Source organism: Rhodamnia argentea, chromosome 10, assembly GCF_020921035.1.
Source record: "Rhodamnia argentea isolate NSW1041297 chromosome 10, ASM2092103v1, whole genome shotgun sequence".
In the NCBI taxonomy this organism is placed as follows: domain Eukaryota; kingdom Viridiplantae; phylum Streptophyta; class Magnoliopsida; order Myrtales; family Myrtaceae; genus Rhodamnia; species Rhodamnia argentea.
The window spans coordinates 14,800,171-14,938,568 of record NC_063159.1 but is presented as its reverse complement, the minus strand read 5'-3'; the positions used below and the strand labels follow the sequence as shown (position 1 = coordinate 14,938,568).

At 40.4% G+C, this 138,398-nt stretch overlaps 14 protein-coding genes, 1 long non-coding RNA gene and 1 pseudogene across 24 annotated transcripts in view; 7 read left to right on the top strand and 9 right to left on the bottom strand.

Moving 5' to 3' along the window:
- LOC115732914 (kinesin-like protein KIN-7O) overlaps positions 1-11,120 on the bottom strand; it is a 16,997-nt gene extending 5,877 nt beyond the window's left edge. The window contains exons 1-23 of one of the 3 annotated variants that reach the window (XM_030663602.2): positions 10,776-11,120; positions 10,508-10,597; positions 10,161-10,279; positions 8,776-8,889; positions 8,608-8,689; positions 8,325-8,392; positions 8,134-8,208; positions 7,910-8,055; positions 7,712-7,814; positions 6,181-6,261; positions 5,973-6,041; positions 5,810-5,869; positions 5,566-5,727; positions 4,626-4,682; positions 2,663-2,890; positions 2,523-2,588; positions 2,295-2,438; positions 2,081-2,185; positions 1,083-1,232; positions 723-836; positions 550-636; positions 268-471; positions 11-181 (exon numbers count right to left, since the gene is read on the bottom strand). In XM_030663602.2, the coding sequence (XP_030519462.2) occupies positions 11-181; positions 268-471; positions 550-636; positions 723-836; positions 1,083-1,232; positions 2,081-2,185; positions 2,295-2,438; positions 2,523-2,588; positions 2,663-2,890; positions 4,626-4,682; positions 5,566-5,727; positions 5,810-5,869; positions 5,973-6,041; positions 6,181-6,261; positions 7,712-7,814; positions 7,910-8,055; positions 8,134-8,208; positions 8,325-8,392; positions 8,608-8,689; positions 8,776-8,889; positions 10,161-10,279; positions 10,508-10,597; positions 10,776-10,899 (2,619 nt within the window). In that variant the 5' untranslated portion in view covers positions 10,900-11,120. Of the gene's footprint in view, positions 1-10; positions 182-267; positions 472-549; positions 637-722; positions 837-1,082; positions 1,233-2,080; positions 2,186-2,294; positions 2,439-2,522; positions 2,589-2,662; positions 2,891-4,625; positions 4,683-5,565; positions 5,728-5,809; positions 5,870-5,972; positions 6,042-6,180; positions 6,262-7,711; positions 7,815-7,909; positions 8,056-8,133; positions 8,209-8,324; positions 8,393-8,607; positions 8,695-8,775; positions 8,890-10,160; positions 10,280-10,507; positions 10,598-10,775 lie in introns of those variants that run through there. The other 2 variants (XM_030663608.2, XM_048271681.1) reach the window with 2 other exon arrangements.
- A 1,028-nt stretch (positions 11,121-12,148) lies between these two features.
- Positions 12,149-15,317, bottom strand: LOC115729905 (haloacid dehalogenase-like hydrolase domain-containing protein 3). Of its 3 annotated transcripts, none has more exons than XM_048271751.1 (8): positions 14,860-15,317; positions 14,642-14,748; positions 13,491-13,599; positions 13,238-13,399; positions 12,961-13,134; positions 12,846-12,904; positions 12,688-12,722; positions 12,149-12,558 (listed from the first exon to the last, which is right to left on the bottom strand). In XM_048271751.1, exons 1-8 carry the CDS (start codon positions 15,190-15,192, stop codon positions 12,548-12,550), a joined length of 990 nt encoding a protein of 329 aa, XP_048127708.1. In that variant the 5' UTR covers positions 15,193-15,317; the 3' UTR covers positions 12,149-12,547. The 3 variants fall into 3 exon arrangements, with proteins under 3 accessions (XP_048127708.1, XP_048127709.1, XP_048127710.1); XM_048271752.1 differs by having other exon boundaries at positions 12,846-12,899; XM_048271753.1 differs by lacking the exons at positions 12,688-12,722; positions 12,846-12,904.
- Positions 15,318-20,975: 5,658 nt separating this feature from the next.
- On the bottom strand, positions 20,976-22,714 carry LOC115732279 (protein STRICTOSIDINE SYNTHASE-LIKE 2-like). Its single transcript, XM_030662923.2, has 3 exons — positions 22,281-22,714; positions 21,652-21,918; positions 20,976-21,568 (listed from the first exon to the last, which is right to left on the bottom strand). The coding sequence occupies exons 1-3, from the start codon at positions 22,550-22,552 to the stop codon at positions 20,989-20,991; spliced, it is 1,119 nt and encodes a 372-aa protein (XP_030518783.2). The 5' UTR covers positions 22,553-22,714; the 3' UTR covers positions 20,976-20,988.
- A 5,109-nt stretch (positions 22,715-27,823) lies between these two features.
- Positions 27,824-30,346, bottom strand: LOC115729913 (annotated as a pseudogene).
- An 8,715-nt stretch (positions 30,347-39,061) lies between these two features.
- Positions 39,062-41,883, bottom strand: LOC115730763 (protein STRICTOSIDINE SYNTHASE-LIKE 10). The gene is made up of 3 exons (XM_030661372.2): positions 41,468-41,883; positions 40,100-40,363; positions 39,062-39,772 (listed from the first exon to the last, which is right to left on the bottom strand). The coding sequence occupies exons 1-3, from the start codon at positions 41,752-41,754 to the stop codon at positions 39,202-39,204; spliced, it is 1,122 nt and encodes a 373-aa protein (XP_030517232.2). The 5' UTR covers positions 41,755-41,883; the 3' UTR covers positions 39,062-39,201.
- A 9,811-nt stretch (positions 41,884-51,694) lies between these two features.
- Positions 51,695-54,001, top strand: LOC115734118 (two-component response regulator ARR9). Of its 2 annotated transcripts, XM_030664706.2 has the most exons (6): positions 51,695-52,190; positions 52,371-52,480; positions 52,615-52,692; positions 53,349-53,419; positions 53,545-53,679; positions 53,713-54,001. In XM_030664706.2, exons 1-6 carry the CDS (start codon positions 52,088-52,090, stop codon positions 53,876-53,878), a joined length of 663 nt encoding a protein of 220 aa, XP_030520566.1. In that variant the 5' UTR covers positions 51,695-52,087; the 3' UTR covers positions 53,879-54,001. The 2 variants fall into 2 exon arrangements, with proteins under 2 accessions (XP_030520566.1, XP_030520565.1); XM_030664705.2 differs by having other exon boundaries at positions 51,711-52,190; positions 53,545-54,001.
- A 5,638-nt stretch (positions 54,002-59,639) lies between these two features.
- On the top strand, positions 59,640-65,836 carry LOC115729405. 5 transcript variants are annotated; one of them, XM_030659987.2, is made up of 8 exons: positions 59,640-59,789; positions 61,229-61,353; positions 61,471-61,576; positions 63,636-63,818; positions 64,333-64,824; positions 65,015-65,098; positions 65,171-65,249; positions 65,369-65,836. In XM_030659987.2, exons 2-7 carry the CDS (start codon positions 61,306-61,308, stop codon positions 65,233-65,235), a joined length of 978 nt encoding a protein of 325 aa, XP_030515847.1. In that variant the 5' UTR covers positions 59,640-59,789; positions 61,229-61,305; the 3' UTR covers positions 65,236-65,249; positions 65,369-65,836. The 5 variants fall into 5 exon arrangements, with proteins under 5 accessions (XP_030515847.1, XP_030515872.1, XP_030515840.1 ...); XM_030660012.2 differs by having other exon boundaries at positions 59,647-59,789; positions 61,174-61,353; positions 64,333-64,815; XM_030659980.2 differs by having other exon boundaries at positions 59,647-59,789; positions 61,174-61,353.
- On the top strand, positions 63,926-95,551 carry LOC115729434. Its single transcript, XM_030660020.2, has 6 exons — positions 63,926-63,937; positions 66,244-66,256; positions 68,383-68,391; positions 74,758-74,761; positions 93,106-93,340; positions 95,152-95,551. The coding sequence occupies exon 5, from the start codon at positions 93,169-93,171 to the stop codon at positions 93,313-93,315; it is 147 nt and encodes a 48-aa protein (XP_030515880.1). The 5' UTR covers positions 63,926-63,937; positions 66,244-66,256; positions 68,383-68,391; positions 74,758-74,761; positions 93,106-93,168; the 3' UTR covers positions 93,316-93,340; positions 95,152-95,551.
- On the bottom strand, positions 68,078-73,004 carry LOC115729389 (cystathionine beta-lyase, chloroplastic). Its single transcript, XM_030659961.2, has 13 exons — positions 72,762-73,004; positions 72,445-72,616; positions 72,242-72,354; positions 71,997-72,067; positions 71,800-71,891; positions 71,516-71,603; positions 71,328-71,439; positions 70,610-70,706; positions 70,442-70,523; positions 69,472-69,589; positions 69,219-69,326; positions 69,045-69,147; positions 68,078-68,445 (listed from the first exon to the last, which is right to left on the bottom strand). Exons 1-13 carry the CDS (start codon positions 72,828-72,830, stop codon positions 68,270-68,272), a joined length of 1,401 nt encoding a protein of 466 aa, XP_030515821.1. The 5' UTR covers positions 72,831-73,004; the 3' UTR covers positions 68,078-68,269.
- On the bottom strand, positions 74,808-83,654 carry LOC115729382 (condensin-1 complex subunit CAP-D2). Its single transcript, XM_030659948.2, has 17 exons — positions 83,387-83,654; positions 82,939-83,249; positions 82,488-82,648; positions 81,215-82,400; positions 80,901-81,092; positions 78,971-79,612; positions 78,683-78,859; positions 78,271-78,338; positions 77,928-78,150; positions 77,744-77,843; positions 77,533-77,648; positions 77,401-77,458; positions 76,853-77,004; positions 76,568-76,769; positions 75,647-75,808; positions 75,434-75,524; positions 74,808-75,130 (listed from the first exon to the last, which is right to left on the bottom strand). The coding sequence occupies exons 1-17, from the start codon at positions 83,517-83,519 to the stop codon at positions 75,112-75,114; spliced, it is 3,993 nt and encodes a 1,330-aa protein (XP_030515808.1). The 5' UTR covers positions 83,520-83,654; the 3' UTR covers positions 74,808-75,111.
- Positions 94,324-94,715, bottom strand: LOC125312644. The gene is made up of 2 exons (XR_007196712.1): positions 94,454-94,715; positions 94,324-94,419 (listed from the first exon to the last, which is right to left on the bottom strand). It is a non-coding gene; the product is annotated as an uncharacterized LOC125312644 (long non-coding RNA).
- Positions 95,552-96,231: 680 nt separating the features above from the next.
- Positions 96,232-98,177, top strand: LOC115733507 (uncharacterized protein At5g39865). The gene has a single exon (XM_030664161.2). It carries the CDS (start codon positions 96,933-96,935, stop codon positions 97,998-98,000), a length of 1,068 nt encoding a protein of 355 aa, XP_030520021.1. The 5' UTR covers positions 96,232-96,932; the 3' UTR covers positions 98,001-98,177.
- Positions 98,178-99,914: 1,737 nt separating this feature from the next.
- Positions 99,915-102,160, top strand: LOC115731963 (lycopene beta cyclase, chloroplastic/chromoplastic). The gene has a single exon (XM_030662630.2). It carries the CDS (start codon positions 100,358-100,360, stop codon positions 101,879-101,881), a length of 1,524 nt encoding a protein of 507 aa, XP_030518490.1. The 5' UTR covers positions 99,915-100,357; the 3' UTR covers positions 101,882-102,160.
- Positions 102,161-103,213: 1,053 nt separating this feature from the next.
- On the top strand, positions 103,214-106,109 carry LOC115730691 (rho GTPase-activating protein 68F). The gene is made up of 4 exons (XM_048271395.1): positions 103,214-103,335; positions 103,374-103,668; positions 104,530-104,794; positions 105,598-106,109. The coding sequence occupies exons 2-4, from the start codon at positions 103,401-103,403 to the stop codon at positions 105,830-105,832; spliced, it is 768 nt and encodes a 255-aa protein (XP_048127352.1). The 5' UTR covers positions 103,214-103,335; positions 103,374-103,400; the 3' UTR covers positions 105,833-106,109.
- A 1,094-nt stretch (positions 106,110-107,203) lies between these two features.
- Positions 107,204-112,538, top strand: LOC115730681 (L-galactono-1,4-lactone dehydrogenase, mitochondrial). The gene is made up of 6 exons (XM_030661291.2): positions 107,204-107,962; positions 108,406-108,656; positions 108,881-109,066; positions 109,897-110,308; positions 111,453-111,593; positions 112,000-112,538. Exons 1-6 carry the CDS (start codon positions 107,303-107,305, stop codon positions 112,156-112,158), a joined length of 1,809 nt encoding a protein of 602 aa, XP_030517151.1. The 5' UTR covers positions 107,204-107,302; the 3' UTR covers positions 112,159-112,538.
- A 9,392-nt stretch (positions 112,539-121,930) lies between these two features.
- On the bottom strand, positions 121,931-125,064 carry LOC115730172 (BTB/POZ domain and ankyrin repeat-containing protein NOOT2). The gene is made up of 2 exons (XM_030660770.2): positions 124,252-125,064; positions 121,931-123,439 (listed from the first exon to the last, which is right to left on the bottom strand). Exons 1-2 carry the CDS (start codon positions 124,723-124,725, stop codon positions 122,429-122,431), a joined length of 1,485 nt encoding a protein of 494 aa, XP_030516630.1. The 5' UTR covers positions 124,726-125,064; the 3' UTR covers positions 121,931-122,428.
- Positions 125,065-138,398: the final 13,334 nt, after the last annotated feature.

Sequence of the window (138,398 nt, the reverse complement as noted above, 5' to 3'; positions counted from 1 at the left end):
TGATTAGCACCTGCATTGTCTGGTCAATATGGACAACGTGGCCCTTAGACCTTTTGGCATCAATTGCAACTGAATCACGCCGTCTCCCAGCAAGTGACTCCCGTTTATTGATATCCCTTTCTAAAAGAGCCTTCTGACCATGCAATAATTTTATCTCCCGCTCAGCAGATGCTTTTTCACCCTGATGGCGCGGGAGTCCATGAGTGATCCTGTTATTTGCAGAAAACTAAAAAAAAAAAAGAAAAAAAAAATTAATTCGCGTGACACCTCAAGCTTAGTCCTTTCTTGGACAGCATTCCTCAGCTTGAATTCAATCTCTTTCAACTTCAACTTTGTTTTATCCAGATCTTTCCTCATAGTCTCCCTTTCTTTCGCCAAGGTGGATGAGGATAAGCATGAGATTTCCTTTTGAAGACTCTGTATTTGGGATAAAAGTTCTATCTTTTCTGACTCTGTTTGCTCCCTGAGTTCCTATGTAAAGACCAACAACTTGGATAATGTGCAGCAATATACCGAAGCCCACGCATTATATCAAGAGTCCAAACTTACCGCCAAGGCACTTTCAGAACTTTCAGCATCAGTTTTCAATTCTTGTATTTGCCTCTGGAGACCATCGGAGAAATCTTGCGAAAGAATCTGCATTTCATATTCAGTTTCAGAGAAAATAATTTAGACCAACCAAATAGCGACTATCATATTTTCCTAGAGAAGAAGTACAGCACCTTCTCACTCTCGAGTTTATAAACTTTCTCCTTGACGTAATCATGCAACCTCCCATGGTGAATGGTAACTAATTTCTGTTGCTGAGATGTCTGACTTGAAAGGGTCTTGATATCCTGCATTCAACCCAACACTTATACATACAGGCCACAATAGCACAAAAGGGCATTTATTTTCAGTTAAATTCGGATAGGATAAATCAATAGAATGTCTACTCCAGGTGCCAGGAGATCTTAAAATTCAGGAGAGTAAACTGCCACTATTCAGGTTATGGGGCTGAATGTGCACCAAAATTTGTAGGTGAGTAACTTGGAATTCAATAAATGTTTCTTTTGGGATGGTAAAATGCAACAAGTACTCACGAGAAGGGTGCTTGACACACTGAAAAAACTCTGGAAAACTTCATCCATAAGTGAAAAGGCGCCATCTACATAATTTTGCAAATTTTGGACTTCAATCATTATATCTTGAACTTCCATGGAAAGCTCAACCAAAGAGTCAAAGTTGCCCTCCTGAAGAAGAGAAACAGTTTCAGTTTCTGTTTTGAGGACATTGTGCAGCAAGAACAATGCCAATATCCCTAGATCGCAGAAATAGGAAAGCAGCAACATGCATTATTTGACACCAAAGATGCATTGTAAGCATGTCTTTCTTGAGCCGTCCTTGCCTCCTTATGTGCACTAAGAAGTTCTTCACGAAGCTTTAAAAATGACATCCCATCCAACAGAAAATAAGACAGTGAAGCATCTAGTAAAAATCATAGAAGTTGAAACATGCTATGAAATTATAAAAGCTACGGAACTTCCTTTGCAGAATGAGGTGCGGCATCACTATGCAAGACATACAAGCACAAGCGTGCGCCTGAGAATTTCAGTTGTGCAGCAAATCAAAGAAAGGTACATGAACACATAAAGTATGCTCGACGCATGCAGCATATACATAACTCATCCACACAAATTGGTCTTTGACGTAAGGGATGACCCTACTAAAAGCTGAGAGCATACTTGATGGACATACCAAGGAAGGGGCCCTCTGTCCTTCCCTTGTTTATGCTTACGTATTATCTAAGGACCCACGTATCGTGATACCCTTTTGGTGATGTCTTCCCCTTCTTAGTTTATCCACAATGCTTAGCTCATACGATAATTGTACATTTATGAAAGTGCCTAACATTCTTTCCTTTTCCATTTTCCATTCTAATTTTCACAAAGCTTACGACTTTCCTCACCTTTCACTTAACGATTGTTTCAAGCTAAATACACTACTGGAGAATTGCTTAGCCCATACATAGACTTTTCATTTTGGTATAAAAAAGGATGAAAATACAGGTAGTGTATGCTGCAAACAAATAAGTAAATACCTCCTCAAACTTCTTCTCAGCAAATAATTTGTTTTCTGCTGCCATCTCAACATAATTATCCAAATTCTTCTGGCCCAAAGTTTTCTCTATCTCCAAAACCTTGATCTAGAATGTAAAGACGACAGAATAGATGAATGTGGCAGAAAATTGACCGTGATTGGACTGTATAAAGAATCACAGAATGAGAAATATATAGGAGAAAGAAATTGGATACCTGATCTTGGAGTTGCTCAATCACAAGATGAGCCTCTGGCTCTCTAGGACATGTAACATTATTTTCTTGTTTTACATATGACACCAATTTGGCTTCAGTAAGTATTCTCGTTAAGCAATCGATTTGTATAGCACTGGAAATTCGCTGTATGATGCCAGAGAGGAAAGGAAAATGTGACAAAAAAGCAAGCGACAAAATAGAGGGAAAGAAGCAGATGCAAAGATTTACCTGAGCTTCAGATTCCATCAACAAATCCTCATACTTTGCATGGATATCTGTAGACTCATTTATGACCTGCCACAATACAAGCTTTAGACGTTGCTATTGAAAAGGACATACATTAATGAACTGAAAGGCTTTTCACAAACCACAGGTGCACTTTTATTTTTGACTGTTGCTTTCCTCCTGTTAGTCACGTGCTGCAGAGCTCGTGGATGAGGAAGACTAGAGTCTTCCACTCTCTTCCGATTGCTAAAAATGTTTGTGTTAGTTTCAGTGTCTTGAAGTAACTTCTCAAAAGGCAGAAGTGGACCGATATCCTGCTTAGCTCGTCCAGGCTTAAGAGGAGAATCCTTCAAATCAGGCAGGGAGTAAGCCTAATATTGAAGGTAAGTAACTTAAAGTAAAGCAAGGGGATATGAGGGCAATGGTACTTGATTCTAGAAAGAATCATGAAGCAACAAGAAAATTCGGGTGAGAAAATGTAAAGAAGAGCGGTAAAAGAAACAAATCTGAGAATTACATGTGATGGAAATTGGCTACTTATCATGTTCATACCTTAAGAGTCACTTCCACTTCATTTCCACCCTTTAATTTCCAGACAACCCCAACCCCAAACCCCAAAGAACAAAAGTAAAACAAAGGGGAAACAAAGAAAGAAGGAAGGATATTGCAAAAGCACTTGAGTTGGCAAAGTCCTTAGTCCTTACACCAAATCTACTAGGCGTTAACTAGAAAAACTGCAGTTGCTGTATACATACTTTAAGGCCAAAGTTTTTGTGTTCTGACCATTTGTCTTATTAAATGACCATACTTCACAACTAAGGATTTTCTTGGCAGAAAAACACCTAGAGTGTCAATATTTGTGCACGGAGCTCACTTTAGTGCCAATTTTTTTCGCCGGCTCACTTAAGTGCCAAATCGGAGAAAAAACGATCACTTAAGTGCCAACGGCAAGAAATTCCGGCGACCTCACCGGACTTAGCATTTAAATGATCGCTTTTTAAAAAAAATTGACACTTAAGTGATCCAAAAAATGATCACTTTAGTGCCAAATTAGAGAGAAAACGATCACTTAAGTGCCAATTCCGGGGACCTCACCGGAGTCGGCACTTAAATAATCGTTTTTCAAAAAAATTGGCACTTAAGTGACCCAAAAAAAAATATTGGCACTAAAATGAGCGCAGTACACAAATATTGGCACTTCTAGTATTCTTCTGCCGGATTTTCTGTGTTGATATCATTGTCATTTACCAGTTAGATAGTGAGATCTTAGATAATTTGGTTTAGCAACTTACACAAATCTTTTACTTGCATCAAATTAGCCTATCTAATATGACGTAGTTGCCGATTCGCATTTTGGTCCTGCTGTTCCAAAAGCTACTGTAGTGAGTCTCTCTATGCTTCATATACATGATACAACCTGCGTATCTGTCTTTACCGTCAAAATACAACTACAACCGTGAATGGGATGTCCGGTAAACATTATGGTAGTAAAGCTAATAAACTGCTCCCTTTCGACACAATCTATATTAAAGCCACCAGGTTTGAGCATTTGGCTGTATCCCCAGAATTTTTTCAAGATGGCTCCATGTGCAAGAAAAGAAGTCTCTCTCTCATCACGGGTGTATTGTGCTCAGATTTCCAGTCAGTTCACATTCAAGAAGCCTTTCAAAGTTTTTTTAAAGAAGCTATTTCATATTCGATATTTGCTACAGCTAGGCCCCAGGCTCTTAACTGCATGTCAAGTTTCAAAGACCAGTCAAGAAGTCCTCCAAATTTTAGACATAAAATGCAGATTATCTAAGCTGCTTGTGGAAAACTGAATTTCCTTTTATATTATCTATAAATACTGTTAAGGATATGCCGCATATGGTTGATATTAGGAAAATTACGTATGAATTTTCTTCAGGTTGCCATTCACAATTTTTTTGCTGAATCATTCCACTCCAAGTCTCTGTTTACCTCCTATGCAGTCATGCCTCTATCTTTTAGCTAGGTGCAGTGCGGAATATGCACGAAATTGTAGAAAACAATGTCAATTAATGTATTTAGAGAGAAAAAGCCAACTGATCGAAAATTGGATTGACTTGTCAATCCAGAAGGCAATACCTTCGTAAGCGTCTCACGCAAAAGATTGCTGGGGCACCATGTATCCCGCCTCTTACCCTGCTTACACAATGAGGAAAATCTCTTCAAAGCAAGAAAACCAGTGTTAATAATCTGCAACAAGAATAATTAGGTTGCCTTGAGCTATTATTGTTCTCCTAGATCTACTCCACTTTGTTTCCTGGTAAAGACGAGAGTTTTGAGCATGTTTCAGATAAAATTTCAGAGGTCTACAACTAAGTGATTCATGGGTGGTGGACAACTATCTTACAAGTAGCCGGCTCAACTGTCTAAAATAAGCCAGATGGGAGTGGGGATCTATATTAAAAGGCCAGGTATATATACATTCACAACAATATCATAAATCATACTCAGTGACCATTTCATTCTGCTAATCTGTCTTTCAATGACATGTGTTCTTCGCTCTAGTGCTGCACTATTCGTTGATGGAAGGATTAAAGCATAGATTATTCATCAGCAAAGCTAACAAGAAAAGATAGGTCTACAAAACGCCCATAAAATGAAGTTGTAGGTCATTTTTAGGACTTTATATCGCATATAACCAGCCAAGTACAGCACTGCCCAGCTATAATGGGGACAAGCCATTAAAGTATGCATTTGTATCTGTCTTTTGACCAAAAGGACCACGCCGTGCATTATTAGCTTGTTGCTTCACCGTAGAGCAGCAGAAACAGCACAGACATGGCATACCTTGTGTTTTCTATACGTAACTATGAACCATCTTCATGTGCATAAACGAATATTTTGCCAAACATGCCAATTCAACTATGGTACTGATTCATACAAAGAACTCAAAACTTTCATTGTGTAGCTATAATACAACTACAAAATATTAAAAGTACTAGTGAGCTAGCCAAATAAAACATGAAACTCGGGGAATTCAAAGTATATGCAGTATACCAGCATGCCACCTGTATAGTACCTTTTTGAAATTATCTCGAATCTCTTCCCTGTTTGAGTACAACACAATTGAGCTCAAGTTTTCAATTTTTTTAGCTTGCTCCTGTAACCTTCTCTCACGTTCAGCTTGGGCTTTCTTTTCCTCCTCCAACTCCAGAGCGATTCGCTCCCTCTCCAGTTCAGTCTGTTAAAGAAGTTTGAGTGACTTAAAGATCACATTCCCAATTTTCTATGACATTTATACAACATAAGCAGCAACACTAAACCTGCAGTAATGTATTCCGCAAGTTTAAGATTTCCTCTTCAAAATGCTCAGAATGTGAACCCTGAAGAAAATCAGTAGCATCAGAAGATCAATTTTCAAAGTCATCATTGCAAATAAGTGCATGTTATATTCATCTCCATCTCAGTTATGACAAATAAGTAAACCTGCAATTTGGCTCGAAGCTCCTCAATTTCCTTCTTCTGCCGTTTTAGCAGAGCGGCATCTGTCAAAATCTGCCTCATAGGAAAGGTTAAAAGAATAAGCAACAAAGGCCTATACCATTTAACACATCAAAAGGAAAAAAAATGCAAATGGAAGGAAAAAAATGAAAGGCTACAAGTGGAAAGGAAGCCAATGGCTTAGGATTGAGACCTCATTCACATGGGCACAATTGGTAATACGAAGTGCTCTGCTTGCAAACTGGAGACTGCTTTTTGTTTCATCTGCATGAATCTGCAATAAAGAAATTGATATGAAGCAGGACAGATATGTGCAAGCTGCATATGATCAGAAGCAATGTCCGCCAAAGTTTACGAAATTATCCTTGTGTTCATGTAAGAGTTCATTTAGTTGCTACAAAGAAAAATATCATATCAACAAATATCATCACAAGAGATGCAAATAGAATTTGACAAAGAATGTTATTAAATGGTAGTGGTCTAAGTGATATGCATACCCTTGACAAGCTTACACGGCAACTATGCCTGCGATGAAAACTTCTAAATAATAGGTACTTCAGCATGAAAGGCTACACAAATTTCCCAATGCAGGAAACTTGAAGGAGTTAATAATAAAAAACTCATGCATTTCACTGCATGAGTTGCATGGTTTCAACAATTTAATTGCACATAGGATGCTCAAAGTAACGGTATCACAAGGAACAGTCAAAACATCCTTTCAAAACATTTAGTGTATTTTCCTTAGTTGTTATTTATCCTCTTATAATGGCAGAAAGAATGATTTCTTAGTCAGGTCGAACAAATGCTAAGACCAAATTAAGAGAAGTGGATGAGTTTGACGGATCATGAGTTGTACTGAGTCTGCAGACACATGTCTCCATGATAGAGAGCACAAGTCCAGAAAATTTAATATTTCACGGATGCTACAGATTAACTAGATCTACTCAATGATGTCAATCAAAAAATTCACAACATGGCCAACTTTACCCTTAGAACACCTGGAATTACATGATACCTAATGTTACCACTTCCTCTAATCCATTCAAATTTTATAGGATACAGATTAGCTCAGTCAAGCCATTATCGATGCATGACACATCTTTCAAGTTATAAAATTTACATCATATGGCAACTAAAGGCCTTTCATTCCATGTGATGATGACCTAGAGTTTCATGCGGTAGAACCATGAAGCAACCACAGAACCAGCTTGCACTTGGTCAGGTCAAAATGAAACATGTAAACTCTTGGCCTGTATTCAAATGAAAAGCTCACTGGCAGCCAACATGCATTGTGAAGACCAAGTCTAGTGGTACACAATCTCAGCTGCAGAATGAGATTTTTATATAGAAAAAAATATAGCATTAAACTAATCAAGGGTCGTCAGATGTTACCAGACCCCACATAACACAAAGCGTAACAATAAATCTGCCCTCTTCTCAACCTTGTTTAAATCCAGATTATGACTAAACCAGACCAATGCACAAACCGGCCAGACAAGGCCCAATTGTCTTCAGGCCAGCTAACTTGACCCAGTCGTACCAAGAATTGGCTTCAAGGACATATAAAATCCAACAAGAGAGATAAAACCACCGATGTCACAATCATCTAAAACTTTGGTACGGCATCCTACTCTGACAGAACGTATACTTACTGAGCTAGTAGAGAAAGATACTTTTACTCAAAAACCACAAGGATGCAATCTAAATGACTTTTTAACCATAACCTGCGCCAGCGTGATATTGCAAATTATAGCTGTGTTTGAATTTCCACCAAGAGCAGGTTGCAAAATGCGTGTAAGTTTGCTGTCGCGATATGGGACATGCCCCCTACATCAAAAGTGAGCAATATAAACCCACCAGCTATATATATTATAAAAGGTATTTGCCAACTAATCTTTTATCTGAAATAATTGGATACTAACCCCTGACTTTCGGCGCCTTCGCTCAGCTTCTTAATCACAGTTCCCAGAGTCATCAAACTTTTGTTGATGTGAGATCCCTCTTTGAGACGGACACCCTCTGCCCCAGTTTTTGCAGCACGTTCCGAACCAGCAAGGTCTACTAAATTCTAGATAAAAGATCGTGGGCGTCAAAAGGGAAAGATCGATAAGAGTACATATTTAACAAGATAAACAAAATTTCATACCAGAACAGATACACGGACAGCATCACAAGAACTGCCACCATCACCATCTTCAGTTTTATCCCGACTTTCAATAATCTGTTCGTTGTAATGGTGAGAAATTTGAAGGTTACACCATAAAACAACTGAATATGGAAGGATTTTGCAAAGCATGTGATTGTGAAAAAAGGACAAAAAAAAGTTCATGAATCTACCATGCGAAATATGGTGTGAGACCTGCTGCTGTACACGTTCATATTTGTCTCTCCAATATGACGATGAGCTGAATAGTAAAAGAAGCAACAGTACCCAGGATGTCAAATAGGTTAGGACCCCTTCCTTAAAAGCTTTGATAAAATCTACACTCTAGAATTAATAATTTCCCTTTTAAGAGAAAATAGTTTCAAAGGCAATAAACCAAATCTCTACATCATAATATATCTGCAAACGTATTGATGGAGTCGCAGAAGCAAAAGGTAATGATGCCACGAGAGTTACCTTCTCCAAATTCCATAAAATCGAGGACTTGGTCAGGAGATGCAACAATTTCTTCACGCAGACCAGCAACATATATTCCCCGCTAAGCTTGCAAAGTTGATTCCCAAATGAACTTTACGAACTAATAAAAGAAGTTACACAGCGCTCTAGTACACAGTAAATCCATACCTCCAAGTTTTCATGAATTTGCAATTTCCGATGCTCAGGAGCCAACAGGTCATTTATTTCTTCGTTATATATCTCCATATAAGACATTCGCAGCAAAAATTCACGACCCGCCTCCTGAGTATTATAAGGACGATAAGTGACATGTAGAAAGATCAGACTAAAAACTCACAGAGAATGCATGTTATCTTTCTTTTTTTTCTCAGTACTTACTCTATTGGACGAGAAAGAGGAATTCATGAAAGAAGGTAATTCAAAGACTGGAAAAGGTAAACACCGTAAGGCTTTTAACATACTCAAAAAAAGAGAATCTACAGTTTAATGAAAGGAAATGTTCAGTTTCACGAGCCAAACTTATGATAGGATTGAAGATAAAGGAAGAGATATACACCAAAATCACCTTTGAATCAAAGATAAATTAAACAGCGTACTAAAAGAAACTGCTGAACCTAACTTTTTTATGTAATAAAAAGAAGAGGATAACGGAAATACTATTGAGCGTGTCAACATTTTGCCTATTACTCGATGAATATTTGCTTAACATAACTCAGAACAACAACTATATTTCGAGTAATTAAGCTTTCATGGAACGGGCAACTTCAGGAATAAGAACATGCAGCATAAGCAATTCATAAGCGAATTTCACTGTTGCAATTTACATAACCTGCAAATCCAGAATCGGATCATTAGACACCGTGGCAGCATTTCTTGGTTGAGAATTTATGAGATGTTTTAAGCATTCCAAATTTTACATTAGTTTTTCAGAAATTTATCCGAGGAGGTTGAGGATAAAATTTCGGAAATACAGGCTTTGAGCTGCATACTTAGAGCTAACAATTTAGTGAAATGGTATTCTAAGGGCTAAAGTACACTAAAAGTGCCAAAACTTGTGTACGGCGCTCGCTTTAGTACCAAAACTTGCAAAACGATCACTTTAAGTGCCAACTCTTTTAAAAAATGATCACTTAAGTTCCAACTTCCTCTAAACACCATCACTTCAGTGCCAACTTCAATTTGAGTTGACGTTGCTTGTCAGAAATCCAACACGTGCCATTTTTTATTAATATTTGAGATGACGTGTCTTAGTGGAGTTGACACCGAAGTGATCGTTTTTAAAAAAAATTAACACTTAAATGATTGTTTTTAAAAAAAATTGGCACTTAAGTGATCGTTTTGAAAGTTTTGGCACTAAAAAGATTGTTTTTCAAAAAAATTGACACTTAAGAAATCGTTTTGAAAATTTTGACACTAAAGTGAGCGCCATACACAAGTTTTGGCACTTGTAGTGTACTTAAGCCGTATTCTGAGATTATTGGTAATGTATCAAACTTTTCTAGCAGTGAAGATTTGAGACATAAATCATATGAGACTCACAGGAAAATGTATACCTTGTTTATGGAATCGAACAAATCATAAACTGAAAGAGGTATAACTCCTGGCTCTCTCTCTGATCCCCGCATGGTATGTGTCTTTCCGCTGTTAGTTTGCCCATAAGCAAAAACAGTTCCTAAAAGACAGCAATATAATACGAAATGTGAGCTAAATCCGGACTTCAAAGCTCTAAGCTACGTGCAGCTGCAAAGCAAATTTTTTATGCTTTCATTGCCCAAGCGATATAAAATGACAGAAAGAATCCCTACGAAAAGTGCTACTTCGAACAATTCAAGTGAAAAGGGTTGAAAGCCAATATAGAATCAGTTGCACAACCAAATGAAGGAAAGCTGAGAGAGCTTGCCATTAAATCCACGAATAGCAGCGGCGACGATGTCTTTGGTGCGGGATTCATAGACCTCCAATGTCTTACAATCTTCCCCAAATATCTTATCTAAAATGACGAAAGAGCAATATCAAATAAGCTGACTTACAATCCTCTCCAAATATTCTATCTAAAAATAACAAAAGAACAGCGTCAAACGAGCTTTTACAGGCTTCGCGCTAAATTACAGGAGACGAACACAAATTCGATTCTCGCCGAGCGAAGACAGAATGAACGGAGACAATACCAAACTCGAATTTGGAAGGAAGATTGGCCATGAAGATGGAGTTGCCCGAGATCCTCCAGGGGCTGGTCCCGGCATCGTCCGGCGAGAGCGGCCTCGCCCTGACGCTCACGTGTATTCTCTCCATCCCCAAGCTCGGCCGAGGTGAGGAAGAGTGAGCGACGGTGAACAGTGTGAACGAGGGGAAGAGAGAGAGACGCTGCTGTTTTGATTTGGGGATTTTCTTCAATTTTCCCGCCTTTCAGCGCTTTCCTGCGTTTTTTGAAAGAAATGATGGAAGGCCTGTACCATTTTCTTTCCAAGGCCGCCGGTTCGTTTTGGGCCCAATAGAACAGATACGAGCCTTTTTCTTACTTTACTAGGATTAACAGGTAATCCAAGAAAGTATACTCAAATTAATAGTGAAATCACAGAAAATAAAGAAGTTGGTGAAGTATTAAGGAGTTGGTCCGATTTGTTTTTTAGGTGGCCCTAATCTTGCTCCGAGAGGAGGTGAACCATACAAACTTGCACAAGTACAATGATTCAAATCGAAACAACTTTTTTTATAGTAAGTATAGTAAAAACATGTCTCTTTCTAAAATGAGCTTTGACTACTAGCACGGCACGGGTGATGCGCCCTCACGATGACAGGACATTATGTATAATTAGAATGGAAGTGTTTGAACAGAAATAAGCGATACCTGATGAAATAGATATAGTGACGGTATATGTCCGTTAGACAATGTACAACAGATGCTTACATTTAAAATCGAATTTAGGCTTTGCTCTTTCTTTTTTTTTGGTCAAGGAATTTAGGCTCCATTCGTTTCGTAAAAAATGTGATGCTTTTGGAAATTATTTTTCGATGAGTCATTTTTCCCAAAAATGAAAATATTTTCTGGTGTTCGGCTAAAACCTAAAAACGAAATTAAAAATATTTTCCATTCGTCATTTGATTTTTCGCACCGTCATTCGATCAGCAATTGCCGACCTAGACTGGTTATTCTACATTGCGCGACCATCAATTGCTGACCTAGACTGGTTATTCTACATTGCGCGGCCATCAATAACGTGACAATTTATTGTAATTAAAAAATTGAATTTGTTTAGCATTTTCATTTTTTGAAATTTTTTTAATAATTTTTATTTGTTTTTCCTTTTATTTCTTCCTCCGTTGATCGTCAGCCTTGAGTGAGGCCGAGCCTTGCCTCACCAGATCCGACCAAGCTCGAGCTCACCGGTCGTAGCCATGGCCAGTAGAGGAAGAAACGAGAAGAAAGAAAGACCAAGAAAAGAAAAGAAAAAAAAAAACAAAAACTAATTGAGGAAAAATATCTTTCTTGATTAATTTATTTTTCGAATATCCAAAAGTGAGACAAACACAACTGTCCCAATAAAAAAATGTACTCGGAACAAACGAGCGCTAAGAACTTAAGATGAACATCCAAACTGGTGACGCTTTTTCTCCGTGCCCAAAGAAAGGTGGAAGAGAGTATTTTCCCGTCCCTTCACCAAGCAGCGTACCAGGAATGAACCAAAACCCCACAAACATGCTAGGACGATGCATAGACGACAACTATCTGGTCAAGCTGGTATTTTCAGCTTTTCTTTTCCTCCGCATTCATCGTCTCGACTCGCTTACATGACTCTGTCCGTAGAATAAAGCCGAGTGGAAGTTACAGGCCTTTACAAAATAGATGAACTGTACACAAGAAAGTAAAAAAAGAAAAAAAGAGAAAACAGCTCGGCTCCCATGTTGCTTGATGAGAGAACCTCAAACCTGGACGCCTATCCTATGAGCAACCTGCGTCGGCAAAGATAAGATGAAACCATTATACTATCTTATACACAACCATGAGTGCAAAGGAAGGCACTGTTTCAGCACCCATGAAGCAGTTTGGTAACAATGGATGTTAATTGTTGAGGAACTGATATTGTTTTCTGCAAATGCCTAAAAAGTTATTTGAATGACACGGAAAAGATGATAACGATACAAACGTCCCTTAGAATGGTAACCTAAGTACCGAGACTAATGTTTCAAGATAAATTTTTCTCAAGGCATAATTGCTTCTGCTTGCTTGTCGGTAGAGCGAGAGGGGTTCATGGCAAGCATATCTCATAGATGAGGTAGAAGAATTGAAGATCTTAAACTGTGAAAAAGAAATCATCAAAAGGCTACTTAAGAGGAAAAAATGAAAGAATCTACCTCCTTAAAGGAATGAACATCGCTTCCCCAGAGCCAAGCATCACAGCCAGCATCTCTGGCACCCCATATATCATTTCTACGATCATCCCCCACATGTACTGCATCTTCAGGAGTTACCCCCAACAACTCACATGCTTTCAGGAATATTGTTGGATTTGGTTTTTCGGCTTCAACCTGTCAAAACAGAAAGAAACAGTAGTTAAACAGGGTTAACAAGGAAGGGAGTTATAAAGCAAAAGAAGCAGTGACTTGTCATCGAGAGTGTTAGCAAACTTACTTCAGCTGAAACAGCCATAGCATCAAACCAATGATCACAATTCAAAGCCCGCAAAACAGGTCTTAGACGAGTGTCAAAATTTGATACAACAGCCAATTTTACCCCGGCTTTTTGCAGAGCATCAAAGACTTTCTCAGCATTAGGATCGCAAAGGTGCCAAGCCTGTGGGAAAAAACCATTATGAGAAGTCATTAGCACAACAAGTACCAGTACAGACATTACACAAATCAGATATTTAAAATAACAATCCGACCTTATCAGTCGTATAGTAATTGTAAAGCTCCTCAAAGTACTGAGAATCCGAGCAGCCAGTGGAAGAACTAACAATATATTGCCAGAAGGGTCTGCCATCATTGACATATCTGCAGATAATGAACACACCGCAATGTTACCTTATTCTTTATTTTTCTGAGAGGCATATGTTTCAAATCAACTGCCAAATACAAATAAAATTTTCATTAAGCAAGATGTCTGCAATGCACCAAACATGAACCAATAGATATGATTGTGAACATTTCATGGAGAAAGGGTTGAATCTTTACGTCTGGATTAATTACATATCAAGGGCACATATAAAAGATAAAGAAATTGAAAGTCAGTGACCTATAGAAGGAAACAGAGAGCAGAAAATCTTCAAATGCCAAAAGAACTGATGCAAGCTGGACGAGCAATACATCAAATCAATCTACCAATGAGAACTCCAAAATTACCAGGGAAAAGGAACTGTCCTCCCTCCGTAGTTCTCATCCCTAAAGACAATTCGCTCTACGAATAAGGCACTCCAAAAGTGAAAATTTCACTTGCAAACAACTCTAAGGAAGGAACTCTATCTCAGGGACAGTGGAATGTCTGACAGAGCTAGACACAATGATCTAAGGAACGATTGTGAAGACTCCTTAGCCCTCGATAGAAGCAGTTAACCGTAAACAGGTATGAGTTCGGCACAGAAGTAATGCGTGGACTAGCATTTCTCTAAGTCCACATGTGATTTAAAGGTCAATACAACCTCTGAGAGGTGGAAATGTCCTGGGGATCAAGATGATGTCATAAAGGGCCCCTGCGCTCGGTAAACTTAAAAGTCGATGCCTTGAGGAGCCATAATGAAAACAAAGTTCGTCCAAAAGATCAAGTCAGAAATTTCCAAATTAAGTGCCTTTACAGTGTAAAACTACTTCTTCAAGAAGCCCCAGAAAGAATAAGATTGCAATTGCAACCCCGAAATAGAATTACAAAAGAGCAAGAATTAGAATCTAGTTCCCAATTGATATGATATTTGGAGCTTAAAAACAGGGGAAGCGAAAAAGAAGATAAGACATCCGGTCTTTATGCAAAGGAATCTACCTTTTTCAAGTAAAAACCACCGAATTGCAATAAATGACTCTGGCATGCCAAATAAGGACATACCTGCGACGAGATCTACCCCAAGGCTGCTCGTAAGCCCTTCTATATCTGTTCAATATCTCATCCTCCGAGTACTCCACCCCATACTTCTCCCTCATCTGCCTATATATCTGCACCACAACATCGCCGGCTCCATTAGCAATGGCTAATACAGGCAAAGCCTGTAAGTCTAGCTAAGAAACTCTCAATCTAATGCAGCGACGAGAGAGAGAGAAGATAACCTGAGCCATAGGCTGAGAAGGAACGACGAGTGTGCCGACGGCATCCACCAAAAGAGCTTTGTGAGTGATTCCGCCGTACAAGGACCTCCGGTAGTCCTCGTACTCCTTCACTCCGAAAATCTCCATCCCCAAACTCCTCGAGCCGACCATCTCCGACTCATTCGGCGCGACCGCAGCGGCGGCCGAACTGGAGGACCTCCGCACCGAACCCGACCGAGACGCGAGCCCATTCGTCGTCGGAGGCCCGCGCCTCGGGAATGGCGACCGAGATTCGACGTCGACGAGAGCGCGGAGAAATCCAGAGAGCTTCGTCCTCGTGGCGATCACCGCCATTGCGCCAGCTTCATTAGTTGTTTTGAGTGCGATCGAGACGCTAGTTGGTGATTTGGTCCTTCGGTGGGACTGGGACTGAGGTGTTTCCGCGCTCCAGCGAGAGACTCTCCGAGAGTGTGACCAACGAAGCAGGAAGGGAACCTGGAACCAAAAGGGGGGTGTTCTGAGGAAATGGGCCCCGAGGATGGACGAAATTACTTCTGTGTCCGCGCGGACGTGGAGGTGATAGGGACATATTATTTTCATGATTTCTTAAGAAGATTATCGGGTGTCAGTAGGTGGAAAATTAAGGGGGTTAATTTACGCAAGAGCCCTTCGGTTTTTAAAACACATTCAACTAGAAAACTATCAAATTTTCAAACCCAAATTTTCATGGCTCGCATCGTTTAAAATAATTAATTCATAAAAAAAAATGCTATCGTTATTAATATCTTCATAAATGATAAAAAAAATTATTCATTAATGCTTACAAACGAAACAAGTTATTATTTACAAGGAAATATTTTTCAAATAATTTATTTTCGGGAAAAAAAAACGGAACATACGAAATCTCGGAATTTTTTTATTCAAGTACTTAGAAAATATGTCGACACTATCTCTTGATGAAATAATTTTTATATGAAAAGGGAGAATATCGTCAACTCGATTTTTTTTTTTTTTTTTTTTGTGGATTCTATGAGAAGTTTTATTAAGCCTATCATCAGACTAATAATGCAAATGGGCCATATGGGTCCACCGCAATCAATTTTGTACACTTCACCGTTCAACCAGAGAAAGGCCTCTCTGTGGCTGCAAGAGGTCAAGGGCAAAACGGGGAATGTAGGAGTCATGACGGACCATCCGTGTCAGCAGTTTCTGTAGATAATTTATTAAAGTATAAATATAAGGGGTTTTTTGTTTGCGCATCTCATGGCCAGCTCTAGTAATTTTCGTAATTTTGTTTATAGCAAGCAATTAACTGCTCGTCTTAAGCTGACTCAGACATCATCGGACCATTAATCTTAAAAAAAAAGATTTATTGCTTAAAACTCTTCTGAACTTTGGCACTATTTCACAACATCTACTGCACCTTTTTTTTTTTTTTGGTTCAAACTCAAACTTTAAAATGTTAAAGATTACTTATGTAAAGTTTTGATTTTTCTTATAGTTCCTCTAGATAATGTTAAGTGTCTACTACCCCATTTCTCTTACGAAAATAATCTACCGGGAATGCACAGGAGAAGCCCAATACCTTCATGGGGGAGATCGCCAAGAGGAAGTGCAAGTCCGAGCCCGTCAACATATCCAGTTTGACCCATTTTTACTCAAAACTTAAGCCAATAAGTTATAGCCGAACTTGAATATATTAACTGCTTCCACATCACATCGATTCTTTAATGTAAGACTCTCAACGTTATTGCAATGCACTAGCAACTATGCTTGCTCTCCCTTAATCTAAGCATCCTTATCAACCATCGACTACGATACAATCCAAGCATCTAATCAATCATCGGCTCCGATACCATTTGAAGCACGCAGCAGAAGCGTAGAAACCCAATACTTTTTGTGCAACTATGCTTACTCCCCCTTAATCCAAGCATCTTAATCAACCATCGGTTATGATATCATTTGAAACGCGCTGCAGAAACCCAATACTTTCATCCAGGGAGATCTCCAATAGGGAACCCAAGTCCTAACTAGTCAACATATTAAGTTAGACTCACATTCACTTAAAAGTTTAAGCTAATCGGTTTTGAGCCAAGTTGGATATATTAATTGCTTCACACCATATTAATTCTCCAATAACACAACTCACATGTGCATCCTAACATAATATTTTTTGAATTTTCTCAAGTTCATCAACCGTACAATTTTTTTCGATTTTTTTTTTACTTTGTTAATCATGCAATGAAGATTCTCTTTGTTTTTTTTTTTTTTTTTTTTTTTTTGGGGGGGTAAATAAATGACTTTTCAAGTAACTTTTTATTATTCGACCAAAAAAAAAAGTAACTTTTTATCAATATGCTGACAAAACAACTGGCGACCGGAATAAAAATCAAAGTCCCGCGGGGATAATTTGTAACTTTACAAAATTCGGAGATAATCTTTTTATCTTTTCGAAGCTGATAAGTATTTTCCAATCGTATCAGATATTCTCAACAATATATTTGGCGAAGTAGGGCCCACGACACGGTTGGCCATCCCAGCCCTTCTTTCTTCCCCGGTAATTTAATCATCAAATTGCCTCCAACCCCGTCGGTCAACTTTAGACCCTCCGTGGAAAACGACGTTGCAAAAGACGACAACTCTTTTTTTTAAATCATTTCCCAAGTCTCCCATTTCATAATTATTTTTTTTAATACGGGGAAAAAGCGAAGCTATTTTGTAGTTTTCTGCTCGATTATTCTGGAATACAGTGGCGGAGATGACCATGGCCATGGCCGGTTTCGTCGTGAATGGAGTTGGCCAAGATGGCGATTTACTCGGAATTCTTTTGGCTTCTATCGAAGCAATACACAGACGCGTCCATAAGTTTGTTGAGTTCGAGACTCAAATCGGCAATCCGCGTCGGTTCGACGTGAACACGAATGGAGTGACATGTTTGGTTAGAATCAATCGGGTCGGACGAGACGGCGACTTTTGCTCCTTACTTTCTTCACGACTCTTTCGAGTTCACGGAATTGGAAAAGGATTGTTTTTTTTACTCTTTCGTGTATGATGTGAAGGCATTTTTAATGACTCTTTTGGTTTGACGTGAACATGAATGGAGTGACGTGTTTGAAAAGGTTTTTTTTTTTTTTTTTGGTGGGTTTGGGATTTGAAAGGGTATTTTAATATGTAAGTTTTCGAACGAGCGAAGGTAATGAACAGAAATGCAGCAGATTTTGAGATCTCTTAAACAAAATTGATTTATAAAGCGACACACTAAATTTGAGTATTTGAATGCGAATGACTCTCGTAAGTATCAAATGGGGAATTTATCTAAAAAGTCATAATTTTATTACACTTTGGTCAATTCAGGCCTAAACCTTTCGATTTTAGCAATTAAGTCCTAAATCTTTTGACACTTTATCAATTGAGTTGATCCAATCAATTTTAATCCAAAATCGTTCACTTGAACATTGGTAGTGCCACGTAGGACAACCGGTGCCGATGTTTATAATTCTTTTTAAAAAGGAAATCAAAGAAAGAAAACAAATAAAAGAAAAAATTACAAAATTGTTAACAATTCAAAATGTTTAATAAAAAATTAAAAAAAAAAAAATTTGCGCCCTTCAATGTCGGGGAGTACCAAGTAAGACGTATGACGTCCACATATGCTCAATAAATATTCACTCCTCTCGATAACAAAGAGAATAAGCGTGTTTTGGGCTATTGGCTATTGCAAAATACCAAACATTTCGGGCAAAAACAATAAAATTAGGAATAATTCTCCACATTTTAGACGTTGGTTAGAAGGGCCATTCACGATATAAATGCGTCGATCTTTGGAAATGAGGGTGAAATGATTACACGTGTCAGCACATGAAATCTTGAGGCCAAGAAAATCGCACAGGAGGGTGGATGGCCCAGCGTTGGGGATTTGTGGTTGGGATCTCCGCAAAGGAGACGTTAAAAATCTTGTGGAAGAGAAAAGGTTGCATCTCATTGGCTGGATACGGAAACCGAATCTATCCAATAATTGAATCGGATCGGATTGAACCAGCCGATTTGGATCAATTTTTCAGTTTTAAATTATTGAAATAAAAAATAATCGATCTAACTCCCGATTTTGAACGAAGAACCGATTGAATCATATGGATGGGAATGAATCGATACGTTTTTTTCCCTCTCATTTAAAGAGTAAAGAACAGGACATTGTCAAAATCTAAATTGGATCGGTCTGACAAGTTTGGTTCTCGATACTAGATTAGAGCTGACGCAACTTGAAATGGATTGCCCTTAATTTCTTATAAGCTAGGGAGTATATCGCCATCTGCGTCTCGAGAAGTGCGCTTCAATCAACAAAACCGTGGTCCCGTCTACTCAAAGCGGGCTTCCACGTCATGATAAAAACTTGCTGTCATTCAAATTGTGACGGGAAACGCTCAAGAACCGATGGCGATGTGGATCGTTTTGCGGTCACTTTTGCCTCCCAAAATCAAAAGGAAGTGGACCAATTTTGGACGAGGGCCTAGTGTTCTGGAGCTTCTGGTCCATGTCCTTCTCTTTCCATATTGAATCTGATCCTAACGTTTGAATCTGCGCTTCCCGAAGTCGGACACCTGTCCTCCCTTTTGCGTCACCCCTAGAGTGCTGCTTGATTGGTGTTTCTAGTTTTACAAGTTACGGACGACTGCTTCTCCGATGAGGGCCCGGGTGGCTCGGTCCGGTCCGATCCAATTGCCGAGCCCATATCTTCTGAAAGAGGGTCAAGAAATTTCAAGTTAACGATAACAAGGCAAATAGATCACAATGGCCTTAATTGAAAATTTGGATTGTAAGAGCGCGCATGGTAACACTTCTACTTTAGAAACCAACTTTTGATCAAAAGTTGATATTTTTTACTTATTCTCAAAAGCATAATTTGATTTTTCTACTTCTATTTCAGAAGTTATTTCTGATCAGAGAAATTCGTTTGGTAACGGTTGAAAATTTCTAATTCTAAAACATTATTGACACAAAATCTTCTATGAAAAATTATTATCGACTATCGAAAAATTTCTACTTCATTTTTTAATATTTTAAATTTCTTTAAAAAAATAACTTTTATTATTACAAATATCATTTACATTTTAAAAATAAAAATTTATTATTTATTATTTTACTCCGTCGGCCGAAGATGGCGACTTAATGGCGGCGGTTGGTGTGATGGTCGATGATTGGCAACAGTGGCTGGCGATTGGAGGCGATCGTGGCCTACAAAGGTCGGTGGTGGTCGACGGTTAGCAACAACTAGCGGAGGTCAGCAATGGCGGTTGGCTACGGTCGAGAGTGGCGATAGGCGGTAGTGGGCAATTGCATGGGGCGGTCGGTGATTGGCGGCGACAATAGGTGATGGGCAATGGCCGTGATGTTCAAAGTTAGCGGAGGTAAGTATGATTGAAAAGAAGATGAGAACGTAATGTGAGGCGATAAGTACTTATTGAGTTAGAGAAGCTATTTTTTTAACTTCCGAAATTAGGAAAAAAAAAACAAATTCAGAAGTGGAAATTTCTTTTAGAAGTAAAAATTTTCATCAAACGGATTTCTGTTTTAGAAGTGATATTATCAAACGGATTTATGCTCTAAAGGTATTTCTAAAGCGAAAATACACTTTTAGAAGTGTTATCATGCGCACCCTACCCTAAATACCAAGGTCTTGGAAAGCACAACGTCTGGTTATTTTTCTTCAATGACGAGCCCATATCTTCCAAAATTAAATGGGCTATTAGTTGTTAAGGCTTCCTTGCTGAAGATTAAAAAAAAAAAAAAAAAGCCAACGGTGGAAAGAAATCAACTTATGAATAGAAATTAAATTTTTCTATTTTTGCTTATGAGCAGAAGTTGATTATTCTACTTTCGGAAAGAAGCAAATCTTTTTTTTACTTCTTCAAGTGGCTCCAAAACTACTTGTGAAGTAAAAAAATTGCTCTGAACGTAGAAAAATGAACGGATTCTGCTCTAAAAACACTTCTGGAGCAGAAAATTCTGCTCCCGAAGTGCTATCATTCGTGCCCTACAAATGCTGAAATTAATCGCGCCATCTATTAAATCCATTGCTCATACGGACAAAAATAAAACTGAGAAAAATTCCTCATTACGTTCCACAAACCTTTTTTCGTTTTTCTCTTTCAATCAAATTTCTTGGGCCTTATAATAGCCTGCAAATGGCATGTTCACAGACCCGATCAAAAACCCTCCATCTCGTTCCTCGACTTCACTGATCGACCTCCATTGATTCCCCACTCTCTCCTCCAAGATCTCCACCACCTCGCCCTCCTCGCTCAACCTCACTCCCATCCCTTTCCCTCTCCAGCTCGCGTACAGCCCGTGAATCTTCATCGCGTCGATCGGTAGCCCGAGCAGGAACTTCCCCATCCAGGAAGACGATAAAACCAGCTCGAAAACCTTGTTTCTTCTCGAGAAGATCCCCACCCAGTAGCCCCCTCTCGGGCTCCTCCTTATGTTATCCGGGAATCCGGGGAGCCGAGCGAAAACCTCGACCTTCCCTTCTTTGTGGGGTGGTCTGAGCCAGTACTTGAGGACTCTGCAGGTGCTCGTCTCGGCGACTAGAACGAAGTCGCCGTCATCGTTGAGGGCCACTCCATTGGGGAACGAGAGATTGTTCAGGATCGTCGTCACGCGATTGCTTTCCGGGTCGTACTTCATTAGCCTTCCCGTTCGATCCCCGCTCAGAATTAGAGGAATATAGTTCCTGCATCGTACACTAGATTATGTACACGCAGCATGTTCGTGCATGGTGAAAGGCAAACGATGGGTATATTCTACACGTACTACCTTCGTTGGTACTGCGAGCTGCTATCGGTGAAGTACACAGCTCCACTAAGTGGATCAATGTCCAAGCCGTTGGTGAACCGAAAGGAAACGCCATCCGCTTGGGCAGCGACCGCCGTGGCCAACCCGCCGGCGGGGCCTACAGCGAGCAAGCCCATGTAAGCATCGGCGATGTAAAGATGGCTCGTCCTCGGGTCGAACCCTAGCCCCAGCGGGCGTCCGCAAACGTGCTCCATCTCTCGATGCTCGTGGGGCTTCTCGCACACGTCTCTGCAAATATGAGAAGAAAACCGAGACATTTGAATCGTAAAGAAATCGAAGGCGAGACTTCGTTCTTGCAGATCGCTCGATCCTTTGACTATTTTTACTAGACACTAGGCCTAGTACTAGCATCCCAATCCATCGCTTCATAGGGCCTTACCGGAATGGGCTAGTAATGCCAAATGCTAAGGCGGCTGGATTACAAGCTGCTGGCCCAGAGGACAAAACAATAATCTAGGACAACGTGCCTGCAACCTCGGTGGAATCGTCGTCATCGTCAACGACGACAGCATACCACACTCTCTCTGTCATTATTTCACTGGTCGCCCGCACACAAGAGCTATGGTTTATTTACACGTATGGGCGCGTACCTGCTCGGAGAAGTGAAAGCGAAATCGACCCAACGGCGCTCGGTCGCCGCCCACTTCACGACCCGCCCGTCCGACACGCCGGTGTACGGGCCCTCCCCTTGCGGATCGAACGCAAAGCTCTCCGGCCCGACCGCACCGCGGTCCATCGGAACCAGCTCGAGGCCGTCAACGGTCCCGGGTTCGCTGGAGGGGGCTCTCAGGTAGACGGTGAAGAGGACGGAGACGACGGCGGTCGCCGCTACGAAGAAGGAGAGCTTGTGATTCGAATTCATGGCCCGTGTGTACGAGACGAGGGCCTCGGATTTCTTCTCGCGACCGAAAGCTGGCGAGCGAAGAAAAATGCGATGGTTCGCGGTGCTTGGACGGTAGGTCCTATGAAACGAGTGGCCGAGCTGTGTCTGGTATGGTGTCGGAGTCGAACCTCTGGAGAACGTAGATCCGAATGATATATAATGGAGCCACAATAAACAGGCTGCATCTACAGTGAAATGATTTTGGCAAAACGGATGTGATTTGTCGGACTAAAATGACCGCATAAATTTAATTTTGTGTCGGCTTACAAAAAACGAATAAATTAAAAATATTTTTGCTGTCAACAATTTAGATATAAATTATTTTCGATAATATTTTTTATTAATTAATTATTCTAAGCAATACAAGCAAATGTTTTTATGGAAATAATCTTTTAAATTATCCATTTTTCTCTAAATAAACGGATCGTTAGTATTCGGTGGTACCGACTTTGACTATAATGAATTCGATGTTGAAGTTGCTCCCCTTCCAATTGTGACTGATCACATTGGTCGGTTTCAAAGATTGGTTGGGCGGTTGATCTACTTAACAATTACTCGGCCATATATTGCTTACCTCATCGGTTATGTAAGCCAATTCATGCATGCTCCTACTGAAGGACATATGGTGCTTGTGGATCGCATACTTCGATACATAAAGTTTAGTTTAGGTCGGAGAATTTTGATGAAGAAATATGGTCATATTGCTATTGTAGGGTACACTAATAGGAAATGTGCTGAGAGCCCTATGGATAGAAAATCAACTATAAGTTTCTACACTTTTGTAGGCGGCAACTTAGTCACTTGGAAAAGTAAAAAACAGACAGTTGTGGCAAGCTCCAAGTCAGAGGTTGAATACGGAGCCATGGCATCAACTACAAGTGAAATGGTTTGGCTTCGTTTATTGGTGCAAGAATTGGGGTTTGGAACTCCTAAATCTCCTATGAAGTTATTTTGTGATAATCATGCCACAATCCATATTGCTTCAAATTCAATTTTCCACGAACAAGCGAAACATATAGAAGTCGATTGTCACTTTGTTCATGAGAAGGTTCAAGACAAGACAATTGAAACTCCTTATGTCTTGCAGATGTATTCACCGAGGCTCTCACTAAAGGTGTTTTCTAGACTATTGTATCCAAGCTAACCTTGGAGGATGTATTCGCTCCAGCTTGGAGGGGGAGTGTTGGAATGATAAAGATGCAAGATTTTCCTAATCCCAATATAGTAGGACATATGATTAGGTTGTGCGATATCCGTAGTTATCAAATTAATGATTGTAATTGCTTGTATTACTCTTTATTAAAGGATGATAAATCCTTTCCAAAGCAAATAAGATAAATTGAGGATCTACTACTGGGGGCGTAAGCTTCCAAGAGATTCTTTTTCTCTTGGTTGATCCGAACCACATTAACTCTTGGATGCTCCTCTTCTCTTCTTTTTATCTCTTTTTTATGTATGATTATCATTAAAACAGGCCAGTTGCCATTCGTACTGTGCAAGGCATGAAACTTGATTGAAATCGGACAAGAGAGATTAGATCGAAGGATAGCGTGGGCTTACTATATAACAAAGAGAGATAATGTGATGAGCGAAACTAATAATGGTACGAGATATATGTTAATTTGCTTCCTTTATGTTCTATTTACTATGGTCTCATTGTTTTTCAAAATCCCATGCTAATTTCCTGAGCGTTGATAGTAAATGCTCAAAGGTCATAAGAGGCCAACTACAGAAATTATGTTGCAAAGTCGATTGGGGTGTCAGCGGAATTTTCAGCTTGGAAATTAGAGATCGGCTTTTCAAATCTCACCAGTCGCATGCAAATTGCTCCGATTTCTCAAAACATATGCTTGCAATCAAAATTAACCAAGTCATAGGCGTGAGTGACTTAAAGACGGGGCAGCTATTAACACCCACGTGTACTCTTGTGGATGGACCATATGAATAGTTGCCGATATTCATAAACATCGATGACCATAAACAAGCTGTCGATGCACGATAGTACCCGGTTGACGATCATCATGACAAAGTCAGACAACAATGATACTGATTAAAAAGGATCGACATATTACTGATTGCGAGACCAAGTGCAAATTACAAAAGGTAATTGTCACTAACAATACAAACAAGGTAATGAAAAAGGTATTTGTCACTAATTTGTTACATGAAAAGGTTGAAGAAAAGACGTAATAGCATGAAACTCACGCTTATGTCAAATTTAGCGATGAAAAAAATTTGTAATTCACGAGCTCTCACTAAATGTGTTTTCTAGCTAATTTGTAATCGAAGCTAATCCCTTTTGTCGATGCTAATTTAGCAAAAATGTCCAACTTAGAGGGGATTGTTGGCAATTGCTAAATTGATGCAAACCGATTTGTCGCTAATCCCAATTTAGTATGACATATGATTAGGTTAGTGACGATATCTATAGTTATCAAATTAAATGGATTTCGTAATTAGCTTCGTAAATTTCGTCACCAAATTTCCCCACTAAATTTGGATGATAAATCACATTTTCTCAAATTGCCTAAATTAGTGACAAATGTGTTTTTCGTCGTTAAAATTGCCTAAATTAGCGACGTCCTGTTTTCGTTGCTAATTAGCTAAAAAATTTCGTCAGTTTCAATAAGGGCGGGTCCTCCTGCTAGGTTTCTTCGTTCACCCTCTCCCTCTCCCCTCTCCTCTCTCTCATACTCTATCCATAGCGTTGAAATGGCATCTCACGCTCTACCCAAGCTCTCGCCGTCGACGCCCTTCTTGACATTGGCTCGCACTCAATCCCTCACCGATGGAGACTCGCGAACTCGTTCAGATTGCTGAACGCGTGGTTTGGTTCGAGCGACTCGCTCCGTCTACGCGGCTCGGTTGAGCCCGTCCGCGGCCGCGAAGCCGCGCCCAATCATCGCCACGGTCGCCTTCAGCCTCCCCGACCGCGTGGGTCTTATTTCCCCAATCGCCTCAAAATCATTGCTTTACTCGTTTCTTCATAGGATTTCAGCTTCAAAGTTCTTTTTTTTTTCTTGCTTGATTTTGGTTTTTTGTTTTAAAAATGCAATTTTAGGTGAGGTGTGGGTGTTTGGGAGAAATATTTTTTTTTGGGGGGGGGGTGTTTTTTTTAGGGGTGTGGTGCTTGTTTTTGCAGAAAGCCAGAGAGAGTCTCTTGCCCGTGAAAATATTATGTGAGTTGTTAACGATTTTCTCATAATTTCCCTCAGAAACTGCTAAGCAACACTGAAGATTGATGTTGCTTTCCTTGTTCATTTATATGTCCTATTGTTCCTTGGTAGTTCTTATTCTTTGCAGCGAGAACAATTGTGCTTCTGGAAAGTTTAACTTTGAGAAGTGACAAATGAAGGAAAAATTACCTACGTTAGAACTCATAGAAAGTTTTTTCCTCGTTCTGCTTATTTAATGTCAATTGACAGTTAAGTAGCAAATATGGATGCACAAGCATGTTCAGACAATCCACAAATGAAATCAGCTATTGTTCTTAGAGGGACTGCCAAAGATGGGAAATCTGGACCACCCGTTGGTGTTGTTGATATCGGGGTGGTTAAGAAAGCCTATCTATATTCGGGTTGCTGTGCCTGGTGTTGACAAGGAACCAGGTATTCGCCATTTTTTTTTTTTTTTTTTTTTTTTTTTTTTTTTTTATCAGGAGAAAATAGTATAATGTTCCTTAGGAAAGAATGCACGATTGGTCACCACTGTGAGGCTTGGAACTTGATTATTTTCAAGTGATCGGACAAGATTTTTGAGATGTTTCCTTATATCGAAGGATATTATCCACATCAAATTCACTATATTGTTTTTTTTTTTTTAAATTTTATTTTTTTCTTAAGTTTTTTTTTTGGGAAAAAAAAGTTTTTTTGAGTAAAAGAAGGGGTATTAAAGGGGTTTCGGAAAGGGAATCCAGAAAGGCAAAGTAATGAGATAATGTGATGCTGCCTTTATTTCTGGCTTCATTTTTTTTTTTTTTTTTTTTTTTTTTTTTATTTATTTTTTTTTTTTATTTTTTTTTTTTTTTTTTTTAATTTTTTTTTTTTTTTTTTTTTTTTTTTTTTATTTAATTTAATAAATAATTTTTTTTAAAATTTTAAAAAGATAGGAGAAAAAATTATTAAAATTTATTTTTTTGTAATTTTTTTTTTGCTGACTTATGTTTTGAACTAATAATGGTACGATTGATATCATGTTCCAAGTTTGCTTCCTTTATGTTCTACTTTACTATGGTCTCATTTTTTTTCATAAATGCCCAAAATGCTACTATTACTCCTGTTAGCAACGTTGATAGTAAATGCTCAAAGGTCATAAGAGGCCAACTACAGAAATTATGTTGTCAAAGTCGATTGGGGTGTCAGCGGAATTTTCAGCTTGGAAATTAGAGATCGGCTTCTTCAAAAACTCTCATCAGTCGCATGCAAATTGCTCCGATTTCTCAAAACATATGCTTGCAATCAAAATTAACCAAGTCATAGGCGTGAGTAAGCATGTGACTTAAAGACGGAGCAGCTATTAACACTCACGTGTACTCTTGTGGATGGACCATATGAATAGTTGTCGATATTCATAAACATCAATGACCATAAACAAGCTGTCAATCGATGCACGATTTGTTCCTGGTTGACGATCATCATGACACAGTCAGACAACAATGATACTGATTAAAAAGGATCGACATATTAATGATTGTGAGACCATTTGCAGATTGAATGTCAGGAGTGTGCTGAATTCACTTATGACATTGAAATTCGAAATCAATGGTTATGTTGTGAACCATATAGATACCGGTGTTCATCTATTGAAGACCCCTGAGCACAACATACAAAACTTGTTATCTTTTAATTTCTATGCTGTGTACTCCTTCATGATTAAATTCCAACAATATATATGTACTTTCAGTTCCATTTGAAGTGAAATTATCGGTTTTCTTGTGTACGTGTGATATTTTCTGTCTGGAATCGAGGCAAAACCTATCTCCTTTAATAAGTGAAAGGTATTTCATCATGCATACCAATTCCAGTGAAACAAAATCGATTTCATTGCACGATGATACTATGCACGGGCTACTCTGTTGATAATTTACGTTAGCCAATAACTGGCGATCATAAGATCTAAGTTTCAGATGAATATATACTGGTGGAAGCCTCCCTAAGAATTGATTCCATGTTCTTCACTACAAGCACCGCAAATCTAACTAGGTTGAACTCAGACAGATAATGTGAAAAACGAACAGAACAATGGTAAATCGATAGAGAAGGAGTACAATTGGATTGTGCACAAGATAGGCGCTTTGGTTGGATGAGATCGCGGCACAGATCGACATTACAACACGAGAATACATAGCTCAATTCAAGTCGTAAATAGCGATAAAAGGCCTCATCACCGACCCGATCCACAGCTTATTATCCCTCTCTTCGACTTCACTGATGAACTGCACGGTCTTCCCCTCCATGTCTTCTACTACTTCCAGAATTTCTTCCTCCTTGCCCAGCTTGACGGCAGTGGCATCAGCTTTCCCTCCCACAAACAGCGAGTGCAGTTGTTGGAAGCTGATCGGCAGTCTCAGAGCGAAATTCCCGATGAGAGAATTGGAAAGGAGGAACCTCGCAACCGGTCCTTTCTTGGTATGCAAGGCAACCCAGAACTCTCCTCTGGAGTTCCTCCTGACGTTGTCTGGGTAACCGGGCAATTCAGCAAAGATGTCCAACTTTCCTGCATTAGGCCCTTTAAGCCAAAGCCTCAAGATTCGGCAAGTAATGCTTTCCGCAAGCAGCAAGAACAAACCGTCTTCGCTCAATGCCACTCCGTTGGGAAAAGCGAGTCCTCGCAGTAGGACTTTTAGTTCCTTGCTCGAATTATCGTACTTCATTAGCCGGCCAGTTCTGTCTCCACTTAGACATGCATTCAGGAATGGTCTGGAAACACGAATTAGCAGCAATAAGTAGATTCTCCTAGGCATCATCAATAGACATCACGGAGAACAGACTAGAGTATTGATCGTTCAGTCATTATAAGAAAGTAATCGTGTTGATTTCTCTTAGCATTGATGCTGTCTGTGTCTTACTTACCTTCTGTGGAAAGTTGTGCTCGAGTCTGTGAAGTAAATCACTTCTTTGCTCTCATCGATATCCAGATCATTGGTGAGGCGGAAGGGTTCACCTTCAGCTTCATTGGCCACCAGAGCGGCCAAACCACCACTCGGACCCACCACCATATGCCCGAAGTACGCATCCGCAATATAGAGATCTCCAGTTTTCTTATCGAAATGCAGTCCTAGAGGCCTTCCGCAAACATGCTCCAACTCTGGTGCAAATGCACGAACGCATTCCTTCCTGGTAGCACAACAAGTTGGTGACATTCCGAATAAAATATGCAAAAGGAAGCACAATATTAGAGGAAATATAATCGTTGAGCGCTGACACTAAAATGGGTTTTTGTTCAGCAGCCCCGACGGGAACTCAAATTAGGAATGTTAGAGCTCCTGTGCTCTGTCCCAACGTTATGGATTTTCCCAAAGTGGATGAATATGAAACTTTCTAGAGAAAGTAAGTAGCAGCAGTGGAACTTCCCATGTTGGGGCCTCTAAGGCAATTACCATGAAACCCAAAAGGAAAGAGTACAAAACCAAGTCAAAATCTGATGTTGGCTAGTCTGCTTGGAATCATTTAGACGTCATCCTTATGCCCGGCCATGCTAATCTTCTCTGTCATTCCAATACTACCGATCTCCCCGGAGAGACAAATCCGGTAGCAACTTGATCAAAGACTCTATTCAACTAGGAAAAGGTCATCAATCCAATCTAAGGAACGCCTTATTAACTGCATCTGTTACTTGGTATGGAGAGGAACGCACACCAAAGCTGAAAAGCACACAGAAGTCTGTATACTTTCTTGTAGAGTCCAGCATAAGTGACACATGATTAATCCAGTATTCACATTTGCCGTAAACAAATCACAAAATCGTCAACCTGGCTTTGGACATCTATGGTCAATCTTCTTTTCATCGTAGTATATGCATTCGCGGATGGCATTGAATCTCACCCCAAAAATTGATCTCACAGTTCTTGCCAAGGATGGCTAGTAGTGCTGAGAACGCTCAGAGCGCTCTAAATTTTAGTATACTAAACGGCGTGGCTGACTGCATTCGAACAAATTGGTCATGCTCTTAGACATGACCAATTTGTGAATCGATGAAGTAAACCAGCATGATCAAACACGTTAACAACGAAGAGCAAAGCATTATCTTATTGAAATATGTGGGGGGAAAGAGAAACCAAGTCGAGCATGAGCAGAACAGAGGTTCAACGTCCTACCTCTGAGAGGAAGTGAAAACGAAGTCGACCCATCCGCGCTCGTCGCCCTCCCACTTCAGGATCTGGCCGTCGACGACGCCAGTGTAAGCTCGGGTCGAAGGCGAGGCTCTTGGGCCTGAATGCACAGGGGACGGGCACCACCTTGGAAGCGTGGAGGCGGTCGCGGGCTCCCGGGATGGGAGGTGGGTCGGCGGGTTCAGAGCTAGGACGACGGCTGCAATTGCCAGTGCTATCGTGACTGCTCCAAGCTTCGAAGCCATGGCCTCTTTGCTCAGGTGATCAAGAACAGTGCTTGCTGTCGCAAGAGAGAGGCTCGAGCTCGAGGCTAGTTAAGTGAAGCGAAGCCAGTCAAACGAATTATAATCAAGCTGATAAGTCTTCACAGAATAACAGAAGGAAGGAAGGACCGATGCTGCTAGACTGCTAGAGGGTAGATTACGATCGCCCACTTGCCATTATGGAATAATTCATTCATTGTCAATCCTGGGACGAAGATTGCTGAATATTCAACTCGGGAATCGTTCGAATTTGTTTGCCCTGAGGATTGCAAGCCGAACTTGGATGGTTTGGTTCAGCTCCGAGATCATGGCAGCGACTGATTTGCTGTGAGCTGGGAGACCAACTTTATGAAATTATCCAACCCTCCAAATTACGAACGGCGTCGTAATTTGCGGCAAAAATGGATTACATAGTTCTAAATGTCGAGGTTGGAAGTCGGGACAAGATTCGACCAGCGCATTATTCGGTGCGGCGATCATCAGAATATTCAAATTTGTACGTCCTTTCTGACCCCCCGACCAAAAAAAAAAAAATTTTAAAAAAAGAATATTCAAATTTGTCTGATTCCATTTTGAGCATAGGAAAAATTTTCTTGTCAAAGAGGACAAGAAGAAAATAGGTTCCGAGCTCCGATGATTACATGTAAAGTATGAAAGGAAAGATTGAAGGGTACTGTCAAGCCGGTAAGTCCCATTGGCCAAAGTAAAACAAGCACTAACACGACGTGCATGTGATTTGCAAGGCTTCATTAGTTGGGTTTCCTAAAGACATTCGTTAACCAATCATCCATTGAAATTTTGTAGCTTTCAATGTCCTTCGCTTATGCATAATCACTTTTATCAAACGAATCGTTTCTTATATAGTATGCTTAAAATTAATGATTCGTCGAACTAATATTAAAATTAAGGGTGACAAACAGTTCAATTCGATTCGAGTCCATTTTTCATTTATTAAGAATATTAAATTTGTGCGTTTGCTGTGAGCCGTCCCAAAACTCAAAACCCAATCAAAATCAAAACGACTCGGTTTGATTTTGATCGGGTTTTGGGCTATCTTTTCTCCTCCTGCGCCTTCTCTTCTTTTTTATTTTATTTGTTTAAATCTTAGGGGTCTCACAGGGCAATGTAGAGCTAAGCACTCAAAGAAAGAGATGAGACATCAGAATTTCCTAGAACCCTACTAATGACACGAAGCATAAGCACTCTCTTCCATATCGTTGAGCTGAGAAATCACACTCAAAGAAGAGAGGAGCTCGACCTATCTTGCAGAAAACCTGCAACTTCAATTTTTTTTTTCTTCTGACCCAAAAAACAAAAATCTTCGAAAAATTTTTACGAAATTCCTAAACATGTTATATTGGTGTCAATTTTATTAAAAATATTTTTTTGTCAATCAAAAAAATCTAATAGTGTAAATTTGGTCATAAACTTTTTGACTAAAAGCAAATTCAGTCCTTCCGACTAATTTTGGCCAAATATTACTGATGTGGGACGCCCTACGCGGCACGGTCCACACTAACGTGAGTATTTTTAATAATATTTTATTTTCATTTTTAATTTCGAGTTTAAAAAGGAAAAAATAAAATAAAAATCGTAAATTATTATGTATTATTAAAGAATTTTGACATCGTTGTCAATCGTGCCACGTAAGCCGTACAACGTCCACATCAGCAATGCCCGGTTAAAATTAGCTAGAAGGACTGAATTAACTCTAGATCAAAAGATTTATGACTAAATTAACATTATTAAAAGGTTTAAAACTAAATTGGCACTAATACAATAAATTTAGGATTTTTCCGGGACTTTTCTCAAAAATCTTAAACTACCTTTTAACTCACTCCTCCGTCTCCCACCAACCCAGATCAAACTCACAGCTGCCGCACTAATACTTCTCGCTGGAAACCCAACAAAGTTCTTACAAGTTTGGTTGATTGGTTCCCTTAATTTCACCTGATCCAAGAACCCCATAATCTAACTTCACAGACTTCTCAATCCGACGTCCAACCTCGACACTCCCCAAAACAGAGCATTCCCACCACCTTGCTCTGCCTCTGCTCTTCCCCTGCCAATCCCGACCTCGACTCCGCTCAGGGCCGCTCTCGTCGCCCTCCACTCTCGGCGACCTCACCGGACTCTAGACCCTCTCTCTCCGATTCAACCCGCTGTGGCAAGCTCGCCGGACTAGAGCTTCCCCAGGGGGTGATGACGGGGAACGGAGGTGGAGTCGACTGTTGGTGACAAAGAGGGAGAGGAGACAGTGATCGTGAAGATAGGAGATGACGATCTTATTGGTGGGTTTATATAATATAGATTCCATGCATGCAAATTCTACCTAAGACATAGCCACCTATCAGGATATTGTATGTCAAAACTAAGCCAATTAGCATGTAAAATGTGGGGTGATGTTGGAGGACGATCACGATGCTTCAATAATTCATGGGATGGGAGTTCTCCAAATCCATCATACAAACTCCATAAGCAGAAATCGACTAAAATTCATCGCAACAAAAGGCATGAAAATTATATGGCGTGTCCAAAGGCAAACTCTCTTACCCCCTTTTTTGTCGAAAAATAGATGTCATTCATATATCAAAATAATCAAGAGGTACATAGAAGGCATTCGATTCCAGCAAATTCCAAATAACTGTGGAATAAAGCAATAATTTAAAAGCGCATAACAAAGCACAGTATGCAGCTGGAAGCATGTTCTCATCCCTCAATAATACGTTTGACGGCCGATCATCAAATTCAGTAATGAGCACATAGCGAACTCACCCACTACATTTGCAAAGGCTTGCGGTGCACGTTTAGGATCGATGCCCTCATCACCATCACCTTGCAGAAACATTAAAATCAACATGTTGAAAGAACACAGATCAAATATCAATAAGGAACTCCCAAATCTATATCCGGATCGGTTGGGAGAGCAAAACTTTCAAAACTTGATCCAAATATAAATCGGGAGAAGAGAGTGGCCTAATCTTGGAGAAGTTGTGAAGCCCCATCATGAATATCCTCCTTGTTAGTTTCTCACTAACGAATAGCCAAACTCGTCTTCACATCCACCCAAGGTCATCACAAATACAAATTCCCACAGCAAATCGGGAGTAAAAAGAGACACAAACACAAAGGAAATTAAAAATAAACCAGGCCAATAAAGAGGCAGAGGGGAAGGGGAGGTGGGGAGAGAAAGGGATAGAGGGGGACGAGGACGAGGACGGGAAGGCTTCCTCCCCCCCCTCCTCTCTCTTTTAAGGGGTAGTTCAAAAAATTTCTGAGTTGGGCGACGGTTACTTTCTAGAGAGAAAAACCCTAGCCAGGGGAGGAAAAAGCTCTTTTCTGACCCCTTTGAACGATTGGAATCCCGCGCCTTGTGAAGCATAGGGTCGTGTGCTTGATTCCTAGCCGGCGCAATCAATTGGCGGCCAAGGTCAACAGTAGGAGTGAGCATGACGAACCGAGAATCGCTTGGACCGGCTAGTTCGATCTTGTTTTCAAGGGCGCCGGTCCAATTCCCAACCTCATGAAATTGGCAACGGTGATTTTCGGACGGAATTCTTTTCATACGGAATTCTTCCAACTCATGGGATCGGATCTTAACTTATCCACGAGTTTCCATCCCCAATGTGAACCTAATAATCCAACGGTTATTAAAAAAGAATAAAAGAAAAAAATTGGTGGAGGCAGTGGATCAAGCGGCGAGGGCAGTTACAAGCCTTTGCCTCGTCATCACCGACAACAACCGATGGTGGTAGGGCAGAGCCAGCTGGGGTTCTTGAGCCCCGGCCGGGGGCTAACTACCCTCGCCGACCGCAGGTGAGGGTCTCCGGGCCCTTGTCCATATCTGGGCCGGGGTGGCGGCCCTCACCCAAATTGGGTGATGCCGACCCTCATCCAAGCATGGCCGAGGGCCGCCACTAGTGACCGACCCCCACTAGTGGCGACCCTCGTCCGATTTGGGTGAGGGCCACCACCCTCGCCTAAATTTGGTGAAGGCTTTGTATGCCCATGCCTACTACAGGGGATTGGTGACTTCTGTTGGCCCCGCGCCACCCTCGCCCGCCTTTGTTGACAACCGTGGACGGCGGCGGCGGCGGCGGCGAAGGCTTACATAGCCCTCGCCGCCTGGTTCCGCATATCTTTTTTTTTTTTTTTTTTTTTTTTTTTGTAAATTTTAAGCTAATTTTTCAATTTATTTTAAATAAATTCGTATTTTTATTTTTTCAAATTTTTTGCTTTTTTATTTTTGTAAACTAATTAAGTTTGTATTTTTATTTTTAATTTTTTTTTCAATTTTTAATTTTTTTTTATTGCTGACTGAACCTCGCCGGAGCCACGTAAGCTTCACTTATTAATAAAATAAGGCCACGTCAGAATTCCGATAGATTAAATCGGACTTGGCATTAAAATGATTGTTTTTTTTTTAAACTTGGCATTAAAGTGATTCATTTGAAACTTTTAGTACTAAAGTGATCTCCATACATAAATTTTGGCACTAAAAGGAAAAGTGTCCTTTTGCCAGAAAACTAACTCCAGGATATGACATTAATCGCTGTCTAGTGAGATGCAAACGGCATGTTTTATCTTTAGTTCCTTGGTCCTACTCCGTGCGAGCACGGCGCTTAGGGTCCCATAAGAAGTCACATTGGGCCCAAAATCCGAACCACAAGGCCCCTCTTCCTGTATCAGAAGCCCGTAACTTTCCCATGTCTTTTGCTTTCCTGTTGACATCCACTTCATCTCATCCTCGTTGTTCGGGATTAAAGCTCCGTTTAATTTGTGAAAAATGAATAATTTAAAAAATACTTAAAAAATAACCATCTGTCGCTTACAAAATTGAATAAATGGGAAATATTTTCATTGTTCAGGAAACTATTTAGACATCAACTATTGGTGGTAATGAAAATATTTTTCATTAACTAATTATTGTTATTATTAATTAATTGTTTCTAGCAACACAATAGGTCATTGTTAGTAAAGTATTTTTCAAATAATTCATTTTTCGCAGAACAAACGGAACCCAAGACATTCATTTTTCCCCATGTGAGTTTAATGAAGCAATAGGGGTTTGAATCACTCCATTCGTGCATCCTCTTGAGGCTGGGGGCTCCAACCTGTATGCTCCGATATTCATTGGAGATGCATGAGATTGAAATCTTGAGTCTTATCTGTAAACATTTGTTTCGCCGTTTAATTCTACCAAACCATCTCGAGCTAGAGATAAGGATCCTCAATCTTGACGAGGCAGTATAACAATATAATTGCTGTAAATGCCCCTACTCTAGTTGTCACACTCGAGGAAAAAAAAAAAGATTTGTTGCCTGATTCATGGTAAGCTACTACTACGAACTAGAAATCCCCTACCCCACCCTAAATGGCAAAAAATGCGCCTACTCTAGTTGTCACACTTTAGGGGAAAAGAAGAAGAAGATTTGTTGCCCATATCATGGCAAGCTACTACTATGAACTAGAAATCCCCTTCCCTACCCTAAGTGGCAAAAAATGCGTCAATTCATGACAAGCTACTACTATGAACTAGAAATCTCCCTAAAGTGTGACGACTAGAGTAGTCTCGCTAAAGTGTGACAATTAGATTAGGGGCATTTTTCCATACCATCTTAAACTTGGGATGAGGATCCTCAATCTTGATGAGGCAGTATAGAAATATAATTGCTGTAAAAAAAAAGGGGCCTCCTTTTTTCACCTATGAGAAAAGAGAATTCAGAAAATAAAAAGAAAAAAGAAAAAAAGGAGGATAAATTTTCTTGAATGGACTTTTACAGTTTACTCCCTGCTTTCCAAAATTACCAAGATACAAGTGGGACCTACATAACTGGGCAAAATTCATCAAATGGGCCAGAGAGAACGAATATGGATGGACCAGAGGCAGACGGGGTAATTACATTAGATCCCATAATTTTCTTTCGGCCTTTACTTGAATGTTGTAATTGTTTTTTCCCATCCTGATTTCTAATAAACGTTCACTTGAGTATCATAACTTTTAATTGATCACTTGAGTAACATAACTTTCAAAAAGTTATGACATTTAGCTAATCGACTATAACATTTAGATGATCCCGAGAAAAGTAATAAATAGTCAAGTTAGCGTCGTAACGAAAGTTAAGACATTTAAGTGATTGGAAAAAAAGAAGCTATGGCAGTCAAGTAAGAACCGTACGAAAGTAATGACACTTACGATATCCTTGTTTCAAAAAACACGCAGACATATTCCCCGATGGGAGTGAAGAACTGATAATCTCCAAATTTCCACCTTCTCTGACTGTTAAAAGATTCACGAAATCTTTGCAAATGATAATGATCTTGACTATGAGAGTCGTATGAGCAATGTTTTCTCATAAAGCTCTTAGCATCAATAAAGTTCCGTAGATAGGGGGAAAAAAGCAGAAAGGGAATGAAATTACAGTTTACCCCCTAATCCCACATGACAAAAAATTAAGAAGCGATTAATAAGTTGAATCAATTGAGGCCAAGTTAAACGTTAGGGTACTTTAACGATTGGATGGTTATTAGTGTGTGTGGAATTAGAAGACAGCTTCAAATGCACTCGAAATCAAAACTCTTTCTTATAGTTATCTACATTGGACCACCTTATTTGCTATAATGTTTTTTTTTTTTTGTCCTTTCGCTAGGCATTATTTGCTATTGTGTCGATAATATTTTTTTCCTTTTGACTTTTTTACTATGAATAGATGTAATCTTTCATCCATATGTTCGATTGGATTTTACAAATAATGTGAAAGTCATTTTTTTAATATTTGATATAGGAAATTATAAAATGCATTTCACAAAAAAAAAAATTCTTGAGTAAAAATTTATGTCCCGAATGCGGGCAATAGGGTCTTGGGCTCGGTTTCGAGGGAACCGGGCTAGGCCATTAGGTCCTGAGCCTGTGCACCGATAACCGAGGCAAGGGTGTTGGGGTCTCAAATTTGGCCTTGGAGGACCCGTGTGCGGGTCCCGGAGAGTTGGGCACGACAGCCGAGTACTTGAGACCCACCATTTGGGGTCCTAACCATGGGGGATGAGCATTGGTAGTTTGTTTGTTAAACAAATGAGGAGGTGCATTATCCCATTTGGCGGTTAATCCTATTTGTTCGATGGACAAAAGAACATGAGTGTGCATATGTTCAATTGGCGATTATTTTTTAAGGTACTTTTATAACTTTTGAAATGTTGTGTCACTTCAAACATTTTATTTACAAATTACTAAACGTTTATGCTCAATTTTACTGTAATATCCTAGCAAAACAAGTCGACTGTTCACTTGCGGGTTGTGGTTTTTTTTTAATATTAATTTTGTCCAATGGTTGCAACTATTCAAACTTGACAGTTTTGAACATGAGGAGTTGCGTCCATTCGAGTTAGCAATTTTTTACCTTCAAAAAGTTGCAACCTTTCAGAATAAAATGTTTTCGAACAATGAAAATATGTGATCGAATAAACTGTTTTAAGATACAATGAGTTGTCCGAGAATTAATTACTTTTTGGACGCGAAAAGGTGTGTTCTTTTCTCATTAAATATTCAATTATTATATTCATCTTCAGAACTCACTTCTTCATTATTTTCGTTTCTTTCCAAAAAAGATACAACCTTCTTTTCTTTTTTATTGTTTCCTAGAGAGTTTTTGGAGAAATATTAGAATTGTTATCTAATATCATCGCTTGAGATTCTGTTGTATCATAGAGGATCTTTGCCGGAAACCATTAGCAACATTATAGGGCAAATAATTTCTTAAAGAGAGTGTTATCATATCTCGTAGTCCGATATCATTGTTCATCACATTTTGTTAAACTTCCCAACAATGAGGTCCCAAACTCGATCCGAAAGGTCTATCGAGGTCCAGCCTGGAGGAACCGACCTCGAGCCTCAAGGTCGAGTCATATTGTGAAATATGGTTTTTGGTTTTCAAAAGAGAAAGTCATTTTCATTTACACACAGGATTTTTGTTGACTATAAAAATGATCTTTTATCACTTCATCTATACAATAAGTATACTGTACCTGTTTCCTCTTCATCTTTATTTTTGTATAATTCAGAAACACGGTCCAATAAACCCAACTTCTTAAATGCCCATGAAACACTATGCAAACCCATGTACGAGTTAAGTCCAGGCCTTTGATCTGTGTGGGGTGCGATCAGGAGGAATCCGAAACCGGGTTTCTTGTTTTAGTTTAAGTACACCTCCTCGATCCAATCGGGGCAGATCATCCATAAGGAGACTAGGGGATTCAAATGAATTGCTTCTGCAGCTTGAAACTTTAGTTTTCTTTGGCATCACCACGGTCCGCCGATGAAGACTTTAAGACATCATCAAACGATATATTTTGTCTAAAAAATAAAAGTTAATCACAAATTAAAATGGTCACTTGTATGTTCGTGCTGTTCACTTATCCTCAGATAATTTCTTTTTGTCGAGTCAAAAATAATTTAGTAGTTCATCGTCATAACACAGTCAAAGCCTCGTCGCATGAGAGGCTCCTCAACGCTTTGATGTGAAGTGGCAGATCAATCTCGGCCCTTAATTATTTCTCTAATTACTTGAGGTGATGTTATTCAGCATCGGTTCTCAACATGTTTCTCTATTTTTCTCCCTCGAATTTTAGCATTTTATACTCTAGTTCTGTTTAATTTTACTCGAGAAATCACACAAAGTTCATGCATACCGACTTATTAGTTCGTTTGAAATCGTTGGAAGTTCTTTTGAGCACATTCAAAGTTGAAATAACCTTCCAGAACGAAAATGGACAAGTGACTTGTCACCAAGATGTATTTAAATTCTCACTAACACGACGTTTTGAAAATCTCGATGAAATGAGAATGAGAGTTGTTGTCCTCTCGTGCATATAGATTAAATACTACATGCGGGAGATACAATACAGGGCACCATGTACCTTTCTACAAGATACACTGCAAATGGCATAGGATGATGGGCGAGAACAGGATCAGTTTGACCCCTCAACCTTGGAAGCTACCGTGTGCTCACCGATCTTACAACTCAAGATTAATAAACACCTCAATCCAAATCGAAAATAGCGATAAAAGGCCTCATCACCGATCCAATCCACAGCTTATTGTCCCTCTCTTCAACTTCACTTATGAACTGCACAGTCTTCCCCTCCGTGTCTTCAACTACTTCCAGAATTTCTCCCTCCTTGCCCAGCTTGACAGCGATGGCATCAGCTTTCCCTCCCACAAACAGCGAGTGCAGCTGTTGGAAACTGATAGGCAGTCTTAGAGCGAAATTCCCAATGAGAGAATTGGATAGAAGGAACCTCGCGACCGGTCCTTCCTTGGCATGCAAGCCGACCCAGAAGTCGCCTCTGGAGTTCCTCCTGATGTTGTCTGGGTAACCGGGCAACTCGGCAAAGATGTCAAACTTTCCTGCATTAGGGCCCTTAAGCCAAAGCCTTGAGATTCGGCAAGTAGCGGTTTCCGCCACCAGCAGAAACAGACCGTCTTTGCTCAATGCTACTCCATTGGCAAAAGCAAGTCCTCGCAATAGGACTTTTAGTTCCTTGTTCGACTTATCATATTTCATCAACCGGCCAGTTTTGTCTCCACTGAGACATGAATTCATAAATTCTCTGGACACAGAAATTATCAGCGATAAGTAGCTTCTTGTAGGCATCAATAGACATCACTGAGAACAGATTATAGTTTTTTTTGTCAGTCATTATAAGAAAAAAGAAGTTGGGTGCTGTAGTGGAGGTGTGACTACTCCGAAAATCAGTTAACTGGACCATGACACTGTTTCCATATAACAATTGGTTATCTTGTTTCCATGTCCTAATCACGTAGAAATCAATAAAGGTAGTTATCGTGTTGAACTATCCCACATTATTATAAAAACAAGACCAGTCGATATCCAGACATCTTTCTCTTAGCATTGATGCTGTCTGTGTCTTGCTTACCTTCTGTGGAAAGTTGTGCTTGAGTCTGTAAAGTAGATCACATCTTCGCTCTCATCGATATCCAGATCATTGGTGAAGCGCAAGGGCTCACCGTCAGCTTCATTAGCCACCAGAGTGGCCAAACCACCATCTGGACCCACCACCATAAGCCCGAAGTATGCATCCGCAATATAGAGATCTCCAGTTTTCTTATCAAAACGGAGTCCTAGAGGCCTTCCACAAACATGCTCCAACTCTGGTGCAAATGGGCGAATGCATTCCTTCCTAGTAGCACAATACCAAGTTGGTGACATTCAGGGCAAAATATACAAAAGGAAGCACAATATTACTGGAAATTTAATGAATGAGTGTTGACACTGAAATTGGTTTTTATTCAGTAGCCCCGACAACTTATCGAATTAGAAACATTAGCACTCATGTGCTCTGTCCCTATGTATCAAAGTGGGTGAAAATGGAACTTTCTGGAGAAAGTAGCAGCAGCAACAGAACTTCCAACGTTGGGGTTCTCAAATTCAATTTGAGTTACCATGAAACCCAAAAGGAACGAGTACTCAACAAGTCAGAAGATGACTAACTCGTTGGAACTATTTTCGGATCATCCTTGTGAGGGCCATGCTAATCTTCTCCATCGTTCCAATACTATTGATCTCTCAGGAGAGACTAATCTGATAGAGACTTGAACAAAAACTCTATTCAATTAGGAAAAAGGTAATGAATCCAATCTAATGAATGCCTTACTGACTGCATTTTTTACTTGGATTGAAAGAAACAAGCACCAATGCTGAAAAGCACACACAGGGTTACGTTGATGTGATGGACTGAACCACTTGCTGCGAAAGAATACAAAATCTGCATACTTTCTTGCAGAGTCCTGCATAAGTGACACATGATTTGCAAAATCTGACTAATCTAGTTTCGCATTTGCAGTAAACAAACCACAAAATTGTCAACCAGGCTTTGGACGACATTTATGTGCATGATCAAGAGTCCGGTCTTTTCCAATCTTCTGATTAAGCATTCGCGAAATGGCATAGAATCTTACCTCAAACTAACATGGATATAGCCCTAAATTTATATCGCATTTCTCGTCAACATCGGCGAGTGATGCTTAGTACACCAAGATTGCTCTACGAGTTAGCATACTAAATAGCGTGGCTGATTGCATTTGAACAAATTGGTCGTGTTCTCTACTATGCTCCTCAAATATATGAAATTTCGCGAACCGATACTCGCCAGCAATGGAAGTAAGTCAGGATGATCAAGCATGTCAACAACGAAGAGCAAAATCAATATCTTATTTTGAAAAGGAAGGAGGGGGAAAAAAAAAACCAAGTCGAGCACGAGCAGAAGAGTGGTTCAACGTCGCACCTCTGAGAGGAAGTGACAGCGAAGTCGACCCACCCGCGCTCGTCGCCCTCCCACTTCAGGATCCGGCCGTCGGCGACGCCGGTGTACGGGCCGCCGCCGCTGGGGTCGAAGGCGAGGCTCTCGGGCCCGAAAGCTCCGGCGACCGGCAACACCTTGGAAGCGTGGAGGCGGTCGTGGGCTCCGGGGACGGGAGGCGGGTGGAGGAGACGGGCCGGCGGTTTCAGAGGTAGGACGACGGCTGCGATTGCAAGTGCGGCCGCGACCACTCCGAGCTTCGAAGGAGCCATGGCCTGTTCGCTCAGGTGATCAAGACTGCGCTGCGGCTGCGATGTCGAGGCTTGTGAAGGAAGTGAAGGGAAGTCAAAACGAAGCAAAAATCAAGCTGTTGGTCTTCACCAAAGGAAGGAAGGAGAAGGACCGCTAGAGACTGCTCGTGGGGTAGATTGCGGCAGAGAAAACGACGCCCATGGACTTTGGCCCGACGCCATTCCCAACTCATCCATTGTGATTCGCGAATTTGCGGCGTATGGTCCCTAAACTACATAAACATATTGAATATTATCTATGAACTCAAATTAATAAAAAGGTAATTTTGAATATTTTTATATAATATAAAAAATTCAAGAAATGTATTGCACATAAAGCTAAAATTAGGAACCACGTTTAATAAATTAAAAATTTATGGATTATATTACACGTTAAAGAAAATTTCTTCCGTTAAGACACGGTGAAGATTACGATCATTTATAATAGTGGTGTAGGTAGAGTTTACATGTGATAAATAGGCCATTTAGCATGGAAAACGTGGGGTTGATAAACAAGTTTTTAGTAATAACTACCGCTAGACTTCTTCCCCACTTTCGACTTTTCATCTCTCATTTTAGGAGGATCCCAAAGCTTCAACAACCCATTGGATGATAGTTCTCCAAGTCCGTCAAACAAACTTCGTAAATTAGACATCGAATGTATTCATTATAACGAATGGCAAAGAAAGCCAGATGGCGCCTTGAAAATCGAACTCCCCATTCCGACCGACAGAACGATCGGAAGACCTCGCGCCTCATGAAACTCGAGGTCTCGAGTTCGGTTTCTACTTGGCACAATCACTTCAGAGTCGGGGGTACGAGGAAGTAATTCATCGCAAATCTCCTAACCCCGACGTAAATATCGCACGCCTTGGATTGGATCCAAAGGAAAATTTTAATCGGGTACGTGAAAATTCATTCGAGATATCACGTTACTTCTTTGCTAGTGAAATGCGTCTTCTCAATAAATGCATCCACGGCCCATGAGAAGGCCCATCGAGCCCAAAATCCCAATCCCCAGCCCACCCCATGGTTACCATAAGCCCATTTTCTTCGTATCAATAGCCCACCATGTCCCAAGTTTTTGTCTTTCCTGTTATTCCGTCGACTCGAGTCGTGCATCCTCTCGAGGCCGAGAGCACAAATCTGTAATTGTATGCTCCGGTAGCCGCCTCGTGCTCATGAGATTGGAATCTTCGAAAGTTTCTTCTTCTTCTTCTTCTTCTCCTTCTTCTTCTTTTGCATTTTTGTTCCCCTAATGAATAATAACATTAAATGCTTACATGGTTTTCAGCCGCGCGAAAAAAAAATAATTCCAAAATAGCACGTCGAAAAGGCGGAGGAGGTCGACGTGAGACCTAATATAACGTCCTTGTTCTTTAAGCTCGGCCTCATGGAAAACGCATAACAACGGGAGTGAAGCACTGATAATCTGAAATTTTCTACATTCTTCGTCTATTGAAGTCTTATGTGATTTTACGGACGATAATGATCTAACCAAAAAAAAAAAAAATCTCCCCTTAAAATTACGAGCGATTATGTGTTTTGATCTCAAGATGATAAATTTAACGATAATAAAAAAAATCGTGGAATTAGGGAGAAGACAGCTTCAAATGCACTCCAAACCAAAAATCGCGGATCAACGAGCTAAGCTTGGGGTCGTAACGGCCTCGAGTTCGCTAGTCGGGATAGGGGGAGCCTCGAGCTCGCCGGCCTTGGGTGAGCTTGGGGCTTGTCGGGATATGGCCTCGAGCTGCGGCGGATCGGGCAACCTGAGCTTGCCTAGATAAGTCAAGGCTCGCCGAGATGCGATCGGTGCGGCCTTCCCACCTTCGCTGAAGCCCCGAATACCATCGGACGGAGGGAGGTTGCAGCGGAGTTGCGGAGTCGCGGATGGAGGAGGGAAGTTGCGGGAGAGAGGAGGAAGGAGGAAAAAAATAAAAAAAAGAAAGGAAATAAAAAAATCATAATAAAAAATCATAAAATTTGTATGGTATGATTTGATTAAATATCATTTTTAGCAATATCATTTTTTTTATCAAATTATAAAAAACAAGTATCGTATGATTTGGTTAAATATAGAATGTTTATGAAACACGGGTCGGGTATGGGTCAGGTATGGGTCGGGTCGGGTATAAGTCATTGAATTTGCATTTGATGAATACGGGTCAAAATGGGTTAAATGAGTCAATATGGGTCGGACCATATTTAACCCAACCCAAACCCGACCCAACCCACCCATTTGACACCTGTAGCATTTATGTATTGGACCACCTTATTTTACTTAGAAGCCACTCTCATTTGCTTCTTAATTTTGGTCGGATTCTTCAAGTAACGTGGAAATCATTTTGTATTATTTGTTACTGGAAAATTGCGACCCGGTTTTGTTAAAAGGGAGCGATGGTCCCTAGCCCGGCCGTCGGTGATCCGGTCACGAGTGCTGGGGTCGCATTCCTGGCCTTGGGGGGACTAGGGGCATGCCTCGAGGGACTCGGCCGCGGGTACTGGCGAATCGAGCACAAAAGCTAAGTGCTCGCACTTTAGCCACTAGGTTCCTAGACTCGGCCTCAAGGGTCCAACCGAGCTCTGCCTCGGGGAATTAGGCCCGAGCCCTAGGGTCCAATGGTATATATGGAAAATTTTTTTATTTTTTATTTTCAAGAAGATAGTCATTTTCCTGAATTTAAGCATAAGCAAGTAAACTACATAAAAGGATTAAGTGCTCCGAGCATATCGGAAGACGACAAGGAAAGTATTTTGTAACCATAAATTTTCTTACCTCCCATCGCGAGAAAGTTATTTCCTCATCTAATGTGAGAAGCAAAAGCCAATCCCACGCCACAACACAGACAATTTCACTTTTTGGATTGCACGAAAGTAAAATCGTCTGTTCAATTCGTGCACTTCAATTAACAATGTTCATCCTGCGAATCTTATAAACCGATCAAGTGTAAGCATTTGGTTTGTGCATATGGTCCTGACTTAAAGTAGTTGGTACACAGTTGGTGAGGTTAATTATACGATCTTCAATTCTTGAGCTGAAATTTTCCACAGACGCCCCCAACCGAATGTGCTGACTCTTGGGAGTTTACTCGTTTCCTTACACTACACAAAGATAATATATGTCAGCGAGTGCTTCGGGATATTTATTAAGCAACCAATCAAGGAAACTTTACAGTTTTCAATACACTAGTTGCTGTTGCCTTATGCAGCGTTAGTGCATTGAAAATCGTATTAGTGTGTTTAATAAGTGCCCATACAAAGATTAATTATTGGCTCAGTCCTAAGGTAAATAATGATTCCCACTCCACTAAAGTAAGATTGTCCATCAACGATTAATTAATTCTTTGATAATCACCTTTCACTAATCCCACAAAGTACGCTTTTGGGGGCTCTTTACCTTGCCGGTAATAGCAAGAATGGCTTTGGTTGGCCCAAAAAAAAAGGCATGAATGGCTCCAAAAAGTTTCCAACAATGGCAACTTGGATTAGGGCTTTTGCATTATTATTATTCTCCCTACTTTTATGTCGGACAAAGCCACTTTCCATCCACCCATCTTGCTTTTCGAATAACTTAAAGAAAAACTTGTACTATTTTCCCTCGAGGAAAAGTGTAAAAAAAAAAAATCTTAAATTTTTTTATATTTGTATCAATTGAATCTATCAAATCAATTTTGATTGGAAATTGCTAACGTGGACTCCGATCATCGTTCCATTTTTTTTTTATAATTCTTTCGATTTTTTCCATTTTTTTTTTTTTTTTTTTTGGAGAGAGGGCCAGCAAGGCTCACCAGTTGATACTCACCAACACCGGGCGAGGGTGTTGTAGTCCTTCCCGGCCCTAGGCGAGGGCCGCGACGCCCTCGCCGGCCAACGCAAGGGCTAGTGAGCCCTCGCCCGGAGCGAGCACCCTCACCTGGCCCGGACGAGAGATCTCCAGGCGCGAGAGACCGATCTCAATCGCTTAATTACTCGACCAACCCCTCGGTGCCAAGCTTTTTGCGGCATTATTAATCAACAAGACTTGTGGGAAGGCCTTCAAAATCTCCTCTCGAAAATGAATTTCGAAAACTCTTGCCCGCCCAAGTCGTAGCCTCCCCCAGGTCCGCCAGCGGAGACTCCAAAAGACATCATTCAAAATAACCTCAGAAAGACAACCAAAACCAACATTTGAGATTGCCATGGAGTTCCAGCTTGAATTCGACTCACATCTCACAAGATCCTGTGAATTAGGGTTTCGTCGAAATGACTGGTCCCATCATCATACGCACCAGCCGACTCCTTTAGCCCTGAAATTGCCCAAATTTTTTTTTTTTTATCAAGAACCGATCAGCCGAGAGGGCAAGAGACAAAAGGTGATCCGCTGGCTTAAACAAGGCAGAGCATCAAGCCAGATCTCACTGCATGACCAGCGTTATCTCCTAAAATAATGGCCGAACGGTGGGCGATTCAGTTCAGTGCATTCAGGCTATTCAGCTAACCCGGAATCGATGCTCCTAATTCTCATGTATACATAATACCATCCTGAGCTCCTTCTGGGATCGGTTGTACCTGCTCTTTTTAGCATTCAAGATAGGCTCCTTCTGTTCTTGCTTCCGCCCAACAACTAGAAAGAAAAAAAAAAAAGAAAATCATTTGTGGGTTTTGTTTTGGGTGAGATGGTTTATGTGGGAAAGTCAAAGGATAATTCTCTTGTTGACTCGAAAATATTTTTAGTTGCTTAGCTTGGGTTCTCAACGGGTTCCTTCATTATTCTTATAAATTCTTTTCAATATCATATAGCACGGTCAAAGCCTTGCCGCATTAGCGTCTCCTCCACCTGATAATTTAGGTCAAAAATCACTTATATGGATGACGGAATATTTAAATTTTAAACCACGCTTCCATATAACAATTTAAGCTTTTAAAACAGTTGGCAATGGTCCCAAAAAATCTCTTGTGATATCGGAGCGGGAGGTCATGAGTTCAAATCCATCATGACAAATTGTTATAGTGTTATTTAAACATGTCCATCAACAACAGAAATTGATTTTTTCTATTTTTTTCATTTTGGCGATTGGACGAATAGACTTAGTTGGTACTAATGCAAAAATATTTAAGACTAAATTGGTATAATTGAAAGGTTTATGATTTTTTTGTCTAGTACTATCATATCTTATTTTACTATACAAGCCACACTGTGCATGCGCTAGATTTATGATTAAATTGGTACCAATGTGATAAATTTATGACTTTTTTTGTACTTTTCCCGAGTATTATATGTTGCTAGTGCTTTTCGCCTTATGTCCGGCATTTTATACTCTCGTCTTATTTAATGCCGCCTGAGGTACTTTAAAAAATTCATGCATACTAACTTTTTGAGTTTTTAGCTCATTTGAAATCATGGGAAGTTCTTCCGAGCATGCTCGAGGCCAAAAATAACCTTTGAGCTGTGGCGGTGGCGGGAAAGTCAATAAGTAATTTTGGGCTCAAAAGAAGTTAAAAATTTCCTAATTATGGCTCCGTTTGCTTAGCAAAAAATGAATGATTTGAAAAATACTTCTTGAAAATGATTTGAATAATTTATATTTATATATTTTCGTTGACAATAAATTTTTTTTTGTTTATCCATTTTTATAAGTTTGATATAATTAATCGCTTTTTCACAAAATATATTTTAGATGATTTTTTTTTTTTTCGTTAAACAAATGGAATCTAAGTAGAGTGGTTGCGTGCAGCATCATGGGCTATATGATGCAGCAGAAAGTATCAGGCCCGTGTCCATTTACCTCACCATGAAGATGACATGTCAATTCCCAAAAATACATTTTGGATGGAGGAAAAAAGTCCACGCATACGTGTCCTACCTTGATTAATTAGATTCTACTTAATAAGTTTAATTTTAACAATTTTGGGGTTGATTTGACCGCGCACCCCATTTACATATCGACAGGAAAATATGGACTTTAGTTCCAGGACACCCCCGGGCTTGATTACTTCGAAATCGTCACTGTCGTTGACATTAGGGCAATTGACTATTGAATTGAGAGTCAAACAATAAAATTAAATCAGATTCTGTTGGTGACTTTTTTACGTACATTACATGACTAGTATGAAGGTCACACGTTTTCTCTGTTAATTAAAATAATCCGCTATTATTAAGCAATAACAATGAATTATTGTTCCAGACAAAGATATGTAAAATTCTCGTAATTGGGTGATGGGTTAGTCTCGGATGGTGTTGGTTTTAAGCTAGATTAAACTCAAATCCTCATAAAGGAAAAAAAAAAAAAAAGGCCTCGAAAGGTGTAACGGGTCGCATCATGAGAATAAATGAACCAATGGGAATCGAATTTGAAAAAGAACCTAAGATACAAGCCGTTAAAATATCCGAAATTGCTTGTTTGCGGAATTTATGTACACTTTGTACACTCGTGGCCTTTTCCAATAGTAAAACTGGCCTTACCAATATGGCGTCGGAGTCGAGTCCCGCCTTAATTTATTTTAACTTAAACTTTTGGATTAAGGCTTCCGAAGACGATGAATGTTATAGTCCGAGCTCTAGGCAAAAGTGTTTCGATTGAGAAAAGAAAAAGTTGATGCACGATTTCATCTTGACGATGGAAATAAAAACCATGTGCTAGTGAAAAGGCGGCCCTCCAATCTCTCTCAAGGTTGGTCCAAATATCTTTTTATTGTTTTGGCTCTTGGTCCAAACTTCTGTTTCCTCTTTACTATTTATATTCGAATGATATTTTGACATTTATACCCTTCTCGGCCTTGTGGCTAAGATCAAATGTAGCATACTCTTTTTTTTCCTTTCTTTGCTTCAGGCGGCAACATATGAAATGAGTGATAAAAAAATTTTTTTACCTTCGTATTCTTTTTTGTGCTATTTCTATTCGGTGCTTGAGACAGTCTCGCTTGAAAAAGCTCTGGACGTGGTCCAGACCTAAGTGAATGGTTGTTATCGGCGTGCAAGGTTCCAAGACGGGTCGAACGTCCTTTTTCTTTTTTTTTCCTTTTCAAATAGAATTGGAGATTGATTATCAACAAAGGTTCCCGCATTTAAATGTGAAAAAACATAGAAAAGTTCGATACTCAAGTTCGCGCGGCAATGGATTGGGAAAGTTAGATAATGGAATTGACGATCTTTGACCATTGTAATTTGGACAAATCAAATCGGTTACGTTTTCCTTTAAAATTATGGTACTCGAGTTTGTGCCGTATCCAAAAGCCACCATGAAATTTTCAAAGCAACAGGCAAGGCTTGTTGCCGGTACACATGCACACTAATTGGAGGATGGTAGATTTTGAAGCAAAATCGAATTACAAAACAAGAAATGGAGATAGCACCACCGTTCCATACATAATTGTTAGATATGTATTTGTTTGAACAAGTACCGTACAATCGATATGTAGCTTTGGTGCAATGGATATTGAGTTAATAACACGAAAAATGTTAAATTATATACATATAACAAATTTACCACAAATTAATTTTTCAACCCTCAAAAATCCCAAATTGATATTTCTGTGAGAAATTTACTTAATTTTCATTAAATTTTACATTTAAATTGCTGAGTTAGATAATACATAATAGTTGACGGTTGTACCAATTTGAAATTTTTATCCTCCGTTTATCACTGGTGCACCATTTTGAGCTTTGTCATGGTATTAACCCAATTTTACGAAGCCAATGAAGGGTAAATTTATCACGGGTGGATCAATTTGAGATTTTTTATGGTTAAAAATCGAATTTGAGATAAATTTGTTATAAGTATATCAGTTCAATGTTTTTTTGATCAAAAAATTCATTTGGGGTGATTTGTCATAGGTGTATTGATTTGGGGTTTTTCATGGTGTTAACCTATAAATATAAAATCGACACATTGGATCGGTATGCTAGGAGCACATGATCGCGATTGTCAACTTGGGATTTGGAGTTTGATCATAAAAATTGGGCGATCTTTGTGATTTGGGTCAAACTCAATTGAGTAAATTGTTTGTCAAAATCTAGACATTTGAATTTGTGTGACCTTGAAAGCCATCTTCAAGAGAAACAAAAAAACTAATAAACCCGAGTGGATTTAAGGTCGAAAGAAAGGACGAGTGGGTAACTAGACATCTAACTTTCGTCGGCTTTTTCTTTTATTGTTTTGAATATCATTCAAGGTCGAGCACCTTAAATTTTGAAAAAACTTGTAGACAACGATGTTAGTAATTGTTGTATCTTTTATTTATTATATGATAAAGAGCGATGTTTTGATAATAGAAAAGTTAAAAAGAATCTTTTGCTTTGGCTCATCGACCCGCCATATTAATTTTAGGAAAATGTTAGAAGAAAAAACGTTCTTCAACTTTGTTTTAATGTGTCATATTGCTCTAAACTTTAATTCGTTACTAGACTTTTGGTTAAATTTTAGAAATCATATCGAACAAATTAAAAATCAAAAATCAACAATACTTATTGGATCAAACCTCGGAAGTTACTTGTGTTATTATCCCACGTTAGAACTAGCGTAAATTTTTTGAAAAAAAAAAGAACTATCATAAATTTATTGAATAATCTATACTTTTTTTTTTTAAAATGAATGTGTGGGATTTGTTCACTTACATTTTTACGGACGAGCCAAGAAGGACCAAAATAATCAAATTCGAGGATTGATGACGGGGAGTGATCTGCTGTACGTAGGGTGCACTGTAGCGCGTGGAGGTGAGCCAGATCACCACCAAGGCGCGTGGGCCCCGCAAGATCAGCCTTTTTCTGCGGGGGGGTGAAAATCTTTGGGAGCGTGGATCATACGTGACAGGCTGTGCCAGGCACGTCAGGAGTCTGTCGGGGAATCTTCTGCTCATCATCGTCCATCGCCCGAGCTGGATGATCGACATCGTTTTGCTCGTCATTGATTTCGCCAAATTCTTTTGGATGGAAACGGAGGATGTTTCAAATTTTGTATGATTTTGTCTGACGGAAATTGGAATGAAGCTTCGTAAACCCCCATTTTTCTTTTTTTACAAATCGTCCGATTGAATTTATAAATCTTTTTATTTCGTGCAATTAGATATATAAAATTGAGTTAGCAGATGGAATTGCCGGAGTCGCTCACCGAATGGGACTAAATATGCAGGCGTGGCTTGCCGAGTTGATTACCGTACGATGTGGACCTCATTTTTGAGGTGTTTTAGGGGCATGTTAGTTCTTTCATCTCGAAAGCAAGTGAAAATTTACTATCCTATATAAGTAGAGGTGACAAAATGGGCAAGAACCCATATTTCAACTAATGTTTGAAAGTGTGGATCATAAATGAGTTGCTTAATAAGCTTAAATGGGTCACTAACAACTTAATAATTTTAAAATGGTCATAAATGTGTTAGCTAACTATCTTAAAAATGTGATTTTCTTTATTTTAATTTTGTTAATCACAAAATTGCCCACGATGTTTTAGTAATATAATATGTTTAATAATTCATAATTCTTGTTAACTTAAATTAAATATGAAAGTGTTTTAGTAATAAGGTTAGGATCATATATAAATCGTTAGATTTGTACTATATGAAAATGGGTTAAAAAGAGTTAAATGGATTTACATGGGTCGGATCATATTTGACTCGACTCAAATCCCAATCTAACCCACTCATTTGATACCCGTATCTATAACTAATGATAGCGGGAACGGTGGCTCTCGAGACCGATAATCTAGTTTGCGGTGTTCGCTTTGTGACGTGAATTTACGGCTTACGTGAACTTCTTTTCTGTACTTTTTTGAAAAAGAGATCAGAGAGGCATCCGATACTATCTGAATACCAAATTAACTTATATTGGACGCGATAATACCCGTCAATGCATTGAGAATTACAGTGTGCACGGAAACCAAATTTATATGCCGGTGGTCAAGGCGAGGAATGACGACGTCATCTGTATCTGTTAGAAGGATTTTGGCGGGCCCCACTTCCACCCCGTCGGCCCCGTCCTCTCCCCCTTCTCTCTATCTCCGCCTCCGTCCTCCTGCTCTTTCGGCTTTTGCCTTCACTTCCATCCAAACACACTCCCTCTCTCTCTCTCTCAATCTTCACGCCCCCTCGCATTGCTCTCCGCCTCTGTAACTGAAGGAAAAAAATCAGCTGGGGAGTGGTTTTGGGGATGAAGAAATCTGGTAGGATCTTGCTCTGTAGGATGTGGATTCTACTGGGTCTTCTTCGTACGACGACCCTGCGCTTTCTTCGTCGTCCTGCTCCTCCTCCTCTGTCGTAGCAGCAGAGGAAGAAGGCACTGAACCCTCGCGAGAAGTTTCTGCTCTCGGAATTCGCATTTCTCCATTTTTGGGGTCCGCAAATGGGCACTGCCGCAGAGCCTCAGTTCCATGTTTTGGCCGTCGATGACAGTCTCGTCGATAGGAAGCTCATCGAGAGGCTCCTCAAGATTTCCTCTTACCAAGGCACTCTCTCTCTCTCTGGCCTTTGGTTTTTTCCTTCTTGGGTGAAATGAGGAATGGGTTCTTCGAGAAGTCGGCTTAGCTCGTGTTGGTGCTTTGTTTTGTTTTGATTCTTGGGTGTTTTTCATTTCTCATTGTCTTCTGTTCTGATATGGTTCAAATTCTCCCTGTTGCCATTTGCAGTGACTGCAGTTGATTCTGGGAGTAAGGCTCTCGAGTTCCTGGGTTCCCGTGGAAACAATGGCCGAAGCAGCTCCGATCCTGTCCCGTCCGTTTCACCGAACGATCATCAAGTAATGTGTGCTTCAGTTTCAGCATTTCTCTAGTCTTTCTTTCACTCGGGAATTCTCTTCTTCCTGGTCATTCTTGGATTTCCTGGGGTTGAGTTGCGTGACCCATTTTGATGTCCGATCAACTAATCAAACAGGGAGTCGAGGTGAATCTCATCATCACAGACTACTGTATGCCCGGAATGACCGGCTACGACTTGCTCAAGAAAATCAAGGTACGCCCTCTGGATTCTCTCTCCCCACTTCTTTGCACGATCCCATTATTCTTTTCTTTCCCATTTGCCCTTTTTTTCTTATTTTATTTTCTTTTCTTTTCTTTTCTCTCTCGGTCGTCTTGTACGTATCGTTTTCCTTTCCGGGAAAATTTGGCCCCCCGACGTGTCTTGCCGGATCCATTGTTTTGCGTCCGAGAAATTGACAAAGTCAGAAAGTGGCTAACATGCACGGGTCTGAATGTTTCTGTTCGTGGGTCCTTCCATTTTTATCTGTTTGCCCCCTTTTTTTTTACCCTGCCCACTTGCTTGGGAATTCCCATCATGATAATCTCCAGGAATATATTCCCTACCTATTTTCCCTGCAATAGTAAGGCTGACTGATCAGATCTGGCAAGCCAAGAAAACAATGGGAAAACCAGAACAGAACTGGGGTATCAGGTCTGATCTACAGGAACTTTTTTTTTTGGCAACCCCTTTTCTCCTTCCAGAATTCAAGAGTCCCCTCAAAATTTCAATTTTCCCTCACTTATAAATTGGCCTCTACTTTTCCCTTTTTCGTGTAGGTTGAAACTTGAAAGTGCACACTTTTACTCAATCCTAGGGCACTGGAAAGAACTGTTGTATGCAAAACTCATATGATTAATGCTCTTTCGCAGGAATCTTCATCTCTGAGAGACATCCCGGTGGTCATTATGTCATCCGAGAATGTCCCTTCACGGATCAGCAGGTAAGAGCAGGTTACAGTACTGTAAGAAAAGATAACTTCCTCAACGTTTGTGCTCATGTGTTCCAACTTTTGGGAGGATGGATGGTGTTTTGTTAACGCGTGTGTTTTAATTTGGGACGACGCAGGTGCTTGGAAGAAGGAGCGGAGGAGTTCATCCTGAAGCCAGTGAGATTATCGGATGTGAATAAGCTCAGACCCCACATGAGGAGAACCAAGAAGCTCAAGACTCATCAGCAGGAACCGCGAGAAGACTCGGAGAGGCATGGCGAGATTCGATCACAGCCAGCGCGCCAACATGAACTTGAAATTCAACAGAGCCAACACCATCCGTCCCAGCAGGTTCCACAACACCAGCAACAGAAATCCAGCAATAACAACAAGAGAAAGGCCATTGACGCTGAAGAAGGCCTTTCGCCTGACAGAGCAAGAACCAGATACAGCGGGGTCGCCACTTTCTGATGAATCACACATTATAATTTCTTGTGACCTCGTGCCTTTTTACTCATTTTGCCTTTCACACCCAATTCCTGCTTACTGCTGGAGCATACAGGTTGGAGAGAAACGCCGGAGAATTTTTTTCGTTTTTTTTTTTTTTGCTTTCTTCAGGTATATTGATCTTAAATGAAGTAGTTGATCCGCAGTACCCTTTTCTTATTTTGTCCAATCTCAACCCGACAAAAACAAGAATAAGAGAAGGAAATGCACGTGGGATACTTACGCTATGTCCGGGAACAAGAGGTGAAGAAATTGGGGAGGAAAATGCTACCAGTTCAGAAATTTCCGCCCAAATTCATCTCACGACAATTGTAAATGTCTACCCAATTAGGTTTTTTGAGCAAACATTATTTTGAGCAAAGTCACCTCGAATTAACATGCGCTAGAACAAAAGATAGTTTGCATCAAGACATCATGCTTGTAATAATGAGAGGAAGACCCCACAAAAAGCCTCCTCATATGCTTATTAGCAAAGTAATTGGAGTCATTATGTCAATTTCCAAACGTGCGTTATAGCTTTGCTCTGACAGTCACGACTATTACGCGAACTGTGACATCACCAACTAAACTTGATTCAAGCACCCAAAATAGTGGAAACTAAACGATCTAAAAAATATTTTCATAGACTAACGATTTCATACGTTATAAGCTGTCATTTTTAAGAAAATATTTTTTAAATCATTTATTTTTTGCAAAACAAATACATGTAATCACCCTACTGCTCTCTCTGCGAGGAGGAAGGAAGAGTTTACTGTAATGTTTTAAATTTTAACTAGAGATTTATTTGTGTTCGATTTCAACTTCGTAGCTTCTACCCTTTGACCAAAGTATAAGGAATCATTGGACTTATATCAGGGCCATCAGTATGAATAGATGGTTTCCCGGTGAAACGAGGGGAGACAAACTTTCAATAATTACTGCCACGTTTTATGCTAGAGAATCAGAGGAGGTGCGAGCACTTTGCTCGTCGTAAGACATCGAATTATCTTAAGCAAAACTCTCGCATATTTGAACAGTAGTTGATTAAGTCTTTTCTGGATTGATTGTGACATTTTAGTTGTTTTTGAAAATCTAAACGTTGCGGTTCACGCGCTTTAGGACCTGCATGGCAACGATTCTGATTCTCCGATTACGCCTTCCAGAACAAAAAAGGATAAAAGTCATACATGATTCTCATCCTAAAATTTTCTGGTTCCGTTTTCGAAAACACTTTTGGAGCAGAAATAAGAATAAAAAAAAGTTGGTTCTCTATTCCGAAATCACTTTTGAGAAACAAAACGAATAAAGTGAGAAGGCTCTAACTTTGTTTTGCTTGCCACCGATCGCTCTTTGTCGGCGGAGAAAAAGGAAAATAAAAATAAAATAAAAATACATTTAAAAATAATTTTTTAGTAACAAAAACACTAACTTTTTAATAATAATAGAATGATTTAATAAAAATATATATTATGTAAAAAAAACAACAAATAATTTAAAAATAAAAATAAAAAATTTGAAAAGAATTCTCCAGATTTGTATTACATTCTTAACAAACTATAAGAAATAAACATGCCATGATTTAGTTAAATATAAAAGTATTTAAGTAATATGGGTCGAATCGGGTATGAATTTGGTTAAATATAGAAGTGTTTAAGTGCAAATTCATGGCAAAAATTCAAGTGCAAATTGCTTACGAGCTTATGTTCTTTCTTATGAATTTTGCATATGTTTTTATGCTCCATGAAATAAATAGACTAATTATGGATTATGCATGATTTGTATTTATTTTATTGGTGATGCTATATAAGTTGATTTTGTAGTGACAAAACGTAATTATTTGACTAAAATGAAAAAAATTGGGAAGAGAAATTGTTCCTAAGAATAAAAATTCTATGCGGTTACCAAACGCATTTTTGTTCCATGAATAGAAATTTTGTGCGGTTATCACACGCATTCCGATTCTCTAAAACTCATCTAGAGAATAAAATCAGAAAAGATCAATTTTGATCAGAATCATTTTTTTGAATTAGAGTCATTGTCATGCGGGCTCTCAACTTCTCATTTTCGAGACTCAAAACACCCGAAACTTTTACGGTGCTCAAATGATAATATGCAGATCCTTAGATATGCTATTTGGCTCTTTAAACTTAAAAAACTAGAGAAACCAGAACCAAGAGGAATGAGAATTGCTCGGCCAATGGGATCAAGACCTTCTTTATGAATTGAAAGCAATTGAGGGCGAGCATGATAATACTTTTGAAGAAGAATTTTTGCTTCAGAGCAGAAATTCATTTGCTAATGCAACTTTTAGAGTATAAATCTATTTGATTACTCAACTTTATTTTTTCACTTATAGAGCATTTTTTTTTTTTTTGCTTCGTAAGTAGTTTTAGAGCCACTTTGTTTGTCAGAAAAAATTTACTTCAACTTTTAACCAAAAATTGATTTTTAATGCAGCAGCATTGCCATATGCGCCCTGAGTTGATGATGCGGTATGTCAAGAGAGAAACTCTTCAATACCATCGGTGAATGCCACGTTGCAATCGGTTGTCGATCGTCCAGTCCACTAGCTCGAATAGATTTCATAAATATAAAAAGCTACATGAAGGATCAAAAGAAGTATCAACCAGGGGCATTCATTCGATTCGGTTGAACTCGAGAACCGGGTAGACTCGGTCTTAGCAGGTTCAAGGCCGGTTTGCACGGAACCTCCGGTTTCCGGTTTCTAATTTTTGGAACCGATCTCGACTTATCCGATTCCCTGTTCGGAATCTTGAACTCTCAGTTCTCCTCGGAGTGGAATCGGAACCGAAACGGTGTTGATTGACTCGCAAGCTTCTAGTTTGGTTTTTTTTTTTCAACAACATTCATGTTTGTTTCTTTCCAATTTTTAGTAACGGGGTCATTTTCTTATGTGTTCAGCTTTCGTTTTGTGAATGTTGTCGAACCGTGACTCTTTGAAAGCGCCAAGGCCAGCACCGGTCGGCCCAATTGGATTTGTGATCTCCTGAGTTCTGACTAGGGCCCTTCTCCCCGGTCATGCCGAGGAGGAAGGGCTCATTGGAGGCAGCGAGGTTGCGACCGTGGCAGCTCCTGAGGTGGCCCCACCCCTCGACGGAGCGGCGCGTGGGCAGAGCCGCTGTTGCGGCTCTAGCGTGTGGTCTCACCGTCGTCCATGGGAGCTCACGGCTTTGGATTTTCTTTTTATGTTTTCTTGATGTATTCTAAGGTGGATTGTGTTTCTTGTTGGGATTTGATTTATTGGGCTTGGACTAGCGAGGTTGAGTGTTTGTTTCTTAGCAGAGAACAATTAAGAAGCAAACTTGGAAGAGGAAGAGAAGTCTATGCCATAGAAATCGAAGAAGAGTTTTTGGAGGAATTGTAATTGTATTTTCCTAATTGCATGAACATGTACATAAGGATATTTATACGAGAAAAGACAAATAGAAAAAGCTATACAAGATAACGTTTTTCCTATTTCACTTACTAAATATCCGATCTAACGGATTGACCGAATCAACCGGTCCATAATATAAAGTAATTGGAATCAGATCAATTCCTATCTTCAATGTTACGAAACCCTTTAGATGATGAAATCCAATTTAAATAATTCCAAAAATTTAAAAAATTCTATTCATTTTGTGGTTATCGAAATTAGGATGGCAAAATGGAACTTCTATATGTTGTTGTCAAATGAGAAAATTAATTCCCTTTGCGCGTTAAAATCCCTCGACAAGGCTTTGCTGGTTATGGGTTCTAAGCCCGGATTGACTATGGCCCAAAGAAGGCCGCTTACGCGAGAATCTTTTATCGAACTTAATCCGTTCGTTTTCCGAAAAGGGTTACTGGGTCGATTTTGGACAGAGAGTGTCAAATGCAATAGATTTACACAAAAGGGCGCGTTACAAACGGGTTTTCGACAACTTCGACGGCCCAATGTGCAATAGTAACGGTATGTGACAGACTTCGACGTGACTGCGGGATTGAATCGACAGGATCGGGAGATAACGTATGACACAATGCTGGAATTCAATCGACAGACCTGGACGGGGAATTATAGGACACAATACCGGAATCGAATCGACGGTACTGGACAAGATGAGTGAAGGGTGCAACACCGGAATTTAATCGACTGATCTGAACCTAACGAGTAGACGCCGGAATCTAATCGACGACACCTAACTCTAGATATGATACTCGCCAGAATTGAATCGACGACGGGGATCCGAAAACTATAGCTAGGCTAGGCTAAAGGCTAAAGATTAAGAGCTAAGAGCTAGTTTGAAAATGCAAGTGTTTTGGATTTGTTGTTGTCTTGTTGTGTCTTGCTATTGCGAGGTATTTATAGGCAAGCTCTTTGGTAGCTGCTGAGCGGTTTCTTCCTTTGGCCCCACGCTTTGCTCTTTTCCATAAGCCACGTGGATGACGGTTTCCCGTTCTTCGCGCCTTTTCTTTTTACCTCGTGGGGATTACCGCCAACCGCTTCGATCGTGGCCTCCCTCTGCGCGCTTTTCTTGTTCTAGAAGGAAGTGGCGCCAGAATTTATCCCGACACGTGGCATCTTTCCGATTGATACGTTCCTTGCTTCGATGTCCCTTCCCGTAGGCGATTATCGCTTCCTCACGTGCTTGTCACGAGTCTCTCTTGGATTATTTTAAGTGTCAACAATTCCTATAATCTCTATCAAGATATTCTTTTTGGTCAAAAAAGATATTCTTCATTGAAATGGTGTTTTTCTTTACACATTAGTTTCTTATCAGGCTAAGGTAAAAAATGAATTAGTAAGATAAAGAAATTACTTTTTCTTGATTGAATTGTTGATAAATAATTAATTACTTCAAAAAGTAGTTGATTTATTTATTTTTATCGATCGGATAAAAGCATTCACTTTTCATTGTAATAAATCAATTGATACCTAAGTCGTTGCACTTAATATAAACTGATCTACCATAATTGGAAATAATCCGGCTCTATTATCAAATGTCTTGAAATAGCTTCACCTTCTTTTCTCCCAACATAGAAAGTAAAAATTTCAATTTGAGGTATTGAGTTAACATACGATAAGAACGTATATTAAGAAATATTCGCTATGATTTTGACTATGACGATATGTGATATGATCCGAGTAGAAGCTTTTTTGTTTAAAGAGCAATAGTGATTATTGAAATATGGACATGAGTAAAGTCCTTAAACTGCTTTATCCGAACTCCGGGAGGTAAAATTCGAGAGTATTTTTCGGATGAAGTGAAGAAAAATATTTTCTTTCAACTTAGGAGATGATGGCGGGGGATGTAGATTTCACGTCATCTTCGAACGTCTACCGTCGATTAGGGTTGTGTAGTAGAGCCCTGTGCTTAGAGTGAATTATTAGAGCTTTGACTCTTATGTCATCGATTTATGTTTCGCACAATATTTTTGGTACCTCTGGTTTTAAAGATACTGTACGAAGAATCTAGTAATTAGAGGGGTTGTTGCATATATATATATATATATATATATATATATATATATACATAAATTAATTTTTCGCTGCGGCATTTCAGGGAGTACGAACGAGATCATGACAATTAACCCGATTAGTTAAAAAGTAAGTACGGCGGAAGGCTGCGTTGACCTAGTTTGACCATGATCTCCACGTGGACCCCACTTCCTCCTCCACGTCCGTCCAACGTGTCACGTCTCCACTCTCGAATATGCGACTCTCTTTTTCCTTAATTGGATGAAAAAATAAAAAAAATAAAATAAACGCAATCTCGTCAGATACGGACAATAGACAACAAGAACCGAACCCCAACAATTGCGTCACCGAAAGCTTGATCACCGAAATTCCCTCCCTCTTTCTAATCGCGGCCGAAGTCCGAAATCTCTCGTCGCGGATTCGCTCGGAATCCTCCAGGTGAGCTCCGATTCCGGCTCGTTCGTCGTCCGATTTCAAGCTATTTTTTGTTCTTTTCGGTGATTCTTCCTTCTTCTCCGGGAAGGTTTTCGTGCGGTTAATCGAACGAGTGCGCGAGAGAGGCGTGGTGAGTTTCTGCATCTATGCATGTCGATGATTCTCTATTTCCATCGAAGTGCTGGATTTTCCGGCTGCTGGTATTAGGGTTTTAGGATTGGTGTGGCCATGGGGTGATCTCGTGCTTTTTGACCGCGTGATCGGACACATTCCGCGCTCTCGCGAAACCCTAGGGGCTGTATGTCGGTTGTCGGGGAGTCGCATGACCGGGATCGGATTCATCTTTGGATGAAAAAAAATAGTCGAAAGGATAGCTTCGTGAGGAGTTTTGGTTGCGTGTGAGCCGTTTTAGCTGAATGAAAGCCGATGATCCGGTGGGAATCCGAGACTGTATCGATGGTTTTTCTCCTTCTAGATTTTTACGAGCTGCAGTAATGGTCTTACAGCTTTTTCGGGTTTGGAGATTCTCTTCATGATAACAAGGTGTGTAAGATATATATTCTAGACGGGTAGCAGAGACTAATTATGGAAATCACATTCTCTTGCGTTCTCATGAGAGAAAACATCTATCTCTCGGCCATAGAGAGTAAATATGTACATAATTTAACATGACTTAACTTTCCATGTTAATCTAAACCTTCCCTTTTACACGTCAACAATTATTTTATGATAACAATGTATCGTTGGCGATATGTTGCATGCTAGTGTTTCATTTCTAATGCAGGATCGAATGCAATGGGACGGAAGATGATTCATTCCACTTAGTGTAGGATAAGGTTCTTGTAGATGTAATTTGTTGTTTGAAAAGTGTTCTCTGCAATTTTGGATGCTTGATAGACAGAATCATTGGATGACCCAAATGAGTTTTGGCATAAGAAGAAATAGATTATTAGAATATTTCTCTTGACCTCAACTTCTTGAGTATTTTCATACACACGGTGCTCGTGAAATGTCTGTAAGACAGGAACCCTACAATCACCAGTTACTATCATGTTTTCATACTGTTAATTTTGTCATGTCTTTTATGTACTATATTTCTGTTTTTTTCTGTTTTAAAGAAGGATTTTCCCTTACAGTTGCCTTTGTTGCGACTTGTGAGGTCTAGATCATTTGCTTCTCTGTTCATTGATTTCCGCTGGGCGATAATTCTTTCCATGATTGGATGAAGTCTCTGAACATTTGGATGGGTTTTTTTTTCCCATCATTATTACATTCAAGAAATTCTATTTGTTGCAACCGATGTCTCCTTGTACTTCATATTCCACATTCTCCTGATATGATTTGTTACTGATTCTGTGGATTTTTGCTCTCCTGCATTTGGTTGCAGTTTTCTACTCGCTGACATAGTGTAATCCTGAGGCTGAAGATCTGAACTTGGTCAGTCATTCAATGCGGCTCTAGGAGACAATTTCTGCAATCTGCACTTTTCTTTCTACCTGTAGGCCCAGAACCTTCGAGCATGTCAAGTGGAGCAGTTAGGAGAGTTTCACGTCAAGATATACAACTCGTAAGCAGGAAAATGAGTTTTGTATTCTGTATAAGCGATTGATCGAGTTTTTATATCCTTCACAGACTCTTGATGTACAATTGTGACCTTTTTCTGTTTCTTGTTTCTCTCCTTCAGGTTCAAAACCTGATAGAACGGTGTTTACAGCTTTACATGAACCAGAAGGAAGTCGTGGATACTCTGTTGGAACAGGCAAAAATTGATCCTGGTTTTACAGAACTTGGTACCTAACCTGTTTTATTTTCACTGATTGTTACTTCGACATATGTTTTACCTGAATCATGTAGGCATATTGTAAAAAACATAACACTATGCCAATCACCAGCATTTTGTTGATATGTGGGAGACATTTATAGTGTATCCTGAGAGCATCAGGTGATTATTTACATGCTAAAAGATATCAGATAATTGATGTCCTGAACATAATCAGCCGTGTTTGCACGTGCAAAATTCTTTATAGCTATTTGTTTGGAACGATGAAAAAGTTAGACTTGGACCCTGAAGGTCCATCAAGATCTAAGGTCCTGACGTGTTCTTCTCTATGGAGAATAGTTTGGGAAAGGACTGTAAACACCCCAAGACGCTTCTACTGATCCCCTATAGGCACTTAGATGCCTTGTTTGCCAAAAATTTTCAGCATCGTGTGAGAGTTTAACTGATGAATCACCATCAAGTTGAAGTCCAAAGCGTGCAATTAAGGTAATAGGGATTCTCTTTCCTCATAAAAGCTCTTTTATTTCTTTCCCAAGCAGGCAATATGGAATGGGGGGTAAATGTAATGTAATGGAATGTCATGTCCTTTACTGCATATTTCCAAGCCTGCTCCTTGACCGAAATGGAACCTGGCAAATAAGTAGTGGGGCTTGCATAGGGAGGATCCCTAAGTTATTGCTTCCAGAGCATGGCAAATGATGGCTCCTGTTGCTTCCGTATGACGATGACCATAGATAGATGTGGCCAGGATCCTCTCCATTTGCTTATCTGTAGTTAATGAATCCCTATGTGCTTTCTGGTGAATGGACACCAAATTAGTCAGCTTTCCCGTTTTCTTTCCCTGAAAATTGGGTCAGAGGAAAGCACTAGATAGACATGGCCAGGATCATCTCCTTTTGCTTATCTGTAGTTCATGTATCCCTATGTGCTTTCTGGGGAATGGAGACCAAATTAGTCAGCTTTCCCGTTTTCTTTCCCTGAAAATTGGGTCAGAGGAAAACACTTCTTTCACTGAGTTATCTGGCCTCTCATTAAGTTCTCTAGTTATGTTTTCCTTCAGAATTTTGATTTTGACCAAATCCTCAACTGCCTAGTTCTGAACTATGGCATCTGCAATTTCACATGAGACTCTACAGCAGAGTAAAGCATCAGATATCCCTCTTTCATATCATGGATATTGTTTTCGAGCTGATAATTAATAGATGTGGTATCCTATTAAAGATAAGAAGCAGCAGAACAGACCAACTCCATCTCTGGCCGGGAAAACTGTCTTTGACATTTAAGTGCGTCCCTACACCACCATTGGTCTTGTCCTTGAAATGCAGATATAAAGTCTTGGAAGCAAAACTCGGCATTTTTCATTTTTGAGGATAATCTATTGTATTTAGAATCCACCAGCATATTTACGGCGCTTAGAAATTTAAAGATCATGGATTGGGACCTCGCCTTGATGATTTATCTTCAGAGCTTTCTCTCTAACTTTATGTTCTTTTTATTTGATTAATCCTTGTAAGGAGACATCATGAAAATGTAACATCACTACCCTCATATTCTGTATTGTCCGAGCAATTAAAATCGTAAAACTTGAGAAAACCATTGGAAGTTTAGTTATCTAATTATTTCAAAATCTACTTGGTCTGACATAGGTTCATAAAAGCAGCTACGGCTAGATAAAAATATCTTGCTGTATAATGGTTGGACAAAACAATGCCGTATCGGTAGTATTAGTAATTACTCATGCCTTTCCTAATGGATATTTGCTTATTATTGACATTTCGGTGGTTGTTAACTTTTAAAATTTGAGTTTTAACATTCGGAGAAGGCATCCTGCTCTGGTTGCAACATATAGCATAGTCATTAGCGGGATATTAGTTGCTGGTTGTTGGACATAACAAGAATTTTGTCGTGGCTTGGGCTTCCATTATTGCCTTGGTACAAGAAATAGTAAACTTCCAGTAGAGGTCGGTGCCATTCTGTACTTCCATGAGTTCGGAAGTTTTGCCAATTCCTTAAGAGTCCTATTCAGATTCATCTTCTGCTAGTTAATACAATTTGTTGATTTTTTCCAGTCTGGCAAAAGCTGGAGGAGGAGAACCGAGAATTTTTCAAGGCCTATTACTTGAGATTGATGGTAAAACAACAGATAGTGGAATTCAACAAGCTGCTTGAGCAACAGGTTCAGTTGATGCGGCAGATGCAATCTAGTGGAGCATCTGCTCTTCCAACTTCTAATGGAACTCATATGCCAACATGTAAGATTGTACTTACTATGGTTACAAATTTTGTTTCTGTTGACTGTAACAAACACATTCTGTGGTTGCGATGATATTCAGGATTATTTCGTTATCTACCCTCAAATAATACTTGAAGTGTGCAGAATTGCATTTGAAACTCTTATTCTATTGTTTCCTCACAGTATTAACCTAGCATAGTGTTTTTTTTTTTCCTCCCAATTGTTTGTCATACATATGGTCTCATATGGGTGAGTCTGAGTAACAGATGTTGTTTTATTAGGTGAACCTTTTATATGTCTTCTTGTTTGCTCAGAACTTTTTAACCTAGATTGTTCTCTCTTCATTTCTACTCTCTTTTTTTTTTTTTTTAATCTTTCGGGAAAGAAGCAGTAACTTTCTACAGAAAATAACTATTAAAATGGAAAGAACGGATGTTTATTTACATCTAAATGTTATTCACAGAAGTGATACTGTGCTCGTTCTGTTTAGATCTTCTGGGTTCTACTAATAGACTTGGCAATGCCTTTAACAGTGCCTCAGAATCCAGCATGCTATGCGACAGGACCAGCATTGAGTGCAGAAAACATTCAGCGTCCCATTGCTTCCGGTTTAACTAATGCATTCACCAATGGTGGCCCGCCACTACCTACAAGTTTGCACACTGCAATCCACATGTCTGCTCATGACAGTAGGATGGATGCTCCACCAAATATGCTTTCTAGTCAGACCTCAAACATGGGGAGTCTGATGCCCGGGATTAATGGGGGAATGATTAAAACCGAAGCTGGCTATTCTGGTGCTTCACCTTACATGTTTGGTTCTGATCACAATGTCCTTGAAGCACGTCCACCTATTGGCGAAGCATCTGTTGCATCTTTCAGTAGTGTAGACTCTACGTCGCAACCCATCGGTGAAGCCCTTTTGGATGCAGACACTTCTTCATTTGGGTTTTTGGGTCAAATACCCAGAAATTTCAGTCTCTCAGACCTGACAGCAGACTTCTCTCAAAGTTCTGGTTTGTCCGGTTTGTCCTTTCTTCCTTCCATATGTGTGCCTAGATTTGATCTTTCATCATCCTTTGGCATATGAATGTCCACTGTGGTCCCAACTTTTTCTATACTTGAGAATTGTTGGTCTCAATACATGTGTCAATAGCATGCGTTTGGTTATGTGATAGCCTCACCAATAGCACTTCTGGCTCTAAATTTGTTCAGATATACTGGAGAGCTATCCCCGCTCACCTTTCTTAGCGGCAGATTCTGAGAGCTTTCTGGATTCTCGTGAAAGGGGAGAACAAGGTGAGTATCTTAAAAGGGATCTTTGTTGCCATGCTGCAAAGACCTACTTAGATAACCGTGTCGGTGTTACAGGAGACAATAGGCGGTTAGACCCTATATCGGAAAGCTTAAATTATGGAGATTTTGGCAGTGAATAGAAACTATTTGAACGGTACGTCGCCGCTGATTATGCTGTATATAGGGTTCTGTCTTTTGGATGGAGAGCATGTTGCCCTGAGCTGGAGCTCTTTTCCTTAGCTCTTGACATATTGTTTTGTGTTTACAAAGCAGGTATAACATTGTCATAGGAGAAAAGAGTGTGTACATAGCCACTTAGAAGGAAGATGCTTAAGAACTTGGTCCTCGAAGATATGATTGTTTTGTTAAAAAATATGTTGACTGACATCCCTGGATAGCGACGAGGACAATGGGAGCACACTTGTTCTTGGAGAAAGAGAGATGAATAACGTGGGAACAGGGACTTATATTATGACTCTGCGATTCATCTCGATGAATTATTTAGGCTTTGTAATAGAATTATTTTTTGTGCTGCATTTGGTGTGTTGTCTGGGATTTGACTGCTGCTTTTAGGTACACTCTCACAAAGAGGTTTTGATGTCACTGATGGTTTGCCTTTCCTTTTTACTTGTTGCTCCCTGTTGGCGTTTTGTAATTCTTGGTTATGTGTTAAATGTAAATATTAGTTTTGCACTTTCGGGCAAAAGCTTAAACAAGTGGACTAATCATCTTCTGTTGCTTCCAACCGTGTTCTTTTCATTCACTTGAGATACCTGCATCAGCTTTCGTTTTCCAAGCATTGAAGGTGTTTTGTCTATCCAGTTGGGCGGCCAGGGAGTGCAAATGTCGGCCTATCTTTTGCTGTAAGAATAACTAGAGGAGTGTCTTCTTTCGGAGAAAATATTTGGTGGTTCGCAAGCGACTTGATATATGAATATTGATGTGGAATTTAAAAAAAAAAATTAATTTTTTCTCTTTTCCTCCATCTTCAACCTTTGCTCTGCCTGGGCTTGGCTTTCTCCACTAAGCCGCCTCTAGGCCCTCTACTACCATCCTTGAGCCGCTGCTACCGCCGCGGCGGCCACCACAGGCTGCAGCAAAGCTGTTGAGCTCGCCATTGGTAGCCTTGGACTAATCAAGACTCAGAGTTCAAAGCTGTTGAGCAGCAGACTACATGTAGTCGTTTAGCGATGGTTGATCTCGTCGCATCCACTTTCTTCGTCGTCTCGGCGTCTAAGCATGGGCTGCAATCGTCCTCAGATCCAGCGATGCAGAGTAGCAGTAGGACTTTTCTCTCTTCTGTCTCCATCATGCCACCATCTCTCTGGCCACTGCCAAACTTGGCAATGTCGACCGTTTCCATAAACCGCTCAAGGCTCAGTAAAGTCCATCTTCGACACCCATTTCCCCACCATAGTTGCCGCAACAAGTTCCGAGAAAATTCGCGTCTAGATCTGGAACTGTGCCCGCTACAGACCTTGGAGTCAAGTCGCGTCCAGATCTGGAGCCATGGCCGCGACAGATTTGCAGCATGACGGCATCCGAGTCAGATGGAAATGGAAGAGGAGGAAAGGAGAAATCCAGTCGGATTCGGAGATTCTTGATTTATTTCTCTATCTTTACGTCACAATATATGTCAATTTATAATTGGTTAAAGAGTAAATATTTCTACGTCAAAATATGTGTCAATTGTAATTGGTTAAAGAGTTAAAAAGTTTGACCCAAAAAAAAAAGAGTAAATAAGCCCACGCCAATTCAATCATTGACGTGGCACTTGCAAATCACTTAATTTTTTCTCCTTTAGGGATGAGCACGGTTCGGTTAGAAGAAAAGCGAAACCAAATCAGACCTTATCTTCATTAGGAACAAAACCAAATTAATTTTGGCATTTGGTTCCAATTTTTAACCGACTGAACCATTTTTCTTCCTCAAATTTTTTCAGGATAAATGACTTAGAAGTATTAAAAATTATCCTAAACCTTTCAAAAAGTATAATTAAGTCTTAAAACTTATTAAATTATTGCGTCAAGTCATTTTCTAAAGTCTGTCATATCTGACAATGTTGACGTGATTTTTTTTTAATTATTTTCTCTCTCCAAGCTAAAACGTTTTAATCAAAATCTCAAAATTCAACCTAAATTTGAGTTAAAATAGATTAAAAAAAGCTAGAATTGAAAAAAAAAAAAATAGACACCTATGGCGCCACCACCCAATTGCCGGTGACATGTCGGCGATGGGGAGAGGGGTCGCCAGTCCCTCGGCCAAGTGGCTCTTGCTTGTGGTTGGCGAGGGTAGCCGGCCATTGTTGACTCTCCACCGACGATGGGTCGGCAACCACCGGCCGCGATGCTTTGTTTCCCTTTTTTGTGAGTTTTTCTATTTTAACCTTTTTTTTTCCTTTTTTTCTTAGTTTGTCTTTTTTTCTTAAAGAAACTTTTGGACCTTTTAACCTAATTTAATTAATTGGTGTAAGAACTAGGATTCGAATCAAAATGATGTCATTTGATTGCAACAATTCAATAAATTTTAGGACTTGCTTGCACTTTTCGAAAGTTTTACAATTCAAGCGCACTTTCGTGACAAGTTTTAAATATTCTTTTCTTTTCAAACTCACTATACTGGCTTAGGAGCATTAATTTCATGAACAAACCAAACAGTTATGTACACAACAATTCACGAATGCCCACAAAATGAAAATAAAACCCACTTCGAATCTAAAAACAAATAGACTACTTCAAGGAAATGGTAAAAGTACTCAAAGGTTAACAGGTTATACAAAACGAATTCTCAGTTCAGTATAATATCTGTAAAGTTGGACATAAACCAAACTGAATTCTTTGGGGAAAGAACCCTCGAACAAAACCAAATCGTACAAATACAGTGTGGTTGGGTTGAACAGAATGGCTTACCAGCGACAGGCGAACGCATTCTTTCTAGATGAAAGGAGGAATGGTGAGAACCAGAAGCAACAGCTTAGATTAAGACGAATCCTTCTCGCTCTCGTACTTGTGGCTAGACTCATTTTCTTTGTCGTAGAGAGAGCAAACAGCCAAACTGAAAATCACTGGGGAGCAGAACCATCACTTTTAACATCATTTCCGGAGAAGTTACACTATTAATAGAAGCTAAGACAAGGCAAAGCACTTACGAGGTCTCCCAATTTGGGGCAAGGAACTAAGACGGTCCAGTCCTAAGAGCAGTGTCCAAATCAGATATCAGATCAGTCACGTCCTCGATTCCAACGGATATACGAATGAGATCCTCCGTCAGGCCCCGAGCTTCGCGGACCGCTGCTGGTATGCTTGCATGGGACATAAAGCATGGCATGCTGATGAGGGACTTCACACTCCCTGCCAATAAAATTCAACAAGTGAAAATTTAAGTTACCCTCAGAGATGGCTGTGAGCACCGATTAGCACCGTCCCCACACTTCCAAACAAAGCTTTTGAAATGTTCATTTCTTGTGTGCATAACTATGACATGACATGTTCAGAAGTCTCAATCCATTTAGTTCAGTAAACAGATTCTCCTGCAAATTTAATCAAACTGAAGGGTAACTGCATCATGTTTATATGGATTTCTTTGTTCTTCTATTTTACTGAATCGGGAGATCCCAGAAGTATTATCAATAAAATCAGTAAGGACCAGCTGGCAAAATGATATTTCTAACATGAGGTTGCATCAGGTGAGAAACAACTAAGCCAGACTCACTCTAAGAAGCAGATTATTGGCACTGATGGTGCATGCTACTTCATATATAAATGATATATAGAAAGACAAAATAGCACGAACCTTCACTATGTGATCTTTAAGAGGATAAGAACTACACAGAATAGTGAGAATCTAATATAATCATCCACCATATACAAGGTTTACTGCAACGATGCAGTAACTTCACACCAGGATGCAATCACTAAAGTTTGGAGCAAGCTTGGTTCAGGGAAGTTACCAAAACTAACAGTTGTACTGAAGTACTTGGTGGTCTCAACAATATGCTTTGACAGCGCCACTGACCCCGTTAAAAAGCTAAGCACAGATCCAGCACCCTTAGCCTGCAATGACATTTAAGGTCAAACATAGATTCTCCAACACCGAAGCATGAAGTCTCAGTTCCACTGAATACCTGAGTGTAGTGCAAGGCACGCCCAGGATGACCAGGGAGACCAGCATAGCAGACATTCTTCACTAGGGGATGGGCTGATAGAAACTCAGCTATTTTCTGTGCATTCTCCTGTCAAAAAAGATATACATTCGTTTCAAGATCAATTTCTCAGCGCACTTATGTTAGCCTACTGGATGCTTATTTAAATGAAAGTGGGAAAAGCACATTCAACCGACAAAGCAGGTATAGTCTTGAAGCAGGCATGAAGCTGCACCTGTTGCTTCTCAATCCGTAAAGCCATGGTCTTAATACCTCGCAAGCAGATCCAGCAGTCAAATGGAGCTAGACCAGAACCTTCTGCGTTTTGGAGGAAATATATCTGTTTTGCCAAGCTGGAACAAGTAAAAACAGGGAATAAAACAAGACTTATTTTATAAGTGTTGACAGGGGCAAAAGTCAGCAACAACCAAATATCAGAATATAAATATAAGAAACAAAAGCATTTTAATATGAAACTAACATCATCCAGCGAGTATGACATAGTTATGCAACTACCTACACGAGGATGTGTTCCATTGCGTTTACGGATTTTACAAAAATGATAAATCTAAATACTAAATAGAACATACATAGGTACTTTCACCAAGAGACTGTTTGAAGAATAAACTAAAATGGCACCAATCATACCACAGACGACACTTGGAATAGTGAAACACATAATAATAGAAACCCAAGAAGAAATGATGCCAAGCAATATGAAAAACATGTGCAACAAATGAAATTCCAAGTCCTGTTAACTCTGGGATATCATCTAAAACTCAATGTTCAGATCAACTCATCAGTGGAAGCCCATCCACAGGACCACAAAGTGAAATCACAGTAACTAAGTACTTAATTATCCGAACATTTTACAGAAGACCGTTACGTGGAAAGCTCGAATTAAAGTGCAAATCTGGTCAGACAATGTTTTTTTCCTTTTTACCAGACTATAAAGCAAAGTTAACGCATGTAAGCAGATGATTGAATGCTCAGAAAGACTTAAAAAGGGGATTTGCGAGAAGCAATTCAAGATTTTGAAAAAATAAATTGAAGTCGAAGCTGCTAGCGACACCTAACAGTATCGTCAAGATTAAAAAAATTGACACCCAGAACTACAGCTCGTACAGATACCGAGATGGGTTTTATCTATGACTATTTGCAGATGCCTTCTCAAAAGAACTACTTCCATATTTTGCAGTTCTTACCTTTCCCCTTTCACCGCAAGCACACCCGCCATGACATCACTATGCCCAGATATGAATTTAGTCGCAGAATGCATGACAATATCTGAAAGAAAGGACCCGTAATAATAAGCAACATGCACTTTGCAATGGGTACATATTCATATAACATCTACTTCAAAATTTGGCCACCTGCTCCCAGTTCCAGCGGTTGTGATAATACAGGTGACATGATACTATTATCCACCAATACAAGGGCACCGCGTGCATGAGCTATCTCCGCTATTTTCTAGAAGGCACCAAGGAAGAGCATTTTTCCATCAGAGACATGCAACAGGGCAGTACTCTCCCAAGAAAAAACAATATCGAGTAAAGAGCTGGAATATGTCATAGCCATCTTAAATGCATCCACAGTCCACAGCACATACCACACGTGATGACATTTCTATTTGTTCACCGGTAAGAGGTGTATTCCTCAAGATAGAAATGATATTCCTTGATCTCGTTGCCAAAGACCAACTACTAGAAACTTTATGGGTAGAACCAAAGAATATAAAATTTACAAATTCCGAACAGTAATGATAAGATGACTGGACATCCACATCCACACCATTTATGTACATGCACATACTTTATCCTATGTTTGCATTAAGATTGACACAATCTCAAACACTGTTTCCCATGTACAAGTTACTAAACAAAGAGTAGAACTCATGTCACTACTTAAGAATTTTCAAGCAGCAATTTTTCAAAAAAGAAAAAAGAAAAACAAAGAAGAGTACTTCTGTGCGGCAAACTTAAAATGAATGCAAAGAAGCACTGGCACAGAAGTGCACATGCATGGTGTATTCTCAAAGTACTTCTGCTAACCTGATATACGAAGAAATCAATAACGGAGGAGAGAACTTACTCGTATATCTGAAATTTGTTGCCGTGGATTGGTGGGACTTTCTAACCACACAAGCTTGGTAGAGGGACCAACAGCAGATGCAACCTCCTGTAGATCACTTGTATTTACCCGCCTACAACATTCATTTGGTAAATAAACTAGGAAAAATCGTTCCAGAAGAAATGAACAAAAGTAGAAATGATGCTGACTTCACCACAACTCCAGATTTTGGAGTTACTTGGGACAACAGACGATCAGAACCACCATAAAGGTCGTCTCCAGCAACAATTTCCTCACCTGCATGTTTTTTGCACCTGGCTAATTAGCACATGAAACAATGACAAACATCTTGATATTTCCAAGCAACCACAAAAAAGAAGGGAGAAAGGATGCTTTTCCACATATGCACTACCGACAACTCATTTTCATCAAGCCAGGTATTTAGAAAAGAGAAGCAAAATATACAAAACCAAGTATGATAAAGAGTGACTACCATTTGAAACAAGATGAGTAACGGCCGCCAAAGCAGCCATTCCGCTAGTGAAGCAAAATGCTCGATCAGCTTTGTCCAGCTTTGCGAGGAGGCTAAGGAATATGGATACCCATAAGTAAGCTCAAGAAGAACACTGAAGATTGCAAGAGGCCCATCACAGCAATTTGCGAATCAAGAAGTATCGAGCGTGATCATACCTCTCTAGTGCATCCCGCGTGGGATTTCCACTCCTGGTGTAATCATAGGGACCATTTTCTGTGGCTGAAGGCTGCAAATTAGCTTGTTGAAAGTCATATAAGAAAGAATTCACCGAAATGTTGCAAATGTTACACACCAATACTTTTCCTATTTGAAAATTTTTACTTTCATTTTTCTTGGCCAAGACTAATCAAATAGGAACAAGAAGAAGGGACTGATGGCAGGAAGTTCCAACTAATCTTACTTGCTTAAATGTAGCTGTTTGGTAAATCGGCGTGCTAATAGCACCGTAAGGATCGAACTTATTCTCAAAATTCATCAACAGCGTCGATATACCAGGCTCCTTAACTTGAATTTCTGCATTACGACAAAACATTAAGCAAAAACAAAAGAACAGCAGTCACAGTCAGAAAACCAAAATGTGAGAGAGAGAGAGAGAGAGACAACCGTTAGAGCACTCAGCGATGCCATCGACGACGGCCGAAGCGCTCACGTCCATGTCCCTATCTTTACAACACCTCAATTCCGACTTCCTCGCCTGGGACACCAGTCGCTTGCCCACCGAGTTCACTCTCTCGTTGAATCGGAAGCTCGAAGAGAGTCTCGCTGTCGCAAAACCCTGCGAAAACCACCATCAGAGCCGAAATCAAAATCAACTGAGAAACTCGGCCTCGATCAAACGCCATTTCGGTCGCGGTGAATCTGAAAAAGAGAGAACCGCGAAACAAATAGGAAGAAGAGAGCGATCGATTGTAACGACTCACGCGATCGTCGAGCTCGGACGGGAGTGGGCTAAATGCGGCGGACCTCAGAGAAATGGAGGAGAGAGACATTGTCTAGCGAGAGAGAGGGAGAGGGAGAGAGAGGGTTTTGCCGAGTGGAGAGAGACGAAGACGAAGACGAAGACGACAAGCGAAGCGAGCAAAGGCAGAGGTTGAGGTCGGACAGGTCCGGTGCGACGGAGAACCTCTTCTGACGACACATTTCGAGTCCGGACCGTACAGAAAATGAACTCGACATATGTTTTGCAATATTCGATTGTTCATCAGAATAAATTAATAAGAAAATTTTGCATAATGGCATAAAATACTCGTTATTTCAAAAAAGAGTTTGACCAAATAGTACTTTCGTCTTTTTTTTTTTGTAATTTTTTTCCATTTTTCTTTTTCTTTTCTCTTTTCTTTTTCCTTTTTTTCTTCTCTTCTCTCGCGACTTGCGCTCAATCGACGCCAACAATGACCGAGGAGGGAAAAGGGGAAAAACCAAAAAAGAAAATTTTAAAAAAGGAAAATAGAAAAATAAAAAAAAAGTTGAGAAAAATTAAAGGACAAAAATGCTTTTCGATTTGGCTCTTTTTTGAAATAATGAGGCTATTTAATGTTTTTATTTAAAATAAGATTCGTTTCAAGCTCTTATTTAAAAAAATAAGATATTTCGTGCCCTTATTAAAAAAAATTCTTAATTGATTAAAACCCATAATTATTTTTAGCACATGGAAATCTGGACTAGCGCGATCTTTCGGAAACCACGGGCTCATCTTTTTTACAATTTAATTTCCCATTATGTATCTATTCTGCAAATGCGTCAATGTTCATGTTCGCTTGGCGTTCTTCCTCAGCTTATCACATGTACATATCCTTACCTTAAATACAAGGATAAAAGCCACCAAAAATCCTAAACTATGCTTACTGTGATATATTTATCTCAAACTTTTTTTTGGTAACATAAAAAATCTTAAACTTGTATCTATGTGACACATTTATCCCAAACTTGTACCAGTGTGACATATTTACCTCAATTTTTTTTATTGTGACATCAAAAATCTCAAATTTGTATCAGTGTGACGCATTTACCTCAAATTTTAAGATAAATGTGTCATACGGCTATAAGTTTGAAGTTTTTGGTGTCACAAAAAAATAACTTAAGGTAAATGTGTCATATAGATTAAAGTTTAGGATTATTGGTGTCACACAAAAAAGTTTGTAGTAAATGTGTTGCGCGAGTACAAGTTTAGAATTTTTGGTGTCTTTCAAAATAGTTTGGGGTAAATGTGTCGCGATAAGCATAGCTTATGATTTTTTGTGACTTTTTCCCTCAATACAAAAAGTCATTTTTTAGATGATATAGAAAAGCATATTCATGGCGTCACTTTTTTTTTTAATTACAAGAATCATCTTTGTTATCGTGAATTTAGCTAATTAATTAATGTCTGCAAGTATAACTGTATACATCAACAGGAAACTGGATAGCACAAATCAAAGGAAGCTCAAACGGTCGGGGTATCAAAGATTAAAAAATCTTTTAGGCTCCGTTCGTTTTTCGGATTTCAAAAAAGGCAAATAATTTGAAAAACATTTTCTAAAAAATGATAGCTTGTATGCTTATAAAATTGAATGGACAAAAAAAATCTGCATTGTACACGAAAATATTTAGATAGAATTTGATATTTTCGTTTAAACTAAAGGATTGGTTAGATATTTTAGCTTTACACTAAAAAATCTGCACTTTCCTCGATTAAGTTTCCCCTCATTTTCACTTAATTCATTGTCCATCGTTATTCAGAGCCGGTCCAATCGTTAGCCAGAATTTGATAGTCTGGTGCCAAAAAACACAGATCATCTTCTTTACTTATATATGTAGGAGTTAATAATTAAAGGAGCTTGTCGACAAGATGAATATAACATAGTAGGTAATGACAAAGACCCGACAAATTTAAAGAAGTAGACCAAATTAACATTTGCAAATAACTGAAAACGAGAGCTGATAACCAAAAACCAATCGGTAATTTAGTTGAAACTAAATTTGATCAGTCACTCGTAAAAAAGATTAGTAAATTCACGTAAGAGTTAGTAAATTTAAAGTGCTGTCAAGGAACACGTACGAAAGTTGATAAACAATAAGAGTTGGAGCAGTGAAACCAATCGTTCTACATTTTCACAGTTCCTTTGACCATTTAAATATCAAAGGGAAACATCTCATGTATACATACTGATACAGGCCACAGATTCGCGTTGCAACAAGCATACAAAATGAGGTCATGCCATAAAGGTGAGGGCTTCCCTCCATCCGAGTTGTCTGACACCAAGGACGGGATGGTGAAATGCTCCAATCAATTTACAACTCTTCTTTTGATCTGCAGATACATTAGATTGCAGTATAGTTGTTATTGCACAAGTTGTGGCTTGATTTCCTTGACAGTAGGAGATGAGCCAAGCCAGCTCACCCGAAACCGCTGCCTCTAGACTTCTACATGAAACTTGCAGGATTCGGAAAAGGCAAAAATTGACAACACATGAAAAAAGAGCTACTGGATAGGAATTCTATGTGATCTGGCGCTTTTGTGCCCAAAAGTCTATAGTGGGTATAAGCTGTGACCATCACATATAAGTACTTGCAGAAATGCACGGACAGCGGCAGGAAAGAGTGCAAACTCTACCTTTGCTTTACCCTGAGATTCTTTCTTGTGGATGCAGAAGCGTTGGTAGTTTCACTCCTAGTTTTGGCTTCCCTGGCTCTGGATTTGGACCCTGCATGTGGCACATACATACACCCAATTACATGTTAAAGACACAGTGCGCTGCTAATGTTACATTGTTATTGCAGGTAAAACGCAAACAAATTTAACTGAAAGCCAGATAGATTGCAGTACCTCTTAAAACAATTTTCGGTGATTGAATTTCCATGTCACCTGATTCTGATTCTGTTACCTCACTGGAAGCACCAGAAGATTCTTCCGATTCACTGTTAGAATTCAGATGACCACTAAGGGATCCATTGGTATCTTCTATTGATGTGTTAATAACTTCTCCCTCTGTCCAGAATATAACAAAATCAGAAGTCGTTTCCATTTCCAACTGTACAGCAATGCATCCAACTCACGTTAGTCCCCTTCATTCTTACGGTGGGGTCATTGTGACAAGAAACATATCATTTGTTGCAGTCATGAGATTTTCAAAGATACAATGCTGCAAGATTACCAACAACAGTGGTTTATGGAAACATAAAAATGCTCAGAATCAAATGCAAGTTCATGGCATCCAAATTTTTTTTCTGTTGCATTACTGAAACCTACATTGTCCATGAAGAGCAGAACAAAAGTTCAAGTTGCAAATCAAATCTCTCCTGGCTAATTTACTACCAAAATGATAACTGACAGATGGACTTATAACCTTCTCATGATTTTGCCTCAACTAGGGAAGAACAGAAGACCATATGCTAACTTCAACCACTCGTTAGACAACATGGTCAAGTGGCAGTGGCCTCCGCAATTGTTTAATAATCAAAATTCTTATTTGTGAAATGTTAGGTTGTTTGATTCTGGTCAACTGCAGCCATGATGCTTTTACTAAGAGAACCACTACACAAAGACAGGCGTTCTGTTGAAACTTCTCTTCCTGGGGCTTATTCAGTCTTTTACAACAGCGCTAACCTAAAGATGCATCAAGCTTAGCAATAGTGTCCTGAACTATTATGACAAAAATCTGACCGAACTTATATGATGCAGATTCTTCCATCAGAATTGTGAGCCTAGGAAGCAACAATTGTCTGTCCTAGATGTCCAAACACCAACCTTCGGTTGAGTCCACTTCCGCACCTTCCACACCAGAACTACAAGATGACATAAAGGTTTCCAAGCTACCCATCTTCTCTTGATGAGCCCGAGCATTTCTTGCAGTGACTTCTTGTTCCTTCTTCTCGGTGTGGACTTTATTAAGTTTCTCTTCAAACTCCTCGAGGCATGTTTTCAATTCTGGTTTGGCAAACTTCTTTCCCTGCTTCATGCAAAGTGTACAAAGATATGAATAGCCAAACAGAAAACTATGGTAATAGAAGCAGATATTTTGGTAATCAGTACCTTGCTTAAAATGCTTTTAAAATGATCCATGACAGAGTCCTCGGCAAGTACGTGTTCATAAGTTTTAGATAATTCAATGAGCTTTTTTAGTCCCTTTTCAGTAAAAGCCAGCTGAGAAAGACAATAAGAGATGCATTCCCATTGCCTAATATCTGCATCAGAACCACAGAGAATGATAAAAGGTTATCGTATAATAAGAAATATAAAACACCTTCCTCACCAATTTAAGTGCGAAGAAAATCAAGTTCCAAGTGATCTACACGAAGAGCAGAACTGAGCAGGGAAAAGTTTCTCAAAAAGATAATTGAGTCTCACAACCTTCCTGACTCTCTTGCCCAAATCAGGGATTCAACTGGTCAGATCATGCCACTTGGAACTCCAAAAGTGAAATACAAAAGAATGTACAATTATAATTTAACAGTCTACCCAAAGGCTGATAAAGAGTAATATGCCACAGCGTCACATACCCAGCCACCATGTTATGGCTGAGGTGATGTCGATTCAGTGATACATTTCATTCCATAAAATTAAAGTTTTTTGGCACCCACCTGTCACTCCCTCAAACCTGTGGCACAGCTTCTCGACAAGAGCTTCCATTTGCTTGTCCTGACATTTCAAAGGATGGTAAATTCAATGTTTTGATGATAGAGAATTCTGTCGATGAATTAAGCAAAGCAAACCTTCTTGATGGAACTGATCAAGAACTGCATAATGTTGCAGAAAGACTCTCTCTTCAAATTCTGGCCAGATAATTTGCCCAATATATCTGGAAGTAGATTGTATATTGGGTTGCTTCCTGCACCAAGGAGAGAGAAATTATAAGAAGAAATTAAAAAGAAGTGACCTTGTAATATCTTCATAATCATTTACCAGGTACATTCCATAATTTACCTTTTTTAGACAATTCATTAAAAAATAGTTTAGCCAAACTTGAAATCCTGTCATCTTCATCTTCCAATCGCGCAGCCATTTCATTTATGTAACCTTTCACCTGGACAAGCAGTGGTATTTCCAATCATGATGACTCTGAGAATTCTTATATCATTGTAGATATTCCAGGAATCTGTCCGTTTACCTTCATCATATCATTCAATATGAGATGGGAGAGCACAAGAACAGCATTCTTCCTAACAGATAGAGCAGGATCTCGTAACCGAGCATAGACGTTTTCAGTCCATGGTTCTAGTAAATTAGGAAATCGAACTGCCAAATCGCCAAGTGCTATGGTGCAGTTGGAACGAACAACATCAGATGGTGAATTTTCAATGACTGTGAATAGCAGCTGGAGATTGGCATCACTGATATCATCATAAATGAAAGATGTCAGACCTATGCGCATTTCTCTAGACAAGCACACAAGAGCAAGGACCACTTATAGACCCACTGACGTGATATTGAGAGAGAGAGAGAGTCCGCACCAAAAACTTGCATCTATTATCATAAACCGACATAAAGCGAGCAGTCCGGATGCTTGTAATTCAGGATACTGAAAAAATAGGAAGATCTAGTGAGTTTGCTGAGCAAATAGTAGACAAAAATTCAGATGTTAAGCATGCAATAAACCATACGACTGGCATTCCAGTCCAGTCAAGCAATGGAGACAAGGAAGTAATTACAGTTCTCACTTCAAAGTAGAGTAAGCATGATAAGTCATTGCTTAATTCAATTTATTTTTCAAGTGATAGGAGAAAGTTATGTTTGCAACACAACAAACAACACTCTGAATATCAAATGTTAGTGATTCATAGAGCATGAAGATCCTGTCTACATATGATCTAATAGAGTGTTCATCAGATAAACAGAAACGGATATAACAAAATTATCAAGCACCTTTTGCATCAAACCAAAGTTTCTACAGAGCTTCGATAGGAAAGATGCACAGCTTCCAATCAAATTTTTTACAGAGGAACTGCCAGAAATTAATTCTGTCTCTGCTCTTTCTGCTAGTGAATCAAGGAATGCATCCTCAGAAGCTGCCAGACCAAGTTCAGCACTTATACCATTTTCCTGGAGGGGACAAATAAGAAGCTCTCAATCACAACAAACTCAAGGTTACGAGTGTACATTCCATGTTATTGCCATCAAATCCATCGAAGTCACATTTGTGGTGTATCTCACCTTATGTTTCTCTCCAAGGGCCACACCATTGGTTTCAGCTTTCTCCTTTTTGGATCTCTGTTTTCGGATTTTCCGAGCACAGGATTCAATATATACTAGTTGGTTCATAGCAACATGACTAACAACAAAAAGAAATTTACTTAGTTTGGCTACTTGAATCGTTGTAAGGCTTCTCGTGCTACAATTCTCAATATCTTTCTGTATTTCATCTCCTCCACACACGTCAAACACAGAATTGAGAGATTTTTTGACCAGTTCAGCTGCCAAAGTTTCTGGTGATGGGTGAATTGTATATATGGCACCTATTGCTTTATCAGCAGCAGCATACCAAATGTTCTCTGGTAGCCAAAAACCAGTGACCAAGCTTTCTAAAATACCAAACAACCTACTACCATTACTCATAATGAGTCTTCTCTTGTCCTCTTCAGACAATCTTTGAATAGCTATGCATGCTGTTCTTGCAAGTAAAGGTTCCAGTTTCGCCCAGCGTCCAAATCCAATATCAATGATGTCTTGAATGTGAGAACTGAGGATGCCAGCAGATGACTTTGCTGCCATGCAAAGCACAGATAAAGCACCGCGACTTTGCTCTGCAGTAGTTCCATTGACATTAAAGCAAAAGAAATCCCACAAAGCAGAAACCTGCAAGTACGCGTCATTAAGTTATGATTCCTTGAGGGGAAGAGGTAGCAGAAACGATAGTCTCACATAAGAATTTTTCAAGCAATGCAATTGAACACAGTGGCCATTTTACTTTCCACATTCAATCATTAGCCTCTTTAACAGAATTACAACCAAACATTAATCAATACTACTGCAATTAAACGGAAGACAGTCTTTATGACAGAGAAGATGTCAAGCCATCTTTCACCAGTTGGAAATGGAAACTTCAAGTTAATAATTATGGAATCTGTAGTTTCAAAGGAGACGAGTAAAGCCAATACTTATCAAACCAAAGCCTAAAATTGGCCAGTCTTTGCTTTTCCTTTCTCTATATATATGGCCAATCTGTTTCCTGCCTGTATTCAGATTCTGATTTCAAAAATGGATGGAGAGTTAGAGGGCTCAAAACCATAAACTATAGCTAGATACCCGAAAGTATATTGCTCTAACAATTAACTATTGTAGTTATAAGGTGCCAATCACCACCATTTTTTTTACTCCATCTGGAATTAATTCGAATTAGCATAAAAGGAGTACATCAAAATGGTCATGCTGGTCCTAATACTAATTATGATGCAGTATTACATTTACAAGACTATGCTATGGACCTAGAGTGTAGGCTTTTGTTAAGCTTGTAACTCCTAAACAAATTGCTAACTGGACCGCGTCCAGAGCCAATCAATTCATAAGATATGTGAAAATTGTCAAGATAAGTAATCTACATATGCCACAGTAAGAACGCAGAAATTTAGAGAAAAAATAAAAAAGCTCATGCTTCCGCAGATGACTAACCCAAAAATTTATTCGCTTTACAACCATATTAACAAGAAAAAGGAAGAAGGAACGAGTAACAGTATGCACATAAGCAACTCTAGATGCTAATCTTGAGTCATCAGCCTGATGTATCTTTAGCAGTTACAAATTAATCGTTATAACAATACTAGTAGGAGTAGTAATGGTAGTAGTAGGAGTAATAATGATGATGATTATAGTAGTAGTTACAATAAATAACAACAATAATAGAACCCCACCACTGTATCCTGTTATTGCTATAAAGATTCTTCTAGAGTTCAATTAGAACCATTTCACTAGTCCAAATGAATCTATGTGATCTATCATAAGTAGCCACAAACTTGTAAACTGATTAATTTGACTAGAAAACAGGAGAACTGCTTCAAATTTTCATGACAAATGGAGTTTGCAATTACTCCACAATAACTCTCAAACGCTTGATAAAAAATCTATAGAGCTGAGAAAAGGAACATACCATAGTGGTTGTTATATCACCTTTTGATACCAGGGCGCCAATAATGAATTCCAGAGCAGCTAGATCACCTATGTTAGAGTCAACAGCTAGACTGACTATATTTTTAGCTGTCTCTATTGAGTTTTTCCTTATGTAAATTGTAATAAAGGCATTCTCCACAGCTTCATAGATGGATTTGTCTGGAGAAAACACCTACAAGATAGTAAGTACAAGACCACAACTGTCAAGTTCATTAAAAAGCTTGTTCCACATTATTTATACCAAACCACCAGCTTTTCCGTAATTTTAAAACAATGATGAGGATAGAAGTTTACCAATGGCAACATCTTACGCAAGCAGGCTTCCGAGCCATCAATCTGGAATTGTCTGCACCTCATCAACAATAGTATAGTGTTCTCGACATCAGTGGCAGAGGATGAAGCCATCAATTGTACGAGGTTCGGCATCGTGGCTGATACACACCTAGAAAATCTCAAGCCAGCTTCAAGAGATGCAACCAAGGCTCTGGTCTGTTCCAAGTTGCCGACATCTGGCACAGAACTATCTTTATTAGTGACCGCATCTTCCATATGGGGGAAACAACTATCAGGTAAGCTATTTTGTTGTTCCTCAGACATAGTTTTAGCATTGCAATCTTCAATTTCTCCATCAGCATTGCAAATATCATCAAATGATAAACCATTAGTCACACTATTTTCATGGATAGGGGGTTCAAGCTCATCCAGCTTCTTCTTGTAGTGCTCCAGTGTAGTTTCAAATGAAGCTGTTCTAAGCTGCGGACCAAAAGGGTTATGCTGCAGCATTGTGATAAGTAAGTTTAATGCAGATTTTCTGACAATGGCACTCTTATCCTCCAATCTGCCAGCAGCAACAGTTGCAACCTCATTCCATACTCCGATTGTAACAGAGTGCTCTTCACAGAGTTCAGCCCAGACATGAAGAACCCGACTTCGAGTGTAAGCCGAGACATCCCTACACCTTTCCAGCAAGATTTCCAGCATAGCTTGCTTTGCTCGAAGGCGAACAGATTTAGAACTAACCTCGCCCTCGACATCTTTAAAAGCTTTTGCAACCAGCTTTCCTAGAACTCCAACAAGAGCATTTCTTATCTTATAAGATTCCCCACCAAAATGTGATACAAGCACTCCAATGTTGGTCGATATCAACTTTGGCATCCTGTCTGCCAGTTCAACTAGAAAACGTCCAACATTTTCAGCTCCTACAGTGTCCTTAACGTAGTCTTTTGGATTGGTCCTTCCAATCTCTCTTATTAGAGAACTGGCCAAGCCACCATCAGCATATTTTGTCTCAGCACCTGCGACCGCCTCAGCCATGTGGGTGACAACAAAATCATGTTTGTGAATCAGATGCATGATCGAAGCACACGATTGTGCTACATAATGGTATTTGCTGGCACAACTCCCGATGATACGACAGAGAGCATCTTTCGTCTCGGGGTCTTTCAAGAGTGAAGCATTTTCAAACATTGAGAATGCGTTTCTACAATTACCAGAAATAGAGTTCAATCCATGAGAAAAACCCAAAAGATAGATTCAAAGGAATTAACTTGACACTCTCAGCACATACTTTGCAATAAAAGACAGGTAATTTTCATCTGGATCCGATGATCCGAAGAGCAATGAAAGGTTGACCTCTAAGGAGTTAGCAATTAGATTTAGCACCCGTCCCCTCTGTTGTTCCCAGTTCCAAGAGTTTAGAGGTTGTTTCTTCCTTGCGGTTGCTGTCACCTGAACCCACGATCCAAAACCTCACTAAAACTCTCGCATGATAATAACCCAATTTACAAGCAAAATAACATACATGATTATGTGACGCTGATGGCAATATTTCACAACCTTCTTGTACATGAGTGGAGTGGGCGACAAGTCAATTAAGGTAAATAGGAACTACAAATGGATAATCATGAAATATGGTGGAAAGGAATGCGCTAACTCAAAAAAAGTAAACAGAGACGCTTAATCAGCTCAATGTGTTTGCCCTTCGGATGTTCAACTATTTCAAGAGACAAGCACAATACCTTCGAATTGTTGCCGGAGCTAGCACATGACTCCTCAGCGAGCACGATGCTGAGCAGGAAGAACGTGTATATCTTAAAGGCATTGCGGTGCGAACCGATGCGATCCAGGATCATACCATCATCATCCTGGCGCGCGAGAGAGTCGACATTCGGGAGAAGCACGCTGAGATTCGATCTAAGGCTCTCCACGATGTTGAGCTTGCAGGACGGGGCAAGGCCGGAGAAATTGCGGACCAGTGAGTGCACGCGGTCGAACACGTCCTGCTCTTCCACGCAGAACAGCTCCTTGTCGGAGAGATCGAACGACAGGCCTACGAGAGCCACGGGATACCAAAAGGTCAAGAACCCTCGCGACAACAAATGCACTCAGCACCGGCACTGCAGCGACTTCTAGTTGGAAATTGTCGAAAAATCATAGTCTGACTGTGTTGTGAAAGTTAAAGCGAACCTTTGACAAATTCTTCGAGCTCGGAGGAGCGAAGCGAAGCGATATTGACGGGGTTTTGTGCGTAGAGCCGATTGTCTTCTGGTTCCTGTTCGAGAGCCTGTAGACTCGGAGGGAAGACGAAGTGAGGAGCCATTGTCGCGCGTCGGAGGAGAATTGAGAGAGTGTTTCTCTTCCTCGTCGCTGGTGTTCCTGGGGTTTGTTCACCGGTCGTCCACGGCCAAACCTGCAATTTTCAAAATGGGGGAGCCTTTGAAAGGAGCGGGAAACGGAACAGATGCGAGACTCGAGTCTCGAATTGGAGTGCCGGTCGGGTCCTGGGATCCGCATACCATGGGCCATGATGGCCTCTCGTTAATGTCACGAAAATTTTCAAATTGACATTTATGTCAAATTTACTATAAATTATATTTTTAATCATAAAAAACTCAAAACTAATACATTTATGATAAATTTTTCCCAAAATATTTTTTGGACCAACTAAAATCATAAACCCGTACACCTATGATAAATTTACCTCGGACCGGTACACGTGTAACAAATTTATCATCCATTAGTTTCTTTAAATTTTACCATCAAATTATAAAGTTAAATGACACATGACAGGTTGACGGTATACTTATTTGGGATTTTTACCCTTTGTTTGTTACAGATATATCAATTTGGGAGGTTTTTCGGGTCATTAAATCAATTTAACGAAAATTAACGGAGGGTAAATCTATCACAAGTGAACCAATTTGGGGCAAATTTATCACATATGTGCCGGTTTAGGATTTTCGGTGGTCAAAAAATAGTTTGGGATAAACTTATCATAAATGTACCGGTTTGGGGTTTTTCGTTATTAAAATAATAACTTGGGATAAATTTATCACAGATGTATCGGTTTTGGGTTTTTGTGGTCGTAATCATCCGTAAAGTTTATTAGATCTAGTATTGGGTTAAAGCACGTGTAGAGTCCGGCGGGGCCTCTTTCCACTTGTTGATTAACTTCGCAAGTGAGTGCTGGATCTATCCAATATTTGATCGGGATAAATCTATGGTGGTAATGGATAGTGGATCCTGTGGATCAGAAATCGATGTCTTAAAGGATTAGTTCCAAGAGCAAGATCCGGAAACTAACAGGCGGTCCCTTGAGTGGCCGGTGAGCCTATGTGGGATAGCATAATTGTTTTAGATTAAGTTCTTGCTTCCGCTCCTTTTTCGGTATCGAGCCATATTGCCATTAAAGTAGATTAGTATTGATATTTTAGTGCTCGAAGGTCCGTAATGAAGAGAAACTTTCTACACCATGGAAACTCCACAAGAAGAAAACATGCTCACTCCCATACAGCATCAATCTCCTCTCTCTCTTGCATCACCCCCGGAGTTACGAAAATCCACTGCATCTAAAATAGACTATCTCTATGAGGTAGCCTTTTCCGAAGACAACAAAATCTCCGAAACACATCTTCCTCTCATCAACCCATATTCAGCCTTTGCCAAACCCACCTCTTTTTCTCCAATTCGCTCCATCAAACATCTTATCCGACACACTCCCCGCTCCGTCAAGGAGTATATTCGATCCTCCAAGTTTGACCAGCATCATATTCTAGCTACACAACAAGAACAGTTTGTTACACTCCAAATTCCTCCCGAATTCCCACTCCAGTGGATCCAACAAGGGTTCACCCATCTTCATTTTGGAGCCATCGGACTTGCTCTTTCCTTTCATGGCCGTAAAGGCCTACCTATTGTAGCCAGAATTGCTCTCTTGGATACACGGTTCTTAGACTACCAGCATGCCCGTATTGGCACAATCCAGACTACTTTAAATGCTGGGGCAGTCTTTGTTACTTTGTTTCCAAATTTCAACATGGCACTAGCAGACCCGGGACTACCGTCGGTCTTAAAGGTTCAATCGCAAATTACCGGAGCTCCCCGGACTCCTAATTCTTTGGTCGCTACACTCCATTATCGGATGGTCTACGGGGTCCGAAATCATGCCATTGATCTTAACCATCCCACCTCAGATGATGCCCTCATCATCTCAATAGACCATGACCGGACATCTTGTGTTCATGTTCCCGGACAAATACCCGGAGAACAGCTCATCAAACTTCTCCCCGATAGCTGGGTCACCAATTATGAAAAACTTCACCAGAATACAAGGCCGGTTCGGTCATCTGAACCTCGGTTCTAAAAAAAGAAAGATGGTACTGTGACCATCAAGTTTGCAAAAGAAAAGGAGGACTCCTCGTCCCTTTTTCCTTCTTTCCCTACTATTCTCTGTTTCACCCCATGTCCATCCGAAACAGTTAGTATGGAAGACCCGGATCCAAAGAAATTCGTCCAGTCTTTTGGTTACGATGGGCAACCAATTTATGCCTTTAAGGATTCTTCAGGTCATTGCTTTTGGGATCCAGAATGTTCCTGTCCTTCTTGTACTTCTCCCGTTGAAGAAGACAACATGCCCATTTCAAAAAGAAAAAAAAAGAAGAAAGATCCCTTGTATCAACGGTACATTGACGGTGATCCCACCGTAGGTCCTCTTGGCGAAGACGGCGGAAATTGGCAATACCTTGTTCAGTATGGTGCCCCTCCCGTACTTCAAATTCCTTCTCCATCCTCTTGTAAACCAGACCCCCCAAAATATCCACCAACACCGCCTCAGAAACCTGTTACCGGTCCCTTTTATAAACCCATCCAAAAATGGATCAAGAAAAATCCGTCTTGCTCCATTGATCTCCCAAAACCATACACATGTGCTCCCATCCCCGAACCACTTCCAAGCATCTGTATGTTTCAACCTGGCGATTTTCCTCCACTTCGGCCCAGAGATGAATCTCACTCATCCACTTTAAATTTTCCACCACTCGAAAAATTCTCGACCCTCAAAGCAGCGGATTATCATGCTCCTAAGATACCCGCACTAACCGAGATTGACCCACATGGGAAAAAGAAAGGTCCAGCTCCAGCTGAAACATTTCTCAATTGGCGCACGAAAAATGCCTTAGCCCAAAACGTGGCTCTTGAGAAAGTTTCTACTCAAGTAGATCGAGTTGATCAAGCTTCTACACACATCCGCAAGATGCTTGCATTTCCGGAAAGAGAGTCTACATGATGGAAAATCAACGAGCTCCATCACCATTACTTAGAAGACCAGACTCCTCAAATAGAGAAGTCGAAGAGACAGATCCTCATTCTTGAAAATCAGAAAGCTCAACTTGAGTACCAACCACCTTTCTCCTCATTTACTTCCCCTATTTCTCCATTTCCCTCCCATACACGTCCTACTACTCGTTCGTCCCAAGCTTCTAGCCAAACTTCTTCGACCCCTTTCCAAGAAGTTCTTGAGACAATACCTTCAGATTCGGGTATAAACGTACTCGCTCTTCGAGCTCGTCTCAAAGCAATCAAGAAGGCTGAAGCCGATGCCGAAAGAACAAAATTCTCCGACACATCATCATCGGTTCCTACTTTTCCAATTCCCCCACAAGACCGCGCGAACCTCCCGACTCACCTCCACATTCCCCTTCACGTAAGCTACCTTCATTCATGGTTTCTAATCCCATTGAAAGTTTTTTGAGGAAACAAATTCCATCCATTTCCACAATTCAAGCCACCGAGCAAGATGATTCTTCTTCAACATCATCTGCACCACCATCAGAAACATCTCCTTCTTCAGAATCCGAAAATGATCCAGAACACATTTCGGACCAAATCCCAGCCATTATGATGGGCTGCGGCGATCCCAAAAAGAAGAAGATGAAGAAGTGGAATTTGTCAATCTTAAAACCCTTCGGATCCAAGTCCATCATCTCGTCCGGCCCATTCCTCATCAAGCACGTACTTTACTCTTGATGATGTTCCTTACCATCGTTGGCCCATGAAAATCCAGGAGTTCCATACATGGCTTGTTGCCGAAAATCTAGGCGAACAAAGCACTTATGAAGTTCTCTTAGAATTCACTAGCAAGTTCATTGGAACCCTGAAAGACTCGATGGATCTCCATCTCGAGAACAAGACCAAATTGTTTTTCTCCCGATGAGCTTTAATCGAGCTATGCGGAGTCATTCACCCGTATTTTGTTGGTCAACCCACCAAAGTGAAAGAGAACTCAAGCGAAAAGAGTTCTTTGAACGAAAATGCTGCTCCACTTCTCGAAAGGATCTTGATAGACATTTCAAAGAGATGATTCGACTCTTTTATCATCTCGGAGCGAGACATCAATCTTAAACCAATCTTTTTAGCCTCCATTCCTAAAGAGATTGCGGATGAAGTTGATAAACATCTTCAAAGGCCTCTCCTTGAATCTACACTCGGAGAAATACAAAAAGCTGTTCATATTGCCATTGAAGAAAAATGCGAAGAAAAAACGGTTCGACAGTTCTTAAAAGAAAACCGCAAGTATGACAAGAACTGTGAAAGGCCAGAATGGAAGATCAAATGCACCGTAGATCGTAATGATCCGTCTTGCTCGGGTCACAAGAAGAAAGTTCATTTCAAGAAGTTTTCATTTGCGAAGCCTCGCAGAAGCAAGTGGAAATTCCTCAGAAAGAAATCACGCGGTCGTTTCGCAAAGCACCGCAAGAAACCCAAGTCCGACGGATGTTATATTTGCAACAAGAAAGGTCATTTTGCAAAGAAATGCCCCCAAGCAAAAAAACAGGCGCTTACATGATCCAGAAGATCTCTCAAAACACTGGGATCTCTCTCGGTGATGAAGACGTTGAATCCATCTTCTCCATTGAAGAAGAGCCGTCTCCAAACACTTTGTGTGCCATTGAAACTTACTCTTCCGATTCGGACTCAGCCCCGGGAGATATTCTCTCCTTCTTTCCTCTTGCTGATTCTTTCAAAATCCACTCCCCAACATTCCATCCCCCACATTTTCCAATCCAGCTCTACCTTCCAGACGACACCAAATCCATCCAAGTCATTGCCCTCATTGATATTGGCGCAATTGCATCCCCGCTAGATACCAAAATCCTTCCAGAAGAATCTTGGACACCATATACCAGATATTTCCAAGCGGCCTCGGGAGAAACTTTTACTACCAAACTGCGTAGTAAACCCCTCACCATTCATATTCTCCCTGGTTGTGAAATCACCACCCGGATCCTTGGATGTCCATCTCATGACAAGGATCTCATCATTGGTTGGGATATTCTTTCTAAGCTCCCACAACTCAAGATAAACCCTAAGGGGTTAAAGTTTCAAAAGAAGTTCCAAGAGTTTGTTGAAATCCAGAGACTCTTTCTCATCCAACCGTAAAATCCTTGATCCCATTTATCAATCTCTCCTTTCTCATTGTTCGAGAATCTCACCAAATAGTTTGCCCGGATTTGCTCCAACCCTCTTTGGCAAAATTCGACTTTTTGTCAAAATTCCCTTCAAGAAAAATGGAGAAATCAATCCCACCAAGGCAAGTCATTCGGGTATGAACCCGGATCACCTTGCTCAAGCACAAGCGAGAATGTGCTCGCCTTCTTTCTCAAGGACTCATTGAGCCCTCCGACTCCCCTTGGGCATGTGAGGCCTTCTATGTCAACAAAAGAGCGAGCAAAATCGTGGAAAGCTACGGTTAGTCATAAATTACCAGCCTCTCAATCTGTTCATCCAAGATGACAAATTCCCATTGCCCCATAAGAACTCTTTGTTCTCCGGCCTTGCTCGAGCCAAGATCTATTCCAAATTCGATCTTAAGGCGAGCTTCCGCAATTAGGAATTCATCCCTCGAGACATATTCAAAACTGGTTTCGCATCCCTAACCAAAGATTTCCAATGGAGAGTCCTTCCCTTTGGACTTAAAACTCGCTCCGTCCCTATTCCGAAAGGCTATGTGCAAAATTTTCCAACCTATCCTTGCTAATGCCCGGATCTACATTGATGATATTCTCCTGTTTTCCCATGATGAACATTCTCATGCAAAACTCCTTCAAAGAATTTACTGAAATTGTGCATACTCATGGCATCATGTTGTCACAAAAGAAGATGATCATAGCTCAATGAGAAATTGAATTTCTCGGCATGCGTTTGAAAAATGGAACCTATTGCCCAGGACCACACATTGCGAAGATCTCCGAAATTCCCGGATGAAAACCTCTCATCCACGGATCCAATCCTTTTTAGGAATTGTCAATTATCTCGTAGATTTCATCCCAAAAATTTCTCGAGATCCTTTCTCCTCTCAAAAGATGTTGAAAAAGAATCCTCCTCCTTGGTCACAAAAGCAAACCACTTCCATTAAGACCTTAAAAGAAATACTCGCAAAATTTGCCCCCTCTCCGGATCCCTTCCACTTTGGAACCGAATTCTTCAGACGGATGCCGGTGACAAGCACTGGGCAGCTATCCTCCTTGAAGAAATTAAAGGTAAGCGAAGAATCTGTGCATACAAAAGTGGAAAGTTTTCGACAACAGAAATGCATTATCACTCCACTTTCAAAGAGATTCTCGCAAAAAAAAATGGAATCAAAAAATTTGAATTTCATCTCATTGGTCATCATTTTTTAGTCGAAATGGACATGTCCTCTTTTCCCCGGATGCTCAAATTCAAGCAAAAGCAAGTTCCTCATCCTCAACTCTTGCGTTGGGCAGAATGGTTTTCTAAATACTCTTTCGATTCAAAGCACATTTCCGGAAAGAAAAATATTTTGGCTGATTTCTTTTCTAGGCCAAAAGAACCTTTCGAATCCATCAACATGTTCATTCGAAAAGAGTTTTCGGGATCCTTCAAAACCCGGAATATGCGTGAACACCGGTGGCCATCACATCGGTATCCACCTGATATCCCTCCACTCCTCAAACGAAATTCCCTCTCTGATAATTTTCACGGATTATTTTGGAATTACCATTATGTCATCTTTAAAGATTATGGTGGATTATTCCTCAAACCAGGTCTCAACTGTGATTATCCGTTCATACATCCATTAAGATGGTCTTCTACCATCCCTTTCCCTTCCGATTTAAAATGGATGTTTTGGTTTATGTTTCACCTCTACCAAGTTGCCATAGAGTTCCCTTTAGACGAAATCATTAAGGTTTTGTCTGATTCCCTTTTTGGAAATTATCGGGACCATCCCCAGAAGTTCTTCCTTGATATTCTCACTTGGTTCCAACCCCTTCAAGCATGGAAACACTTGTTCATTCTTCAAAGACAAGTTGGTCGACCGGAACCTTGCGGACACACGGTTGTCCTCTTTCATCATCCCCGGTCATTCATTGGACCCTCAGGAGACAAAAGATCCAATGCTGCAAAAACAGGCACTACCTCCTTCAAGCCTGTACTCCAAGATCAAGTCTTCAAGATTCACAAGACGTACTCCGTAACCGTATTTGACATCCCTCATGAATACAGAGAACTCCAAATAATACTGTCAAGAGAATAAGGTTATACCACCCGAGATATGGCCTTACACCAACGAGTTACTCTTGGGATACACCCAGGACCCATCCTCATGTATTCGAAGCACTCCAAGAGTACAACAAAGAATCAACCAAGCTCTTCCATGGACACGATATACTCACCCTTTGATCCATGGGGCGGACAAATGTCACAAGATCCATACGATTACCCACAACCCGTCATGCCCGACGTCCCTTCCTCATCCAGAAGCACCTCAGGCGTTCCACATGATCCGCACTTAGACCGGATCATCTCGGACTATGAAAAAGAGCAGTTATTGCGAGCCTACGAAAGTCAGAAAGACGGCCCCTCCGACTATGATGGACCGCATGCTCGACTCGACGACGCCAATTATCATCCCGACCCGGGCAGGAGACGATAATGCCACCCGCTCCATCGATCCATCAACTCCCTCCATCCGACACCACCTGCTCCACCAGACAAGGCCATGTGCTTCATCGGATATCAGAAGCCCGAAGAGTCGTGTAGTCGTGTATTTATCCGCTCACCTGCTCCACTTTGTAAAAAGAGTCAAGAGTGGCTGCAGAGTTTGTTTGTTTGTGTGCTTTGTTGCAATAATGGCTTCCTCAGAAGTCAATGTTGGTTGTGTGATTGTCAGACCTCACTTATGAGGTCTCCTTTGTGTTTTCGCCTATATAAGGCATGTTTACCTCTTGTATCGGCCAAGACTTGGCTTCCTTTGTAAAATCCAAGTAAGAGTTTGCTTCTAATGAGTTTCTAAAACACTCCTCTTTTCTCTTCGAATGTATACTTCTGTGCTAAAATGTCTCTACTTCTCTATTACAATGGTTGGTTCAAGATGCTCTCCACTTGCCACAAATCCCGTAATCATCCGTAAAGTTTATTAGATCTAGTATTGGGTTAAAGCACGTGTAGAGTCCGGCGGGGCCTCTCTCCACTTGTTGATTAACTTCGCAAGTGAGTCTTGGATCTATCCAATATTTGATCGGGATAAATCTATGGTGGTAATGGATAGTGGATCCTGTGGATCAGAAATCGATGTCTTAAAGGATTAGTTCCAAGAGCAAGATCTGGAAACTAACAGGCGATCCCTTGAGTGGCCGGTGAGCCCGTGTGGGATAGCATAATTGTTTCCGATTAAGTTTTAGAATTTCAGGTTATGGAATACATGATGGGTTAGGTTCTATCCTAAACCAAAAAATACTAGGTAGAGTTTGGGACGAGTCGGGCGGTTCCAAAAACCTCGGGTCCAATTAGCCATGTTGATTATCAATATATACAATACTCGTCTCTCTTTTTTGTCGAAATATTCTTCTTTCGTAGGTTATATTTGGCCAACAAAAAAAAGCGATGGGTGATATTTTCCATTTACTAAAAAAAAATTACGACAATAAAAACCCTAAACTTATATCCGTATGACATGCACCCCACTTCTAGAAATTTGGGTTTCTTTTTACGTCACAAAAAAATAATTTTGGGTAAATATATCATACGGATAAAATTTTGAGATTTTTGGTGTCACAAAAAAATATCCCGAGTAAATGTGTCATACATATATAATTTTGAGATTTTTAGTATCATAAAAAAAAATTGAGGTTAAATGTGTCAAGTGGACATAATTTAGTATTTTCGGTCCTTTTTCCCTATAAGGTAAACATTCATTAAAAAAAAAAAAAACTCTCCACCATGAAATGTCCTGATTCCCCACCATCCGCGATGCGCAATTGCACATCGCCATCACTCTCCCTGGTTGCCATCTCCGACTATGGATGTGTTTGGGAGGGTATTTGCCCAATATATTTGCATAGGCTAAAAGGTATTCACGAAATGCAAACAACGTTTAGTAAACATTGGGTGGTATATAGGTTCAACGAAATACAAATAGTATTTGGACATATTACTTGTAAAGCCTTTTAGTTAAAAAGAAAAGAAGAGAACATTGCAATAAGCACCCTCGATCAGCTGAGGCAAAGCTGGAAGCCTCGGCAACAGTCGTTGCCGAGGCCGGGCAGCCCCAGGCGACGTCGAAGTGGCGTGACTTTAAGCGATCCTTCGTCGGCGTCCGTTCAACTCCTCCGCGAATCCTAGCCATTGTCCTCTCAACTTCTCCATGAATCCCTCAATTGCAAAATCGAGCGTCGGCACGACCCCGCGGCCCTTTAGACCCTCAGCGATTAGAACAGCCAATGGGGAGCCACATTTAAAGAGGTTAAAAAAAAAATGGAGTAAGGCCCAAGCCCAATCATCAAATCATCCGCTCGTCTCGCCAGCGGCGAACCAGTTTTCCAGTTCAAGTCCGACTCCTCCGGCGGTGACAGGTCTGACCGCGTCGAATACTTGACGGTTCAGACATTGAAATCCGATCGCTCCACTCGCTGGCCCTCCGATCCGAAGAAGCTGGAGAGCCGAAGATCGCCATGGCGGTGCCATGGGGTACGACTCTATGGGTGGCGAGGCTGGTGCTGATAGCTCTCAGGGGCTGGCTCGCCTCGTGCCTCACCGTCGCCGACGACGTCGCCGCCTCCCTCCGCACCGGCGACATCGGCCCTTTCCACGTCGGGTGATCCCGATTCCGCGGAGCGATCCCTGGTTTGTCTCCGAAAGTCCGCTGATCGCTTACTCCTTTCTTTCTCATCAAGCTCATGGGGTCGTCCCCGCTCTCTGAGTCCATGGTCGCCGGTTTCTGATCAAGTCGGACCGGCGACTTCCTCGTGAGCTCGACGGTTGAATCATCATCATTTCAATGAGCTATGCGTGTGAACTGTGCAGGATGCTCTTTGAGTAATTTTGACGTTAAGGATGAATTTACCCCGTGTCGTCACTGTTGACGGTATCCGTTCCTGTAATTATTTGCTCAATTAGTGGAATCTTATCTCGAGCAAGTTGCCATTCTATCTCCATCTGTCCCCCTCCCCCTCTCCCCGGGGGGTTGAGCACGAACTGGTAGATTATGGTAAAAGTGGGAGGATAGTCTCCTTTTGCGGGGTTTGGAGTGGTAAACGATGCTTAGGAGCTTTATCAGCTTTTAGAGATCTGAAAGAGGAATATGTTGGAAGCAGAATGAGAAACTGAAGATCGCCTCCATTTGCAGGGCCCAGTGAAAACACAATTCAGCATTCCTGTTATCAAGCAAGGCCATATTTTCTCTTTGATTATCACAGCATCCAGACAAAAGTGTCCAAACAAATGGAGAATGAAAGACTGTCATAGAATAAGCACCGAGTATGCTCTTGTCATACTATGTAGTCGATTATTTCTTTTTTCAGTTGAGGGATCAAATGGGGGAATAAGGTGGTTAGTACAGCTTTTAATTTGCTAAATCTGAAATATTAAGTAGCTTAGATGAAATGTGACTCGGTGAGAAGTGAGAACCAGTCTTGTCTGATTGTGATTATGAGGGAGGATGTTCTTATTGAAATGATTGACGGAAATGAAAAAGATGGAAGAAAAAGGACGGGCCTTGAGATTTCACCTAAAGTGCACATTGCCTAAGTAAATGGTTCTGGCTTTATGGTTCCTTTTGTTACCTGATTGTAGGTTATTCTCACTGGAATGTCCAAAAGAATTTTCTATTAAGTTATTTCTTAGACTGTTGCATTACTAGATGTTCTGTCTGCTTCCTGCTTCTCTTTCTGCCCGGCAGTCCCTGCTTTGCTCAGCCATTCTACCTAGTATATTGATTTTCTTAAGAGAGGTTGACACCTAACTTTTACTGTCAGTTAGATCTCTGAACATTGCCTGCAGTTCGCTGTTGTTGTATAAAGTTACTTGAGAGCCTTGTTCACATTCGCCGACTCTCAGGACCCTATATTAGCCAGTAAACACAAAACAAAGTGAGGCATTGAGAGTTCTAAATTTTCACAAACTCTTTAGTGGAAATTCTGGGGGACTGGGTCATTGATTGGTAATCAAACGGTTCTTATGACATGCTTCTGGGGAAAAAAATTGCAATGTAAGTTAATTGCCTAAATTGCTTCTCCTTTTGGTGCTTATAATGCGTCAAAGATTGGTTTTCTATGGTCCTAAGCTACATCTGCAACAAAGAGTAGTATTAGTCTCCAGTCCTTTTAATGCTGTCCTGACAGTCCCTTTTCATTTTCGAATAAATGTATTTTGAAAAGATTCACTCATTGGTCTGGTTAAGTGCAGTAATCCTCCGGCCATGTCATAGATAGAGTTGCTGGTTTGCACAAACTGATAATACTATAAGGATCACAAGTTTTCTTTATCCATGCCCAAAAAGATTTGTTCACACCCCAGAAGTCTCTGAGTGACTATGATATTGCAAACTGAGGCCTACTTTAGACTTTTGCTTGTGGATTAAAAGGAGACACTAATCTTTATTTGGTTCGGCAGTGAGTTATTTGTTTTCAGCTGATATTTCTACTCTGATTTTGCAGATTAAACTAAAAAATCAGATGACAATGTGCCCTATAAATGTGGATAAGTGAGATGTCATGGACTTCGAAGGAATGATTTTACCTGTAGCTCCTGTACAGTGGGTGTGGTTGAGAGTGAAAGCAGTTTGGCAAGTGACATAATTGGAACAGGTGTTTCATATTTTGATTGTGTTCGTTTGGTTGGCTGATGTAACTGGTTCTGTTATAGTTATGTTTGTGCATTTTCATCGCTAGATCATTATGTTGCTTCAGTACTTAGCATCGTTCGAAATCGAAAGGTGCTTTATCTGATGTGGCCCTCTAGCTGATGTGGCCCCATAGGCAGTGGACAAAGTCTTTGATTGTGCATGGGTGAGATTTTGATGAATTCTGGAAGTTAGATCACCTTTATTCTCCACCTTATTATACTATGTACCTCTTCTCTTGAAGTTTGATAGCTCCATATCCATCTTAAGCTTACGGGAGGTGTTTTTTTTTGTTTTGACATTTGGGTTTCCTTTTTATGATACGAAAAAGAGAAAGAACTATATATGTTCATAAAACCAGGGGCAGAAAATGTATCAACTGTGAAATGCCTCATTCTCTGTTTATATATTTACACGTGGAATCATGATGTCTGGTGCGATTTCTGGGCTCGCCCACTGTCTTTGTGATCCTAATTTCGTGCATTTATACCGTCGTTGTAACCCAGGATAACAGATTCGTGAAACAAATGTTATATCAAGCAGAAGATCATCTTTTAGCAGCAGATGTTTGCAGTTATTACTGTGCTTTAGTACCCGGACCTGCATTTTTGCGATGTGAATGCGACTTCATACATGTGGTCACATGGAATAACGTGCAGCTTTCCCCCATGGCCAAGAAGACGACAACCATCCGTCGCCATCATATGACCAGTGCACCATATGCTCCGTACATCAAAGCTTGTTTGCTTTTAAAGTTGGGGGCGTCGGTGCTCTCATCATCCCAAAAAAGATCAAAGAGCCATCCTTCGTTTATAGCAGTTTGTAGCAAGGTCACATGCCCCGGATAAAAATGATCGAGTTGGTGTCTTGCGATCTTTTCGGGCATTTTGGACAAATTTGTCGCATGATTATGCACACAAAAAAGGCAGATCTTTATCAATTGAAAGGATCACAGCATGTTCTCTCTTTTGTGGGCATTTGCACCAAATCACCAAGAGTAGTTGTGAAGTTCATTACGGTTAGGTGTCAACAATTTCTGTTCAAACCGAGAGCTATGCGTAACCTACCGATAGCGACATAACCCACGTTAACTACCTAAGAACAAATGCCCTTTGGAAATCCTCCAACCTAAATAAATAACACGCATTCAAGCCATCATTCGCACATACCATGTACTTGGGTTGCTTCGACTCCGATCTAGAGCCTGAAAGGGCCGACCAAAATCCAATTCCCCTGTTTACAAAATCCTTCAGGAACGAACATTAAAAGCATGTTCAAGTCTGGCAAGGTTTCTGGAGAGTGCCCACACCCGACTTCAGCAATGATTCAAGCAAACTCCAAGAACTGCATTTTCAATGTCTACCAGCTCTAGTTTATCATCCTCCTGCAACAATTCTTGAAAGGTCCCTCTCACCAACAATTCACCATCTCTCTCCACTCTCTGCAAACTCTTCTAAGCCCCAGACTAGCACTGATGAACCAGAAGTTCCAGGGAGAGAACCAAAAGGCATAATTGAGAGAGAGAGAGCTACAAATTGTACATCGGGAGCAAAAGAAAAAGAAGGTAAGACACTTCACCATTTCCGGCAACCATCCATGGGATGCTTTGTCTCAACATCCAAAACACCCCCCACCAATAACCCAGAACTCCCCCATCTTTCTCCCTTTGATTTTGCATTTTCTCCGAATTTATCACCATCACCAGCCAAAGCAAGAACTGTTTCTCTTGCAACTCCTCTTGTCCACCACCCGCCAATCAAGAAAGGCGACACCCACCATTTGGTCTCTCTGACGTCTACCACCTATGGTTCCCTCCTCCTCATCGACCCACAGAACTCCAGATTGAACATCCAGAATCTGTCTGAGCGGATGCATTTACCACCTCCTCAGACTCCCAACAAAATGGCTGAGCCACCAACTCATGTGGAAGAGTCGAACGACGCCCCATCACTGGATTCCGTCATCAACACCTGGGAGCTCATGGATGGTCTAGATGACTTTGATTACGATGGTGAGAACTTGAGGATGTCTGCTTCTTCCATTTCTTGCAAGCCTTCAGATTACGATGTCCATGAGAAGAAAACAGTTGACTCCACAAATTCATATGAAATTCCAGCTAAGATCAGTGGCCATCATGAAATGACAGTTGGTCCATTGGTGGGATTCAAGGGTCATTCTCCACCATCCAATGGCAAGAATTCATCATTAGGCAAAGAAGATAGGGTAGTTTTGTACTTCACCAGCTTGAGAGGAATCAGAAAGACTTACGAGGACTGTCGTGCTGTTCGAATGATATTCAGGGGCTTGAGAGCAGCTTTGGATGAGAGGGACATTTCGATGGACTCTTCCTACAGAAGGGAATTGCAAGGCAAGCTCAAAGGCAAGGCACTGAGCCTGCCTCAGGTCTTCATAAGAGGAAACCACATCGGTGGTGCGGAAGAGATCAGGCAGCTCAATGAGAACGGGGAATTGGCAAGGCTTTTGGAGGGACTCGACGCAAGTGATCTCGGGTTCATTTGCAAGACATGCGGGGAAGCAAGGTTCGTGCCCTGCCCCAGTTGTAGTGGGAGCAGGAAGGTGTTCGATAAGGGCGATGAAATATTCAGAAGGTGCATGGATTGCAATGAGAACGGGTTGATTCACTGCCCTGGCTGCTGCTCCTGAAAGCAGAATTCTGTGAATCTTTTGCTATTGCAACAGTAGCAACTTTCTTGTGCCGCAACATTCATGCCCAGATGGAATTCCTTTTCTTCCAAAAGTTGCTGTCTTTCAACTGTCTTGTCTGCATTTGTTTCTTTCCTCCATGAATGAAAGTGAAATAAAGGAAAGATTCTTTGCGTTCATGATAAAGCTTGTTTCGCATTCTGACTTGTTTCTTTCCTCCATGAATGAAAGTGAAATGAAGGAAAGATTCTTTGCGTTCATGATAAAGCTTGTTTCGCATTCTGACTTGTTTCTTTCCTGGGACTGCACCGCTTTCTTTGCCGAATCCTCCATTGAAAGCTTGAATCGATCACGGGTATAGATGATGATTCATCTCCTTTCACCTTTTTTCTTTTTGACTGTATAGCTTTAGTTGCCTAGCGAAAAAACTGTGAACCTTCCATGCTCACACCTATGGGACTAGTTAATCGGTTTATGAACCAAAACAGGGAAATGCCTGATGTTCTTTTCCTGGCCTCCTCTTGAACCGATTGAAATCCACATTCAACACATGCAAGAAGTTTCAGCTCAGCACTTCCATGACTCCAAAGAGAAGACCAGGCTCCTTTTGCACCAGTTTGCTTGGCTGCAACGAACGGACAAACGTACGCGATGTCAATTTCCTCTGCAATGGAAACTGACGGCCCTAGGCCTTCCGCCTCTACAAGAGCAACTGAACAAGTGAGTATTCCTCAGACTTCTGTTCTCAGAATCAGTTTTTCTCGCCACTTTCTGAGAATTCAGACTTCCTACCGTTTCTTCGTTTCGCCCAACAAGCGCCAAGAACCGATTTTCAACAGCAAAAGAGGAAAAGGGTGCCCAAAAGCTGAGCCGACAACGTTAAACATCGTCTTTTCTGAGTTGTTGCCGTATCCAGACAGAATTAATATTACCAATCTAGCGTGCTTAGCATTGCTTCAAGACCCCGCATGTTAATCAGTACTTATTTCACCATCGCAGAGTGCAAAGAAAATTCACGCTTTCCCTTAAGAACAGAGGTCCGAACATGGCCAGGACAGGACCCCTGTGGCTCGTGGAATCCACACATGAATATCTTCAGTGGTGGTCCTGTCGTTATCCCAGCCTTAATATTATTCTTTTTGTGGGGTAAAAGATTTCAAAGATGCGACCAATATCGACCGCTCCTGAGCATAATCACAACCTTATAAGACCCTCTAATTTTGTAGAATGGTTGATTTGATTCAAACTTACTTGGCACTGCCGAAGACAGTTAAGCATGTAAGCGCGCCTATCTTTATAGCTCCATGAATGTGTTGGCAGCTCATAACTCAACTCGATACAGTGAAGTAGAGCTGGGAGCCTAAATCGACCAATGGAAAATTTTCAAATAAAATCCCGAAGCGATCTCCTTTTCCCCCCGAAGTGGTCAAATTCGTTTCAAATATGGATTTTTGATCGGTAGGAGAGCATGTGACTATTCCGACCTCGAAAAAGGGGTATTTTAGTAAATTTTTTTTTTCTAAATATACATATTTTCATTTTTTAGTTTTATTCCTCTTTTTTTTACCCTCTCTCCTTTGGCCAATCTCAACCAAAGATGGGGCTCGTGACCGTTTAGCTCACGCATGATAATATTTCCAAGCGAGAAATCCGTTTAGTAACTTGATTTACGTGGCGTAAATCCGTTTGGTTAATCAATTTTTTTTTTTTACTTCCAAAGCGTCTTTGTGGCTTTAAAAATAATTTGAAGCCACTAGAAAAAGTAAAAATTTTAAATTTTTTTGGAAATAGAAAAAATTAATTTCTACTTTTGAGCGGACTTCTGACGAAAGTTTATTTCTAGAGCATTGCCATGCGAGTTGAGCCAACCATGGCTACGTTGTCTTAGAATGATATTTATCCAAAATATGTAGAGACCCTGTTACCGAGCAAAACCCACCTCTCTTCGTCGCCGAGGACGGACCACACAAGCATCACCTTTGCAAAATCTCTTGGCTACTGTGCTCTTTCCCCACTACCGTTTCTGGCCTCCCAAAATGCGACACGCTTCTTCCTTGCGACAATCTCTCCCTATCTCTCTGCGGAATTGCGGTTTTGGTAAGTCATAGCACCCGAAAGCTTTTGTTCACGATGAGCTAGCTCTAGTTGAACACACCACAAGAAATGGCAAGACCCTCTTGTTCCGTTCTTGCGATTGATTGTTCTTCTCGGTAGTTTCAGTTGTTCTGCAAGGCTTGTGTTGGTTGCGCGATAAGGGGTCTTTTCTTTATCAGGAAGCGGTTCAGGGATTGAGTCATTTAGGTCAAAATTGGATTTTTCTTTTGCGTACAGCACTTGAAGAGATTGATAGGAAGTTGATGGATACTGTGCTGAAAACGCATAATCAGCATGGGTTCTTGCGCCCAGTTTGTGGGTTCTCAGAAACTGTTAGCATTTTGAGCTCATCAAAGCTTCAAAACCCGGTGCTCAGGCTTAGTTCGAGGAAGGGTCATTTGAGAAGGGCTAAGAATGGGTGTATTAGGGCGAGCAGTGCTGCTCTTTTGGAGCTTGTCCCAGAAACCAAGAAGGAAAACCTCGAATTTGAGCTTCCCCTGTATGACCCGTCGAAGGGCCTTGTGGTGGACCTAGCCGTGGTGGGAGGCGGCCCTGCGGGGCTCGCCGTGGCTCAGCAAGTGTCGGAGGCGGGACTCACGGTTTGCTCCATTGACCCGTCCCCGAAGTTGATTTGGCCCAACAATTACGGCGTGTGGGTGGATGAGTTTGAAGCCATGGACTTGCTGGATTGCCTAGACACTACCTGGTCCGGGGCAGTTGTGTTCATTAATGACCGAACGAAGAAGGATCTTGGAAGGCCTTATGGCCGAGTTAATAGGAAGCAACTCAAGTCCAAGATGCTCCAGAAATGCATATCGAACGGTGTTAAGTTTCACCAAGCCAAAGTGATCAAAGTCATTCATGAAGAGGCCAAGTCTTTGCTCATATGCAATGACGGTGTCACAATCCAAGCCACAGTGGTTCTTGATGCCACTGGTTTCTCCAGATGTCTCGTTCAATATGACAAACCCTACAATCCCGGTTACCAAGTGGCGTATGGGATACTGGCAGAAGTGGAAGAACACCCCTTTGATGTGGATAAGATGGTTTTCATGGACTGGAGAGACTCACACCTAAAGGGCAATATGGAATTGAAAGAACGAAATAGCAGGATCCCCACTTTTTTGTACGCAATGCCATTCTCTTCGAACAGGATATTTCTGGAAGAAACTTCCCTAGTAGCTCGGCCCGGATTAGCAATGGAAGATATTCAGCAAAGAATGGTGGCTAGATTAAAGCACCTGGGGATAAAGGTGAAGGCTATCGAAGAAGACGAGAGATGCGTCATCCCCATGGGTGGGCCCCTTCCTGTGCTCCCTCAGAGAGTTGTTGGCATAGGTGGTACAGCTGGAATGGTGCATCCTTCCACGGGTTATATGGTAGCGAGAACGCTAGCAGCAGCTCCAATTGTCGCGAATTCCATAGTAAGTTATCTTGGTTCCAATGGGGGTGTTTCAGGCAATGAATTATCCGCAAACGTTTGGAAGGATTTGTGGCCCATAAAAAGGCGGAGACAAAGGGAGTTTTTCTGCTTCGGTATGGATATTTTGCTTAAGCTTGATTTACTGGGTACGAGGAGATTTTTCAATGCATTTTTTGATTTAGAACCTCATTACTGGCACGGGTTCTTGTCGTCTCGACTGTTTCTGTCAGAGCTCGTTTTTTTCGGACTCTCGTTGTTTTCGCACGCTTCCAATACGTCAAGGGTAGAGATTATGGCGAAGGGAACATTACCGCTGGTAAAGATGATTGGCAATTTGATACAGGACAGAGAATTTGATGACTAGAGTCTAAATTTAGTGCAATCTTTGCTGTATACTTCGATGCAAACACACGCATCTTCATGTTAACTTACAGGTACTGCGGAACATGTCAATATGAGTACCACGAACGAGCTTTTAGACTAGCTGATATCCGCATTTGATCACACTTTCAGTGTAATATTTTTTCCTTTGTAAGACCCGGGTGCTCTCGCGTATCCAAAGGTTCATGGATTGATGATTGTATCTGCGTAGCAGAGCTTCTGTATCGCTTTGGCATTTATGATAGAAATGTTCGCCGGTTAATCATCTGTCTCCTGCATTTACATGTTGTTATGTCATGCTTATCTGGTAACAGCTGAAATGCAGTATTTGTGGAGTGTGTTTTTTGTTCATGCAGCTCAAGACTAAAAGGGTCTGCTAAAAAAGCTCTGCTCTGTACAAACTAGTCCAACCGATACGGAGAGACAGCATGTTGATCCTGAAGTTGCATCTGATGGATATTATTCCTTCTCGCCAGATCGGTCTCTCGAGGTTCTTTTGTCGATTAACTTCGAACTCTACGAGACACAGATTTGCTGTGATCTCATTTTGATATTGATGAATGATGCCGTAGATGATCAACGTGATGCTCATACCTAGGCCAAAATGTCGAATTTGCATTTACTTCCATCCTTTGCTGCAGCAAGTTCAGTATTCGTAAAGGTCAATTTGGAAAAGAAATGATGTGTACACAATCTGCAACTTTGTGGGGTTTTAAAGTAATCGTCAATATTAGTTTTTGAATTAAAAGAAATCAAAATAAACTGGTCGTTGTCCCCTCACAACATTGGAAAAATAAATAACATTAGAGTTTTGACATGGCAAGTCTTGCCATTCCTTAAGTTCCTTAGATTTATGTTTAACTAGGTTCTAATTTCACAAGCACGAGTGTTATTCTAGAATAAATCTAAGATGTTTGATTACATTTTTATTCGGATATTTACCAAAAAGGGGAAGTCAAATCGAATTAAGAAAGAGCGGGATTATCAATGCAACTTATAAAAATACGATGGCGCGTGATGATTTGATCAAGATCAAAGGGGCATAGTGTAACATGTAAGGTACTTCACCCTGATTTTCGATTGTCTTATTAACACGATCTCATATCATTTATTTGTAGAGTTATCTTCAAAAAATCGTAGACTTAAAATTCGGAGGATTTTCAGTTTAAGAACTTTAGATTATATATTTAAATTTCATTAATTGAGTGCAAACTGTTCTGAATTAAGATTTATCGTGTGGACTTACGGGCTATTTTATTACATGGAAAAAAACCAAACACTATCCTTAATTTTTTCGACGTGAAAATTTGATATATGAAAAGAGGGAAAAGTAAAAAAAAATTAAAAAGAAAAGAAGGGAAACGATGAAAAATATGGGTCAAAGGAAAAACCAAAAAAGGAAACAGAAAATGGGGCTTATCCTCAATTCCCCACTTTGCTCTCTCTTCCCTTCCAGACATAGCGCCAAAATCTAAAGAGCGCGAATCTAGAGAGAGGAACCGATGGCGAGCTCGTCGTCCGATGATTTCTCCGTCGTCGTGCTGGCGTCCGACCTCGGGATCGACGCGCGTCCGTTCCTCTCGAAGCAGCCGGCGGGCTCGCCGTCCGAGATCGCGGAGGAGGACGGCGGCGACGATTGGCACGATTGCTCTCAGGATCTCTCCCATGACGAAGACTTCTCCGACCTCGAATTCCTCCAGTTCTTTAGGCTCCAAGGCTCCGACAAGGCTGGCAACCGAATTTTCCGCATCGTCGGCAAGTACTTCCCTGGTGAGTGGAATCTTCTTGTTTTGAAGATTCCATTTGAATCTAACGCGACTTTATGGTGGTGTTAGGGTTTGATCTGGGTTGAGGGGTTTGGCGTCTTGGGCTTGTTGGTAATTGAGAGATGATTCCTTTTGTTCCTTTTAGCCAAACAGAACTGATTTTGTTAACTGATCGAGTAGTAGACAGCATTCATCTTTACAAGAATCAGTTGTTGCGGTGCGATCGCGTGCTATTCACCGTCTAGATGCTGAAGTTGTCATCTTGTAGTGTCAGAGAGGACCTGACCGCCGTAACTTTGCATTTTGGGGAGTATTAAGTAGAGAGATCCTCTATTTCCAGCTGAATTTCGGGCCATTCTCTAAAATATTCATTCACAGGGGAAGATTTGAGCTTTTCACTAAAAGTTTAAGTGAGCGAGGAGTACCTGAATGCGAGCTCCCTTTCAAACTATCCATGGCCACTTCTCATCTTTCATTTGACAGTATGTCAATTGTGGAACCCTTGTTTTTTGATAGAATTGCCTACCTCATATATAAAAGGCTGTATCTTTCTGGTGAATTAATATGCGGAGGGGAAACTCGATCTTCCTGGTCACTCGTTATGTGTTTGTTTTGCATTCTCTCATGATCCATCATCAATACTGGACTGACCAATGCAAATGTTTTGGCTGGGTAATTCTTTTCTTTTCTGCATTATGGGGTCATGCCCATGTAGAAAAATATGGAATAGCATTTGAAAAGAAGTTGAGGTGATAAAAAGGTTCTTGGATATTGTTGGTTCTTTTGCTCCAGCTCCAGTTGTTAGCGATGCTGGAGAAAAGTTAATAGAACTTTCTTAAAATACCGTTGCTTTGTTGGTTTGCAGCTCCCGTGGTGAGTGGAGAACGGCTCCGGAAGTATGTTTTTCATAAGATATGCAGTGAGCTTTCTGAAGGGCCGTTTAGCATTGTTTACATGCATAGTACTGTGCAAAAGGAGGATAATTCTCCAGGCATATCTATCTTGAGGTGGATCTATGAAGACCTCCCTGTGGAAATTAAGGAGAGACTTCAACTTGTTTATTTTGTCCACCCTGGAATTCGTTCAAGACTGGTCTTTGCCACCCTTGGTCGGTTATTCTTAAGTGGAGGGTAAGCTGACTTTTACTAATTACTGGGGCTGCTGCCAGTTATAAATCCAAGATTTGGTGTGGTTCCCCCTTCTTCTTCTTCGTGGGAATTGGTGCCTTTGGTCTGTACCAAAGAGCACTTTTGCTGTCACAGACATCTGTTTGTGCTTTCAATGGGGTCGCTTCTTTGGGGCTTATATTGGGATTATGAAACTTGGAAAAGTAAACAGTTCGTAAATCAACATAAACTCTGCTCGGGTTATTCAGTTGGTGAACTCCTGTAGCTGGAAAAATCTGTCTTGTTACTACTGTTGTTTACTTTTCAGATGTTGACGATGAGACCGGTTTGTTTTGATGCTTTGACTTCACTTATTCAGTTAGATTCTGAAAATTTAGTATTGTTTTTAGCCCCCACACTTTGAATAGAATTGTTACAGATATAAGACTGATTGTTATAATAAAGGAGAGGAACTCTGTCAAACGTATTTTGGATCCTAGAACTAGTGAGCATGTGCAAATTAGTCAAGGATGCCATTAGTTTTTTGGGTAAGTGATCTTTTTAGTTTGAAGTTGTATACAAATCCTTGATATGGAATATTGTTGCTATACCTCTATACTGAGGGACTGATTTTTGCCATTATGGATTGCTGAGTCATCCTACGAATTTATCAAATGTTAATGATCTTGATGTACTTCTGTTTCTCATAGGCCTTTTAGCAAGTGAATGCGCACTTTCTAGTTGGCACCAAAGATGTGTGGGTGACATCTTTTGATCTACTCTTTTTCCCTCTTAAATTTGCTTTTGGTTTGTTAATTGTTATGCAGGTTATATTGGAAAATCAAGTATGTAAGCCGCCTGCAATACCTGTGGGACGACATCAAAAGGGGAGAGATAGAAATCCCAGACTTTGTCCAAGAGCATGATGACATTCTTGAGCATAGACCGCTCACAGATTATGGCATTGAGCCAGACCCTTTTTATTTAACCGAGGTGCCTAACACAGCCTACCCCTTTGGGAGGTACGAAGACAGATGGGCAACAAGGGAGTATGCGTCTTGACATCATGGAAAACTAAGCAGCAATTACAAGCCGATGCTAGCTGAGCATGGATAATCTTCTCCAGTTTTGTACAGAATAACTGTCTGGTCACTCGAACTTTCTCTTTGTAATCCTTTACCCTCGTCTTGTGGGACTAAAGCATTATGATCTTCCCATTCCGTGAATGGAGATTTGCTAAAATACCTTGCAATGTATTCACCTCTGGTCCTGTAAACTTATCTACCTGCACATATGGTGACTATATGTTTGGCTATAAGCTGCATCTGTATTAAGCAGAGCCAGTCGCATATGCTGTCCTACCGTCTTTTAACCTTTTTTAGAATGATGATTCTCCTTTCTAGCTAGAGTCCCAACTGTACAGCCTCATGAGCTCTCTCGGATATATAGCATGGGCATGTTATGCTGCTTTGCAACGAAAACTCTTCAGCTTTTATTAACGTTGGTGACTATGACATGAGCTTTATCGCCCAATTTACTGTAACTTTTGATTGACAGACACAATCTGTTCGTTTGTGATTTGAATCCTTAAGCTGGAAGAGCATGATATCAGCTTCCGCGGTCTTTCGTCGCTGTACCCTGACCCCATCTGATGGTGGGTATATTTCGAACAGGAAAAATGGACCAAAGAGTAGAAAGGAGATGCTATAAGCTTTGTCTCAGGACCCAACTGCAAGTGAAGATCCAAGAGGAACTTTCCTCCATTTTTGGCTTTTTATTTAGCTTTATCCTCTTGCTTGGGCTGACCAATAGAAAGATGAAACATTGTAACTTGAGCTCTGGCCTCTGATGCTAAATCCAACGGCGCTGTGCTATCAAGCACAACGCCAGACAGAAACACTGAGATAGATATACTTGATTAATTTACAAACTAAAATAGCAAATTTACATTGAAGACTTAAGTAAAGTCGCTAATTATAATAATCACCTTATAAAATAATTCATTATTCACGCTATGAGTTATGGGTTGAACTAATGAGACCGAGGTCTAATAGTCACTTCCTCCGATTCTGCACACGCACTATGAAATATGATCCAGGCGGATTTTCCCCTAGTTTGGGGTCAAGAATCAACTAAATTAGCGAAAAAGAATGAAGTGAAAATGATTGTCTCGGAGAAATGAGACAATTTCAAAAATAGGAAAATAGCATTAAAATTTGAAAAGAATAAGAATGAGGGATGGCAGCCCTGTTTCAATATATAATCCATACTGACGATGGCTCTGTTTCAATCATCACATTATCATCAAAATATATTAGCACTTTTAAGTTTGATTTTTTTAATTATAAATTATAAATTAGTAAAATCAGCATGCTATACTTAATTAATTTGAATTTCTACAAGCAGATGGAAGAACAGATTCAGGCCGATTCCATGTCCAAGAGAAAAGGGATCAAATCCAATTAGACCACAAGTCCACTCTCTTTCTTTCTCCTCCTCCTCCTCCTCGTACGCCACTCTCGGACCAAAACCATGTTGCGATCACTCTCTCTCCGACGCTCTCTCCACTCCCTTCACCCCCACCACCCCCACCACCGCCACCTCGTAATCCTCTCTTCCTCCTCCACCATCCCCCGTGCCCGACCCGACCCAATCCGCCCCTTCTGCACCGACGCCGCCGCCGCCGCCGCCACCTCCTCCTCCTCCGAGCTCCGTAAGTACCTGGGCTACACTGCCCTCGTCCTTTTCTGCGGCGCCGCCACCTACTACTCCTTCCCCTTCCCCGACAACGCCAAGCACAAGAAGGCCCAGCTCTTCCGCTACGCCCCACTCCCCGAGGACCTCCACACCGTCTCCAACTGGAGCGGCACGCACGAGGTGCAGACCCGCGTCTTCCACCAGCCCGAGAGCTTGGCCCAGCTCGAGGAAGTCGTCGGGGAAGCCAACGCCAAGAAGGCCCGTATCAGGCCCGTCGGGTCGGGTCTGTCGCCGAACGGGATCGGGTTGTCCCGGGCGGGGATGGTGAACTTGGCGCTCATGGACCGGGTGTTGGAGGTGGACAAGGAGAGGAGGACGGTGAGGGTGGAGGCCGGGATAAGAGTGCAGCAGCTGGTGGACGGGATTAAGGAGCACGGCCTCACTCTCCAGAACTTCGCTTCCATTAGGGAGCAGCAGATTGGTGGCATTGTTCAGGTTGGTTGGTATGTTGTGCGTGTTGGTTTTTTCTTTGAGATTTCAGGCGTGTGGGTGGGTCATTGTTTTGGCTACGGAAGTTGGAGGTTAGAGTTTGTTGTGTATGGGGAGGATGTAGTTTCTGAAAGATCAAGACTTGTTGACGTTTGTGTGGTTTGAAGATGAGAGAGATTTGATTGCATCATGGAGTTCCTGTCTTTTGGATTTGGCGGATTGGTATTATGTTTTGAGTTGCTGGTTGGCTTTATTGATGCTTGTGGTGTCGACACTTAGGATGAGATGCTGGCACTTGTGCTATTTTATTATTTGAGCCTGACCGATACATGATCCATGATCCATGATCCATGATTGTTAAGGGGAGGCAAAAAGATAGTACACGAAGAATAAGTAGCATCGGCATTGTGTATCTTTTGGCTTATTGGTCTGGTAATTCATGTGTATAGGTTGGCGCACACGGCACTGGTGCCAGATTGCCTCCCATCGATGAGCAGGTCATCAGTATGAAATTGGTTACTCCTGCCAAGGGTACAATTGAGGTTTCAAAAGAGAAGGACCCAGAACTCTTCTATCTGGCTAGGTGTGGTCTTGGGGGCCTCGGTGTGGTTGCTGAAGTAACCCTCCAATGTGTCGACAGACAAGAGCTCGTGGAGCATACAACTGTGTCAACCATGCAAGAAATCAAGAAAAATCACAAGTACTGATTAATATATGCTAAATGCCAAATTGCCTTTTTAGTGGAACCTGTTCTTTGAATGACACACACCTGCCTCATCTTTTAGCATGGAGGGTTGCATTGGTGATCCATAGATGCATAAATTGCAGGAGAGGTGTTTGTTATGTGTGTGATGTATAAATAATAGGTCGTGCAATAACCACCAGTCTTTTAGTAGAAATGTAACCATTCTTCTACTTTCACAGGAAATTGTTGTCTGAGAATAAACACGTAAAGTATCTGTATATTCCATATACAGATACTGTTGTGGTTGTGACCTGCAATCCTGTCTCAAAATGGAAAGGTCCACCTAAATTCAAGCCCAAGTATACTGTGGACGAAGCTTTGCAGCATGTGCGGCAACTCTACCAGGAGTCACTTCAGAAGTACCGGTAACTTGCTCTCCTTTGGCATATGACTTCTCATAGCTTAGATGAAGCCAAAAGATCGTGGCCAAGTTTAGAGCTGTTTTGTCATTGCTGGCCTGGCTATGAGATAGAAAACCAGAGTGTCTCCAAACATTTCCTAACAGCTTCTGGCTTTGAGTCGGTGCATTCTTCTTCTTCTTGGCATTTGACAAGGAGTTATTTTAATAGCTTTTGAAGATGAGGTGTTGAAATTCATAAATCATCGTGAAGCAGAAAGAGGGATGTTGAATGTACACTGATTTCAAGCCATGGCATTTGCTCAGATTACTTTTAGAATTGCCCGCTGTGTTACTAGATTCTTTTACTTTTTCTTACAAGAGGTGGTTGCTGTGACTCCTGTCATATAATAGGAGGGTCCAAAAATATTTTGATCTGCTAGTGGAATCGTCTTACTTGATAACATTCTTGAAGTCATGAGATAATTTAAGTGTACTGAATAAGCTTTCTCAAGTTTGTAAATATAATCATATAGGTGCTGGTTGATAAGGACATGTTGTAGGGAAGCCTGCTACTTAGGTTGACCAGATCCATCTCAGGCCATGAAAATTTGTACTTATTTTCTTCTGTTGGTGGTATTATGTTTTATTAATGATGTTCTGCCGCTACGGTGCAGAGGCATTCAGGCTCCGAAGTTTGATAAGAACTCTTTATTCGGAATGCTTTCCCTTTGATTTCGCTTATCCTCCTACTCCTTGTGGTTTCTTACTGCTAGTGGGCTGTCGCATCTTGAGTGCTGCTATGCAGTACTGGTCTTAGTTAAGGGGGTTGCTAAATTCTGGATTTACTTGCTGCAGCCCTGACGTTAAATCCTCCAATAAGGATGAGCCAGACATAGATGAGCTCTCTTTCACGGAGCTGAGAGATAAACTGCTTGCCCTGGATCCTCTCAATAAAGACCATGTCATAAAGGTTAATCAAGCTGAGGCTGAGTTCTGGAGGAAGTCAGAGGGATATAGGGTGGGTTGGAGCGATGAAATACTAGGCTTCGACTGTGGTGGCCAGCAGTGGGTCTCAGAGACTTGTTTTCCTGCTGGAACTCTTTCTAAGCCAAGCATGAAAGACATTGAATATATAGAAGAGCTGAAGCGGCTTATAGAGAAGGAGGATATACCTGCACCCGCTCCTATAGAGCAGCGATGGACAGCTTGCAGCAAGAGCCTCATGAGTCCAGCATCAAGTCCAGCAGAAGATGACATATTCTCTTGGGTACTTTGTTGCACATCTTTCACCTCCTTATGGCTGTGTGCGCGCTTGTGCTGGCTCAGTCTCGTTACCAGCATAAAGCACTTGATAACTAAAGCACAGTGGTGATAGAATTGGGAACTGAACCGGTCAGTTTTGGAACTACCGGTCCTGAACTGGCTGGCCAGCTAGTTCCAATTCTACCTGAGAACCTGCCCATTCTTATGTTTTGGGTAAAAATTCGAATTCTTATAATATAAAACTTCAACCACTTTATTACAAAGACATTGCTTGGTCAAATGGTTATATGATTGTTTCGTCATATTGAAGACCACGGTTATGGTTGGAAAAGAAAGTTTTTTCCCCAAAAGATGTATTGAAACAAGTTCAAAACCAGTTCTAACTGGAACCGGCATGGTTGGACTGGTTTCTGGGGGTAGAACCGGCAATCGACCAGGCTGGTTCCCGGATTGAACCATACCTGGTGCTGACCTTACTAGAGCTGATATGCTTCGATTGCTGCATTTGTGGCAGATCTGCTTCTTCATCGTCGTGCATTGCTTGCTTTCATTGTATTGGGAGATAGGAGTGAGAAATTTGAGTATTTCCAATAGGTGCCCACCATCATAGGTACCATCATTACGCATGTCTTGTATATTCAAGTATGTAGCTCCTAGGTTTTAGAAAACCCGACTATAGTGACGTGTACACTGTTTCTTGTGGTCTATTCTACTGTTTTTGTACTCTTGCCCTCTCAGCTTTGGCAAATAGTGACTTTTGAGATGGGCAACCGTTTTCTCAAAATTTCCTCTTGCTTGAATTTGGTTTTTTAATATTTTGGGCAGATTGATAGTATCCATTTGCTGCATGGACCATAATTATCCGCATTCGAAAGTATCTTACAATCGATGAAGCAAATTTTACCTAACTGCTACTATAACATGGAGTATAAGCTTAGAAAGAGAGATCCACAAGTAAACCTTGTTTGTTCTACAGATATTCCTAGTCAGAATTTATTAGTTTCATGGAGCTACAAATTCTTCAAGGGTGTGGCTAAATAACATTCTTTCTGTTTTGTGGTATGTTTTCGAGCATGTTCAACCTTTTATGTAAGACAGGTCTGGATAGCTCATGATTCTCGGTTTTAAAGTGGTGTTGCATCTCTCAGGTTGGCATTATTATGTACCTTCCAACAAGCGATGCTCGTCAGAGAAAGGAAATAACTGAAGAATTTTTCCACTATAGACGTCTGACGCAGGAGCGGTTGTGGGATCGGTATTCTGCTTATGAACACTGGGCTAAGATCGAGGTAATTATCACTATTAGATCTTTTGCATTGTCTTTTTCCCAGTATTTGCATCAGGTGCTTTAGCCAAGGATATCCTCCTGTGAAGGTATTGCTTCAGGCTTCTAACTTGGAAGGATTTTGGGAACTTCAACCAGATGATATTCCGGAGAGAGAGAGAGAGAGAGATTTGTTTTCTTCTTGATCTCCTAGAGTTTAATGTCGATCTACCTATTTTCGCTCCCGGCTTTTGACTTTAAAAGATCTAAACCTAAACCGAACTCTGAAAAACCAAAATCATGCACATCTTTAAGTGTATTTTCTGTTGCTTACCTTGAATTTCCCACAAAGAAATTGTTCAATTGCTATTATACAGGAAAGAGCACATTGGACTGCTAACTTAATATAAGCTCCATTGAAATTTATTCAGGTTCCAAAGGACAATGAAGAGCTTGCTGCCCTGCAAGCAAGACTAAGGAAACGGTTTCCGGTAGATGCGTACAACAAAGCGCGGAGAGAGTTGGACCCCAACAAGATCCTTTCTAATAACAAACTGGACAAACTGTTCCCTCCATCAGAATCCCCGTGAAAATCAGCCTGAGAATCGGTTAGTCAATAATTTTGATACGGCTCTAGTTTCTGCTATCATCAATTCTTACGCAGTCATCTAAGAAAGTAGGATGCCATAAGTTGTTGGCTGTAGAATAAAATCGGAGCACTATGTATTTGCATGATAAAGAGCGGTGGACTGTGTTGTGATTGAATCCATGCTCTGCGTCGACATCTACTCAGGGCATTCTCCACTTCGATTAGGCATCGTGTGGCCTAAAAAACAGAGATCTTCTGGTCTATTTTGCAGTATCCCTGAGAAATTGACTGCTGAAAAAAATATTCGCTTGCTGGATGGTAAAGTGATTTGATCATTCGAGCTGAAGATTATACTCATCAAATTTCTGTCTGTTCCTTGTTCCTTTCTTTGCCTTGCGCTTTGTTTATTTAGGCTTTCCTTTTAAGGAGCAAAGAAAATCATGATAGAACTTAATTGGACAGGGCAGGAAGGATTCCATGAGAGAAGTAAATCCATTAGGACAAAAAGAATATGGAGATGAAACTATAGGTTACAGTACAGGCTGTCGCAAATTATTACAGTGTATGATCCGATCGCACAACATGTCCTACAACACGGCACCCAAATACATATCGTATATTTATATCTCGATTACTCAAAGCAAACCCATCGATTAGCAGCAACATTCTTCACAGATCCAGCAGCAGCAAAGAGCGAACAGGCTGCGAAACCGAACATCGGAGAGAGGATTAGAGAAGAAAGACATAGGAAAGAACTGGGCAACAATCAGAGTAACATTTGGCTTACCATCCTTCGAGGAAGCCCCTCTCTCCCTTGTTCTTCGAGCGAGCGAACCACTTTTTCCTGCCTCCCGCGGCGGGCGGTGGATTCTCAGTTGGGTATCCTTTAGACAACAAAACAAGAACAAGCAAAACAGAGTCAGATCACGAAAAGACCCTTCAGTTTTAGCAGAGGACTAGGAACAAAACCCAAAAGCCAGAGAGGAGAGAGAGAGAGAGAGATGATGATGATGATGATGATGATGATGATGATGATGATGATGAGTACCAGGAGGAGGCAGATTCTGCTGGGGTTGTGGCGTGGCCATCTTTGGAATCAAAGACGGAAGGAACTGGTTCAATGGAGTTGTCTGAGCAGTGATTTTCAAGGGAATTCAAATCTTTTCTGTGAATTGATGATGTCTACAGCTCATGAGGTTGGGAAGGGGGTATATATATATTGCAGACAAAGGCATCTTAATCTTTTACAGTAGATTAATGGTCGGCTCAGGGGGAGGGTCGATCAATTACGTATCTTCGGCTCATCCAAAGCGCCACTTGTCGCCACCCGTCCAGCCGTCAGAAAAAAAAAATGTGCAACTATGGATCAACGATGAGCTCGAAGATGCTTACTTAGCAAAGAGGAGAAAGCAAAAGCTAATCCGCAAAGAGAGAGAGAGAGAGAGAGTAAAAGAAGAAGCCGCGGGAATCAATTGGAAAGTTCCAACAAGCATCCCTTGTCGTCATCGTTCGTTGTTTTCAAAAAAAGGAACGGCTTCACGCGAAGCTCGCGAGGCTTTCAAATTCAAAGTGATGAATATCCGAATTCTGAAACGCGTGAACGAACGTGCGTTAGAACATATTCCCTCCCCACTGTTGTTCTCGCCTCTTTCCTTTGATTATTTTCCCTTCAGACCATTCCCTTCTTCTTCTTCTTTATTTATTTATTTATTTTTATTTTCCCACGTCTGAATTCGGATTAGTTAGCCATCTTAATCCTCTGCTTAGTCCAAGCGTTGGCAGGTAAATCAGGGTTTTACGTTTTCCCTTATCCAATCAATACATGTTTCCCTCCAGACGACACGTGTGTCGTCTTGCTTTCCAGGACGGCCTGGTGATTTAGACACGTAATCAGGAGTGGGGGCCCACATGAGCCTCCCGGATGCGAAGAAGCAAAACCAAAGAAATCATCGCCGTCGCTTTCAAATTTTGTCTCTCTAAGACACGGAACTGCGTGTGGATGGATCCGTTTGACCAGCTTTGATTTCTTCTTCTTGTTTTATCTCCCCTTCTTTCGGTCGTCAGACGTCAGCATTATTAGGTCTACGAGATCGAGCCCAATTCCATGGGCCTGAAGGTCCGGAACATTTGGCATCTGGGCTTTCCAGGAAAACTGAAAAGAAATATAAAAGCCTTACGTCTGCGTTTCGTGCGCAAGGATGGCTCGTCGGTCTTGGAAGTATGGACCGATTTCATGATCTAGAACATGGCCTTGCTTCTGACATCCCGCATAAACAAATCTGGGTGAAAGTTGCTGCTGAAGGCACGGGGCCTTGCGAGACCTGCTCGGACCGTCCGCTCCCGGGGGAACCCAATTGCATGCCCCCGGCTTTAGAACCCTCATGGTGATGACGACGACGACGCAATTCGGAGGTTCCGGCACAAGTCGGAATCGAGGATGTTCATCGAGAATCATATCGAAGCACTGAAGCAAAGACGGTGGGGCGGGATCTCGATGACCGTTAGAGGCTATTTACTGCAACCAACTTTCTAGGAGCGATTTTAAGCCGTGAAATGAAGCGATGTTGTTTTCCACAAGGGGTTCAGAGAATATCTAGCAATGGTAACATAAAAAAAAAAAATGTAATATTCTCCGGGAAAGCTACTCAGCTAGCTTTAAGGCATTATTACATTGAAAAACGTAATTGTCAACTATATAAATCACGCTGAAAAAAAAAAAAACTATATAAATCACGCTTCGTTATAGGTCAGCTACAAAAACATCCTTTCAGTTAATAGAAAGGCCCAACATCCAAAAAAACCTCAAACTTTAGAATTTGTGATAATTATATCCAATTTTTTTTTTTGCCTTAAAAAAAACCTCCAACTTTTACTTTTGTCCCAGTTTTACCCCAAACTTTTACTTTTATCCAAAATTCTACCTGCCAAGTGCAAAAAAAAACCCTCAACTTTAGCATATGTCTCATATTATATTCAAAGCTTTTTTTTAATCTTATAAAAAAAAACCTTCAATTTTTACTTTTGTTCCAATTCTACCATCGTTAGCCTTTTGTTTGTAATCACCATCATTTAATCTTATGTACCATTTTCACATCATTAATGAATTACATCTTAGCAAATTTGACATGAAAAAATCTCGAATTTCTCTCCCTACATATTGCCGGGATATACATAGTCACTCAAAATGGCACGTTTCATATTCCGTTCGGTACTCAACAGCTCAAAGAATGGCCGGACATCGAACATGAGATTATGAACTAACGCCCACAAGTACTTTCACTTTCTCGACAATGCACTTATTGTGATAACATCTTTTAGAGGAAGAAAATCAAGAATGTATCGAGGCGGTGCATCGGGTAGATCACACATTTGGTTGCAGCTCCCGACATCGAACTTATTTGTATAATCATGGCCGAGATAGTCAGACGAACTATCTAAATTTTCATCATTCCCGAAATCTACTATTTCTAAATTTCGAAAATTCATTAATAAGTTCGGCGAGAAAATTCGAGTCACGTAAGATTAACTAAAAATGATTATGAATGAAAGTCTAACGGTAGCGGAACTGGAATAACAATAAAAGTTGGTGATTTTTTGTGAGATAAAAAAAAAGTTTTGAATATAATTGGGACAAATGCTAAAGTTGAGAGTTTTTTTTTTTGTATTAAATAGGTAAAATTAGGATAAAAGTAAAAATTGCGGGGTTTTTTATGAGATAAATTTTTTTTTAATATAATTGTCACAAATGTTGAAGTTGGAGGTTTTTTTTTTTTTGGGTATTAGGCCTAGTAGGAAACTCAAATCATGCATGGTATGGTACCTACAATTTCTTCCGAGTGGCTCCAACAGGGACACAAGAGGGGCCCACATCCCTAGCATACCAACCAATGGAAAATATTGTCCCCCACCGTAGCCTTTGGACCGGAGTAAATGCCTAATTTTTACTAGTGTCTCCTACAAAACAGACATAATTATTGGCTGCTTATCTTAATCAGACACTATAATCACCCACCCTCATTAATTAGGAATGCTGACCGGGGCTTACCGACGTTGGCCCTTCGTGACCTCCAAACCCTGGACACTTTCTTCGTTGGCGTTGCTTTCGCTCCCTTTTCATATAAATGTCTTGCATATGGAATTGCCTCGAAAATCACTCATCAATTCTTCATTCTCTATCTTTCACGCGCTCTCCGGCCTCGTTTTATTCCGCGAAAAATATAACAATTAGAAGATATATATTTTTAAAAAATAATCTCTTATACCGCTCGATATAATTAATCAATTGAAAAGATTTTCGTTATCTACAATAATTTATATGTAAACATCTTACGCACGATGAAAATATTTTATTGTTCATTCATTTTTATAAGCGATACAAACCATCATTTATAAAAAAATATCTTTCAAATCTTTTTATTTTTCACGAAACAAACGTACCCTAAATAGCCTTCGAGTCTCCCAAAGTTGCTCTAGTTGATTGAGGCATCGAAAAACTGAAGGTCGTTCCGAGTGTGACTTATTCTGATTCAAGATCAACTATGCAGGTTAAAGGTCTAAACTCAACGGTTCATGGGGTTTATAGAGTGTTTCGTAGGTCTCCGGGGGCAATGGAGCCTTTACACTTGTGCCCCTGTATTACCATAAAAAAGAAGAAGAAAATACCCATATTATATGCGATGACTTTTGTCGAAGATTGCTTCAGGGCACTTTTAAATCTGTAGTTTCCGATTCAATGGCTTATAGTTTTATGTGTAATCGACACTTTCATAATTGGTGTTCTGGTGGTACTCGATAAAAAGACTTGCAACTCTTCTTATCAGCAAGGAACTATGGCTATCTTTTTTCTTTTTCTTTTTCTTTTTCTTTTCGATTCTCGACCGATGAAGGAACGTCTTATGATCTTCACCTTTGAAATTTTTACTAGTTCTTAACACTATAATATATGTTTTCTAATAATTGTTGGAGTCCAATCAGAAGTCGCAGTCGTAGAAGCAATTGAAGAAGACGAATATCACACGTTGTAGGGTGAAGAGAATTAGGTGTTGAGGGGGAGTGATGGACTCTAGCACCTAATATAAGAGAAAGAAAAGTCTTAATTGGACTTTCAAGTCTTAACCGACTCCGGTAAATGACATGATGATGACAACTAGAAACCCTCATGTTGCAAGCAGTTGAAAAGTCAAAAAGAAAGCAAAGCTCGAATGAGAACTTGGACTTTGGCGTGAGAAGAAAAAATTGCAGCAGCTTGGATTTCATACTTGAAGTCGGCAAACTTCAGACGGTGGAGTTCACAGGCGGTGGAACTTGGTCTATAAACAGGGATTGAACTTAAGCTTGTAGGGCGTGTGGGGTAGCTTAGAAACAGAGAGAGAATAGACAGAAGCCACCCATGTCCATAAGTCACCATATATGCAAAGGTGAGCTTCATAGATTAGAGAGAAAAGAGCCATCGCAGCCTATGTGTGTGGGGGAGTCTTGAAGCACATAGAGATATAGAGAGAATTGAGAGTTGAGTTTTGTGAGAACAAGCTTATAGAGCAAAGCTCGTATTTTTTTTCTCTGTGTATTGCCTTTGCAATAGGCATTTTGAGTATTATACACTCTCATTTGTATTTGTGTGTTCCCCCCATCAAACCTCCAAAACTTTCTCTATCTTTTTGTTCCGATGCTTCCGCATTACTTGCTCGTGGTATACCTAGCAAGGTTGCGCACTCTACAATAATTACCAACACCATAATCTTTCACGTATAAGTCGTAGCTAATATGGGACAAAACTTAAGATAGTATTTATTGTTATGTTATCAGATGAGAAAACTCGAGATATTGATGTATTTACTTATTAAGTGCTTTGAAAATTAACTACATAGATGCTGCAAGATGTAAATGTATAGACTCGATAGTTGTTGTAAGATTATAGTGCTTTGAAACAAGTAAAAGTAAATTTCAGAAAAAGTTACTTCTTGTTTAGATAGAAAAAGTTACTTTAAGGTGCTTCAATGTTTTTCAAGAATTTGTGTAAATATGTTGTTGAAATTGAAGTTACTTTAAAGTGTAGCTGTTCATTGGTCTTTGCAAGCAGCATCAAGTTGATTCAGTTTTCAAATTTTCTTATTTTGCTTGCTTTATCGGATTCGCACATTTGTCTTGAAGTTATACACTTTTTTCTGCATATGAAATGAAGATGTTCGTTTGGACAAAAAAACAAAAGTGTAGTTGTCGCCACACACAATCGTACCAGACATCATCTTCTGCATTATCGATTTGGCTCTGGCAAGTGGCAACCACTCTCTCTCTCTCTCTCTCTCTCTCTCTCTCTCTCTCTCTCTCTCTCTCTCTCTCTCTCTCCGTACGGTGTGGTTCAAAAAAGATGATAATGTAGGACTATCATTAGTACCAAATCAACTGTAATTACGAATGTCAAATAATGTTACTAAAATGCATGCATGCGGACACATACTATGTATGTATGTATGTATGTATGTATGTATGTATGTATGTATGTATGTATGTATGAATACTCTAAACCATATTTGGATATTTAATATCTTCTTGAAATAGCATCATATGTAACTGATGCAACCACGTCTTATTGATAACAGTCGTATTATAGGAAGACAAGTTGTCCAATGAATTATAAACCTATTATGCGGATGTCAATTCAATCTTAAAATTTTTTTTCAGTTGTGTCAAATAAGGCACAAGCATTAGTGCTCATGTAATCTGTATGCAATTTTCAACGAAAATCGGGACGGTGTGCCATATAGGACGACCGGTGATGATTGGACCGCCATGTCCAAAAATTGAGTCATGTATTTGGATGTAATATCTCCTCCAAAGAGTATCATATGCAACTGATGGACCATGTGTTGATAATACAGTCACATTAAAGGATGAAAAATTGTCCAACCAGTTCTTAACATATCATACGAATGCCAATTCAAATTTAAAATTTTCAATTTTGCCAATTGAGTTCTAAACTTTTGAGCGAAATTTCAATGTAATCCTTTTGGTCAATTTTCACCGCAAATCCCTAATATGATGGCGAGCTACATAAGGCAACCAAAGATGACTAGATCGTCACGTCATCAATTTTCAGCAAAAATTGACAGGAAGGATTATATTTGAATTTCGCGCAACGTTTATAATTAAATTGGCAAAATTGAGAAGTTTAAAATTGAATTGGCATCCGTACAATAGATTTTTGGCTGATTGGGTAAATTTCCCCATTAAAGGATGTCAAATGAAGCTCGTTAAGTATGTTCATAGGTAATATTTCAAGTATTAAATTATGATAGGATGATAATAGGCCATACACCCAAAACTGTTAAAAAAAAGTCTTGTTATTTGATTGCTTCACAAATGTCTTGAGGGCACTCGTTGTCAAAATCCACGACAATAAACTGAGGATTCTGAAATGCTAGTTTTCTAAGCTAATAGTATAAATACTAAACTGATAATCCTGTCTAGATAACTCGCCTCGTCTGAGCATGTAAGGTGGAAGACATGAACAACCGCTTATGACTAGTCTAATGAAACTTCTATGAACGACAGAAGCATGTGCATTGAAGAAATCACTGCAAATGTGTGTTATGCATCCACTTGCTTATTGTGAAAAGGAGAATGAAGGGCTGAATCGTCGTTAGTCCAACAAAAATGACATCTTGAAACAACACTTCAAGAGTTAATTTTCCTGTTGGATAATCATGCAAAACTCACAATTAGTAACTTGCAAATTGGTGTGAGTTCCCGAAGATAGTCAATAGAAAAACGATGTGCTAGATCGCGCGCTTTCTAGTAACTTTAAAACACCTAGGTTTCTTGCCTTGCAAATTGGTGTGACTTCCCAAAGATAGTCAATAGAAAAACGATGTGCTAGATCGCGCGCTTTCTAGTAACTTTAAAACACCTAGGTTTCTTGCCTTGAAATCATAAATTAGCTTAACTAGTTGAAAGAATTGCCATATCCATGCCAGATATGAAAATAATGCTAAACACCGTTTTAACTCGAGGCACGACAATTCACGAGTTGAAGGAACAAGAGAACAACATCGACTGCATATTGCGATATTCTCACTGAGCAATTTTCTGCTCTAAAGATGTGAAAACAATTCATTGGGATGTAAATGATCCGGAAATGCATAAAAGGAAAATATTTGAATGAAATGTGACATTCAAAGTCACCAACGTGTTGCCGATGCCGAACAGTGACTGCAAAAATACGCATTCAGGGATTTCTAGCTGAAATGCAGCCATCAAACTCGATCGCCCGTTTAATAAGGTCGGATAGGCACCTTTCACTCAAACTTTGTAAGCCTGATGACATCCAAAATTTACAGTCTATCAAGAATGAACAGCATGACACATGAGAGCTACATTGAAGTGTGTGAAAATTATTGTTTACAAACCATCTTCTAGTGTAGAAGTCGTGACAACTCAATCGATAAGATCAAGAAGTGAGGAGCCACAAATATATAGTTGTCCCAGAGTTCGTATGGCAGGGAACGAAAGAGAGTGCCAGACTCATTGAAGTGGCAATGAGAACGATCAGAACAAAACATTGGCATTTGAAGGATGGTACTCATTTAAGGTTCATTACTGGACAATCATCTTGCAAACAGCAGGCACTTGTTTAGCCTTCAAACGACAATTTGCTCCGGAAGACTGCTATTTCTGATTGAGAGCTACTAATGGCGAAAGCCAAAGGTATAGCTTATAATCACACAGTACATTAATAGCTGCCATCAGAGGAAAAAGTTGCGGAATCACAATATCACAACTTAAAAACCGAGTGAGTACGATGCGATTACATGCCACATTGGATCAATTGATAAACAAATCATCAGCAAACTTCTATTGTCAAAATGAAGAAACTGCAAAGCTCTGGAAGCCGCCTACTCACTGAGGGTAAAAAGCAAGCTAATCTAGCTCTTTCCAAAAATCTAACTTTAAACAGACACTGAAAGTTTACCCCGCTTAAGTAAATTAGAGTAGCAAGAACTCCGCCGAACATAAAAGCATAGGATCAGATCTAATTATTTCCACATTTCTGCTTCATTGAAGTAACATGCATTAGGAGAGGAATTGGAAAGCTTAAGTGAACACAACTTTGAAGAAATAATGGCAGCACGCATCTAGGAAGAAGATACATTTTTCACTTTTTCTTGCTGGATTTCGATTTATCTCAGGTGCTGCTTCTAGACTCAAACTAAACATACAAACATACCCTTTTGCACTTGAAATTAGCACAAGCTAAATTTAGGGTTTCTGCCATGAAAATGTTTCTGGGAATGAGCAGGTGCAAGAAACGGCCCAAAATAAGGCAAAGGAGGACAAAAGAAGAGCATTACAATAAATTAAGAGCGGGTCCTATTTTGGTCAGACTCATTTGTTGCTATCATGCACGACAACACACCAATCAAATTGTCTATATCCAAATGATTTTGTCCAAATTTACTAGACACGTCTATGGCCAATCGGACTCCCCCCCCTCCCGCCCAAATGTCCCGTGTATGCGGAGGGAAAAAAAATAGCAGTTATTGAAAAAAAAAACACAAAGGCAAGAGACAGCTCATTTCCCTCATTAGAATAAAAGGTACCCATGTCCTAATAAAGCCCTATGTCTATAAAAAGAAAAAAGAAAAAAACTATATCTTAAAAGAGGAATAAACCCCACAAGCCTATTCTTGTTATTTTGAGCTTATATAAGAATAGGGTTTATGTATGTTTATAGAAAAATGAGAAGGTAGGTGGGAAGAACAAGGAAATGGAAAAACGACGGGCAATGAATATATATGGATATAAACTTAACTTAGATAGATGTACCATCTGCTACCAATAAATACACGAGAGCATCGACGACTGGCCGGGGCTTGAAAAGATTGACTTGCGTCTCTCTCTCTCTTCTCTAGCCTCTCTCTCTCTATTATATCCGACCGATCTCCTCTTCAACGTCTGCAAGGACTCACCAGATTCTCTCTCCTTGTCCCATCCGACTGATCGAAGACATCACGTCCCATCTATGAAATGGCACTTTGCTCTCTCTCTTCTTGATGTGAATATGATCATCCAAAGAAACCCTACAAGAAGCAAGAACAACCAACACCCAGAACATATAGAGAGAGAGAGAAGAATAAGTAGAGAAGAAAATGAGAGATCCTATGAATCAGCAAATGAGCGTCTAATTGGGAACTTTCTGTTCTCTATGATATAATACTATATATGGATTCGAAGAAGATAATGTTTCAGTGGTTTTTTGTTGTTGGATATCGGAGCTAAAAGTCTGGACGTTGATGGTGGTACAACGAAGAAGGGTCGCAAGCCACTTGCTGCGTCCTTTGCCTTTGCCTGTGACGGCCGGTCTCGGCTTCGTCGCTGCAGTCCACCCCCATTTGAGCAGCACCAAGATTGAGATAAACCATTCTCGAATCAACGTTCACATTGGACATGTTCCCTCCACTGCTTCCGCTGCTATGCCCTTCGCTCATTGGCGGGTTATAGATGCTGTTGTTCGAGTGCGAGGATGCGTTCGCGTTCCCTTCCTCACGCGAGATCACAAGAGCCGCTGACTGGACGAGCTCGAGGCAGAGCCGGAGCTTGTTGGGCTCGATGTGGGCCAGCCCCGGCACGGCCCCCTTGAACAGGAAGTCGGAGGTGAGGGCGCGGAGCACATCGAGCGGGGTGACCCCATCGACTGTGCGGACATTGGGGTCCGCATGGTGGTCGAGGAGGACTGCCACCATATCGGGGGACACCATCTCGGCCGCGACGTGGAGTGGGGTCTTCCCCGCAGGCCCCGCAGGGCAGTTCACATTGGCAGCCCCGAGCTCGAGCAGCGCCTTGACCACCTCCCGGCTGCAGTTTTCCACCGCGTAGTGAAGGGCCAGTGCGTCGTCCAGGTTGAGGCCCTCCCCCATCACCATGAGCTTCACGAGCTCGACGTCGGAAGAGTCGAGGGCACGCCGCATCCGCCGAATCTTCTGGTCCTCGAGGTCGGCGCCAGCAGCTGCGACAAGTTCATGGTGACCAGGGTGGTGGTGAGGGTGGTGGTGGGGGTGAGGCACGAGGGACTGGCGGGCGAGGGACGACTTAAGGCGGAGCTCTTCGATCTTGGTGACCACGTCGAAGGGGAGGTGTTTGGCTAGGACCTCAGGTGGGAGACCAGATTTGGCGACCAGGTGAGAGCAGGTGGTCCACAGCTGCTGCATTTCGTGCTTCCTCGAGGCTATCAGCACTTTCATTACGTCCTCTATTGAGGCCTTCTGGACCATGTTTGCCAATTGCTTCTGCCAACAATCAAATAAGAGCACCGAATCGGATTAACACAATGTTCAAAAGATCCATGATTTTACCGGATTGAACTGATCAACATGGCGAGAGAGGACTAACATAAGACTAACAATCTAACTCGTGTTCATTGGAGAACAATCTAACTTTTTTTCCTTCTTTTGGTTTTTTGGGTTTTGAATTTTCTTATATCAAGATGGAGAATTTGAACACCCAAATAGAGAAAGTGAACGTTTTGGGAAAAGTTGGCTTTGGTAATGCTTTAACAGTGTGGGAAGACAAGACAATGGAGAGATCGATCCAAAGGACTAAAAATGGGAAAAATTCTCAGTCCTAGCTACTGAATTAGGGCGACCCATTTCAAGAAACTCCCACGTCTGTACATAAAATCAAACTCACGGCAACTCAAGAACACCTCGCGTAAAAAGCGAAAAAGGTCACGACAGTTTGGTCTGTGACGGATCAAAAGACACAAACATTATAAGTACTTAGGATTCCTCCACCGTTTCAAAGGAGAGTCTGGATGGTGAGTGTCCTCAGTGTCCCTCATGTCACACAGAAGTGAAGCCAAAAAATAAAATGAACAAAACCCAGCTGAAACACACAGAAGCAAAAGCCCCTCCAATTATTGATAAGGAACGTCACCCACCAAATCCTACAACAGCAAAATCTAATCCCACCTCCCCAGAAAGGTCATACCAATCAACGCACTAGCTAGAGAGAGAGAGAGAGACAGAGAGAAAGAGAGAGACAGAGACAGAGAGAGAGAGAGAGGGAGGGAGAGAGGGGAGTGGGATATGAGAATTGAGACCTGGGTGAGCAATGCGAGCTGCTCGACGCCGAAGGATCGGGCAGCGGCGAGTGTGTCGAGGGCGAGGTCGACGGCGGAGGTGCAATGCGTGTGCCAGCAGCCGCGCTCCCCGCAGTCGGGCCGGGGCTCGTGCTTCTGCGGCACGATCGAGACCTGCCCACTGTACAGGAACTGCAGCAGCAGAAGGAACACCTCGTACCCCACCGAGCTCACCGGGATCACCCCGGACCGCGGCGAGGAAGGCGCGCACACCCTCGAGCCCGACCCGGAGGACGGATCCGAGGAGGGCCCCCCGGGGGATTCGGATCCGGAGAAGAACTTGCGGAAGAAGAGGCTGCGGGCGGCGAGGATGCAGCGGTGGGCGTGGACGAGGCGGCCCTCCACGCTGAAGGTGACGTCGCTGAAGGCCTGCCCGTTGATCAGGAGGTTGAGGTAGTCCATCGACAGGGATCTCAGCGAGTCCTCGACCGACATCTTTCTTGTTCTTGATTTCCTGCTGTCGGAAGCGGCTGTGTTGCTGTTTCTTTCTTGTTTAGGGTTGAGAGAGAGAGAGAGAGAGAGAGAGAGAGAGAGAGAGAGAGAGGGGGTTAAGAGGTGGTGGTGGAGGTGGCCGCGGCGGTGGCGATGGTGGAGGAGGAGGAGATAGAGGAGGTGGAAGTATTCATGTGGTGTTTGCGAGTTCTATTGGGAGAGTGATCAGAGGGAGAGGAGAGATTCTTCCATGGAGATGGAGAGTGGTGGTCTGTGCGTTGATAGATATTTTGGTGGAGAGGGAGAGAGAGAGAGAGTGAAGCAACTTGGGTGCTCATTCTGGGCGGCTGAGCTTATTAAAAGGGTGAGCTTTTGTTTATTTATTTATTTATTTTGCAATAAACATTTGGCAAAAAATCGGAAAACATAAAATTAACGAGGATAATCCCAGATATACTAATATTAACTTATAAAATAACATGGCCGTTCTTCGTAAATATGTAGTAAAATCCACTTAGTATGATCACAGACAATTATTTGTCTGAAGGTTTCCTGTTGACCAAAAGGAAGGGGCGATGTCTCTTAGCCCTGAAGATTTGACTAACCCTATTCCCCTGTTTGTCCCCTAGCTTTGAAAGTGAGTTCCTAATAAAGAAAACACCAGCTTTTATCTTTATATACTACCGAGTTAATATGACGAAAAATCTTAAATTGATATATCTATAATAAATTTATCTTAAATTCATCAAAACCTCCAAATTTATGCACTTATATCGGATTTACCTCAAATTATTTTTTTAATTATAACAAATTTTATCGTAAAAATCCCAAGTTGATACATAAGGGTCTGGAAATGGGATTGTGCAATTTTAATTTTCGTTTTGTTTGGTTTCGACTGTAATGCGACTAAGGCAAACAAACACACGGTTGCCTAAGCTTTACGTCCACTCACAAAAGAAAGACCACTGTCTTTTCGCGCATACTTCTCTTTTGTTGAATTTACCTCGTGTCCTCCTAAAGATACATACTCCTCCTTATCATGGCATTTTTTTTTTCTTTTGGCACCCTACATTGCATTAAACAATAGATAATTAAGGTTTTATTCATATTCGAATAAGGAGTCCGTGTCGACTGCCGGCGATTAGTCATGGAAGTTTCTCGTGGGTCTGGTACCATGTCGTGATGTAAATTTTTCGAATTTAATCTAACTTTGGCAGAGTTCCCACGTCGCTAAATTAGATTATAATCCACCGGCTAGAGAAAAAAAAAGCTGAAAATTTAATTTGCAGCACAATTTCAAAAAGAAAAATATATCGAGGGCAGCAATGCCCTCGCCCGGCCCAAAGTCCAAGGGGGAAAGAAAAAATAAAGAAAAAAATTCTCAAAAATTATTAAAGTATCATTTCAAAAATGCACATCAGCGCAGGTTGGCCAATATTGACAGGATGGACCGAATTGACACAAATACAAAAATTTTAGGATTGAATTGAAAAAAAAAAGATTTACAACTAAATTATTACAATCGTAATAAATACATGATTTTTTTTTTTTGGTGATTTTCCCTCTAATTTCTACATTAGTTCAGTAGATTCTTTGCGAGTGCCTATATATGTTTAAGAATGATATCTTGAGTATGTACATATATACACATATGTGTGTGTGTTTTTATGAATAATCAACGGTACATAAGACCAAAAGGATCGTTGAAATCAGTGCTCAAGGAGACCCAGAAATTCTGTACGCTGGTTTCAAAAGAGTGTCAAGCCGCATCGTTCTCTTTTTTTCTATCCTAAAGAACAATATCGCAAAGTTAAGTACGAGAGCAACTTTTTGCGGCATGTTTGGCAGGAAACTCTTGATCAAGGTAAATCTAGCTTTAACTTTGCTAGTTATCGAATCTTTGTAACCTCGAACAACAATCCTGGTCGTAGATTTTTCCCCGCCTATGTTGGTCTCACGGACTCTCGCAATCTCAAATCGAAAAGTAAAAACAAATGTTAAAGTCAGCAAATTTATCTGGTTTCATTTCTACTCTTTATTTTCATGAAAATATCGACACGTATATTTCAAAATAATTTTTTCGTAAATTCTGAAATTTAGATGATACTTTAAAGAAAATTGTGGGCAAAAAGGAAAAAAGAACAAAATAATATGACATTTAATTTGTCCGGCTTCATTTCTACTTTTTATTTTAATTTTTCACACGTGGATTTTTTTTTTTGTTGGTAAATTTCTGAAAATTAGATGATGTTTTAAAGAAAATCCTTAGGCAAAAAAAAAAAAAAAAGATTTACGTCTATTCCGTGATCTGGAAAATGAAAACAAAATAAGAATTTTAATCTGAAACAAGTCACATCAAGTCACTTCAAAAAGGAACAGTGGAGGGAAAACAAAACGCCATCTTCTACATGCACCTCATCGACCCTCGTGGAATTGAATGGTGCGCTACCCTCCGTAGCTAATTATTGTTCTTCCCCCAAAACCCTCGAGGAGAATAATTAAAGACCGGTTCGCAAAAATGCTCGACCATACATTCAATTTCTTGAGCATGTGCAGGATCCATGTCTCCAATTGCTTTTAAATGTAAGCTGCTCTGGACAGATGGATGCTACCCACTAATTTAATTGAGCAATTTAATAGTTTAAAGGGATGATAAGTTAACACACAGTGATCCGCTTTTCATTAGATCATAATGATCTTATAATCCGTGACAAAAAAGTTTGTCCCTATTGCTCGAAATCACATCAAAATCATCCAAATCGGTACACCCCTTCGACAAGTACCAATTTTCGTGTTTCGACATATAAGAGCAATATTAGATATCCATTTCGGATCAAAGAAGCGAATTAATCAAAACGACGTTGTAAACTTGTAATACACCGTTGTATTGTCGTCACATAGACGTTATTAAGTACGATCGGCCTCACCTACCATTACCTTCCGTGCACTGGCGCGCATGCTTCCGACTCGTGCGATAATCGTCGATTTCGTGTCGATTAGTACCCGAAAAAAGCCCCAAACGAATTGCAGGATGGTTTGATTCGTCATTCACAAGAAGAGTAGAGAGAGAGAGAAGAATGAGAAGGAGAAGGAGGGGGTCACGTGCACGTGGGAAAGGGTGCCGGCACGTGCGGAAGATGGGGGCCAGAAGACAAAATTTTCTCAGGTTAGTGATTAGTACTTAGTAGTAGTAGCCACAACATTGTCAGTTGGAGTGGCAGAGAGGTTGGTCATTCCACCCCGCCCCGCCCTTCTTCCGAAACAAATCCCATCGATTGACAACACATCCACTGACTGTCGTATGATTTCAGAGACCTCCGATTTGACGTTTGACTTGTCTTGTCACCTGGCCCCCACGCACACTCACACACTCAAATCGCATCCCCACCCCCAAAAACCCTAGCGGGAGATAATTAGTGCACGCATCATATTATGAACTTTCTTTGATATTTATCCGGTGAATTCTTTGCTTCTTAACTTCCAAACCCGAGTGATTATCTGGTGAATTAACACTAGAAAAAATGGGAATTTTTTTGTTTTTGGTAATCCCGTATTAATCCCGTGTTAACAACTTAGCCCGAGAGCTATGAAACCGGCGAGCGCACCGATCGATGAGATGAAGATCTGGACGATCATGGACGGCGAGGGTCCCCCATGGGGGCTTTGACTGGTTCCCCTTTTCTGGGTCTTCTGCCTAATCCCCAACATGCACGCAACATCCATCGCAAAGATATAGAGTAGAGAGAGAGAGAGAGACTTTGAATTCTTAGATCTATGCCAAAAATATCATCAAATGCAGAAACCCTTTAAACCTCGGCCGGTCTTCTAATGGTAGTAGAATCGCTGCAAAATGATTCGTTGCACCACGGTGAATGAGGCAGTTGCCGACCTAGAATTTTAACTCGAGCGACCTAAATAAGGACTCGAGACGAAATCTCGATCTGGAAAGGGGGCGCGGTGTAAATTATGTTATACAAAAGTTGCGTAGGAAAATGATAGATGTTAATGTGAAATAAAGAAAAAAAAAATTGAACAGCTAGTGATCTAGGAGGCGAGCACCACTAGCTGTTCAATTGCATCGATTTTCTCTGTCGAAAAGGAATCTGAGCAACCAGATTTCTTACACTTATTCCTAAACAAGGAATCATGTCTGACAAGTGTGCCCATCATAATCTTCCGAGGCCGGAACAAATGCCATATGCTCGATCTCTTCTATTTTCAGGAACCATCAAAATAGTACACACGGATTAGCTTCCATACAGTAGGTTAAATCCACCTTTAAGGACAAGCTACTAATGTTCAATCTTATTTGATCTTGAAAGCATAGGCCATTTGTGCTCGTGTGCTGTGAGATCAAACGGCTCGCTTTCTCCGGATCGATCGAGATCTCACGCTTCATAAAGCACAGAGCCAAGTTGCTATATAGAGTTATCCAATCCAAAATATCGGTGCTTCCGCGATGATTTCGGTATTTGGTGAAAGAGTAACGCTTAAAACTTCCCATATACGAAAGGAATTTTGTGGACGAATGTCTTAGGGCACTTGCTCAGCAATCGAACCATAGATTGTTACAAAATCATTAGAAATATGGTATCTACTCACAAGTGTCCGAATTTAGGGTTTGACCCCAAAAAGAGGAGGGTTGATCTGATCCATAACGTTATAACACAGGGATTTTCCTTTTCTCGAGGATGAGAAACAAATAGAAAAATCAATCTAATAGAGCGTCTAACCTGCGTAGCACGTTCAAAAGAGAAATAAGATAACGAAGTGCCTCAATTTCCAAGAAAATATATGAAGAAAGGTCCTCGATGACATTCATGCTCTTCTTACATACTTATAATTTATGTACGGAGATGCCCGCAAGATTCCATCAAATTAATTTTTTGTAGCGGGGGGTTTTTGTAAGGCTACATGAATAATGCATATTGCAACTAAAACAATAGTTTCCTCAGACTTAATCGTAGTTGGTACAAAAAGCATGTGAACATTTGTTCCCGGTGGGGATCAATTCCTCCACCAAAGTCGCTGCATTAGGGCACAATCCTCCAATTGCATCCTTAATTCTTTGTCCACGATTCAAAATATCATCGATTGTTTAATTGTCCGGAGTTATATCCTTTTGATTCGTAAAAGTTAGGGTTAGTACCACCAAAAATCCCAAACCGAGCATGCGACAAATTTACTTTAAATTAATTTTTTGACCATTAAAAATCTCAAACTAGTACAAATATGATAAATATATCCCAAACTAATTTTTAGACCACCAAAAATCTCAAACGGTACACTTATGATAAATTACCCTTCATTAATTTCCATTAAATTGGCTTAATAACACAAAAAATCTCAAATTGGTAAACTTGTGACAAATTGATGGTAAAAACTTCAAATTGGTATACCCGTCAACTATCATGTGTCATTTAACTCAGAAATTTGATGGTAAAATTTAACGAAAATTAATGGAGGGTAAACTTGTCACATGTATACAGGTTTGGAATTCTTTAAGGTAATAAAAATTAGTTTATAGTATATTTGTCACGGGTGTTCCAGGTTGGAGTTTTTCGTGATATTAACCCTAAGAGTTATAAAGCATGTTATATTTGTTAGGAATACGTCTTGAGTTTGAATCCACAAAACCCGATCCCAGTATGTTTCCTAGTTTAAGCGGTTTAAAGGGCTGTTATTCATTTAGCTAGTCCATCGTTCTCTCACCCTAAACAACAGCTAAAGCCAAGATACATAATATTCTGCCAGTGCATATGAAGGCAACTCTCTTGGGGCAATGCAATGGAATATTATCTCGATGACTAGTCTCCCAGCAACAACGATAGGCTCCTCACATGAATTTTCTAAACCATAGTCCGTTTGGATTGTGTCTAACGAGAACGGATACCCAACACCCTTAATTGAAAAATAATGAAAAGAACAATAGAAAGCCAGCTGGCTTCTCCTGCCAAACACCCAGTTTGGCAAGAGAATTAGCCAAAGACACCTTCAAATTTGCTTGTTTCCCAACGAAAACCAACCTCTTAAACAAGCAACCTTTTGCATTATAGCATTATTTATATTATACGCATGACGTCAAAATGACCTAAAGTATAAGTACTTATTACATCATCGCATATTTTGGACATTTTGAACGACATCTACCTTTCTCAGAAAACCCTAGAAGTCAAATCAAAGCCATGTGCCCCTCAATCTATCCTCTCATCATGTGTCATCTACTACCTAGATAGACAGGCCTAAATGATTCGGTTTGTTCAAAACCCTCCATTGACCACCAAGTCTTGGGAAGATACTAGTCGCTTGGCAGCTGAAAATGAACCCTTAAAATATCAGCTACGACCAATATTTTTCGTAATCAATCATCGACACGACGGCTCCTAATTTCGAATTGAAAATTCAAACGCTCGCGGCTATCTGTTGCTTGTCCTCCGAGAAGTCTCTTGTCCATTCCTCACCTAGTTCTTGGCTTCCTACCCGTATTTATCTATGCGATGCTTATTGGCAAACACAAAGGAAAGGCCACGCTACGGGTTTCTTTTTTTGTGGATCTCCTACGTTGAAATAGGTAATAAGAGATAACTTGAGGAAGCTGGGGTAGGGGGCAAAAGCACAAATTCATGGTAAGATGTCCAGCCAATTCATTCATGTCCATTGAGTGGTTACAATCATGGGGATGAGGTTGACTTTTGACTTCTTTTGTTTTTGAGCTCGGGACTTTAGGGGAGGCCATCGAAAATGTAGGACCCCACCCTCAATTCTCTCCTAAAATTAATGGTTGCTGAGTTGGTGATTAGATGTATATCATGCTAGCTTGAAAGGATGGGCAATTCCTTAAATGGGAAGTGGGTGTGAGATTGAGAGAACAAATCACTTTAGGTTGTTGGTGTTGGGGGTTGAGGAGAGTGATTGTAGGGTCAAAATGCCCACGTTCAAATGTTGTTTTTTCCCCCATTTTGTGGTTGTGGGATGGAGTTGGAGTCAAGCTCAAAAAGAAATTGCATAAATTCCACTAATTAAGGTCCTCCGAGCAGCTCTTCTCTCTTTATCTATCTCCCCAAATTCTCATATGTGAAAAGCCAAAAAGAAAACAGAAAGAAAGAAAACCCATGAAAAGTAGAAACCCTAATGGGTTCAAAGAGGTGACATGTGAGAGGTGACACATTCTATTACTCCCTATGGAAGGTTGGCAAGCTTTGACCCTTGGTGAAGTGACTAGTTGACCTTAAGGGGTACAAACACACTTTGAACAAGAAAAGATATGAGAAGCAACCTCATGATCTGATGTGTGGATTAGAAAGATGGCATTGGCCTCTGTGGGATTCGTCTTTGCAGGAATGATTAGACTTTGACTGATCATGTGAATGACCATCTATTTTCAATTGTCGCCTCTCTCTCTCTCTCTCTCTCTCTTCATAAAATCCTTTTACCCCATGTTCCAAATAGTCATATATTCCGAGCACAAATGGGAATTTGCTTCCAAATGCTATATTTCGTTATTAGTGAGATCAAAATCATTCCCCACCGTTAGGGCCAAGTACTCAGTTGGCTCGTTGATAGAAATGAAACCATTGAAAATTCCACGAAATAATTCGTCTTGATTCTATTTCTTTTATGGGAAGTGCGAGGTGAGAAGAAAGAATGGTTAAAAATAACAAGATTAGCCCGTGTATAAATAATGAAATTCAGCAACGTTTCAACTAAATGAGGTAATAATGAAATTCAGCAACGTTTCAACTAAATGTCACCTCATGTCCTTGAAATTTCGTTTCCTGGATTGCAATATCAATCTAGTTTTCGTACGATCACGTGTATCGTTGCATTTCTTCAGTTCCATTTTACAGAAATAGACCAGAGTTGGATCCCACCCTCGCAAGATGACTCTGCACACACTACTTCCAAAAACTCACCTGTCTTGTATGTAACCCTATCTCGAGCACATCAGCTTATATCTTACGCGAATGCGAGGCATTTAACAAAGCTGCATAAGACAAAACTGAGAGGGGAAACGATCTGTCTTCTGTGGGTGACATGAATTATATGGAGTGCGAAGAAGTTGGTCCGCTCTTATTTCTGGTGGATACTAGGAAAATGCTTCTTAATAAACAATCTCCAAGCAAACAATTCGAGCTCTGTCCTTTCCGATCTATCAACCAGGCCAAGCAGCTAAAGATGCGGAGATTTAAATCTCAAAGCGTTGTTTTTTGTTCGTTGATTTCCACAAAATTCTGCGCAATTACGAAGAGTCTTCTTGTCGCTTTCGCCCAATTAAGGGGAAAAATTAGGAACTTAATTAATTTTTAATCACCTCTTTCATTGTCGGCATCAATGGTTCCATGTTGGTTGCTGGTTAGTACTAGATTCTTTTTTAACTAGTTCTTTAAGCTTTCCTAGTACTAATAGCCGGCACCATTCTTTCTTAGTGATGTATTATGACGAGGGCCTTTTTTTAAATTATGTTCGAGTAAAGAAAATATTCAATCAATCATTTTCTATAAGCTTCATATCATGAGCTAGTGAGGGAAAATTACCAAAAAAATCATAAACCAATTTTATTTGTACTAATTTAGTCTTAACATTATAATTTTGCTAATTGAGTCATAAACGTTTTTACATTTTATTAATTGAGTCCAGCCGATCAATTTTGACCACAAATTGCTAATGTGTGTTAGGATTTGGAGCACAATCACAATAAAGTAAAGCGTCAAAAGCAAAAAAGAAAAATCGAAGCGCAAGATTTTTATCTCGATTCACCCTTGAATTAGAGCTACGTCCAGCAGATGATTTCACTATAATTAGCATCTCGCACTTCTCATTACATCACTCAATTATAAGCGAATGCTCGTAAATGACCTCTCGGTGATAAAGGAGGTAGGGGTGCAGAGATAGCCAGGAAGTTAAAGAGCGGGACCCCCGTGCTTTCCTGTTAATGAGAGAATGAACTACATCCCAATATCGTGGATGTCGTCCATCCTATATGGCATGGTCGGTGTTGAAGTGGATAAATCTAAATATTTTGTTTTTTATTATTTTATTATTATTTCCTTTTCTTTACTTTTTTTTTACCGAGTGCTGGTGAGGGTGATCGTGGCTATCGAGAGTGGCCTTGCCCTAGGTGGCGAGGCCGTCCCTTACTTGTATCGACGAGGGCGACTTCACCGGTCCTCTCAAGCCATCGCCTATGATCAGCCACTAGCAAAAAGGATTGAAAAAAAAAATAGAAAAAGGAAAAACATGAAAAAAAATTCAGAAAAACTTAAAAAGTTATCCACGTTACTGCTGGTATGCCACATAAGATGATCGGTAATGAATGGATAGCTAGTTAGCATTTTCCTGTCAAAATTGATTGGATGGCCTCAATAGTCAAAAAGTGAAAAGATGAAGGACTCAATTGATACAATTAAAAGGTTTATGATCGAATTGGTATAAGTTTAATAGAGTTTTGACTTTTTTGTTAATTTTCTCGCAAGTGGGACCTTGCAGGGATTGGCCGTCTTTGCTTCGTTGGTAGCCTATCTATTAGAAATTAACTTGCGCGTTGGGCTGTATCCTGGAAGTTATCAAAGCCTAATTTGTAATGTCTAATTGATCATACCTACGTTAAATATGTGAGAAAAAAAGTGAAAAAAAAAAATGTGAGTTTAGGCATAAGGTCGTAATTTTTTGGGCGAACCGAACGTGACAAATTTTTCTATACATAATTCGGGTCATCGGAACATCAGTCCAATCCTACAATAAGTCCGATTCAAAGTCAAACCCTTTGACCTTCGCCAAACTAAGGCAAGAATTCCATCTCATGGAGGACCAAAATATGTACAATAGAGAACAACCCCACGGCATGGAATTTCGGGGCAGTATCACTCAATTAGATTGGCAAGATCGAGAGAACTCTCTTTTATTTCAATTGGTTATAGGTGAAGTCTTCAACATTACAAAAGTATTACCCGATTTTCACTTTCTATAATCTTTAAGCAAGTTAAACTAAGGGTCCGTTTGTCTGAAGGAAAACTGCTCTCGAAAAATTATTTTATGACTTTCGGTGTTTGGATGACAGAAAACTAATCGATATATGGCACACGCTTTTCATGGATTAAAAGTAATGAGCTTTTTTTTTTTTTTGGTGGAGAAAGTAACAAGCTTAGATTAGGGGAAAACAACCTCTCTTTCTGACAAGAAAGAAAACATTTTTCCTAAACTACCAAACAAATGAAAATTAGTCATTTTCTTTCGACCAATTTCAACGGATCTTGTAGATTGGGTCCCCATGTATTTATGTATGTTTAATGAATATGGAAGCAAAGCTATTGGAATGTTCTTCAGTCCGTCCTGTGTCCGAAGAAGCAAGAATGATGGAGAGAGAAGCTTTAGGACTTTTCTTTTCCTTTTTTGGTCTGGAGCTTTAGGACATTAAATGAGTCAGAGTTCGTATATGAATCAGTCGAAGCACATTCATTCGTGTCTACTGAGCTTATGTGGAAAGACTGTATTGGAATTACATTCCAATAGGCTAGTTTTTTCACCCGTGCATGAGTTTTTGTTTATATAACTACATTTGTGCTGTGTATTTGGTAACACGTTGCGGCTCGAAACTAGGTGAGACAACTTCTTTAAAGTTGTTATTAACTATTGCAGCTGTGAAAATACTACTCCTACGAGGAATTTGTCAAATAGCATCATTTTTACAATCACAATCGTTACGGAAAATTTATATCTAGTAGACCCTGAATAGACGGGAAAACGAGATTGAAAAATGTCATAACTTTCGCGCGTCTAATATTTTAGTGCTAAAGCTTTTCACGGGTTCGTGTAAGTGCCATTTTTTTTTTAAGATATTGTTACTTCAGTGCCAACTTCAAGTTGGGATATTGAAATTTGATTTGGCAATATATTAAAATAAAATTTACCTACGTGGCTTGTCGAAAATTCAACGTGGCAAAATTCAATGACAAAGCCCTAAAACGGCGTCGTCATGCATGAAAAGCTCCAAATTTCCCATCTTTTTCAAACTCTAACAACCCTAATTTTTTCCCAGAGACCACCTAGCCCAAAATTTTCCTTCCAGCTTCCATGCCGACTCCTTGTTTTTCTCCGCGCCCATTGAGTGAGTGAACGAGAGAGGATGACGCCGAGAGAGAGAGAGAGCGCTCGAGCGAGCAATGGAGCGTGAACAACGAACTATAGAGGGAGAGAGAGAAACAGAGAGTTGTCTATTTGAGAGAGATTTTCAGGTACGATGGAATGGCCAGCTCATCGTCCACATTGGACTTGCTTTATTAATAAAAAGCCATGTTTGATTCGTACTTTCTTAAAAGCCACGTATGAATTTTTACCGAAATTTGCTATTGGAGGTATTCAAGTGGTCGTTTTTCTCTAATTTAGCACTTAAATGATCCTCGAAAAATTTTAGGACTCATAAGAGTTATGGCATTTCTAATATCCTTTTCCTTAAATAAGCTCTCAAAACTCTTGTCAAGCGACTTGCTCAGGCAACGTGGCGACCCAAGTTCTTCATTCTTGAATCAAATTTTATTGCAGATAGGAACCATTCAACTACCATATTATTGTGTATGTGTTGGATTCAGATGTTCAAATCTCAACCGGACAAAGAAAAAATATCTCTAATCGAATCGAAGAATAATTGAATATATGAAATCGATTTAATGCTGTTTTGGACAAAATTGAATGGGCCCTTTTCCAAAATGAACCCTTTAATCACAATGTTGATGTGTTTCCATTTTGCCAGTGGAAATGAATCTAATAGTGCTTTCCCCAAATCAAATAGTGCTAAACAACCTCCATCTCTCTAAATTGATATGGAACTTTGACAATACATTCTTTAATCAAGGGAAAATTGCATTGTCCTCCTAGTCAAAGTGAAATTTCTGGCGAGCTTCCTGGGCACATGAAACATCGCTGGGGTTAATCATTAACTCTTTAACTTAGGTACAGTGAAATGCTGTAATTTGTACAGGGGGTCACAAAATGTGGTGAAAAGGTACGCGAGAATAATGGTATATCATTTGGAGATATGGTGGCGACGAGCGTTAATTGGGGAATCCACTTGATTTGACAAGACGACAGTGAGTGCAGGTGGAGGAAGTCGATGTAGACCGATGACCAGACACTTTCACCACTGTCTCTTGCTATAAAGAAAAAATAAATTTTGAATTGAACTATATCAATTATTTATTTGTTTCCCCATCACAAGTTTTAGACACCTTTTGCATCAGCTAAATGAGATAATTACACAAATAATTCACGAATTTAAGTATGTCCCTCGTGAATTTTTAATTTATTCGACGTGAGCTTTAAACTTTTTATAAATGTTCAATCTTATCCTCGAACCGTATGAAAATATCTAATAGTATTATTTAATTAATTGAAGTTAAAAGATAATATTTAACATTTTCATATAGTTTGGAGACTAAATTAAACATGCACCATGATTTTAAAAATCATACTCAACAAATTAAAAGTTCAATGACGACATTATATATTTGGCTAAAATTTACGAAACATATTCAGAGAGGATGATGAATAGTGAATCAAAGTTCAAAAACTATTTGTACCATTTTTTGAAACTAAATCTAACTTTTCAGTTCAATCAAATGAAGGTGATTTTTGGACCCCAAAAAAAAAAATGACGGTGATTTTACCTAGTAGCATAGCACTCAGTCCGATTTCCCGAGCTCGTGACTAATTCGGTGAAAAGGCTGCATCTTAGCACCTAAACAAAATGTGAGAATTTATGTTCAAAGTGAGATGTATTGCAAGCCGGAGAGATTGATTTTAGGGTGGGCAAGGCAATGAATTAGGAACCTGAAATCTACCATGTCAAGGTCACTCCTTAATTTTTTAAAGCGTAACTCGACCCCGTTGATATTAGAACTCAATTGGTCGATTCTAAGTTCAACTTCGAAATTGGCTAGGGCATTTTTCCTTCTTTCTTTTGTTTCATTTTATTATATATGGAGGCACCTAAATTTTGACAACTCATTTATGCATTCATTGAATAGAAAATTAGGGATTGTTCTTGATATGCGGTTTAACAAAATCGACGAATACGCATTGGTTAACTGTTGGGTCGCGCTCCAATTTTGTTGAGAGTACAGTAAGACATTATTCTTGAATTTGTTCAGTGGGATTTGTGAAATAATATCTGAAAATGTCTTTGAAGGAGAAAATCGGACTAGGTGGCCTGCTAGAGAGTCCAACGCGCCATCGAGCGAAAACGATGAGTATGCATTCCTTCTAAGTTAGAATGTGTCAAAATTTTGACGAGACCTCCATCACACCTAATTCTTCAATTTTACAAAGGGAATCGAGCATCAAAGATCCAGAGAGCCCCTTCTCCCGTTCACATTCCCTGACGTTGTTGTTCTTGCCTCTTGCAATTCCTCACCGATTGGCGTCATCGTGAATCTTCCTCGCGACACCCTCGTCATCGATTTTCATTTGAATCGGTAATCCAATTTAGTTAAGTTCCAAGTTTATTTGTTTACTTTGAATATCTAATTAAATAAGTTGGATTATTTCGATTCTAACTTAATTTGGTAAGTATGTATTGATCTCAAAACAGATACAAAAACACAAAAAAGAACCAAACACAAGGGACAGAAGAGTTCAAGGGAACGGTAAAATACACCAAGGTAAAGAAGAGACAGAACCAACAA

Excerpts from the sequence above, each read along its gene's own strand:
- LOC115729905 (XM_048271751.1), bottom strand. The coding sequence starts at position 15,192 with ATGGCGGTGATCGCCACGAGGACGAAGCTCTCTGGATTTCTCCGCGCT. Across the intron at positions 13,400-13,490 it reads ATTACTATACGACTGATAAG|GCTTGGCACCTTTGCGATCC; the intron begins GTCGGATTGTTA and ends TTTTTCCCACAG. Across the intron at positions 13,135-13,237 it reads CTATGGCTGTTTCAGCTGAA|GTTGAAGCCGAAAAACCAAA; the intron begins GTAAGTTTGCTA and ends CTGTTTTGACAG.
- LOC115732279 (XM_030662923.2), bottom strand. The coding sequence starts at position 22,552 with ATGAATTCGAATCACAAGCTCTCCTTCTTCGTAGCGGCGACCGCCGTC. Across the intron at positions 21,919-22,280 it reads GCTTTCACTTCTCCGAGCAG|AGACGTGTGCGAGAAGCCCC; the intron begins GTACGCGCCCAT and ends TCATATTTGCAG. Across the intron at positions 21,569-21,651 it reads AGCTCGCAGTACCAACGAAG|GAACTATATTCCTCTAATTC; the intron begins GTAGTACGTGTA and ends TGTACGATGCAG.
- LOC115730763 (XM_030661372.2), bottom strand. The coding sequence starts at position 41,754 with ATGGCTCCTTCGAAGCTCGGAGTGGTCGCGGCCGCACTTGCAATCGCA. Across the intron at positions 40,364-41,467 it reads GCTGTCACTTCCTCTCAGAG|GAAGGAATGCATTCGCCCAT; the intron begins GTGCGACGTTGA and ends TTGTGCTACTAG. Across the intron at positions 39,773-40,099 it reads AGCACAACTTTCCACAGAAG|AGAATTTATGAATTCATGTC; the intron begins GTAAGCAAGACA and ends TTCTGTGTCCAG.
- LOC115734118 (XM_030664705.2), top strand. The coding sequence starts at position 52,088 with ATGGGCACTGCCGCAGAGCCTCAGTTCCATGTTTTGGCCGTCGATGAC. Across the intron at positions 52,481-52,614 it reads TTTCACCGAACGATCATCAA|GGAGTCGAGGTGAATCTCAT; the intron begins GTAATGTGTGCT and ends CTAATCAAACAG. Across the intron at positions 52,693-53,348 it reads ACTTGCTCAAGAAAATCAAG|GAATCTTCATCTCTGAGAGA; the intron begins GTACGCCCTCTG and ends GCTCTTTCGCAG.
- LOC115729405 (XM_030659987.2), top strand. The coding sequence starts at position 61,306 with ATGTCAAGTGGAGCAGTTAGGAGAGTTTCACGTCAAGATATACAACTC. Across the intron at positions 61,577-63,635 it reads TCCTGGTTTTACAGAACTTG|TCTGGCAAAAGCTGGAGGAG; the intron begins GTACCTAACCTG and ends GATTTTTTCCAG. Across the intron at positions 65,099-65,170 it reads TCGTGAAAGGGGAGAACAAG|GAGACAATAGGCGGTTAGAC; the intron begins GTGAGTATCTTA and ends TCGGTGTTACAG.
- LOC115729389 (XM_030659961.2), bottom strand. The coding sequence starts at position 72,830 with ATGTCTCTCTCCTCCATTTCTCTGAGGTCCGCCGCATTTAGCCCACTC. Across the intron at positions 72,355-72,444 it reads CATCGCTGAGTGCTCTAACG|AAATTCAAGTTAAGGAGCCT; the intron begins GTTGTCTCTCTC and ends GTCGTAATGCAG. Across the intron at positions 72,068-72,241 it reads AAACAGCTACATTTAAGCAA|CCTTCAGCCACAGAAAATGG; the intron begins GTAAGATTAGTT and ends GCTAATTTGCAG.
- LOC115729382 (XM_030659948.2), bottom strand. The coding sequence starts at position 83,519 with ATGGCTCCTCACTTCGTCTTCCCTCCGAGTCTACAGGCTCTCGAACAG. Across the intron at positions 78,339-78,682 it reads ACTTTGGTTTGATGCAAAAG|TATCCTGAATTACAAGCATC; the intron begins GTGCTTGATAAT and ends CTATTTTTTCAG. Across the intron at positions 75,809-76,567 it reads GGAAGTGGACTCAACCGAAG|AGGGAGAAGTTATTAACACA; the intron begins GTTGGTGTTTGG and ends TATTCTGGACAG.
- LOC115729434 (XM_030660020.2), top strand. The coding sequence starts at position 93,169 with ATGGCGGTGCCATGGGGTACGACTCTATGGGTGGCGAGGCTGGTGCTG.
- LOC115733507 (XM_030664161.2), top strand. The coding sequence starts at position 96,933 with ATGGGATGCTTTGTCTCAACATCCAAAACACCCCCCACCAATAACCCA.
- LOC115731963 (XM_030662630.2), top strand. The coding sequence starts at position 100,358 with ATGGATACTGTGCTGAAAACGCATAATCAGCATGGGTTCTTGCGCCCA.
- LOC115730691 (XM_048271395.1), top strand. The coding sequence starts at position 103,401 with ATGGCGAGCTCGTCGTCCGATGATTTCTCCGTCGTCGTGCTGGCGTCC. Across the intron at positions 103,669-104,529 it reads CGTCGGCAAGTACTTCCCTG|CTCCCGTGGTGAGTGGAGAA; the intron begins GTGAGTGGAATC and ends GTTGGTTTGCAG. Across the intron at positions 104,795-105,597 it reads CGGTTATTCTTAAGTGGAGG|GTTATATTGGAAAATCAAGT; the intron begins GTAAGCTGACTT and ends ATTGTTATGCAG.
- LOC115730681 (XM_030661291.2), top strand. The coding sequence starts at position 107,303 with ATGTTGCGATCACTCTCTCTCCGACGCTCTCTCCACTCCCTTCACCCC. Across the intron at positions 107,963-108,405 it reads AGATTGGTGGCATTGTTCAG|GTTGGCGCACACGGCACTGG; the intron begins GTTGGTTGGTAT and ends TCATGTGTATAG. Across the intron at positions 108,657-108,880 it reads GAAATCAAGAAAAATCACAA|GAAATTGTTGTCTGAGAATA; the intron begins GTACTGATTAAT and ends CTACTTTCACAG.
- LOC115730172 (XM_030660770.2), bottom strand. The coding sequence starts at position 124,725 with ATGTCGGTCGAGGACTCGCTGAGATCCCTGTCGATGGACTACCTCAAC. Across the intron at positions 123,440-124,251 it reads AGCTCGCATTGCTCACCCAG|AAGCAATTGGCAAACATGGT; the intron begins GTCTCAATTCTC and ends GATTGTTGGCAG.